Raw genomic sequence first — 144,179 nt, 5'->3', positions numbered from 1 at the left:
TCTGTGTACAGGGGAGGCAGGCCTGTCACAGAGTGACTTAATGCTGTCCTACAAGGGTTCTGTGTTCCATCGTGTGGTGCCCAACGGCTGGATACAGGGAGGAGGTACGGTCTACCTGGTCCTCTATCTGAAAGTCACCCCTATAGGCCTACATTGATAAAAAAGGACATACAGGACTGTATTTGACTTGCCATTGATTCCATCCTGTATCTGTTTGTTGTCATATCGGTACGTTTTCATACATCAATATTTACTTTGTCAGTACACACACACCACTTGATGATGTCATATTTCCCTATTGCAGATATTTCGGCAGCAGGCAAAGGCAACGGAGGGGAGTCAATCTACGGGCCAACTTTTGAAGGTACAGACGCAGGCCTTACAGATCAAGTTGCTACTCTACATTATTAATACACATGCATAGGGAAATGTATTAAGGAAAGTAAGTAAGTATAGGGAAATGTATTAGGATGTATGTCTATGCATGTCTATTTACTGTCTCCACACTAACATGTGGCTGTGGGATCTCTGCTAGATGAGAGCTTTGCAGTCTCCCACAGTAGGAGGGGCATCCTGGGAATGGCCAACCAGGGTCCTCATAGCAACAGCTCTCAGTTCTACATCACCCTGCAGCCCGCCCTTTGGATGGACAGAAAATATGTGGCTTTCGGGTGTGTACGTCTCTGACGATGTGTGGGATATTGCTGTTAGTTGAATGAAGTGTATGTTTGTGTACTGCTATAGTATACTGATTGTGTCTCTGTTATGTGTTCTAAAACCTTGAGGCTCGCACAATCTTTTGCATGTCAACATTTAACAACCTCTGTGGCGTCGGGACTGTGATATACTGTATGTCTGTATTTTGTACCTGGTATTCAGATGTTTTCATATTCTCTTCGTTTTGTAGTCAAGTGGTTGAAGGCACAGAGGTTCTGAGGAGACTTGAGGATGTCCCAACCTACAATGAGAGACCCAAACAAGACTGTAAAGTGGCAGACAGTGGAGTGTTTGAACCCTGACGTCACCTTAACTGCACATTTTTATGTTTTTTACTATACACAATAACCTATACACTCAATAAACATATTTTACAATATACTTAAATCTAATATACATGGTGTACAGTACATATTCGTTTGCTGAACTAGTTTTTTACTGGCGTCCTAAAACCCCTAAAACCCTTTTGTTTATCAGGACTTGGCATCGTTTTAATTCACCACGCCACAGGACGATTAAGCAGGTGCAAATCTATTTACACCACACAAATCTGGGTCAGGGGTTGTTGAAAGGCCTACCCTGTCTTTCCCTGGTTTATGCCAACCAAACAACTGGCAGCCTTGACTGGGAACTTTGTTATGTTGTTTTCTTTTTTCTGTTTCTGTATTACCATGTTTGTAAATACACAACATGACCAAAAGTATGTGGACACCTGTTCATCAAACATCTCGTTCCAAAATCATGGGCATTAATATTTTCTACTAGATGTTGGAACATTGCTGAGGGGACTTGCTTCCATTCAGCCACAAGAGCATTAGTGAGGTCGGGCACTGATGTTGGGTGACTAGGCCTGGCTCGCAGTCAGCGTTCCAATTCATCCCACAGGTTTTTGATGGGGTTGAGGTCAGGGCTCTGTGCAGGCCAGTCTAGTTCTTCCACACCGATCTCGACAAACCATTTCTGTATGGACCTCGCTTTGTGCAAGGGGCCATTGTCATGTTGAAACAGGAAAGGGCCTTCCCCAAACTGTTGCCACAAAGTTGGAAGCACAGAATCGTCTAGAATGTCATTGTATGCTGTGGCGTTAAGATTTCCCATTACTAGAACTAAGGGGCCTAGCCCGAACCATGAAAAACAGCCCCAGACCATTATTCCTCCTCCACCAAACTTTACAGTTGGCACTATGCATTGGGGCAGGTAGCTTTCTCCTGGCATCAGCCAAACCTAGATCTGTATGTCGGACTGCCAGATGGTGAAGCGTGATTCATCACTCCAGAGAACTCATTTCCACTGCTCCAGAGTCCAATGGCGGTGAGCTTTACACCACTCAGCCGACGCTTGGCATTGAGCATGGTGATCTTAGACTTGTGTGCGGCTGCTCGGCCATGGAAACCCATTGCATGAAGCTCCCGACGAACAGTTATTGTGCTGACTTTGCGTCCAGAGGCAGTTTGGAACTCGGTAGTGAGTGTTGCAACCGAGGACAGGCGATTTTTAAGCGCTTCAGCACTCGGCAGTCCCGTTCTGTGAGCTTGTGTGGCCTACCATTTCGCAGCTGAGCCGTTGTTGCTCCTAGACGTTTCCACTTCACAATAACAGCACTTACAGTTGACAGGGGCAGCTCTAGCAGAGCAGAAATTTGACGAACTGACTTGTTGGAAAGGTGGCATCCTATGACGGTGCCACGTTGAAAGTCACTGAGCTCTTCAGTAATGCCATTCTACTGCCAATGTTTGTCTATGGAGATTGCATGGCTGTGCGCTCGATTTTATACACCAGTCAGCAACGGTGTGGCTGAAATAGCCGAATCCACTAATTTGAACCGAATCCACTAATTTGAAGGGGTGTCCACATACTTTTGTATACATAGTGTATGTATCTAGCTTTTTTCGCACCAGAAATGAAAGCTAGATAGAGATGTAGCTTAGCCTGCATAATGGGAAACAATCATTGTTGATTCAATTCCTCTTCTCTTTGAGTAAACCAAAGCAAAGACGCATTTCTAGTCCTCTAGATATGTGCTTTTGTGGTGGTGGACTATACAGGAAATGGTAGCTTGACCTAAATGAGGCCACAAAAACAGTAGGCCTGCTGTCCAAATTCCTGCACTGTAGTGTACAGTCAGAACAGAACTACGTTTTTTAAAAAGTTGTTTTATAGTTCTAACCTGGGGCTATGAGTTGGTTGGCATGTATGATCTGTTTGTTTCATCAACAATTTGCAAGTGATTCCAATAAGCAAGAATGCAATCCTCAGGTTATTTCAATTGTGATTTATGACAGGTGTGAGTTTCTTTCAGGATAATTATAACTGTGCCACTCTGCAGTGAAGTAGTATAAACAGGAGGTCAGTGTTTTTAAGTACAGTAGGCCATACTGTGAAATAAAATGTCAGTACTAGACGTCTCACATCACGACACTTCTCTTTACCCCTCCCTGCAAGCAAGCAATAAAAAGTGCCACATGACCTGTGTAGGAGGAAGTAGCAAGTTAGCAACAAGCCCCGTATCCAGCCGAAATCCAGATCTCTCTCGCGACTGTATAAATCGGGTAGAAGAAATTGAGAAAAAATATAAATTAAACAACATGTTCTTAAAACTTGTGTACATTACATTGGTCCTCGCATTGGTGAGTGCAACAACAGCTGCAGGCGTAGGTAAGTTTACGACCTACCAAAGCACAGCACAACCTGTTCTTGCGCTTTCTGCATTGGAAAACGAGCGAGCTAGCTAACGTTAGCTAGCTAACGAGAGGTAACTGCGCGATACATTTTGAGTGTATATTTGTATCACGTCTATCTAGTTGCCCTGAATGTGACAGCAAACAGTTTTTTAAAATGAATTGTGCGAATCCTACGTGTTGTCAAATCATGTCAAGCTTGTTCGTTTTTATTTATTGAGCTTAGACAGCTAGCTAACAGCCGTAACCCGCTAGCATTTTTTCAGACTGCGCGCGACATATCAAACAGCCCACGTTATCGTCCTCCTAGCTAGCTTTTAGGGAGAAAAATACTAGTCAGAAATCCTACTGAAACTGAACTTACCGGCAACTATGTAACTATTAATTTAAGAGTTTTGGTTCTTGTACCCTTTCACGACATTATAACTTTCGAAGATGGATGTTTAGTGAAACGGCCAGCTATTCTCTTGTTGCCCATGTCCAGCTGGCTGTTATCATAATGCAATATAACTAGCTAATAGCACTTGCGTGAAATTAGATTTTTTTTGCGTTATGAAGCTCTAGTTAGCTAGCTATAATGCCCATACATATCAAATTTCAAGCTACATAAGTCACACGAACAATGTTAAAGTCCCTCATTGACACAGGTATTTTACATGTAATGCACTTGATGTTGACATGACAGCCAGATAGAGATGTAGTTTAGCCTGCATAATGGGAAACAATCATTGATTCAATTCCTCTTCTCTTTGAGTAAATCAAAGAGGCGGCAGGTAACTTAGTGGTTAAGAGCGTTGTGCCAGTAACCGAAAGGTCGCTGGTTCTAATCCCCGAGCAGACTAGGTGAAAAATCTGTCGATGTGCCCTTGAGCAAGGCACTTAACCCTAATTGCTCCTTTAAGTCGCTCTGGATAAGAGCGTCTGCTAAATGACAAAAAAAAAAAGACCTTTCTCACCTCGAAACGTTAGACTGAATCATCTACCAGGAATCGCATAGGAACTTTACCACTCCCTGTGACTAACGATTTACATAAAGTTGATGAGTCTAATGTTTTGCCTAGTAAATATCTCCCTGACAGGTCCAATTAGGTCTATATCCATCAGTTGGGCAAATTCCGTCTATTACAACTTACCTTAGTTATACACATGTAATTACTTCTATGTTGATTGATGTTTCCCTTTTCAGTTGATGGATGTGCTGCACTTGCTTGTGATGTATGTGCTGGTGACTGTCAATGGGTGAACTGCACATGTAAGTACCTACTTTTCCTACACCTATGTGTGCGATATTGTGGTGAAGAGGCATACATTTTGACATGTGTGCTTAAGCCTACAATTTCCTGGGCCATCTACTGTAATTTTAAGTTAAGAACATTAAACTACCAGACAGTATCGTTCTCTTTCAGGTACATTGTAAGCCAGTTGATTCAGTTTTTTAACAATGTCATTCCAAAGGCTCAAGAGGTAGCCATTTTGAGATGCAAGTCAAAAAGGACTGTGACAATGAGCAGTTTGGGCAAGGCAGTGAACAGAGAAATGTGTGTCCTCTACAATAAAAGTGTCTGCTTAGGTAGTTTAGGAAAATACTAGGACATTTAGCCTCAAATCCCTTCCACAGCAGCCATTTTAGAGAGTAGAGAAAAATCTTCTGGTATTTGGACAAGAACACTTTGCTATGCAGCAATCTCATTATGATAATGGCAATGCTGGTCAGACTATCATGATAAATGTCTTGATATTGTGGTCATGAAATCTCCAGTGGGGATGTTTTGTTAGTTTTTAGGCTTCAGTCTTTGTTTTGGTCGATGGTGTGATATACTAAGCTCTTAGAGGCCTGAGTCATACGGGATATGGTATACAGTATAACAGTCTTTATATAGCCAGCCTATTGCTGCTCAGACTGGCGCAACCTAACTCTGTTTGCCTGTGGATGTTATCATTAAAGGTTGTTTTTAATGGGGTTTTGTAAGCCAAGCCCAGATCATTGCCCATGACACACTGCTGAGTGATTAAAGGTGAACAGGTGCGTCATTCCCAGGTGTGTGCGTGCCTATGTGTGTGTGATACTCAGAAGAAGCGGAGCAAATCCGATTGTGTGTTTTAGGAGGTTGAGCCATTTAAGCTACCTAGGGTTGTGGGATGTTTTTAGAGAGAGCCTGTGTGTCTGTCGTCATGATTTGAATAATTTACTTCAACATAGCAAACTACCCAGACAGTCCCATAATACTGTCTGAATTGTGGGTGTGGTAAGTTGTATAGAAGGTTCCAGGCACATTAGCCTCCTTGATTATGTGGACTGAGCTGAGTCTAGGCCCTCAGTTTTGACGGTTGCCACTAAAAAGAGGATGATCCCAGCAGCTACTATATTTATTTCTCAGCTGCACTATAAAACTGGAGTAGCCTACCCGGCATGATTTGAAAAATTAACTGCGGGAAAGCAGCTTCCATTCGCTATTCGAGTGCATACGGACATGTCTTTTTTCTTCCTGCCCATTTGATAATGGGCCATTCTAAATCGAAACAAATGTTACATATTAGGGTGAAAATATGATCACTTGATGAGACCAGCGTGTGCAGCCTGAGGCAAGAAACAGAGCGTAAGTGGGCCAAATTCGGCCTGTGGGCCGCCAGTTGGGGAACCCTGGCCTATGGCATGGTGTATAGCCAGATAACATACTCCTATCCTGTTCTACTGGAATACATTTTATTCATATCAGAATGTTTCTTTAGACCTGCCTAAAATAAATAATGCATTTATTGTGATGGTGTATATTCAATGGATTTATTAGTTTATTTTATGTAGATGTTCCTAAGGCGCACATCTGCGGCTTGTAATCATGGAGGCCTGGCGACGCTAAAAGTGTTTGTTAATTAACGGTCAATTACCATGAGACCGGCAGTAATTTCCATGACAATAACCGGAAGACAAAATTTCATGACTGTGTGGGTAGGCTGTGTGGGTAGGCTAGTCTACCTGATGGAATTATTATAGATAACTGCAGTCAATCATCATGTCACCAGAATAAGACCCTTTATTTATTGGAAAGGAGCATCAAGCTCATCACCTTGCACATTCACCACCCTTTGAAGTTCATAACTTATTTAATCTGTAGCCTATAAACTGCATGGTTTCCCGAGTCGTAGTGGAGGACCACACAACATATCATAGCATGACTCCCTAGCTTAATTCGATATGATGTTATTATATCAATATTTGCGCATAAAGGTGTTTCCACCACTTCTGGCAAATGTATTTTGCAGACACAAAAGATCCCACCATGTCGAAAAAACTAATTATCTGTCTGCATTTTAAAAAATTGTACCCAAACTATCCGTTTCCATCACAGCTGTCGTGATTTTCTTTTTTTTATAAGGTATGACTTTACTCTCATAAAAACTGTGGATGGAAACGTAGTTAATGATTGACATAGACAAAATCTCCACAGCACCGTGTGTCACATACCAGAACGAACAACTCTCAGCACAATTCCACACACACACACACCAGAACTAACGTCTCTCACCACACAGTAGGTCGGAGGCCTGAACTAATGCATCTCACAAGCCCCACAACAGGATCACCAATTAGATATGAACTCAGCAAATCTGAAAGTTCACACACAGACTGACCGTGGAGAGGGCCGTTCTAAAGTTGGCTACAATACAGACCCAGCTCACTTAGGCCTAGGTAATGACCCAGCTCGTTGTGGTTAGATAATGCCAACCCCACTGTTATTACCAGATTTATCCTTGGTTTAGGGATTTCATGTAAACAACGTATAGGCGTCAGAGGGACACCATTTTTGTTCTGAAGGCTGTTTTTTTTTTTTGTTGCCACAGAGCTACAAATGTCAGCTGGTTTAGCTCAAACTGTACTGGTCTGGATGTAAGAAAAACACAAAGCATTACGCAGCACTAGGCACCTTAAGGATTTCCCCTCTGACAATCCTCTTCCCTCCGCTCTCGCTCACTGGATGCCCCTAGCAGTGGGTTCGGCTCGCACTGATGATGTCACGATCCTTCTGGAACGTGTGTTAGTGAGTTCCACCTTTCACAGCTGCCTGTGAGGTAACAGCCCCCTCTACCCCCTCCGCCAATGGAAAAGCCTGCCTTACACACGGACGCACTGATACTGGAGTAGGGTCACACATAGGGAAGATCTTAATTGCATACTCCTCGCGTCCTCTCTCATCGTCTCCTTCTCAAAACCCATTGGATGAGAAAACCAGAGGTCCCTCCCCTCTGACCTTCTCCTCCAATGGGTTTTGAGAAGGAGAGAGGACGCGAGGAGAATGCAATTGAGATTCTCCCATACCTAGCAAGACTAGGGTAGTGGCAGCACTCAAAATACAGAACAGTACGAGCATGAGAGAAATCACCTGTAGGTTTCTGTTAATGTTATTAGCAGTAGCAAGTCTATTTAGCCTTATTGATATCACACAGTTTCTTTATCAAATCAAAGTTTATTGGTCACTTACACAGATTTAGACAGACATACACATATTCAGCAGATGTTATTGCGGGTGTAGCGAAATGCTTGTGCACCTGTACTGACCTGGCCTTCTGGATGATAGTGGGGTGAACAGGCCGTGGCTCGGGTGGTTGATGTCCTTGATGATCTTTTTGGCCTTCCTGTGACATCGGGTGTTGTAGGTGTCCTGGAGGGCAGGCAGTGTGTCCCCGGTGATGCGCTGGGCAGACCGTACCACCCTCTGGAGAGCCCTGTGGTTGCAGGCGGTGCAGTTGCCGTACCAGGCAGTGATACAGCCCGACAGGATGCTCTCAATTGTGCATCTGTAAAAGTTTCTGAGGGTCTTGGGGGCTAAGCTGAATTTCTTCAGCCTCCTGAGGTTGAAGAGGCGCTGTTGCGCCTGCTTCACCACCCTGTCTGTGTGGGTGGACCATTTCGGATTGTCAGTGATGTGTACGCAGAGGAACTTGACGCTTTCCACCTTCTCCACTGCAGTCCCGTTGATGTGGATAGGGGCGTGCTCCCTCTGCTGTTTCCTGAAGTCCACAATCATCTCCTTCGTTTTGTTGACATTGAGGGAGAGGTTATTTTCCTGACACCACTCCGCTAGGGCCCTCACCTCCTCCATGTAGGCTGTCTCGTCACTGTTGGTAATCAGGCCTACTGCTGTTGTGTCGTCCGCAAACTTTATGATTGAGTTGGATGTGTGCGTGGCTACGCAGTCATGGGTGAACAGGGAGTACAGGAGGGGGCTGAGCACACACCATTGTGGGGACCCTGTGGAGGTGTTGTTTCCTACCTTCACCACCTGGGGGGCGGCACGTCAGGAAGTCCAGGACCCAGTTGCACAGGGCAGGGTTCACACCCAGGGCCCCAAGCTTAATGATGAGCTTGGAGGGTACTCTGGTGTTGAAGGCTGAGCTATAGTCAATGAACAGCATTCTGACGTAGGTATTCCTCTTGTCCAGATGGTGTAGGGCAGTGTGCAGTGCGATGGCGATTGCATCGTCTGTGGATCTATTGGGGCGGTAAGCAAATTGAAGTGGGTCTAGGGCAGGGTTCTTCAATTCCGGTCCTGGAGGGCCGAGACACCTCTGTTTTTCATCCTCTCCTTCTAATCAGGGGCTAATTCAGACCTGGGACACCAGGTGAGTGCAATGAACTACCAGGTAGAATTAAAAAACAGAAGTGTTTCGGCCCTCCAGGACCGGAATTGAAGAACCCTGGTCTAGGGTGTCAGGTAAGGTAGAGGTGATATGATCCTTAACTAGCCTCAAAGCACTTCATGATGACAGAAGTGAGTGCTACGGGGTGATAATAATTTAGTTCAGTTACCTTTGCTTTCTTGGTTTCAGGAACAATGGTGATCATCTTGAAGCAAGTGGGAACAGCAGACTGGGATAGGGAGAGATTGAATATGTCCGTAAACACTCCAGCTAGCTGGTCTGCGCATGCTCTGAGGACGCGGCAAGGGATGCCGTCTGGGCCGGCAGTCTTGCGAGGGTTAACACGCTTACTCACGTCGGCCACGGTGAACGAGAGCCCACAGTCCTTAGGAGCGGGCCGAGCCGGTGGCACTGTGTTATCCTCAAAGAGGACGAAGAAGGTGCTTAGCTTGTCTGGGAGCAAGACGTCAGTGTCCGCGACGTGGCTGGTATTCCCATTGTAATCCGTGATTGTCTGTAGACCCTGCGACATAAGTCTTGTTTCTGAGCCGTTGAATTGCGACTCCACTTTGTCTCTGTACTGACGTTTTTCCTGTTTGATTGCCTTACGGAGGGAATAACTACACTGCGGTTCTTGCCGGTGCAGCGAAATGCTTGTGTTTCTAGCTCCAACGCTGCAGCAATATCTAGCAAACAGTGCATCAATATCTAGCAATACAATAACAATACACACATAAATAAAAATAGGGTGTTTTAACACTTAGTCCCTTTCAGACAATTTCTGTGAACTCAGTGCGGTTGGCTTAATTTGTTGTGCAGGGTGAACACTCCAAAGCAGTATGAAAATGTATGCACTCACTAACTGTAAGTCGCTCTGGATAAATGACTAAAATTGAAAAAATGTCACCAACCGGTTAATCGCCAAAAATGTACAGTGCATTTGGAAAGTCTTCAGACCCCTTGACATTTTCCACATTTTGTTTCGTTACAGCCTTATTCTAAAATTAAATATTTTTTCCCCCTCATCAATTTACACACAATACCCCATAATGACAAAGCAAAAACAGGTTTTTAGACATTTCTGCAAATTTCTTAAATAAACAGAAATACCTTATGTAAATAAGTATTCAGACCCTTTGCTATGAGACTAGAAATTGAGCTCAGGTGCATCCTGTTTCCATTGATCATCCTTGAGCTGTTTCTACAACTTGATTGGAGTCCACCTGTGGTAAATTCAATTGATTGGACATGATTTGGAAAGGCACACACCTGTCTATATAAGGTCCCACAGTTGACAGTGCATGTCAGAGCAAAAACCAAGGCATGAGCTCAAAGGAATTGTCCAGAGCTCCGAGACAGGATTGTGTTGATGCACAAATCTGGGGAAGGGTACCAAAAAATGTCTGCAGCATTGAAGGTCCCCAAGAACACAGTGGCCTCCATCATTCTTAAATGGAAGAAGTTTGGAACCACCAAGACTCTTCCTAGAGCTGGCCGCCCAGCCAAATTTAGCAATCGGGGGTGAAGGGCCTTGTCAGGGAGGTGACCAAGAACCCGATGGTCACTCTGACAGAGCTCCACAGTTCCTCTGTGGAGATGGGAGAACCTTCCAGAAGGACAACCATCTCTGCAGCACTCCACCAATCAGGCCTTTATGGTAGAGTGGCTAGACGGAAGCCACTCCTCAGTAAAAGGCACATGACAGCCTGCTTGGAGTTTGCCAAAAGGCACCTAAAGGACTGGTCTGATGAAACCAAGATTTCTAAAAACCTTATGTGGAATTGTGTGTAGATTGCTGAGTAAAAAATTAAATGTAATCCATTTTAGAATAAGGCTGTAACGTAACAAAATGTGGAAAAGGGAAGGGTTCTGAATACTTTCGGAATGCTATATATATATATATATACACATACACATACAGTGGGGAGAACAAGTATTTGATACACTGCAGATTTTGCAGGTTTTCCTACTTACAAAGCATGTAGAGGTCTGTAATTTGTATCATAGGTACACTTCAACTGTGAGAGACGGAATCTAAAACAAAAATCCAGAAAATCACATTTTTAAGTAATTAATTTGCATTTTATTGCATGACATAAGTATTTGATACATCAGAAAAGCATATATATATATATATATATATATATACACACACACACACAGTGGGGGAGAACAAGTATTTGATACACTGCCGATTTTGCAGGTTTTCCTACTTACAAAGCATGTAGAGGTCTGTAAATATATATATTAGTACCAGTCAAAAGTTTGGGCACACCTACTCATTCAAGTTTTTTTTATTTTTTTTAAAAACTATTTTCTAGAATAGAAATAGCTTTGCACACTCTTGGCATTCTCTCATACAGCTTCACCTGGAATGCTTTTCCAACAGTCTTGAAGGAGTTCCCACATATGCTGAGCACTTGTTGCTGCTTTTCCTTCACTCTGCGGTCCAACTCATCCCAATTCAAGGCACACTTAACCAGCATGGCTACCACCGCATTCTGCAGCGATATGCCATCCCATCTGGTTTGGGATTAGTGGGACTATCATTTGTTTTTCAACAGGACAATGACCCAAAACACACCTCCAGGCTGTGTAAGGGTTTTTTGACCAAGACAGAGAGTGATGGAGTGCTGCATCAGATGACCTGGCCTCCACAATCCCCCAACCTCAACCCAATTGAGATGGTTTGGGATGAGTTGGAACGCAGAGTGAAGGAAAAGCAGCCAACAAGTGCTCAGCATATGTGGGAACTCCTTCTAAACTGTTGGGAAAGCATTCCGCATGAAGCTGGTTGAGAGAATGCCAAGAGTGTGCAAAGCTGCCATCAAGGCAAAGGGTGGCTACTTTGAAGAATCTAAAATATATTTTGATTTGTTGAACACTTTTTTTGGTGTTATTTCATTGTTTTGATGTCTTCACTATTATTCTACAATGTAGAAAATAGTAAAAAGTAAAGAAAATCCTTTGAATGAGTAGGTGTGTCCAAACTCTTGACTGGTACTGTGTATAATAATATGCCATTTAGCAGACGCTTTTATCCAAAGCGACATGGTCATGTGTGCATACATTTTTACGTATGGGTGGTCCCGGGGATCAAACCCACTACCCTGGTGTTACAAGCGCCATGCTCTACCAATTGAGCTACAGAGGACCACACACATGCACCCTTGGATTAATCAGTAATGGGAAAGATCATGCAGTGGGGGACGGGGCTGGCTATGACTTAGGAATTTCCAGGAAGGATGACTGAGAGAACTCTCCTTAGCTGACAAGCCAATCCCATTTGACTGAAAACAAAGATAATCATTGTGTTCTTAAATGGCTCATGTTCCCTACGGTGTCAGGATTAATATAGGGAATCGTTAGAAAACTATCACTTCAACACATTTTCTTGGCTTTGTAGTTTTCCAGTAGAGCACTGACAATCACATCTTTCATTGGTGCTTGTTTGTTCCTTGTATCCCCTTTGTTCAGTTACAGCAACTCCAGATGTGTCCAATGTCTCCTGTGTCAACGTCACATCCATATATGGTCAGAACATGACCGTGGGCACCTGCTCCAATGAAACCTGCTCAGGTAAGGACCAATACCATCACCTGGTTCCTTTTAAAGGCTACTCCAGAGGGATTAAATGTGGTTTGTCATTCCTGTGACTGTCACTGTGTTAACATGACACAGGACTAGCCTTCAACAGAAAGTGGCTGATCTAGGCACATGTAGACATTCTATATCTATGTTCTGTGGTGTCATTTGCTTTCCCTCAATACTCTGAAATGCTTCCCTCCTTTCCTAATTCCTTTGTCCCTGCCTTCCTCCATCCCTTGGCTCCTTCCTCCCCTCCCTCATCATTCCACTGGTCCAAAAGGATTAGATGGGTGAAAGCTATTTGAATGAATTCACGCTATTACATTCACCTACCAAATCCTGTCAGATCAAAATGGAAGGCAGGAGAGGAATGCAAGGAATCATTTTAGGACTGTCCAGACGTAGCCTGGTTGTTATGTCTCTTTCTTTCCTGCTTTATACTAGGCCCGGGACCATACCAGTATCGCGATACTCATTAGTATCGTGGCAAGGAAACAAAACACAAAGCGGATTTAACTTCTTTAGGAAAATAGCCCTAATGTTTGAAACAAATAATAATAATAAATAACAAACATAATTATGTTCTCATCCAGAGTCACGTTTATTTTCTAAGCTATAGCGCACAATATTTTATGTACAGCAGAATCATAGCGTTAGATCTGCTTCGTGTTTTCATTTTTTCCTTTTAAAAATAATATTTCAATACTGAAATCGTCACAGCCCTGCTTTATACTCTGTCTGTCTCTGTCTCTGTTACTGTGTCGGTCTCTTCAGTGCAGCCTTTTAGTCCAAGTCCAACCAAACCCCCTACCCCCACCACGGCTGCTATCCCTACCCTCACCCCTATGGTCAGCAACACAACTAACAGCAGCACCCCTGAGCCCACCACAGGTAACCAGACAAAACCAGCCTCTCAGCTGCTCCCCTCAAATCAATGTGTGTCTACTGGAAGGCTTGATGATTCTGAGTTTTTGTATGTCAAACCTAAATATGGTGAAATGGTCAACTGTTTTTGTAAGTGGTGAAATGGTATTAAACTGATATCTCACTGTGTCCAGCTAACCTGACGACTGCAGGACCAACCGCCTTGCCCACTAACAGCACCGTCACAGTCTCTGCCTCAACGACTGCTTCAAGTAAGTTCCCATGCCAGCCCAGTCTGAAATCAAATACCTAGACCAGGACTGTCCAACCCTGTTCCTGGAGAGCTACCCTCCTGTAGGTTGTAACTAGCCTGATTCAGCTTATCAACCAGCTCATTATTAAAATCCGGTGTACTAGATTAGGGGTGGAGTGAAAAACTACAGGACAGTAGCTCTCCAGGAACCGGGTTGGAGAGCCCTGATCTAGACCATTTATAGCCTGTTGTAGATCACCAAGATTCCATAGAAAGGATTACTGAATCAAAACTAAATTCCACCAGTGTATTATCAATATGTTTGTGGTTCCACTTAGCCCTAGAGGCTAGTGGCTGAATCAGTGGTATGACATGGCTCTCTCGCTCCCACCCCGTGCAGACGGCACCGTCTCACCAGTGGGGCCCTCTCCTGCACCTCATAAGAATTCAACGTTTGACGCAGCAAGCTTCATTGGGGGCATCGTGCTGGTCCTGGGCCTGCAGGCCGTGCTCTTCTTCCTCTACAAGTTCTGCAAGTCCAAGGACCGCAACTACCACACCCTCTGAAGGACCCACACCACCCCCTCCAACCACAACACCTACTCTGCCCCCCCCACCCCCCCACCCCCCCGGGCCAACTGGAACCTCCTAATATCAACCCCCTAACCCCTTGCCATTGTGATTCTGTCAAACAGTGTTTCTCCCACAATCCTCACTCCTCATGCCATTGTGCTAGCAACCTGTGGTTTAGGCCTGTAGCCTGAATGCACACATGGGCTGTAAACTATACACACACAACAGGAGGCTGCTGAGGGGAGGACGGCTCATAATAATGTCTGGAACGGCACAAATGGAAACCATGTATTTGATACCATTCCACTGATTCCGTTTCAGCTATTACCACGAGCCCGTCCTCACAATTTTAAGCTGCCACCAACCTCCTGTGGTACACCCACACATGCGCCACATATTTTACTGTGTAGTACGCTATGCATTTCTCACCCCCTGGTGCAGCTGAAGTGAACTCTAGAGCAGTGGCATTCCAGCCATCAGCACAGACGATTACATCACTGTTACCCCGCTCTCTTCCCCACTCCCCTCTCTTTCCTCTCTTACTCCCCTCTCTCGTCTCCCCACCCTGCTCTCCCCTCTCTCTCCCCCCTCATGCAGTTTCTGTTCTGTTGGAGTATAGTGGGGCTGCCATGGCTTTTGAGTATTAGCTTGTTGCATACATGCACCTTGGTAACGCTTCGGAAACACAGGTCCCCTCCGTTTAATTTTTCAGAAATTGATGACTGGATGATGCAGCATTGCTTTTATTCTTGTTTGTCATGGGACAGATCTGGGCAGGGTTTTTCACACCTATATAAAGGGGTTATAATCATCTGATGGTAGGGGTACCTGAGAAAGTCAAAACAAAAGGAGAACTAGAAGCAATACTCCATTCTGTAAGTTCAAGTTACAATATTATTTATGAAGATGCTCCATCTTAAGTGGAAGATGAGGAAGGCTCTTGGTGTTAAGACGCAGTGCACGCCACACGCTGCCAAGAGCAGCTCAATGCAATAAACTAAAATCAACTCCCATTTCTACAAACCCCTCTTTACCGGCTTCAGCCAAACAGATCACAGTGAAGAGTCAGATCAGTAGACTTGAGATGACCCCTTGACCTCCACCTACCCCCACCTTCCCTTAACAGGAAGAAAATCACAATGAGCTAAGTCTTTGGGACATGGTCGAAGTGTTCTACAGATAAAAGATTGTAGTAAATATATGAGAATTATTAAATAAGTCTAAATATGAATTAAAGCGTTGAATGGAGAGAGATTAACACAAGACATCCTGTACCTTCTTGACGCGGACAGTGATTGCAGCAAAGTGCCTTTAATGTTAAATGTCTGTGTCCTTAGAGGGGATGAGTGAGAATCATGATGCTGCTCCTCTTCCTCCTGGCTGAGGCCTGAGTGTCGTTGTTGTGAAGTAAAAGCAGTCTGGTGACAGTACAGGAGCGGTAATGCGGTGCTGATATTGGTGATGAGCAGAGACAACAGAACCAGGGTTGTGCTCAATTCCATTTTAATTCACCCAAACCAAGTAGTTAACTGAAATTCCAACATTTTCCTCATAGAAGATGATTGGGAATGATTTCAATTTCAGTTGACTTCCTGAACTGGCTGAATAATTGCAATGGAATTGAGCCCAACTCTGAACAGCAGAACCCTAGTATCCCAGCTGGACTGAATAGCCTTTTATTATTGAAGAGTAGACCGATACAGTAGTTGCTCATCATCGTCTTTGATGGATGAAGACCTATTAGGTATCAATTGATTATAATGGCAATGGTTGAGAAATGTCACCTTTGCAGGCAGACGTTTTAAATGTTCCCCAAAGCTCCCTAGTGCTAGTTTCCCCTCCTATTGGACAGGCACATCCTTATAGCCTGTGTTTGTTAGTAAATTCATTTATTTCCGGAGTCATGCATAAATTGGACAAATAGTTTTAAAATGATCAAATAATTAACTAGTACCTGGTCCCTGGTCCCTGAACTTAAAATTGAGTTTTAGTGTTGAGACGTCGTCCTTTTCATTTTGGGAGTTTTCTCCTATTGAGCGGCATCTTCAGCGAGCTCTCAACTTTTTTTTAAAGTGTAGTGCCAAGGAGAGGAGAGGAGATGGGTGTTGAACTGTAAAAAAAAGTTCCTTCAGAAAGTATTGACACCCCTTGACTTTTTCCACATTGTGTTGTGTTACAGCCTAAAATGGATTACATTGAAATGTTGTATCACTGATCTACACACACTACCCAAAATGTCAAAGTGGAATTATGTTTTTAGAAATGTTTAGAAATTAAATTAAAATGAAAAGTTGAAATGTCTTGAGTCAAAAGGTATTCAACCCCTTTTGTTATGGCAAGCCTAAATATGTTCAGGAGTAAAAATGTGCTTAACAAGTCATGTAAGTTACATGGACTCACTCTGTGTGCAATAATAGTGTTTTAACATGATTTTAAATGACTACCCCATCTCTGTACCCCACACATACAGTTATCTGTAAGGTCCCTTGTTCGAGCAGTTAATTTCAAGCACAGATTCAACCACAAAGACCAGAGTTTTTCCTATGGTTCGCAAAGAACTGCACCTATTGGTAGATGGGAAATGAAATACAATAATGATATTTGAATATTCCTTTGAGCATGGTGCAGTTATTAATTACAATTTGGATGGTGTATCAATACACCCAGTCACTACAAATATACAGGTGCCCTTCCTAACTCAGTTGCTGGAGAGGAAGGAAACCACTCAGGGATTTCACCATGAGGCCAATGGCGATTTTAAAACGGTTATAGTTTAATGGCTGTAATAGGAGAGAACTGAGGATGTATCAACAACATTGTAGTTACTCCACAATGCTAACATATATGAGTGAAAAGGAAGCCTGTACAACAACAACAAAAAATACATGCTGTTTGCAATAATGTGGTAAAAATGTACCTTTTTGTTCTGAATACAAAGCGTTATGTTTGTGGCAACTCCAACACATCACTGAGTACCACTCTTCATAATTTCAAGCATGGTGGTGGCTGCATCATGCTATGGGTATGCTTGTCATCGGCAAGGACTAAGGAGTTTTTTAGGATCGGAACAAAGTTAAGCACAAGCTAAATCCTAGAGAGAAACTTGATTCAGTCTGCTTTCCAACAGACACTGGGAGACAAATTCACCTTTCAGCAGGACCATTGCCTAAAACACAAGGCCAAATATACACTGGAGTTGCTTACCAAGACAATATTGAATGTTCCTAGGTGGCCTAGTTAGTTTTGACTTAAATCTGCAACAACAAAAAAATATATTGCAAGACTTGAAAATGACTGTCTAGTAATGATCAACAACCAACTTGACAGAGCTTGTAAAAATGTTTTAAAGAATAATGTGCAAATATTGCACAATCCAATCGCTTTGACATTAAAAAGTATTTTGTGTAGATTGTTGGCAAAAAAAAGACAAATCCATTTTAATCCCACTCTGTAACACAACAAAATGTGAGAAAAGTCCAGGGGTTTGAATACTTTCTCAAGGCACTGTAGGTTTCCCAAGTTTAGTGCTCGTATGTTATGTCTAGTTCTTTGATTAGCTTCCTGCTAACAGTGTGATGTTGTTCCCTCTTGTACATAGACCTTTCATGTCCTTCAGTTGATCTACCTTCAAGGTTTCCACTTGAACTCGTGTAAAGGCAAGATGAAGGATTTGTTTTTTTTAGTTTTATCAATACCTTTCGCTTGCAGTGGCTTGTCAGTGTCAATACTCAGTTTTGTTTTTGTTTAAATATGATTTTTTGCATGATTGCATGTCCAACGCTTGGAATTGTAATATTTTATTTTGAAGTAGGCTTCAGACACTTTAAAAGAAAAATAACCACTTGATGAATTTGTCAAACAGTATGCTAGTGGAGAGTATGCCTAAACAATGTGCATTAAAGCCAAAGTCCTCAGTCTTGGCATGGAAAATGGAGCGTTGCACTGACAAAGCTTTGCTTTGTACTTTTTGCCTTATTGTTTTCGTATTGCTGCCAAAAATTTATGAATGTTTATGAGAACTCTTAGCTCAATATTTTCCAAATGATGAAAAAAATTATCACCTTGTTGTTTTGTATGAACACACTCAATGTCATTTAAAAGTGCACATGCGTCTTTCCTTGGCTTTCATTGTCCCTGATTTAATGTTTTTCTTGATCACTTTAAGCATGCCTTTTAAAAGATTAATCTGCAGTCACCCAATGGCATTAGGCTACATCCCAAAGACCCCCGAACTATGGCAAGTCAGAAGTACAAATCTAGTTTTGCCTTGGCTGCATTCACAGTTTCCCAGTATGCTGTGGCAACTGATAAGTATTTGTGAATCAATCCAGGATTCTGAGTGTTACTTCCCTGTTATTTCTCCTTTTGCCATAGTCCAGTGTGTTTTTTAAAACTGATTTTAAATGGCTGCATACCGTAGAAACACCATCTTGCAGTGAGATAGTATTTGTCACAGGACATCGCCAGTACCCACAGCAACTGATACAAATATTCAGGTTGTTGCCTTTTATTTTTTTTGCCCGCAGACTGTCACACAGTTCCTCTCCCTGCACCTCTTCAAGAAAAGTGCCTTACTCAGTTGAACGTAAATTAAGATTTTTATTTTTGTCGTAACGGGATAGTACACCCAATAGAAATCAAAGGGACTCCGCACTTTCAGACCCCTTGTAAAGATTAAATCAAAGATGTTTTGTGTAGTAAGAGCCGCTTTCAATTTTTTCTTTGTTTTCTCAATCACACTTCGCTTTGGGAGAATGGGTCAGCTGGCCAGAGCCACAGACATGCATAGTACGGCAAATTGTCCTAAATATTGTCACCAAGCGTTCCATGACAAAGCTACATTCCAACCTAGAATGGAATTTACATTCTTGACCCTAGAATGTAGCGGTCTCTGGAACAACGGTGTCCATTAGTATTGTACCCAGTTGGCTAATCTTTACATGGCTCTGGATGCAGCTGTCAATATTAGTGTGAAGCTCTGGAGCTGTTTTTTTTTGTGCCTTTTTAACCATGTTCACATGCCACCTTGATCTAAGTCCTGTTGAATAAAAAGTCATAGGTCTTATGGAATGATTCCTCAGCTTTGCTCTCACCTTACTCTCTCAAACACACACACAGAGACACACACAGAGACAGACACAAACAGACACACACACACAGGTTAATGTGTAGACAGACACTTGCTGTAGACAGACACTTGCTGTTACATATAGCCTGGATGCCTACTACTTTAATAATGTTTTATGCTCGTTTGATGTGTCCTTTTTGCCTGGAATCTTGTTTTGCCTAAAGTTTTCTTTTTTAGTTTTGCCATTAGATTCAAGATGTTAAAATCAATAAAGTTTGAATATTGTTAAACAATTTCTTTGTGTATTTACTGTTGCTGTAACTTCTCTCACGTTTCCGAGCAGGACAGTCTTATGGCAGAATGCAGTGGAACATACAGTAAATCAAGACCACTACAATGGAGCTGTATATTTGTGAAACAGTTTGGAAACCAGGACTCGATCTTTAACCTCCCTCTTATTTACAGTGGGGGAAAAAAGTATTTAGTCAGCCACCAATTGTGCAAGTTCTCCCACTTAAAAAGATGAGAGAGGCCTGTAATTTTCATCATAGGTACACGTCAACTATGACAGACAAATTGAGAAACAATAATCCAGAAAATCACATTGTAGGATTTTTAATGAATTTATTTGCAAATTATGGTGGAAAATAAGTATTTGGTCAATAACAAAAGTTTCTCAATACTTTTATATACCCTTTGTTGGCAATTACACAGGTCAAACGTTTTCTGTAAGTCTTCACAAGGTTTTCACACACTGTTGCTGGTATTTTGGCCCATTCCTCCATGCAGATCTCCTCTAGAGCAGTGATGTTTTGGGGCTGTCGCTGGGCAACACGGACTTTCAACTCCCTCCAAAGATTTTCTATGGGGTTGAGATCTGGAGACTGGCTAGGCCACTCCAGGACCTTGAAATGCTTCTTACGAAGCCACTCCTTCGTTGCCCGGGTGGTGTGTTTGGGATCATTGTCATGCTGAAAGACCCAGCCACGTTTCATCTTCAATGCCCTTGCTGATGGAAGGAGGTATTCACTCAAAATCGAACGATACATGGCCCCATTCATTCTTTCCTTTACACGGATCAGTCGTCCTGGTCCCTTTGCAGAAAAACAGCCCCAAAGCATGATGTTTCCACCCCCATGCTTCACAGTAGGTATGGTGTTCTTTGGATGCAACTCAGCATTCTTTGTCCTCCAAACACGACGAGTTGAGTTTTTACCAAAAAGTTCTATTTTGGTTTCGTCTGACCATATGACATTCTCCCAATCCTCTTTTGGATCATCCAAATGCACTCTAGCAAACTTCAGACGGGCCTGGACATGTACTGGCTTAAGCAGGGGGACACGTCTGGCACTGCAGGATTTGAGTCCCTAGTGGCGTAGTGTGTTACTGATGGTAGGCTTTGTTACTTTGGTCCCAGCTCTCTGCAGGTCATTCACTAGGTCCCCCCGTGTGGTTCTGGGATTTTTGCTCACCGTTCTTGTGATCATTTTGACCCCACGGGGTGAGATCTTGCGTGGAGCCCCAGATCGAGGGAGATTATCAGTGGTCTTGTATGTCTTCCATTTCCTAATAATTGCTCCCACAGTTGATTTCTTCAAACCAAGCTGCTTACCTATTGCAGATTCAGTCTTCCCAGCCTGGTGCAGGTCTACAATTTTGTTTCTGGTGTCCTTTGACAGCTCTTTGGTCTTGGCCATAGTGGAGTTTGGAGTGTGACTGTTTGAGGTTGTGGACAGGTGTCTTTTATACTGATAACAAGTTCAAACAGGTGCCATTAATACAGGTAACGAGTGGAGGACAGAGGAGCCTCTTAAAGAAGAAGTTACAGGTCTGTGAGAGTCAGAAATCTTGCTTGTTTGTAGGTGACCAAATACTTATTTTCCACCATAATTTGCAAATAAATTCATAAAAAATCCTACAATGTGATTTTCTGGATTTGTTTTTCTCAATGTGTCTGTCATAGTTGACGTGTACCTATGATGAACATTACAGGCCTCTCTCATCTTTTTAAGTGGGAGAACTTGCACAATTGGTGGCTGACTAAATACTTTTTTTCCCCACTGTATGAGATAATGTGGCAGGTTGCCAGAAGGCACAGAGTTCAGAAAGGATGATCTCCAGCAGATTTAGAATTAGAACACGGGAGAGAGAAGTGAAGAGGGAAGATACTAGAACACCTGCCATTGAAACCTCACAGAATTTGGAGGAACGAAACAGGCAAAGCTGCTGGACTAACATAAAGAAGTAGTGCTGCCGACTGCATTCTAGGCCCCCTAGTGAAAGTGAAGGTGTAGATGTCAGGGACAGTCAAACATAAATACATCTCTGTCGGTGGCTAAGGTGCTGGAAGGGTCAAGTTGCCCACAATGCCTGTAGAGGTGCAACAGGGTATTGCAGCTGTACTCTGCAGCACTGCCTCTTTCACATACTGTACCTGTCTTGTACCAAACCAGGGTGTTCTGTTGTAGGGCAAATCCTGTCCAATAAAATTATGTTTCTCTCTTTTACTCTCCACCCCCTTCCCTCTCTGTCTCTCTCTCTCTCTCTCTCTCTCTCTCTCCTCTGCTTAGTGCTAACTCACACATAACAGGAAATTAAAGAGGAAACTGGTACAGGAACTCTACCGCTTGCTCCATATGCAAACAGTGACCTTGATATGACTGACTTAATTAACACCATCAGAAGTTAAGTGCATACCCATTAAGAAACCAAACTGATCAATTATACTGGACCAGAGGTGTCTCTCATTCACTCTTGTCTTTCTCTCTTTCTCTCTGTCTTTCACACACACACATTCCTTTTTTTGTCAAACACTCAGTCCAGTGTCCACTGTATCCTACTCTCTCAAACTAACAGGATATGTGGTCAGTTCCCAGGGCCTGCTTACTTTGCAGAAAATGCCAGTGAGAGAGAAAGTGTGTGTATTTGTGAATGTGTGCATGTACATTCTTCTTTGAGGGCGTATATGTGTGTTTGGAGAGCGTGTTTTGTGTGTGACCGCGCATGTGTTACAGGGTTTTCTATTATTCTTCCCTCTGTGCAGAAGCGGCCCTCGAGGCTGGCATTGTTTTCCTAGAACCAGAGAGCGAGGTTACGGGAAAGGCCAGGCGTTTTGGACTCTGAGTACTAGGTCCTTTCCATCTTTCCATCAAAAACAATCTAACGCCCTGCACTTAGTGTGCAGTGGACATGGATGGTTGATGAGCCACATGGTTGTTCTATTTCAGTCCATCTCTTATTTATGACCCCAGATGCCCTTTACAGAAGAGGGGGAATCTCCCAGTCAGTCTTGTCAGTTCCTCGATGACTAAGCTCGTCCACCTGCTGACTCTCTATTCGAGCCTGGGCACGAGGTTACTCGATGACCAATCAACTCACTGTGAACACTTTATTATAGACCAGGGGATCATCAACTACATTCAGCCGTGTGCAAATCCTTTCTTGTGCGGATGGTCAGGGGGCCGGAACATAATTACAAATCATTTGCAGACTGCAAATTGACCGTAAGAAGCCCAAACAGAACATTTGACCAAAACATAATCATTTCAAACCTTGCTTACATTTCTATACCATCACATACACTGAGTATACAAAACATTATGAACACCTGCTCTTTTCATGACATAGACTGACCAAGTGAATCCAGGTGAAAGCTATGATCCCTTATTGATGTCACTTGTTAAATCCACTTCAATCAGTGTAGATGAAGGGGAGGAGACAAGTTAAAGAAGGATTTTTAAGCCTTGAGACAACTGATACATGGATTGTGTATGTGTGCCATTTAGAGGGTGAATGGGCAAGACAAAATATTTAATTGCCTTTGAACGTGGTATGATAGTAGGTGCTAGGCGCACCGGTTCGTGTCAAGAACTGCATCGCTGCTGGGTTTTTCACGCTCAACAGTTTCCCGTGTGCATCAAGAATGGTCCACCACCCAAACGATATCCAGACAACTTGACACAACTGTCGGAAGCATTGGCGTCAACATGAGCCAATATCCCTGTGGAACACTTTCGACACCATTTAGAGTCCATGCCCCGACGAATTGAGGCTGTTCTGAGGGCAAAGGGGGAGTTCCTAATGTTTGGTATACTCAGTCTATTATCTCTATATTTTGCGTGGGAATACTTTGGAACAGATTTCCTCAATTAAAATCACTTGGATCTGATTTGCTGGTGTTTTTACAGTATTTTATGTCCAGCAATGGGCCGCCCTTCCAAGATGGCGTAGCAGTGCGGTCGTGTACTCTTGTGTGTCCGTGTAAATAACCAGTTTTTTTGTATTTTTCGTACAGTGGGGAGAACAAGTATTTGATACACTGCCGATTTTGCAGGTTTTCCTACTTACAAAGCATGTAGAGGTCTGTAATTTTTATCATAGGTACACTTCAACTGTGAGAGACGGAAGGTCCTGGAGTGGCCTAGCCAAATCCAGAAAATCACATTGTATGATTTTTAAGTAATTAATTTGCATTTTATTGCATGACATAAGTATTTGATCACCTACCAACCAGTAAGAATTCCGGCTCTCACTGACCTGTTCGTTTTTATTTAAGAAGCCCTCCTGTTCTCCACTCATTACCTGTATTAACTGCACCTGTTTGAACTCGTTACCTGTATAAAAGACACCTGTCCACACACTCAATCAAACAGACTCCAACCTCTCCACAATGGCCAAGACCAGAGAGCTGTGTAAGGACATCAGGGATAAAATTGTAGACCTGCACAAGGCTGGGATGGGCTACAGGACAATAGGCAAGCAGCTTGGTGAGAAGGCAACAACTGTTGGCGCAATTATTAGAAAATGGAAGAAGTTCAAGATGACAGTCAATCACCCTCGGTCTGGGGCTCCATGCAAGAGGAAGGTGAGGGATCAGCCCAGAACTACACGGCAGGACCTGGTCAATGACCTGAAGAGAGCTGGGACCACAGTCTCAAAGAAAACCATTAGTAACACACTACGCCGTCATGGATTAAAATCCTGCAGCGCACGCAAGGTCCCCCTGCTCAAGCCAGCGCATGTCCAGGCCCATCTGAAGTTAGCCAATGACCATCTGGATGATCCAGAGGAGGAATGGGAGAAATTCATGTGGTCTGATGAGACAAAAATAGAGCTTTTTGGTCTAAACTCCACTCGCTGTGTTTGGAGGAAGAAGAAGGATGAGTACAACCCCAAGAACACCATCCCAACTGTGAAGCATGGAGGTGGAAACATCATTCTTTGGGGATGCTTTTCTGCAAAGGAGACAGGACGACTGCACCGTATTGAGGGGAGGATGGATGGGGCCATGTATCGCGAGATCTTGGCCAACAACCTTCTTCCCTCAGTAAGAGCATTGAAGATGGGTCGTGGCTGGGTCTTCCAGCATGACAATGACCCGAAACACACAGCCATGGCAACTAAGGAGTGGCTCCGTAAGAAGCATCTCAAGGTCCTGGAATGGCCTAGCCAGTCTCCAGACCTGAACCCAATAGAAAATCTTTGGAGGGAGCTGAAAGTCCGTATTGCCCAGTGACAGCCTAGAAACCTGAAGGATCTGGAGAATGGAGTATGGAGGAGTGGGCCAAAATCCCTGCTGCAGTGTGTGCAAACCTGGTCAAGACCTACAGGAAACGTGTGATCTCTGTAATTGCAAACAAAGGTTTCTGTACCAAATATTAAGTTCTGCTTTTCTGATGTATCAAATACTTATGTCATGCAATAAAATGCAAATTAATTACTTAAAAATCATACAATGTGATTTTCTGGATTTTCTGGATTTTTTAGATTCCGTCTCTCACAGTTGAAGTGTACCTATGATAAAAATTACAGACCTCTACATGCTTTGTAAGTAGGAAAACCTGCAAAATCGGCAGTGTTTCAAATACTTGTTCTCCCCACTGTATTTCCCTATCACACTTTTCATCCTTCTACTAAATATACTTTCCTGCAACCCGCCTCACTCAATGTGGAACGGATTCTATTATTGACTTACCTTTTATCTAGAATCTCCAGTTGAAACTAGCTAGCCAGCTAACTAGCTACTTGCTATTAGCCACCGTTAGCGGTTTTTCATACAGAACATCGGATTTTCTGCCGGAATAACTGAATCACTGGACATTAACACTGGATCGCAACTAGCTAGCCGCAACCGAATGGATGTTGCTGTTGGCTAATCACCACTGCCCCCGAAGCAAGCACCAGTTAGCCTTGAGCTAGCCTCGAGCCAGGCCCATATCCCAGCTATCTACCTCTGTCTACCGGACGGGAGTAGCCAGCTAACTAGCTACTTGCTATTAGCCACTGTTAGCGGTTTTTCACCATTGTCCATGGCCTGCACTACCTACCAGCCAGCTCTAGCCTGGACTATTATCGGCCAGTCTGCACTGTCTGCACAGCGCGTTATCGACCCAGAACATATCGGTTTTTCTGCCGGAATCACTGAATCACTGGACCTTTAACGCCAAATCATTGCAACTAGCTAGCTGCAACCAAATGGATGTTGTTGTTGGCTAATCAGCCTTGAGCTAGCCTCGAGTCAGGCCCATCTCCCAGCTATCTACCTCTCTGTCAACCGGACGGCACCTCCTAGAGTCGACACGGAGCCCCGCCGATCCATCACGACTGGTCTGCCGGCGTAATCGTCTGTGGTTTCAACAGGCTTCCCGTTGCGACGACCACGAAGATCCATCTGCTAGCCCCGGCCCGATAGCACACACAAACAACAGCCGTGCTTCCTGCTCGCCTGTGCTATAGCACCAATTCGAATTGCTCTCGGACTCACATATTGCTGTTCACTGGACCTTATGATCACTCAGCTGCACAGCTGATGCCTGCTGGACTGTTCCTTTACACGGTACCCTGTCCTGTTTATCTGTTTAGCCTCAGCCCAAACTTTCATCGCGATTACCAGTTGTTGTCTTAGCTCTCTCTAATAACACCTGTGATTGCTTTATGCCTCTTTCCCATGTCAATATGCCTTGCCTATTGCTGTTCCAGTTAGTTCTTATTATACAATTTCACTATAGAGCCCCAAGTCCCTCTCAAACTGCCTCAAATAGCTCCTTTGTTCCACCCCCCATACACGTGAAGACCGGCTCAATCGGTGCCTCCAGTGATGCTATCTCTTTCATTGTTACCCAACGCTTAGGTTTACCTCCACTGTACTCATATCCTTCCATATCCTCGTCTGTACATAATGCCCTGAATCTATTCTGCAACGCCCGGAAATCTGCCCCCTTTATTCTCTGTACCCAACGCACTAGAAGACCAGTTCTTAAAGCCTTTAGCCGTACCCTTATTCTAGTCCTCTGTTCCTCTGGTGATGTAGAGGTTAACCCAGGCCCTGCAGCCCCCAGTATCACTCCTACTCCCCAGGAGCTATCATTTGTTGACTTCTGTAACCGTAAAAGCATTGGTTTTTTGCATGTTAACATCAGAAGCCTCCTCCCTAAGTTTGAGTTATTCACTGCGTTAGCACACTCCGCCAACCCTGATGTTCTAGCAGTGTCTGAATCCTGGCTTAGGAAGGCCACCAAAAATGCAGAAATGTCCATCGCCAACTACAACATTTTCCGTCTAGATAGAACTGCCAAAGGGGGTGGAGTTGCAATCTACTGTAGAGATAGCCTGCAGAGCTCTATCATACTATCCAGGTCTGTGCCCAAACAGTTTGAGCTCCTACTTCTAAAAATCCACCTTTCCAGAAATAAGTCTCTCACTGTTGCCGCTTGCTACAGATCCCCCTCAGCCCCCAGCTGTGCCCTGGACACCATATGTGAACTGATTGCCCCCTACAAATCATCTGGGCTAGACAATCTGGACCGTTTCTTTCTAAAATTAGCCGCCGAAATTGTCGCACGCCTATTACTAGCCTGTTCAACCTCTCTTTAGTAACGTCTGAGATCCCCAGAGATTGGAAAGCTGCCGCGGTCATCCCCCTCCAAAGGGGGTGACACTCTAGATCCAAACTGTTATAGACCTATATCCATCCTGCCCTGCCTTACGAACGTTTTTGAAAGCCAAGTTAACAAACAGATCACCGACCATTTCGAATCACACCGTACCTTCTCCGCTATGCAATCCGGTTTCCGAGCTGGTCATGGGTGCACCTCAGCCACGCTCAAGGTCCTAAACGATATTATAACCGTGATCGATAATAGACAGTACTGTGCAGCCATCTTCATCGACCTGGCCAAGGCTTTCGACTCTGTCAACCACCGCATTCTTATTGGCAGACTAAATAGCCTTGGTTTCTCAAATGACTGCCTCGCCTGGTTCACCAACTACTTCTCAGATAGAGTTCAATGTGTCGAATCGGAGGGCCTGTTGTCTGGACCTATGGCAGTCTCTATGGGGGTGCCACAGGGTTCAATTCTTGGGCCGACTCTTTTCTCTGTGTATATCAATGATGTCGCTCTTGCTGCTGGTGATTCTCAGATCCACCTCTACGCAGACGACACCATTTTGTATACATCTGGCCCTTCATTGGACACTGTGTTAACAAACCTCCAAATGAGCTTCAATGCCATACAACACTCCTTCCGTAGCCTCTAACTGCTCTTAAACACAAGTAAAACTAAATGCATGCTCTTCAATCGAACGCTGCTGGCACCCGCCCACCCGACTAGAATCACTACTCTCGACGGGTCTGACCTAGAGTATATGGACAACTACAAATACCTAGGTGTCTGGTTAGACTGTAAACTCTCCTTCCAGACTCACATTAAGCATCTCCAATCCAAAGTTAGATCTAGAATCTGCTTCCTATTTCGCAACAAAGCCTCCTTCACTCATGCTGCCAAACATGCCCTCGTAAAACTGACTATCCTACCGATCCTTGACTTCGGCGATGTCATTTACAAAATAGCCTCCAACACTCTACTCAGCAAATTGGATGTAGTCTATCACAGTGCCATCCATTTTGTCACCAAAGCCCCATATACTACCCACCACTGTGACCTGTACGCTCTTGTTGGCTGATCCTCACTACATATTCGTCGCCAAACCCACTGGCTCCAGGCCATCTATAAATCCCTGCTAGGCAATGCCCTGCCTTATCTTAGCTCATTGGTCACCCACCCGTAGTCTGCGCTCCAGCAGGTATATCTCACTGGTCATCCCCAAAGCCAACACCTCCTTTGGCCGCCATTCCTTCCAGTTCTCTGCTGCCAATGACTGGAACGAACTGCAAAAATCTCTGAAGCTGGAGACTCTTATCTCCCTCATTAACTTTAAGCATCAGTTGTCAGAGCACCTTACTGATCACTGCAGCTGTACACAGCCCATCTGAAATTAGCCCGCCCAACTACCTCATCCCCATATTGTTATTTATTTTGATAATTTGCACCCCAGTATCTCTATTTGCACATCATCTCTTGCACATCTATCATTCCAGTGTTAATACTAATTGTAATTATTTTGCACTATGGCCTATTTATTGCCTTACCTCCATAACTTGCTACATTTGCACACACTGTATATATATTTTTGTATGTATATATGTATTTTTTAGACTTTATGTTTTGTTTTACCCCATATGTAACTCTGTGTTGTTGTTTTTATCGCACTGCTTTGCTTTATCTTGGCCAGGTCACAGTTGTAAATGAGAACTTGTTCTCAACTGGCTTACCTGGTTAAATAAAGGTTAAATAAAAAATAAAAAAAACAGTTGGGGAACCCTGTTATAGACTGACAGGGAATTTGTCTTGTGAAATCATTCAAGCCAGAGTGCTTCACATTAGTTGCTCTGTAGATATAAACAGACAGATATATATATACAGTACCAGTCAAATGTTTGTACACACCTACTCATTCAAGGGTTTTTCTTTATTTTTTACTATTTTCTACATTGTAGAATAATAGTGAAGACATCATAACTATGAAATAACACATATGGAGTCATGTAGTAATCAAAAAAAGTGTTAAACAAATTAAAATATATTTTATTTTTGAGATTCTTCAAAGTAGCCACCTTTTGCCTTAATGACAGCTTTGCACACTCTTGGCATTCTCTCAACCAGCTTCATGAGGTAGTCATCTGGAATGCATTTCAATTAACAAGTGTGCCTTGTTAAAAGTTTATTTGTGGAATTTCTTTCCTTAATGCGTTTGAGCGAATCAGTTGTGTTGTGACAAGGTAGGGGTGGTATACAGAAGATAGCCCTATTTGGTAAAAGACCAAGTCCATATTATGTAAAAACAGCTCAAATAAGCAAAGAGAAACGACAGTCCATCATTACTTTAAGACATGAAGATCAGTCAATACGGAAAATGTCAAGAACTTTGAAAGTTTCTTCAAGTTTCTTCAAGTGCAGTCGCTATGGGGAAATACACTTTTTTATACTCAGTTGCCATTCTGTGGAATAGTCTTCCGAAGAATTTCAAACTTATAACCGCCATAGGTAGTTTCAAATTCTCAATGAAAAAATTGCTAAATAGTAGAATGTCTCAAAAGTGAGTGGTAAGATATTAGTACGTGGCTGAGAAGGAAATACCCAGGATAGCATATGGTCTGCCTTTTGGTGCCTGTTTATTATTTATTATATTGTGATTGTCTTGTATATATTTATTTAATTTTTTATTTAACCTTTATTTAACCAGGTAAGCCAGTTGAGAACAAGTTCTCATTTACAACTCGACCTGGCCAAGATAAAGCAAAGCAGTGCGATAAAAACAAAACATAAAGTCAAAAATACAACAGAAAATATATATACAGTGTGTGCGAATGTAGTAAGTTATGGAGGTAAGGCAATAAATAGGCCATAGTGCAAAATAGTTACAATTTCGTATAATACTGGAATGATAGATGTGCAAAAGATGATGTGCAAATAGAAATACTGGGGTGCAAATTAGCAAAATAAATAACAATATGGGGATGAGGTAGTTGGGTGGGCTAATTTCAGAAAGGCTGTGTACAGGTGCAGTGATCGGTAAGCTGCTCTGACAACTGATGCTTAAAGTTAGTGAGGGAGATAAGAGTCTCCAGCTTCAGAGATTTCTGCAGTTCGTTCCAGTCATTGGTAGCAGAGAACTGGAAGGAATGGCGGCCAAAGGAGGTGTTGGCTTTGGGGATGACCAGTGAGATATACCTGCTGGAGCGCAGACTACGGGTGGGTGTTGCTATGGTGACCAGTGAGCTAAGATAAGACGGGGATTTGCCTAGCAGTGATTTATAGATGACCTGGAGCCAGTGGGTTTGGCGACGAATATGTAGTGAGGGCCAGCCAACAAGAGCGTACAGGTCACAATGGTGGGTAGTATATGGGGCTTTGGTGACAAAACGGATGGCACTGTGATAGACTACATCCAATTTGCTGAGTAGGGTGTTGGAGGCTATTTTGTAAATGACATCGCCGAAGTCAAGGATCGGTAGGATAGTCAGTTTTACGAGGGCATGTTTGGCAGCATGAGTGAAGGAGGCTTTGTTGCGAAATAGGAAGCCGATTCTAGATCTAACTTTGGATTGGAGATGCTTAATGTGAGTCTGGAAGGAGAGTTTACAGTCTAACCAGACACCTAGGTATTTGTAGTTGTCCACATACTCTAGGTCAGACCCGCCGAGAGTAGTGATTCTAGTCGGGTGGGCGGGTGCAAGCAGCGTTCGGTTGAAGAGCATGCATTTAGTTTTACTAGTGTTTAAGAGCAGGTGGAGGCTACGGAAGGAGTGTTGTATGGCATTGAAGCTCGTTTGGAGGTTTGTTAACACAGTTTCCAATGAAGGGCCAGATGTATACAAAATGGTGTCGTCCGCATAGAGGTGGATCCGAGCGTAACCAGCAGCAAGAGCGACATCATTGATATACACAGAGAATAGAGTCGGCCCAAGAATTGAAACCTGTGGCACGCCCATAGAGACGGCCAGAGGTCCAGACAACATGCCCTCCGGCGAGGCAGTCATTAGAGAAACCAAGGCTATTTAGTCTGCCAATAAGAATGCGGTGGTTGACAGAGTCGAAAGCATTGGCCAGGTCGATGAAGACGGCTGCGCAGTACTGTCTTTTATCGATTGCGTTTATAATATCGTTTAGGACCTTGAGCGTGGCTGAGGTGCACCTATGACCAGCTCGGAAACCGGATTGCATAGCAGAGAAGGTACGGTGGGATTCGAAATGGTCGGTGATCTGTTTGTTAACTTGGCTTTCAAATACTTTCGAAAGGCAGGGCAGGATGGATATAGGTCTATAACAGTTAGGATCTAGAGTGTCACCCCCTTTGAAGAGGGGGATGACCGCGGCAGCTTTCCAATCTCTGGGGATCTCAGACGTTACGAAAGAGAGGTTGAACAGGCTAGAAATAGGGGTTGCGACAATTTCGGCGGCTAATTTTAGAAAGAAAGGGTCCAGATTGTCTAGCCCAGCTGATTTGTAGGGGTCCAGATTTTTTAGCTCTTTCAGAACTTCAGCTGTCTGAATTTGTGTGAAGGAGAAGCGGGGGGGGGCATGGGCAAGTTGCAGCGGAGGGTGCAGAGCTGGTGGCCGGGGTAGTGGTAGCCAGGTGGAAAGCATGGCCAGCCGTAGCAAAATGCTTGTTGAAATTCTCGAATATTGTAGATTTATCGGTGGTGACAGTGTTTCCTAGCCTGAGTGCAGTGGGCAGTTGGGAGGAGGTGCTCTTATTTTCCATGGACTTTACAGTGTCCCAAAACTTTTTGGAGTTAGTGCTACAGGATGCAAATTTCTGTTTGAAAAAGCTAGCCTTTGCTTTCCTAACTGATTGTGTATATTGGTTCCTGACTTCCCTAAAAAGTTGCATATCGCGGGGCTGTTCGATGCTAATGCAGTACGCCACAGGATGTTTTTGTGCTGGTCAAGGGCAGTCAAGTCTGAGGAGAACCAGGGGCTATATCTGTTCTTAGTTCTGAATTTTTTGAATGGGGCATGCTTATTTAAGATTGAGAGGAAAGCACTTTTAAAGAACAACCAGGCATGAGGTCAATATCCATCCAGGATACCCGGGCCAGGTCAATTAGAAAGGCCTGCTCGCTAAAGTGTTTTAGGGAGCGTTTGACAGTGATGAGGGGTGGTCGTTTGATCGCGGACCCATTACGGACGCAGGCAATAAGGCAGTGATCGCTGAGATCCTGGTTGAAGACAGCAGAGGTGTATTTAGAGGGTAGATTTGTCAGGATGATATCTATGAGGGTGCCCATGTTTACAGATGTAGGGTTGTACCTGGTAGGTTCGTTGATAATTTGTGTGAGATTGAGGGCATCTAGTTTAGATTGTAGGTTGGCCGGGGTGTTAAGCATATCCCAGTTTAGGGCACCAAGCAGTACAAACTCTGAGGATAGATGGGGGGCAATCAGTTCACATATGGTGTCCAGGGCACAGCTATTGATTGTTTTATATATTAAGGGCATGTGAGACAAGGGAGATGTACCTGTCCATAGTTGGTTATTAGGAAAGGGAATTGTACTAATTATGTTATGTAACAAACATTTTGTCTGTCATTGTTTGTTGCCGCTACAATTATTACCACCTAACCCTGTTGCATTCCATGTTCCCCCTTCCCTCTTCAAAAGGACCACAATGGAAATCAGCTGTTAAGCTTTATTGCGTTATCCTTGAGGATTTTCATAAATTGTTTATGGAGGCGTCACCGGCTGGAGCGCCCTTATGTATGTATTTTACAAATTGTCAAATTTTTCATTTACATTTTTACATTTTAGTCATTTAGCAGACGCTCTTATCCAGAGCGACTTACAGTTAGTGAATACATTTTTTATTTTTTTTTTTTTTTTTTATACTGGCCCCCCATGGAAAACGAACCCACAACCCTGGCGTTGCAAACGCCATGCTCTATCAACTGAGCTACATCCCTGCCGGCCATTCCCTCCCCTACCCTGGACGACGCTGGGCCAATTGTGCGCCGCCCATGAGTCTCCCGGTCGCGGCCGGCTGCGACAGAGCCTGGATTCGAACCAGGATCTCTAGTAGCACAGTTAGCACTGCGATGCAGTGCCTTAGACCACTGCGCCACTCAGGAGCCCTCAGGAGCCCCAAATAAATTCAATCAATCAATCAACTGGCTCTCATGAGGATCACCACAGGAAAGGAAGACCCAGAGTTACCTCTGTTGCAGATGATATATTAATTAGAGTTAACTGCACCTCAGATTGCAGCCTAAATAAACTCTGCTTCACAGAGTTCAAGTAACAGATACATCTCAACATCAACTGTTCAGAGGAGACTGCGTGAATCAGGCCTTCATGGTCGAATTGCTGCAAAGAAACCACTACTAAAGGACACCAATAAGAAGAAGAGACTTGCTTGGGCCAAGAAACACGAGCAATGGACATTAGACTGGTGGAAATCTGTCCTTTGGTCTGATGAGTCCAAATTTGAGATTTTTGGTTCTAACCGCCATGTCTTTGTGGTTCCCACCGTGAAGCGTGGAGGAGGAGGTGTGATGGTGTGGGGGTGCTTTGCTGGTGACACTGTCAGTGATTTATTTAGAATTCAAGGTACACTTAACCAGCATGGCTACCACAGCATTCTGCAGCGATACGCCATCCCATCTGGTTTGCGCTTAGTGGGACTATCATTTGTTTTTCAACAGGACAATGACCCAAAACACACCTCCAGGCTGTGTAAGGGCTATTTGACCAAGGAGAGTGATGGAGTGCTGCATCAGATGACCTGGCCTCCACAATCCCCTGACCTCAACCCAATTGAGATGGAAATGGTAAAAATAAAGAAAAACCCTTGAATGAGTAGGTGTTCTAAAACTTTTGATCGGTAGTGTATTTTAATAAAATGTATGCTTATTGTAGGTTGAAAGACCATGGGTGCCAACTGTCCAGCGACTGTGTTTTGTGACTTTCACACACCCACAACAACAGGCCTGGCCCTGGCAGAATGCAGACATTACTCTGGCCTCCCACTCTGGCTGCTACCGAACACCACTCTGCTTTGTCCACTGGCCAGGAGATAGAGCAGGAGGGGGGAGGGAGAGAGAGAAAGAGGGAGGTGAGAGAATGGAAAGGGAAACGGGGTAAGGGAGTTGAGAGAGTGAGAAGGGGGAGGAAATAAGAGAAAGTATGAGAGTGGGTGAGTCTGGTGGGGGAGAGAGATAAAATGATAGAGAGACAGGAGGGAGAGCTAGACAAAGGCCAAGGCTCATCTGAGCTAACTTGATTTCTGCTCCCAGTGCTAGTCGATATTCTAATAAGACAGTATGAGACAAACCACTGGATTCAGTACTGCTCTCTCTCCCCCTCTCTCTGTGCGGAGAGATGCAGTGATCTCCAAATCACACAGAAAATGCCAGAACCCAGCGATGGCAGATACAGTGAGGGAAAAAAGTATTTGATCCCCTGCTGATTTTGTACGTTTGCCCACTGACAAAGACAAGATCAGTCTATAATTTTAATGGTAGGTTTATTTGAACAGTGAGAGACAGAATAACAACAACAAAATCCAGAAAAACGCATGTCAAAAATGTTATGAATTGATTTGCATTTTAATGAGGGAAATAAGTATTTGACCACTCTGTAAAACATGACTTAGTACTTGGTGGCAAAACCCTTGTTGGCAATCACAGAGGTCAGATGTTTCTTGTAGTTGGCCACCAGGTTTGCACACATCTCAGGATGGATTTTGTCCCACTCCTCTTTGCAGATCTTCTCCAAGTCATTAAGGTTTCGAGGCTGACGTTTGGCAACTCGAACCTTCAGCTCCCTCCACAGATTTTCTATGGGATTAAGGTCTGGAGACTGGCTAGGCCACTCCAGGACCTTAATGTGCTTCTTCTTGAGCCACTCCTTTATTGCCTTGGCCGTGTGTTTTGGGTCATTGTCATGCTGGAATACCCATCCACGACCCATTTTCAATGCCCTGGCTGAGGGAAGGAGGTTCTCACCCAAGATTTTATGGTATATGGCCCCATCCATCGTCCCTTTGATGCAGTGAATTTGTCCTGTCCCCTTAGCAGAAAAACACCCCCAAAGCATAATGTTTCCACCTCCATGTTGACGGTGGGGATGGTGTTCTTGGGGTCATAGGCAGCATTCCTCCTCCTCCAAACACGGCGAGTTGAGTTGATGCCAAAGAGCTCCATTTTGGTCTCATCTGACCACAACACTTTCACCCAGTACTCCTCTGAATCATTCAGATGTTCATTGGCAAACTTCAGACGGGCTTGTATATGTGCTTTCTTGAGCAGGGGGGCCTTGCGGGCGCTGCAGGATTTCAGTCCTTCACGGCGTAGTGTGTTACCAATTGTTTTCTTGGTGACTATGGTCCCAGCTGCCTTGAGATCATTGACAAGATCCTCCCGTGTAGTTCTGGGCTGATTCCTCACCGTTCTCATGATCATTGCAACTCCACGAGGTGAGATCTTGCATGGAGCCCCAGGCCGAGGGAGATTGACAGTTCTTTTGTGTTTCTTCCATTTGCGAATAATCACACCAACTGTTGTCACCTTCTCACCAAGCTGCTTGGCGATGGTCTTGTAGCCCATTCCAGCCTTGTGTAGGTCTACAATCTTGTCCCTGACATCCTTGGAGAGCTCTTTGGTATTGGCCATGGTGGAGAGTTTGGAATCTGATTGATTGATTGCTTCTGTGAACAGGTGTCTTTTATACAGGTAACAAGTTGAGATTAGGAGCACTCCCTTTAAGAGTGTGCTCCTAATCTCAGCTCGTTACCTGTATAAAAGACACCTAGGAGCCAGAAATCTTTCTGATTAAGAGGGGGTCAAATACTTATTTCCCTCAGTCGTAGCCGGCCGCGACCGGGAGACCCATGGGGCGGCGCACAATTGGCCCAGCGTCGTCCAGGGTAGGGGAGGGAATGGCCGGCAGGGGATGTAGCTCAGTTGGTAGAGCATGGCGTTTGCAACGCCAGGGTTGTGGGTTCGATAAAATAAGGTATGTGCTAACTGTAAGTCGCTCTGGATAAGAGCGTCTGCTAAATGACTAAAAATGTTTAAAAAATAAAAAAATAAAAAAATGCAAATCAATTTATAACATTTTTGACATGCGTTTTTCTGGATTTTTTTGTTGTTATTCTGTCTCTCACTGTTCAAATAACCCTACCATTAAAATTATAGACTGATCATTTCTTTGTCAGTGGGCAAACGTACAAAATCAGCAGGGGATCAAATACTTTTTTCCCTCACTGTATATGGAAGTGAATCAAACAGCCGGTAAAAACAATGAGTGTCAGCTGAGCTCTTCTCCCACGACTCAGGGCCTTGTGCAGCCAGTTCAGGTAGGGGTAGAGACCAGGCCGGCCAGGTCTGCCTTTTTAACTTTTACAATTTAGGTTTTACTTTCAATTGAACCCTGAGAAAGCAGACCACCGCCCTAGGGATACAAATATGACTACACACACACCTGTAGCTTAAGGACCAGAGTTGGGGTCGATTAATGGTTGGACCACAGAGGGTTTTGGTGTCTGGGGAGTGGCTGAGGACCGAGGTCATTATGTGGGTAATGTCTGAGACTGAGACAAAGACTCCCTGTGTGTCTGTTTGCTGGGTATGACGACAATGACACAAAACCATGGTCAAATGTTAAGATGAGACTCACTCCCTGGGATAACTTATCATTCTGAACTTGACATGACTCAGTATAAGTTTTTTTTATAGCTCAAATTGTAGTCACAGTATGAAGACACACACGCACACACCCTGCTGATTTGCTGGCACTGGATTAGGCAGAGCTCTTGGCTTCTCCAGCCCCTGTAGCCAGAGCCCAGCCCATAACATAGCAGGTGATTTCTGTATGGAAATCCCCAGTCGGTCTAGGATCACTCCTAACAAACGCCTGCCATCGTCATCATCCGTCCCATCAGCGAACCCTTTTTTCCACCATTTTCCTGCACAGATGTCTCCCAGGAAGATATGTTTTTATCTCGTGTCGATAGAGAATGAGAGGAGCACTGTGTGTGTTTCGTAAGTCAATGGTGTGTATATATACTGTTAACAGTGTGTGCTTGTTTTGGAGGATAGACTTGGTTCACTCAACCTTCCTCTCTATGGGGGTTCTAAGTCCTCCTCTTGCATATCTGGTGTCCCCTGAGCTTTGAGGCCACTGTAAATGGAAACAAAGACTGAAAGCTCATCTCAAGTCTCACTTCGTCTACATTCCCAACTCCAGCCTGTCTCACATTCAGAGTCAGTCTGTTTCTGCTATTTCCAACTCCTTATGGAGAAAGACTGGCACCCAAGCTAACTGTACCGCACCTCCTCAGTATTCCTGTGGTCAGAAAGACATAGAAATCAGCTGCTCCTGTGCTGTTGTTAGTCAGCTGTCTGTTGCTGTTGACATAAGCTTTCTCAAACAGAACAGATAGCATGGGTTGACTTTCAGATTAAGCCAGCCGTATGATGCTTGTATTGGGTATTATCAAGCTGTTCATGCCCCATGAGGTGTCTGTAGGTTTTATAACAGACCTGTCTAGGCAAGGTTTGATACTAGAGAACAACAGGGGAATGGCGGTCGTCTATTCATGTATTGTAAAGAAATACTGTAAAGTCCATGTCCCTAAATGCAATAAGTCATAATTTCACAACAAGCTGAAATAAATTACTGACAAATTGTAGTAGGGCTGAAGGCCCTAAAATGATAAAAATGTAAATGTCAAAAATGTAAATGGAGCCTCTTCGTGCCTCGTTTCCTATGCAGGAGAAACATCACCATCTAGTGGTGACCATCAGGGTACAACACATTGGATTTAGGAAGTCTTGCCAAATCTGGCTTTAATAGATTATTAAAAATCACATGAATATTGAACATAAGAAAATAGGTTGAGGTAAAACAAAACTCTGATGCGGTTATATTGAGTGTTTACTAGAAAAAAACGTGACTATTTTTGTGCATGTACAATGTGTATAACAAAACAAACATACATAACAAATACAAGTAATAAAAAGTAACTTCAAATTAAATGTCCAAACATATCACTTCAAAGCTCTTGGATATAAATGTTTATTCTTCAAGGTGAGACATTCATTGGTCATAAATATTTGTTTAGAAAAGATCTGACCATGTAGAAGCTGGAAACCACAATGCTTTGCTTCTGTGGCTCCCAAAGCCGGTCCTGAAGGACCCCTATGTCTGCAGGCTTTCATCTCCATCTCCCATTGGTCAATGGGTATAATTTGTATATAATCCAGTACGGTTTGAGATGAACCTGTACACAGAGAGGTGCTTCAGATTCAGCTCTGATACATGTTGTCTTAGCTATGTCTCCCAAGTGATGTCATCTTTCTTTAGGCTAGTGCATAGTCTCTGGGTCTCTCTGAGCAGCTGGAGGTTCTCCTCCTGACTCACCCCAGCTCTCTTACCCCCCCGTGAGGTGGTCTTAACTGGGGAGGGGGGTAAGGGTCTCACCCCGCTCCCCCCCTTAGACCTGCCATCCTCACTTGTCGCCCGCCGACGAGGATTCTGGGGGTTCTGTGTAAGTTTGTCCACCTGAGTGGGGAGAGGAAACACAGGGAAAGGACATACAGTATTATTAGACATATTTAAAAAAGTCCCTCCCCACCAATCCTCTTCCCTACCCCTCACTCCTCTCCTGCAGATCCAGAACATCCCCCACTCCCTCTGTGCAGTGTTATGTACATACAGTCTGCTGGTGTTTGCGGAGCTTGGTGATCTGAGATCCCTTCTCCTCCATCCTCTTGACCAGCAGCTCCAGCTCTCTCTCTAGGTCCTCCCTGGTCTCCCGACGCCGCGTCTCATCCATTTGACAAACCAGCTCTTGGTGCTCACTGAATGACAGAGACGGACATTTTAATAACACACACAGTAATGAACATGCACACACACACACAACACACATTAATGTTAACACATTATCAGCCCCCTCAAAATCAGTCAATAACCTGCATACACATCATCCACAAACACACCCACACTCTTAGCTAGTGGTAGTACTCACAAGCTCATCTGTCCCAGTTCGTCCTGCAGGGCCAGCAGTAACTCAGACAGAGAGCCCAGAGCGAGACCTGCCGGTCCAGGGGGAGAGGTGGATGGGGCCCTATGGAGGGCTCTCCTGGCCCCAGTGGAGCCAGACCTGCGCAGGGAACGCACCCGCTCACACAGCTGGGGCTGGTGGTGCTTCATCATGTGGAGGATGCTCTGCATGTTAGCGTGCACTGAGTGGCTGGGGCTTGTCGACTAAGATAGGGAGAGATGTGGAGGTCAGTCACAGAGATATTCCCTCAACAAACCCAATATTGAGATACTTGCAAAGTAAAATGCAGACGTACTGTTCCAGCTACGAAAGGCAGTTTATTTTTGGGGAAACCTGGTGGTGCTGGGGCCTCTTGCCTCACCAAACTTGTTTTCTGGGGAGGAAATGAATAGACAATGTTATGTAGCACAGTTTTAGTTGTAAGTAAATGCACAAGTGCATGTCATTAAGTTCTGGTTATTGCATGTAGTACCCTAGAGGCAGTCTTGGATTTCTTCTTTGGTTTGACCTCGTCAGGGTCTACAGGACACAGGCGGAGGTTGGTCTCCAGCTCCCTCTGCAGCTGTTAAAGGAAGTTTGGGCTTGATGAAAATGGAACCTTGTGTGTCCGATCACCGGTCGTGGTGAAAAAGGTCATGCTCCCTATACTTTCTATTTATTTTTCTGCAAAAGGTGGGTTAACACTCTCGCAAAATAAAAAATTTTAAGTACACTGTGTTTACCCTCCACTGCACCACTGATTGTGTGTGCTTTTACACTAACCTCGTCTGCTTTCTCCTGCACAAGTTTGCGCTCGTGTTCCTCTTCCAGGAGTTTCTGTTCCAGCAGCTCAATCTTCCTCTGATTACAACAGAGACAAGTTGAGAGATTAACTTTCAATTTACTTTTTGATATACCACCACATACTATGGTTAGGTACACCACATTCAACCAAAGCACCATTGGTTACCTCAGCCACAGACTGTGTCTTCGACAGTTTCAGACAGTCCCTCTCCAGTTTCTCCAGCTTCTCCAGCGGAGTGTGGGCATCAGAGCTGTTCTGGAGCCTCTGCTTCTGAAGAGACACCTCCAAAGGATAAACAAAGACAAGTGTTAATCTAGTCTGATGCAGCAACGATAACATGAAACATGTCTGCCTAGTGGATGACGAACTGGTCTACAGAGGCCAGCTGATTCACATTCAGTTATATCTATGGACAGTGAAGATATTTAGGGTGTGTTCGTAAATTCACTCTGGAGTGCCAGAGTGCGCTCTGGGCATTCGTAAATTCAGAGCATTGTCAGATTGTCAGTTCGTAAATTCAGAGAGTTTCGCTCTCGGAACGTACACTGGACACTGACCGAGGAGTGGGGTTGATCCGAGCAACGCAGTCAAGCACCCAAGCTAACTGGCTAAAGTTGGCTAGCTTGCTAGCTACTTCCAGACACAAACGAGAGAACACCTCACTGACGATTTTACTCGCCCTAGCAGAGCTGGTTAGGCTGTTTTCATGTTATCTAGAGCGTTGGTGACTGTAACTGTGCTCCTGGCAACAATTTAATTATGTTTTTTTGCCGACGTTTACTGACACCAGTCATATTTAAACAGGTGTTGCGTGTTCGTAAATGTATCAGTTATTCTGCGCTCTGGCACATTCATATGAGAGAGTGCTCTGAAATCGGAGTAGATAGCCTGAGTGAATTTACGAACGCACCCTTAGTGAGGGAAAAAAGTATTTGATCCCCTGCTGATTTTGTACGTTTGCCCACTGACAAAGAAATGATCAGTCTATAATTTTAATGGTAGGTTTATTTGAACAGTGAGAGACAGAATAACAACAACAAAATCCAGAAAAACGCATGTCAAAAATGTTATAAATTGATTTGCATTTTAATGAGGGAGTATTTGACCCCCACTCAATCAGAACGATTTCTGGCTCCCAGGTGTCTTTTATACAGGTAGCGAGCTGAGATTAGGAGCACACTCTTAAAGGGAGTGCTCCTAATCTCAGCTTGTTACCTGTATAAAAGACACCTGTCCACAGAAGCAATCAATCAATCAGATTCCAAACTTTCCACCATGGCCAAGACCAAAGAGCTCTCCAAGGATGTCAGGGACAAGATTGTAGACCTACACAAGGCTGGAATGGGCTACAAGACCATCGCCAAGCAGCTTGGTGAGAAGGTGACAACAGTTGGTGCGATTATTCGCAAATGGAAGAAACACAAAATAACTGTCAATCTCCCTCGGCCTAGGGCTCCATGCAAGATCTCACCTCGTGGAGTTGCAATGATCATGAGAACGGTGAGGAATCAGCCCAGAACTACACGGGAGGATCTTGTCAATGATCTCAAGGCAGCTGGGACCATAGTCACCAAGAAAACAATTGGTAACACACTACGCCGTGAAGGACTGAAATCCTGCAGCGCCCGCAAGGTCCCCCTGCTCAAGAAAGCACATATACAGGCCCGTCTGAAGTTTGCCAATGAACATCTGAATGATTCAGAGGAGTACTGGGTAAAAGTGTTGTGGTCAGATGAGACCAAAATCGAGGTCTTTGGCATCAACTCAACTCGCCGTGTTTGGAGGAGGAGGAATGCTGCCTATGACCCCAAGAACACCATCCCCACCGTCAAACATGGAGGTGGAAACATTATGCTTTGGGGGTGTTTTTCTGCTAAGGGGACAGGACAACTTCACCGCATCAAAGGGACGATGGACGGGGCCATGTACCATCAAATCTTGGGTGAGAACCTCCTTCGTGGGTCGTGGATGGGTATGCAAGCCTGACAATGACCCAAAACACACGGCCAAGGCAACAAAGGAGTGGCTCAAGAAGAAGCACATTAAGGTCCTGGAGTGGCCTAGCCAGTCTCCAGACCTTAATCCCATAGAAAATCTGTGGAGGGAGCTGAAGGTTTGAGTTGCCAAACGTCAGCCTCGAAACCTTAATGACTTGGAGAAGATCTGCAAAGAGGAGTGGGACAAAATCCCTCCTGAGATGTGTGCAAACCTGGTGGCCAACTACAAGAAACGTCTGACCTCTGTGATTGCAAACAAGGGTTTTGCCACCAAGTACTAAGTCATGTTTTGCAGAGGGGTCAAATACTTATTTCCCTCATTAAAATTCAAATCAATTTATAACATTTTTGACATGCGTCTTTCTGGATTTTTTTGTTGTTATTCTGTCTCTCACTGTTCAAATAAACCTACCATTAAAATTATAGACTGATCATGTCTTTGTCAGTGGGCAAACATACAAAATCAGCAGGGGATCACATACTTTTTTCCCTCGCTGTACCTGTTTCTCAGTCAGAGTGTTCTTGTCCTTCTCTGCATTCTCCACCATCTTCCTCATGTAGTCCAGCTGCTTCTCAAGGAGCTGACAGCGAGCCTCCGCACCCTGAAGCGGAGTGACCCGCTCTTAACACAGACAAAAACAGTAGTGAGAGATTAGACATGGTTCCTTATCACCATAAGCATAATTCAGACTACACAGCAACAAGCGGCACAGTGAGTGAGTTGCAGATATATAGTGTCAATGTCAACTACCTTTCTTCCTGGAGCCATCTGCTTCTGTAGCGTAGCATGGAGTGACGGAGTGCTCATATCCATGGGCAGCCTGGGAGAACTGTTTGACGTTCTTCTCAGCCTGCTTCCTTTCCTGCTCCAGACGAAGGATCTTCTCCTGGAGGGTCTTCAGAGCAGCAATGACTGCTAACGGGGAGAAAAACACTTACCGTTAGTAACCAAGCTACAACTATGTGCATAATAGTTAGACCAAGGACCTAGAACAGCTGACAGTCCCATAAGCAAAGGCATTTAATAGTCTACATTGTGCCTACCTTTGCTTCCAGCATCAGGTGTAGTCCGATACACCTGCGGGGTGATGTTCTGCAAGTTCATGGCCGTCTTGGTAAGGGGGGCAGGGGCTTCCCTCACATATGAAGGTGACAGCCTATCTGGAGGCTGGTAGTAGCTCCCTATGTAACTATTTTTGGAAGGGGAGTCCAGCAACTAGAGAGAAAAGCAGCATGATTGAATTACTTAGTAATAGCACCAGCATGAAGACCACTTAAAAGAGGGCTAAACGTGCCCAGTCTTAGCAAGGTGGCAACGCAGCTGTTTAAAAAAAGGCAAACAAACTCTCCTGGAAACACATCGAACGTTCCACTGCTCATTTTAGCAAGCTAGTTTTAGTAGCTAGCTAGCGTGACAATCATAACAACATTCATAGTCGTGATTTGCATGACACAAAGTCCCAAACAAGAGACTCGGTTGCAAACAGAAGCACTTGCATCGCTAGCCAGCTAAGGTTTATTACGAGGAGGGATAGCTTGCTTGCTAGCTAGCTATGTGTTGACTAGCTAACGTTAGCTAGTTCAAAACAAAGCATGTATGGCGTTATTTTGCTAGCTATGAAATTGTCTCACCTGATCTTGATAAGCCTCCATATGTAATGGTAGCAAAAATACCCTCGAAATAAAATAAAAATATATAACATGTATTATTTATCTGATTCCGATTAGTTGACTTTAGCTGGCTAAACGTCCAAACGCTGACAGCAGGCAATTCTCACAATTAACATTTCCCTCCTCCACTCTTCCTTTTACCGCTCTCTGGTTCAGCCTGCGTAGTGGGCGCTGTGCGCACAGTTTATTCTAGGCATAATACAATCAAAAGATTGTCAGCTACAACGGATGTATGGATAAAATAATACTGTAATGCAGAGCCAATGTAATATATGAATCAAATGCGCTTGGAACCGGGGCATAACTGAAATGTATGAATTTATTAGTCTAACAAGAATTAAAAGCACCTTCTGCACATGCACACATGTATAGGTTTTGAGAGCTGTGTGTACGTGTATAAAGGAACGGAATAGCATGTGCCTGTCTGGCACTAGCCATCTGGTGACAGTCTTGAATGGGACAGCAGTCTGCACACGTCCCACTGTGGTCATCTCCCCATCACAGACAGCCTGGCTGGACGTTTTCACAAAGATCAGTCCAAATGATGAAAAACCTCAAACGATGATTTCATATATAAAAATGTACATTTCTATATTAAAAGAGTTGTAATGGTGGCACTGTTGCAAATATTATTTAAAATGTATCTGTTTCACCTGAGGTATAGAATTGCTTGTCTGAACATTGTGTAAAAACAAAGTGGGGGATGTGTACGCTTCTAAAATTGTGTTAATTTACATTTCTGATAAACAAGGGGAAGGGGGGCCCTCTCCGCACCAACAATCCATATGTTCGCTGGGAAGTGTATTTTTTAATACCTCTTCATCCCATTTTTTTTATGTGGGTCCGATTGCTAAAATAATCAAACTCCCATGTTTCCCCTGTCGTGGGTATGGGCACGCCTTACACGATACCTATTGGTGAAGATCTGCATAGATCCTCCTTTATTGTATTATGCAGCAGCCCATTGGACATGAGTCTTTTCAATCAACTGTCAACCCAAGTTGCTGCTCTGTATAATTGAATCTGCCTTGGTGTTTCAGTGCAGACTCAAGACGTCCCACAGTTGCAAACCTGTGCAAAAATAATGTGAATAAAGTAAGTGTTTGTGAATGACACCCTTCGTTTGCTAGATGTACTGAAAGGTGAGGGTATATAACTGCCGTTATGCTATAGATATTTGTGCAATATTGCTGTTTTGTAACCAGTTAGCTACTGTTAAAAGGTTTAAGAGAGAGAGCAAGAAAAGATTGAATGGACAATTTGGCTAGCTAACCAAACCAGCCTTGTAAACCAGATACCACACGTTTATAACTAGCTAATGAGACTACTAAAACAACGTGCAATGGCTGTCGATTAGTGCCAAACATTTTTGGAAGTACATAGGAAACATGTTTTTTTTCTTTTTGCATGTTGAACAACCCATTACTAGCTGCCAACGGACCGCAAAACAGCTAACTAGAGTTGTAGCTACAGCTAGCTTGCTGTTCTCAGCAGCAGTGCTACTGTACAACCAGGCTTCCTTTGTTGGCAGTAACTTTCTGGTAAACAAACGACTGGCTCTCTCAGAGTTCTCCTTACAGGTTTGAAGGGAAGAAACGTTATCTGCATTGTCCATTGATACGCCCGCTAGTTTTTTTGGCCATTCCCTTTCACTAGTCACACACACAGAGAAGCATATTGGCAATGAATACAATGTCCTTTTTATCCAGTCAAAGTATTTTGTTTCTCATTTGCATTATCAATGCCAACTCTCTAGCCGAATTGTTTAAGTTTTGACTGACATATTTTTCAAGAACTTTCATAAATATTTGTACTGTCTATTGAATGCATTTTGGGCATAGTAACGTAGGCTATATAGAAAATATTTTGGCATCTGAGTATTTGACAGCAAACGGTTGGTATTTCATGCACTTAATATTATAGCCTGCCAGGAGAAATCAAGAGAATCAGAATAAGATGGACATCCAGGATCAGGATGCCACAGCCAGATGGGAGGCTCTGGGCAGCCGCGACGCGAGATCCAGAGGCGCAGCAATGGAGCACATCAGCCAGGAGGTGATGCGGAGAGTGGAGAGTATAGGGCCGATACCAGGCGCAGTCCCCTCGCCTCTAGCTACTGCAGGGCACCCCACCAGCGACCTGAACGACATCCTGGCCCGTCTACTCATGCTGTCCAAGCGATGCCCTTTCATTGACGTCAAGGAGCGATGTGTTTGGCTGCTGCAGAACGTCCAGGTAGGAGAACGCGAGGTCGACCGATGTGGGGCTGTCTGATATGATGTGGCTGTACCACTACCACAGCGTTTCTAATCCCAGAGGTGCAACATCGTGAGCAGGGCCGGTCCTTGCCGTTCTGTTGCCCTAGGCAAGACAAAAAAAAATGCAAAACTAGAATAGTCCCAGTAACAAAATGACGTTGAAAATACGTCTTTTCCAGATGTTGAAGTTAGGTTCAATTTAGGTTCTGAATGAAAGGTGAAAATACTTATTTTCCGGACGTTTAAAATACATATTTTTCAGGATGTTGAAAAGGCTTATTTTCCGGATGTTGAAATCAGGATCATTTTCGGTTCTGAATGAAAGTTGAAAATACTTAATTTATAGATGTCTATGTTTGGGCCAAATCAAGGCTGGTCCAGACCGGACAAAGTCTGAACCAAACATAGATGTCTATGATTGGTTCAGATTTGGTCCGGACCAAAAATCTATGTCCGTGGATGTTGAAATCAAGGGCGGTCCGGACTGCACCAAAAAAAGACGTCCAAAAAGCGTTGGCGTTGGTCCATGCTTACTGAGGTGCCTACATTGTTGCCTGAAATTGAATTTGGTGAATGCCCATCTATGTGGTAAGCCTACCGTTTGTAAAACCCCCAAAAAGACGCCTGGACAGGATAAAAAAAAGACATCCAAAAGATGTCAGGCCCCCAATGGACTTTTATGAATGCCCTTCTATGTGGTAGGCCCACCATTTGTAAAACAGGCGTTGCATTGGCTTTATTAGTTCTGATTTCTGTGACTAATCAATTTGGCTATTTATCTTTTATCAGCAGTTATCGAGAGCCTATTTGCAATGTGTTTACACAGCAGGAAATGCAGAAGTATTTTCTTTTTCGCTATGATCAGCTTGTGAAAAAGTGACGGATACAAACTTGAAACCACTAATCATGACAATGGGGTGAAACTCCTGGACAACAGTTGTGATTGTCCATTCCATATTGTCCATTTTACTTTGACCAGTCCTGTTTTTAGGATGTGTTGTTTGTTAACATGACAGCGCATTTTTTATTTGATTGGGTGCCATTTAGGTTAGGCTATTTGATCGGCGAAACCTGCATGATGTAAAAAGCCTCCGTCTCATTACATTGTCATACATTTTGATCTCCAGCCTGTAGGCTACAGAAAAAGCATCATACTCTTTCTGCCACATCCTATATCTGCTACATGATTTATGTTGGATTATCTTTTTGATGGAAAGTTGGTGGAGTGATGCGTCTCTCCAACAGCACCATGGAGTGGCGCGCTGGGAATGGACAAGCAAAATATTTTGCGCCTTTGACAAAGTGGGCACTGCTTATCCCAGGGCGGCATCAGCGCTCACCTAAAACACCCATATGCCACTGGTTGATAGAAATTGTCATTGTTTTTGGGCAGTATTATGAGGTTTTATATGTTGTTGGAGGTGTGTCTTGGTCAGTTTAGCTCAGAAAATGCCGCCCTCGTCAATCTGCCGCCATAGGCGCAGTGGTCTAAGGCACTGCATCGCAGTGCTAACTGTGCCACTAGAGATCCTGGTTCGAATCCAGGCTCTGTCGCCGCCGGCCGCGACCGGGAGACTCATGGGCGGCGCACAATTGGCCCAGCGTCGTCCAGGGTAGGGGAGGGAATGGCCGGCAGGGATGTAGCTCAGTTGATAGAGCATGGCGTTTGCAACGCCAGTGTTGTGGGTTCGATTCCCACGGGGGGCCAGTATAAAAAAAATATGTATTCACTAACTGTAAGTCGCTCTGGATAAGAGCGTCTGCTAAATGACAAACAAAAAAAAAATAAAAAAAATAGGCAGCCGCCTAATCCTGCCTAATGAGTGGGCCGGCCGGCCGAGACTTCACAGAACGCTTGCAGAAGTCAATGAGAGAAGTGAGAAATTCTAACTTAGTTGTTAATTTTGTCAATCTAAAGGCACATCCTGGATCCGAGCCAATGTCTTAAGTCGTTGAACATGTTATTACTCATGAACCTCATGAAAGTGATAAACTGACACGTTTTGATTTGTGCCTTTGAGTGCCTTTTGATTTGACGGCCTGCGCATGCACAGTTCGTCGCGAGACTACCATCAAATATGTTTATAACTAACCCAAGATAGACTACAACCTGTAGTTTCCAATGGGAACAAATTAGTCATAGTTGGCAGAACAAGCAAGGAGGGGGTCAGAGCCAAGCACGAGCTAGCGAGATCCTATTGGTGCGTTCTAGCATGCATTTGCATATTTCCATTAGGAAACTCCTACTCTGAAGTACGCGTGTGCAACCATTCAATTCGCCCTTGCACTCCTAAACAATGACATTTTGTACAACTTTGGCAAAGGCTAAAGTCTACAAAACGTTGTCCACTCTGTTCGTAACATATTGTAGTTTTGGGAACCGAAAACTGTATTGAGATCAAATGTTGCATCGCCGAGAACATTTGCAGAATGTCGCCCAAAATCAATCTCGTTCCATCTTCTCCCACTGCCGGCCACTGTGCTTCCTCTCACCACTATATTTGGTAGTGAGTGGAAACGCCAAGCGGATGCTTCACATTTATACATCCGGTTAATTATTTGTCTCATTGTTCTATCTGTGCTACCTTTAGACCCGATGACGTGATTCTGCGCATGAGCTTAGCTAGCCAACTTCACCATGACGTTATCGGGGATTTCTATTGGAGAAGCAGTTACTACACATCTTCATACTGTACTGTCTTTTCCACTACTGTTGCCACTGATGCAGTTGTTTTCGTGGTGTTCTATGTCCCTGTCTGTTTTCTAGATTGAAGTCAATATCTTATTTCTATCTATTTATAAATAAAGACCTCATGTAGGCAGAGTAGTTGGTCTGTAGATATATTTTTAGCCTATGGTCATAATGCCTCATGCCATCATGTAGCTAGGCATTACAAGTGATCTCTTTGTTGTGTTGTTGTTGTCTGGTTATTAACCACTATGGTGCATACCTCAGATCCCAACGGCTCATCATTGACAGGTATGAGGATGGGCTACAATGTCAATTGATGGAGATTACTGTACACTATCATAATGCTGAAGGGGCTCCTGGCTGTAGCCGGATTAGAAACTATATTATTGACTACTGAACATGGTACAAAACGATGTAACCGCAAGGCACCAAGGGAAAGTGAAGACAAGCTATCCTCTGATCTTGACCCGGTCTGTCTCCTGTACTAATTATACCTTTTTTTGTTTAAAAATGAACCAAACCTACAAACAAAACTGTGTCAGGGCATAGGGGAACTTTGCTTTGTTAATCATCCTAAGGGTGTCTCTGACTACATAAATATTGTAATTTGGTGCATGCATGGGGAAATGGGCTCAACAATGCACTTTATAGAATAGGCCGTAAATGATTTGTAATTTATCTTCTCCAGCTAAAAACATGATCTGTCTATAACTAACAAACAAACAATTAGAACAGCTCATGACGATATGGCTCAGGATGTTATTCATATAAAAAAAACTTGTTAGGTTCCGGGATGATTTCATGTTTGTGTCTAGAAGTGTATATCTGGATGACAGAGAGCGTAAGAGAGCGAGGGACACAGCATAGAGAAAGCTGCTTTGCGGTTTAACAGTGTGCCGCCGAGCCAAGGGTACGCACCACCGTCTGGTATTTCCAAATTATGTTAAGCTGCAATTGTTGAGGGCCTGCCAAAGGTTGCATTTATGAGCCCTGCACGTCTGCAGCTCCCTCAGCCTCCCTGTGTTATGGTCGTCTGTCCCCACCACACACACACATCCCCTGTTTAAGATGGGGACGGGGGACAGATGGACCTTTTCTAATTCTGCTGATTTAAGAGAGAGTCTTGGAGAGCACAGGGCAGGCAGGCAGGTCATTCTAATCACACAGTAGTCCCCTTCCAACAATAGTCTCAAATGTGAGGGTTTCCTGCTTAGTGAGAATAATGCTTCTGTAATACCCCTGTACTTAACCCAGGGATTATATCAATGATGTATAGCTACATGCTCTCACAGACAGGTACTTACTGTAGGTAGACTGTTCTGAAGGGTATTTTTTTATAATGTAGCTTCCTTTCAAGCATGAAGTAGAATAATGTATTGTCGCCTGAGAGATGAATGTGTTTGTAAATGTAGGCTATGTTTTATATAGAAATAGTCTCATTTAAATGCAGCCTAAAATACTATCTGCCTTTTACAGAATTGCCTTCGACCTAAAACAAGCAGCTGTCGTGTGCTATGTTTTCAGAGGAGGCAGCCTCTGTGAATTTGTAGGACAGTGTGTTGACAGTTGCAGGGAAGTGAGAGGTCTGGTGTTATGTTCCTCCAGTACTGGAGACTGCTGGGGGTGAAGGGTTAGGAGAGCATGGCCCAAAATACGCTTGCGGGGGAGTAGGGGTGGGCAGGAGGGTCGAGTTCTCACAAGCTCTCTGTATAAGGGGTTCAGAGAGGTCAACGGTCAGAGGTCAGAACAGCTTACCCAGGCAGTTCAGCAGACATGGTCAACCTAAGCAACATCGGTCAGAAGGTCACACTGGTCTTGTTAAAGCATTGTGCTTTCATTGGAGGTTATTGAGTCAATGCATGTAGGAACACAGCTTCTTCACACACACACACACACACAGAGAGAGTGAAACAATACAAAGTCTATGAAAGGGGCGGTCAGACTGATCAGCTCAGTGTGGTCACTGTGTTCCATAGTTGATGAAAGGAGGCCATTCTTAGACTAGTTACATTTCCATCTATATTTTAGTCATTTAGCAGATGCTCTTATCCAGAGCGATTTACAGTAGTGAGAGCATACATTTTCATACTTTTTGTACTGTTAGACAACACAGACACCGAGCGGGGTCTCTCTCTTTGTGAGTTATGCTATGAAGCATTTGTTACCCCCTAACCCCCAACCTGAATAAGAAACAATTACTGAAAGACTGATCTGCCTTCATCTCAGTTGTTCCTGGTATCTGCTTGAGCTTCTTAACAAACAGATTTAGGATTTGATCAGAAAGAGCAGACTCGTTGACAACCTTGTAAAAATGACACCATAATTCACAGTATCCTGTCCTCTGTCCTACCATGCTAGTAGGAAAAGCCTCGCCAGCGTTTTAACCAATGTGATGCTTTACATTTTTACACATACTTATTTATGTAATTAAGTCTCTTTAGCATGGCTCAGCAGCCTCGGTAATAAACACAAACCTGTGATTAATTAATGATATGGTCTGGCCTGGTCTGATGTGCTCCGTCTGGCGTCCCTCCACCCAGGAATAGAACCACAGCCAGGCGCTCAGGCAGGCAGGCCCGACCTCTCTCCTTTCACATAGGAGACCCTACAGGCACACGACGATTACAACTTGTTTCCCCTTTAGTTCTTGTTTTTTGTTTTTAAAGGTTAGAGTGGATTTTTAGGCTGATGCATTGTCTTTGTTTTGTATGCTTTTAAAAGGGGGTAGGGGGAAGCTACTGCTATATACGACTGTTGCCTTTTTGAGAAGTCCTGATGAGTTTTGTTTGGCATGACATGGTGAGATTATTTCAGAGAATTGTTGTGTGTTTTTAGTGTACCGTCATGGTGGTATGACTTTTTCCCCTGATCCTTTGTTTGGTGTGTGTGTGTGTGTGTGTGTGTATCCTGTATTTGCTTACTGTATCAATAGAGGGTAAGGGAGAGAAAAGCGAAGCTAGCGTTCTGGGACTCTGGGCAGATCTCCTGCAGGGCTCTAGGCTCACTTTTTCCACCGGTGGCACTGGTGCTACCAACTTCTTCAGTTTGCGCCACCAGCACATGATTTGGTCGCACCAATTTTTCTCCTCTGTGCGGTGATAATGACCTAACCTACACTGAGTTTAAAAACATTAGGAACACCTGCTTGTTCCATGACATAGACTGACTAGGTGAATCCAAGGTAAACTAAATTTATAATCGCTTATTGATGCCAACTGTTAAAAGTGTAGATGAAGGGGAGGAGACAGGTTAAAGAAGGATTCTTAAGCCTTGAGGCAATTGAGACATGGATTGTGTGTGTGTGTGTGATTATTGTGTGTCATTCATAGGGTGAATGGGCAAGACAAAATATTTAAGTGCCTTTTGAACAGGGTATGATAGTAGGTGCTAGGCGCACCGGTTTGAGTGTGTCAAGAACTGCAACACTGCTGGGTTTTTCACACTCAACAGTTTCCCGTGTGTATCAAGAATGGTCCACCACCCAAAAGACATCCAGCCAACTTGACACAACTGTGGGAAGCATTGGAGTCAACATGGGCCAGCATCCCTGTAGAATGCTTTCGACACCTTGTAGAGTCCATGCTTCGACGAATTGAGGCTGTTCAAAAGGGGGTGCACCGCAATATTAAATGAGCATGCGCTTGAAGGGCTTGACATTCAGATACATTTGCCAGAGGCACACAGGGCCAGTGCCAACTGAAAGGCTACTGGCCCGAATGAAAATAATTCTGGCCCGGGAAAGCGAATGATGCGCGCATCATTTAAATGTTAGGCTTTCACTCTCAAAATCACACTCCCCCCACCAAAAAAATAATCTAAACAATACATTGGATGTCCACAATAAGTCCATAACAATGCTTAAACCACATCAGTAGACTACTTCTGAGGTCTGGGAACAATAAAAAAAGGTGGAGGGTGTAGTTGTCCTTTAAATCAATTGTGCGCCTAGCAAGGCTGTGGGGGTGTGTGCTACGCCAGTGGCTACAATACACAGTGTAGGCTACACGTGATGACAGAGTTGACAGAGAAACAAATGCCCCACGATTGATACAAATCATCATGATATAATTCTGCCAGGTAGTCCTACTTTGCAGTCAACGTTTAATTGGGAAAGCCTTTAGAAATGTTCATTCAAACAGCACATGACTGAATTGCGCATTTCAAAGATTCAACCAAGAATTCGGACCAAACTTTTCGAATACCTGGTTTGCATACCCATTGCTGTTTGAAATAATTTGAATAAACCGTGTTAATAAAAATGTAAACATTGTGAACCCAAAACTAACTTGACCAGCTACATTAAAAGTTGGTGTCGCACTGCCAAGTCAAAGGGTCGCAAATGCAAGTGTTTTGGTCGCAGTTTTGAGCCCTGTCCTGGATTATGGGAGATCACTGCTGGCGATTGCTCAAACGAGGTCAGACGTTGCATGGTGGGGGGGAGAAAGCGAGAGGCTGCAGGCAGCAGCGACCTTTGGCACAGTAACCACACAGAGAGATGCTCTCTCCCTTTCCCCATTTCTCTGTATGGAGAATGTGATAGAGATATATAAAGCCCTGGATTTACAGCTGGCTGCCTGCAGGGCCTGTCTGGCTGCCTTGTAGCAGGACTGAGTGGTTTGGGTTGCCTGGTAGCAGGACTGAGTGGTTTGGGTTGCCTGGTAGCAGGACTGAGTGGTTTGGGTTGCCTGGTAGCAGGACTGAGTGGTTTGGGTTGCCTGGTAGCAGGACTGAGTGGTTTGGGTTGCCTGGTTGCCTGGTAGCAGGACTGAGGGGTTTTGGTTGCCTGGTAGCAGGACTGAGTGGTTTGGGTTGCCTGGTTGCCTGGTAGCAGGACTGAGGGGTTTGGGCTGCCTGGTTGCCTGGTAGCAGGACTGAGTGGTTTGGGTTGCCTGGTAGCAGGACTGAGTGGGTTGGGCTGCCTGGTTGCCTGGTAGCAGGACTGGGTGGTTTTGGTTGCCTGGTAGCAGGACTGAGTGGGTTGGGCTGCCTGGTTGCCTGGTAGCAGGACTGGGTGGTTTTGGTTGCCTGGTAGCAGGACTGAGTGGGTTGGGCTGCCTGGTTGCCTGGTAGCAGGACTGAGTAGGTTGGGCTGCCTGGTTGCCTGGTAGCAGGACTGAGGGGTTTTGGTTGCCTGGTAGCAGGACTGAGTAGTTTGGGCTGCCTGGTTGCCTGGTAGCAGGACTGAGTGGTTTGGGCTGCCTGGTTGCCTGGTAGCAGGACTGAGGGGTTTGGGTTGCCTGGTAGCAGGACTGTGTGGTTTGGGTTGCCTGGTAGCAGGACTGTGTGGTTTGGGTTGCCTGGTAGCAGGACTGTGTGGTTTGGGTTGCCTGGTAGCAGGAATGAGGGGTTTGGGTTGCCTGGTTGCCTGGTAGCAGGACTGAGTGGTTTTGGTTGCCTGGTAGCAGGACTGAGTGGGTTGGGCTGCCTGGTTGCCTGGTAGCAGGACTGAGGGGTTTGGGTTGCCTGGTAGCAGGACTGAGTAGTTTGGGTTGCCTGTTTGCCTGGTAGCAGGACTGAGTAGTTTGGGTTGCCTGTTTGCCTGGTAGCAGGACTGAGTGGTTTGGTCTGTGGAAAGTCTGGAACTAGGTCAGTCAATCCCATTGGCTAAATGGAAATAAGAAACACTGTTCTTATCCACTACATACCAGCACAGTTTATTATAATATTACAGACAGGAGTATATGTATTTCTGAATGCAGGACTGTTTTTGTGTTCTCTCTTAATGGTTAGCCATACGGCTTTTGATACTGGCGCAGAGGGAGGGAGGGAGGCTGAGGTGGGTGAGTGGGTTGTTGCAGAGAGTGGGTAGTCGCCATGGCACCAGTGGCATGAGGGGCATGATAGGGTGGCCAGTTGGCACTGTTACCAAGAGGCTGGCCTGGGCTTATTTCTGGCAGAGCTATTCAGGAAGAAGAGAAAGAGAGGGGGGATAGAAAGAAATAGTTAAATTAAAAGGAGGAGAGAGAAAAATATGAGGGACAGATAGAAGAGGACAGAGAATGTGAAAATAAAGGAGAGGGAAGAGTGAGGGGGAGAGAAGAGTGATAGAGGAGGGTTAACAGAACTGAATTAAATGTCTGTCTCTGTATTCAGTCAACTACCTCCAGTGGAAAACTACCAGAACCCCACAACTGCAGTGCAGTGCACACCCCTCTCTCACCCACACACAGAGAAAGAGAGGAAGAGATGGAAGGGGAATGAGAGAGCGATACAGAGAGAGATCGAGGGATACAGAAAGGCATGGAGAGAAAGAGACCATTAGAAACATGCATACAGTGGGGAGAACAAGTATTTGATACACTGCCGATTTTGCAGGTTTTCCTACTTACAAAGCATGTAGAGGTCTGTAATTTTTATCATAGGTACACTTCAACTGTGAGAGACGGAATCTAAAACAAAAATCCAGAAAATTACATTGTATGATTTTTAAGTAATTAATTAGCATTTTATTGCATGACATAAGTATTTGGTCACCTACCAACCAGTAAGAATTCCGGCTCTCACAGACCTGTTAGTTTTTCTTTAAGAAGTCCTCCTGTTCTCCACTCATTACCTGTATTAACTGCACCTGTTTGAACTCGTTATCTGTATAAAAGACACCTGTCCACACACTCAATCAAACAGACTCCAACCTCTCCACAATGGCCAAGACCAGAGAGCTGTGTAAGGACATCAAGGATAACATTGTAGACCTGCACAAGGCTGGGATGGGCTACAGGACAATAGGCAAGCAGCTTGGTGAGAAGGCAACAACTGTTGGCGCAATTATTAGAAAATGGAAGAAGTTCAAGATGACGGTCAATCACCCTCGGTCTGGGGATACATGCAAGATCTCACCTCGTGGGGCATCAATGATCATGAGGAAGGTGAGGGATCAGCCCAGAACTACACGGCAGGACCTGGTCAATGACCTGAAGAGAGCTGGGACCACAGTCTCAAAGAAAACCGTTAGCAACACACTACGCCGTCATGGATTAAAATCCTGCAGCGCACGCAAGGTCTCCCTGCTCAAGCCAGCGCATGTCCAGGCCCGTCTGAAGTTTGCCAATGACCATCTGGATGATCCAGAGGAGGAATGGGATAAGGTCATGTGGTCTGATGAGACAAAAATAGAGCTTTTTGGTCTAAACTCCACTCGCCGTGTTTGGAGGAAGAAGAAGGATGAGTACAACCCCAAGAACACCATCCCAACCGTGAAGCATGGAGGTGGAAACATCATTCTTTGGGGATGCTTTTCTGCAAAGGGGAGAGGATGACTGCACCGTATTGAGGGGAGGATGGATGGGGCCATGTATCGCGAGATCTTGGCCAACAACCTCCTTCCCTCAGTAAGAGCATTGAAGATGGGTCGTGGCTGGGTCTTCCAGCATGACAACGACCCGAAACACACAGCCAGGGCAACTAAGGAGTGGCTCCGTAAGAAGCATCTCAAGGTCCTGGAGTGGCCTAGCCAGTCTCCAGACCTGAAACCAATAGAAAATCTTTGGAGGGAGCTGAAAGTCCGTATTGCCCAGCGACAGCCCCGAAACCTGAAGGATCTGGAGATGGTCTGTATGGAGGAGTGGGCCAAAATCCCTGCTGCAGTGTGTGCAAACCTGGTCAAGACCTACAGGAAACGTATGATCTCTGTAATTGCAAACAAATGTTTCTGTACCAAATATTAAGTTCTGCTTTTCTGATGTATCAAATACTTATGTCATGCAATAAAATGCAAATTAATTACTTAAAAATCATACAATGTGATTTTCTGGATTTTTGTTTTAGATTCTGTCTCTCACAGTTGAAGTGTACCTATGATAAAAATTACAGACCTCTACATGCTTTGTAAGTAGGAAAACCTGCAAAATCGGCAGTGTATCAAATACTTGTTCTCCCCACTGTACATACACACCCTCCCACCACCTACCATCCTGCAAGTTAAAACTAGTCATTGCAGCTAGGGTGTACACACAGACACACACACCCTCCCAAAATCCGGCAGAATAAAACTGATTGCACTGCAGCTAGGGTACACACAGCCACACACACTGCAATGTTTTTAGTCCCAAGCTGTTTGTCAAAGATCAGATTGCAGCCCACCTGTTGTCGATTAATTTGATTGAATGCATGAATGAACAATTGTAGGATCTTATAAAGGCTAATGCACCATGGATTTAAAATAAAAATAGATTTTCACACTCTTTTCACTGGATTTCAAACTCCACATTGTATACTTTAGACATATCCAAACCACCATAATATTTAGGCTTACACAACTACCATAATGTGCAGCATAAACAAGACTGTAGTTAGTATATCCGCGCACTAGAGGGCGCCAGACATCCACTCTTCACCCCCTTGCTCTGGCAAGACCCGGAATTTTCCATGCACTGAATTGAACACAAGCAATGCCTGTTTTTTTTCTCAGACTGCCCTGGCCAAGGGACAAACATCCCCTGTATGTCTCTCTCTTTCTCTCACCTCTTTTCTCTCTCTGGGTATGTGTACGGTATCTTTGTCCATCTTGTAAGACATGCAGGCTTGAGAGGCATCTAAGGATCAGGTGGCAAAGCATGAATAGGTCAAAGGCTCGTCTCCAGACACCATTCTGATGTAGGCTGTATTGGGTAACAACTCCAAGGCCTCTGACTAGGATATAAATTTTAGTCATTTAGCAGACGCTTTTATCCAGAGCGACTTACAGTTAGTGAGTGCATACATTTTCCATACTGGCCCCCTAGTTCATGTTCGGGAGCTGGTGGGCTTAGTGTGTTGATTACATCCCTGCATATATATATTGGATGGTCTGAAGCTTGATGGTAAATTTACATTTACATTTTAGTCATTTAGCAGACGCTCTTATCCAGAGCGACTTACAGTTAGTGAGTGCATACATTTTCATACTGGCCCCCCGTGGGAAACGAACCCACAACCCTGGCATTGCAAGCGCCATGCTCTACCAACTGAGCTACAGGGGACTTAATCAGGTGCCTGGTTTATGATTTAGGGCCTAGGCTGGGTGTTATTTGGAGATCTCTTTTCTTTGGCCCTTACAGTTGAAGTCGGAAGTTTACATACACCTTAGCCAAATACATCTAAACTCAGTTTTCACAATTCCTGACATTTATTCCTAGTAAAAATTCCCTGTTTTAGGTCAATTAGGATCACCACTTTATTTTAAGAATGTGAAATGTCAGAATAATAGTAGAGAGAGTGATTTGTTTCAGCTTTTATTTATTTCATCACATTCCCAGTGGGTTAGAAGTTTACATACACTCAATTAGTATTTGGTAGCATTGCCTTTAAATTGTTTAACTTGGGTCAAACGTTGCGGGTAGTCTTCCACAAGCTTCCCACAATAAGTTGGGTGAATTTTGGCCCATTCCTCCTAACAGAGCTGGTGTAACTGAGTCAGGTTTGTAGGCCTCCTTGCTCGCACACGCTTTTTCAGTTCTGCCCACAAATGTTCTATAGGATTGAGGTCAGGGCTTTGTGATGGCCACTCCAATACCTTGACTTTTTTGTCCTTAAGCCATTTTGCCACAACTTTGGAAGTATGCTTGGGGTCCTTGTCCATTTGGAACACCCATTTGCGACCAAGCTTTAACTTCCTTACTCTTGAGATGTTGCTTCAATATATCCACATAATTTTCCTTCCTCATGATGCCATCTATTTTGTGAAGTGCACCAGTCCCTCCTGCAGCTAAGCACCCCCACAGCACGGTTGGGATGGTGTTCTTCGGCTTGCAAGGTACCCCCTTTTTCCTCCAAACATAACGATGGTCATTATGGACAAACGGTTCTATTTTTGTTTCATCAGACCAGAGGACATTTCTCCAAAAAGTACGATCTTTGTCCCCATGTGCAGTTGCAAACCGTAGTCTGGCTTTTTTATGGTGGTTTTGGAGCAGTGGCTTCTTCCTTGCTGAGCGGCCTTTCAGGTTATGTCGATATAGGACTCGTTTTACTGTGGATATAGATACTTTTGTACCCGTTTCCTCCAGCATCTTCACAAGGTCCTTTGCTGTTGTTCTGGGATTGATTTGCACTTTTCGCACCAAAGTACGTTCATCTCTAGGAGACAGAACGCGTCTCGTTCCTGAGCGGTATGATGGCTGCGTGGTACCATGATGTTTATACTTGCATACTATTGTTTGTACAGATGAACGTGCTACCTTCAGTCGTTTGGAAATTGCTCCCAAGGATGAACCAGACTTGTGGAGGTCTACAATTATTTTCCTGAGGTCTTGGCTGATTTCTTTTGATTTTCCCATGATGTCAAGCAGAGGCACTGAGTTTGAAATACATCCACAGGTACACCTCCAATTGACTCAAATGATGTCAATTAGCCTATCAGAAGCTTCTAAAGCCATTACATCATTTTCTGGAATTTAACAAGCTGTTTAAAGGCACAGTCAGCTTAGTGTATGTAAACTTCTGACCCACTGGAATTGTGATACAGTGAATTATAAGTGAAATAATCTATCTGTAAACAATTGTTGGAAAAATTACTTGTGTCATGCACAAAGTAGACCGACTTGCCAAAACTATAGTTTGTTAACAAGAAATGTGTGGAGTGGTTGAAAAACGAGTGTTAATGACTCCAACCTAACTGTATGTAAACTTCCGACTTCAACAGTATGTAAACTACCGGTCAAAGGTTTTAGAACACCTACTCATTCAAGGGTTTTTCTTTATTCTTACTATTTTCTACATTGTAGAATAAAAGCGAAGACTTCAAAACTATGAAATAACATAAATGGAATAATGTAGTAACCAAAGAAGTGTTTATCAAATATAAAATATATTTTGATTTGTTTTTCTTCAAATAGACACCCTTTGCCTTGATGACAGTTTTGCACACTCTTGGCATTCTCTAAACCAGCTTCACCTGGAATGCTTTTCCAACAGTCTTGAATGAGTTCCCACATGCTGAGCACTTGTTGGCTCGCTTTTCCTTCACTCTGTGGTCTGACTCATCCCAAACCATCTCAATTTGGTTGAGGTCGGGGGATTGTGGAGGCCAGGTCATCTGATGCAGCACTCCGTCACTCTCCTTCTTAGTAAAATATCCCTTACACAGCCTGGAGGTGTGTTTTGGGTCATTGTCCTGTTGAAAAACAAATGATAGTCCCACTAAGCGCAAACCAGATGTGATGGCGTATCACTGCAGAATGCTGTGGTAGACATGCTGGTTAAGTGTGCCTTGAATTCTAAATAAATCACAGACAGTGTCACCAGCAAAGCACCCCCACACCATAACACCTCCTCCTCCATGCTTTACGGTGGGAACTACACATGCAGAGATCATCCGTTCACCCACACCGCGTCTCACAAAGACACAGCGGTTGGAACCAAAAATCTCAAATTTGGACTCCAGACCAAAGGACACATTTCCACCGGTCTAATGTCCATGTCGTGTTTCTTGGCCCAAGCAAGTCTCTTCTTCATATTGGTATCCTTTAGTAGTGGTTTCTTTGCAGCAATTCGACCATGAAGGCCTGATTCACACAGTCCCCTCTGAACCGTTGATGTTGAGATATGTCTGTTACTTAAACTCTGTTAACCATTTATTTGGGCTGCAATTTCTGAGGCTGGTAACTCTAATGAACTTATCCTCTGCAGCAGAGGTAACTCTGGTTCTTCCATTCCTGTGGCGGTCCTCATGAGAGCCAGTTTCATCATAGCGCTTGATGGTTTTTACAACTGCACTTGAAGAAACGTTCAACGTTCTTGAAATGTTCTGTATTGACTGACCTCCATGTCTTAAAGTAATGATGGACTGTCGTTTCTCTTTGCTTATTTGAGCTGTTCTTGCCATAATATGGACTTGGTCTTTTACCAAATAGGGCTATCTTCTGTATACCCTGCCTACCTTGTCACAACACAACTGATTGGCTCAAACGCATTAAGATGGAAAGAAATTCGACAAATTAACTTTTAAGAAGGCACACCTGTTAATTGAAATGCATTCCAGGTGACTACCTCATGAAGCTGGTTGAGGGAATGCCAAGAGTTTACAAAGCTGTCATCAAGGCAAAGGGTGGCTATTTGAAGAATCTCAAATATAAAATAGATTTTGATTTGTTTAACACTTTTTTGGTTACTACATGATTCCATATGTGTTATTTCATAGTTTTGTTGTCTTCACTATTATTCTACAATGCAGAAAATAGTAAAAATAAAGAAAAACCCTTGAATGAGTAGGTGTTCTAAAACTTTTGACCGTTAGTGTGTGCTTTAGGTGTCCGGGTGCATGTTTGGTGCTAACTCTGCCAGGGTCAAAGGCCAATGCATTCCAAGGGAAACACTCACACTCAAACTCACACCAGTTGGACCCAGGAGATCCCACGAGGGGCCTGCGCAGATTCACTAAAATGTTTTGCTCCTATTACTTTGTTTCTACCTTCCGAAAATACATATTTTGTGACAACTGATGCGTCCTCTTCTTCAGTGTTGAACGAAGCATGTAACTGTGTTGACAGTCATTGATCTACAAGTCATTTTGCATGCCGGACAACCCTAGGGAATATCAGTAGCCTAGTCAAACTGCGTCTGTGCCCAGTTTCTCACGCTGACAAATGCAAGGTAGGCAGCCTGTTCCAATCCTGATTTTGCACGTCTGCACGGCACCTTCAGCATTCAAATGCTAAAATGGCTTGCGCAATATTAGGCTTTATTAGTTGAGCTGTTGAAAATTGTTTTTTACTGGAATAAAAGTAAGCTTCTGGAAACAACTCTCATCTGGCTATACCTGCTGAACAGGGCTTACAATAGGTTGTATTTTGATTGTTCAGGTTCACCATCAGTAGTTTTGGTAGTTTTGCTTTAAACACCAGTGTATATGGTCATTTTTAGACATACAGGGTAAAGTTGATAATTTCATAATGAGGAATCACGTTTGGGCAGCGCACTGCAAGGCCAAAGCGAGAGGAGAATAGAAGCTCGCTAAAAACTTCCAAACGGTCATAACCATTCGATTTTGAGATGGGGAGTGAAATCCAAAATTGTGCTATATTTTCAATGGCTATGTCGTAACAATTTTGTAAACGATAAATATTGATGCATTACTAGCTCGAACACTTAATCTGCAAAAATGTAAAGTTAATTAGTGGGTGATGGTGATTTCAGAACTAAAGTGGGGGGGACAAGAAACAGACTACATTGCCCCTAATCTGATAGTGGTAGTGGGGTGGTAGATGCATTGTCTCCATTATGGCTCTAATCTGATAGTGGTAGTGGCGTGGTAGATGTATTGTCTCCATTATGGCTCTAATCTGATAGTGGTAGTGGGGTGGTAGATGTCTTGTCTCCATTATGGCTCTAATCTGATAGTGGTAGTGGGGTGGTAGATGCCTTGTCTCCATTATGGCTCTAATCTGATAGTGGTAGTGGGGTGGTAGATGTCTTGTTTCCCTTATGGCTCTAATCTGATAGTGGTAGTGGGGTGGTAGATGTCTTGTCTCATTATGGCTCTAATCTGATAGTGGTAGTGGGGTGGTAGATGTCTTGTCTCCATTATGGCTCTAATCTGATAGTGGTAGTGGGGTGGTAGATGTCTTGTCTCCCTTATGGCTCTAATCTGATAGTGGGGTGGTAGATGTCTCCCTTATGGCTCTAATCTGATAGTGGTAGTGGGGTGGTAGATGTCTTGTCTCCATTATGGCTCTAATCTGATAGTGGTAGTGGGGTGGTAGATGTATTGTCTCCCTTATGGCTCAAATTGATAGTGGTAGTGGGGTGGTAAATGTCTTGTCTCCATGATGGCTCTAATCTGATAGTGGTAGTGGGGGGGTAGATGCCTTGTCTCCATTATGGCTCTAATCTGATTGTGGTAGATGCCTTGTCTCCATTATGGCTCTAATCTGATTGTGGTAGATGCCTTGTCTCCATTATGGCTCTAATCTGATAGTGGTAGTGGGGTGGTAGATGCCTTGTCTCCATTATGGCTCAGATCAGGTACCTACATAGTATACACCATAGACATACATAATTTACACACACACACGCACACACAGAAGTCAGCTCAGAGAGGCCCAGCTCATGAGCTCCATCAACAGCAGATTTTAATTTAGGATGGAAAATGAATGTATTTATGCAACAAATGTTCGCGCATCGAATTATATAGCATCAAACCGAATCACATCTCTTCGTTCTCTAATCAAACCGAATCTCACCAAATCGTTTCAAACTAATACGTATCGTATCGGAGCCCATGTATCGAATCGTCTTGAAAGGGAAAGATGCACATCCCTATTACATTTTATAAACCGGGTCATTCGAGCCCAGGATGCTGATTAGCTGAAAGACATGGTATATGAGACGACAAACTGGGTGGTTCGAGCCCTGAATGCTGATTGGCTGAAAGACGTGGTATATCAGACCGTATACCACGGTTATGCCAAATTACTTTTTACTGCTCTAATTACGTTGGTAACCAGTTTATAATAGCAATAAGGCACCTCAGGGGTTTGTGATATATGGCCAATATACCACGGTTAAGGGCTGTATCCAGGCAATCTGCGTTGTTTTGCATAAGAACAGCCCATAGCTGTGGTATATTGGCCGTATACCACACCCCCTCGGGCGTTATTGCTTAAGTATAGTGTTGCGTAAAGCCCACTTCATTGCATTGTGGTGTTAGACTGGTTGAAGCTGTGGTGACCGTGTTATTTCAGTGTGTGTGTGTGTGTGTGTGTGGTGTTACTCTGGTATGGTTTCAGCCTCGGTGTGGTGTCAATGCAGGGGTGTTCTGTGTTCTCCTCTGGGGTATTGTCTCAGGCCTGTGTGTGTGTGTGTGTGGTGGTGATTATGTTAGAGGGACCAGTTTGTCATGACGGTGACCGTTTGACACTCCAGGCCCCCAGTGTTCCCACAGTCAGTCACCTCTGACCCTTGGTCACCACTCCCACAAAACGGCCCGTAGTGTGTGTGTGAGAAGGGGAGGACTACTCATTCACACAATACAACTTGCTAAATTTCAAGTTCACGGTCTCTTAGATTGATCCTTGTGTTTGTCTACTGTCTAAGGCTTGGACTATAAGCCCTTGAAGGGATTGTACTCTGCACAGTGACATGCTCTCACCTTTCTGTAGGCCTAAGCCTGGGAACACTGTAAAGACTTTGCCTTAATATGGGTGTTGTTGTTCAGTATTTTTCCTCCAGTCTTTTTCGGTGTTTGTTGTTGTGCAAGTAGAGCATGGGACGTCAGACACTGTACCAAAATGGTCAGTGCTATCCGGGATCCTTGGGACTTCCCTACCCTACACTAGACTGGGTGGTGGCACATGTGAGTGTTGTCTCTTTATGACATGTGACCAAATAGACAGAACCCACACGCGTGTTTCTTTTAAAAGAGGAAATGCGAGTCTTCCTGTTTTCTAAAGTTGGGGGTTATTAAAAATGTAAAGACGAGGGGGGGAAATTACGGAAACCACGACTCAGCTGTGAGAAACGTGTGTGCTTGTGCGTGTGTATTTGAGGATCTGTTAATTGCCTATTCTTTCACATCCTCTCGTGCTAATTGATATTTTTTTCTCTGTGTGTGTGTGTGACCACTAGCACTCGATGTCCTAGCAGTCGGGGGTCTGTTTTAAACACAGCAGTAAATCAGACTCGGGTCTCTCTGTCCCTCATTCTAGCTGATGATGCTGAACCAGGCAGCCATTACTGAGGTAACATAACATCCTGTTCATCATGTTCTTTCTCCCAGTGTGTTTGGGTCCATCACAACACGACACTGGCTCCACCAGCCAACAACTCCAGTAATGCACAGATTACCTAACACCGCTGTCGGCACGACGACTGACATACTCTTAGCTACAGTACATACTGTTACTGCACAGTCATCAGAATAGCATGTCTTATCATTTTTGTCTGACGTTGTGAGAGAGGGAGACCGGTTGTTATCTAGAGGACATTGTGTAAATACACAGAGATTTTAAAGGCTTAGGAGGTGGTTAAACAGGGTTTCATCTTAAATCAAACCCTCTTTGTCCTAACCTAACCATGACCCCTTGCCACACTAGAGAAATCCCTTCAGTTTGTCCCCTTATTTGTCCACAGATGGCCTGGGTTTAAGCTGAGCTGCTAGAGGTGGTGGACATGTGGGACCACCACTGATCATGATTGATGTTACATCAAGCGCTTGAGAGTACAGACTACCATAGTGTGTAGTGATTTCCCCATGGATAGTTCTACAATTTGTATGGATAGGCTCTATATCCTACAATTGATGACAAGTTCAGGAATCGAATATGACAGGCATCCATCCACAAAGAAAACAAGAGAAAGACACCATCCAACCCACGTCATCATGATCAGGTGGTGCTGGTTCTAATGCTGAGGTGGTGAACAGTTTAGTGGAGCTTTGTAAGAGCTTTATAGTGGGTGTGAAGGCTTACTGCTGGCTTATGTAATTGGTGTTGACAACAGCGAATCAGAACTAGCCCGGGTTCAAAATTCCATTTCAGATCTCTGAGGACAAAGTTGACATTAGGCTGAAAATGTTTGGAAACAATGCTGTCTGTCATGTACTGATGACAAAGGAGTGGAGTAGGAGGAGCAGGGAGGCCGGAGAGGGTAAGCGTGAGATACAGCAGACAGAAAAAGAGGAAGTGGAACGAAAAGTTGAGAGAGGATGGAACAGAGGAGAGGGAAATAAAACATCTAGTCAGGCAGAAAGATCTCGGGAGAGGCACAGAAAAAGAGATGAAAGATAAAAGGAGAGGGGAGGAAAAGAGTTTCTGAGGATAGCTAGGCCAGGGCAGGCTGAGACCTATAGGGGGAGAGGAGAAAAAATGAGGGGAAAAACAACTTTTCCTGCTCTAATCTATCATTCGTGGCAGCGTGCCACACCCTGTCTGTGTTTCTCAGTTGTTGCAGTCAACACACTGAACTGAACCCCTTATGAAACCAGAGGGGTATCCTATAAAGCAAGTTAGATCTACTCAGGCTTTTATAAAGCTAGCCAGCTTCAGTTAGCTTCACATTCCAGCTCAGGCTTCATCCATACTACGAACGGTGCATATTGCTCATCCGCCTGCCGCTAACTCTAGCAAGCTTGTAACGCTGCGTACATGTCGCACATGGCTAGTTGAACACCGAACTCCTCATTGAGACAATGCTGAAACATCAATCCAAAGGCGAGTCAGTGCCACATTTTCATTTGTGCCAAAATCAAAATGACAGAAAAGTTATCTTGTGAATTCAGCAGGCTGTGGTGTGAAATAGGCTTTTAGAAGTGTAGTCTTTATTTTATGACTTATCATTAATGCTGACTTTGGTGTGCTTATTAATGCACAACAACAATCACCTTTTTCCCCCACTCCTATCGATAAAAATAATTGTATTAAGCTAAACAAAAGCGTTACAGTGCATGAAGTTTAAAATGTGTTCTGTCAGTGCTAAATGTGTAATGTGATATGTTTTTACGTTACTATTTTTGAACACACAAAAAAACATTTGATTAATAAAATATTTAATCTGTCTTCTTCCTCAAATGAAGGGGATGATGACGCAATCTTTGCAAGAGGGAGGAAATCTTATTTCATTGGTCCTCAATTCATGGCTCAGTCATTTCATTCAGGAAAAGTGGAGTTAGCCCTGAGTTAGCCTGCCCCAGAGCAGGTTAGTTCTAAAGGATTCGTTGCCATAGAAATGTACCTGGCTAAAAGGTGAGCCACTTTTGTATGACCGGTTATCCCGAGTTGAACTCAGAGTTGACCAAAGCTATCTCGCTAACTCCTCAAACCAGCTTCGTAGGATACGTCTCTGGCGTGTTTGCAAGCGCTGAACTACAAATGCCAGAGAGGCCCCTGATACTCCCTCTAGCACTACCTTCAGGGAAAAGGGAAATTACTCTCTAGGATCAGCTTACCCTACTCCAATGCAATGGAGAGTGGGAATTGAAAACTGACCTGAGGTCAGTGATATGGGGCCAATAGGCCCTTTACCCATAAAGAACGTCAATCAACGTTACGCTTTCATTGGACTATTTTGTTTGATTGGCGGATCAAAGGGAGGGTCCGTAGCCTATTGGCCCTGTCATGGAACGGCAGCAGGGTGGTTGAACCCTTTCTTGACCCTTTTGACCTTTTGAAATCCATCTGACACAACGCTGGAATGACGAGCGAGATGGGTGTCACTAGAAAGCAAAACAAGTGACCTAACCAGAGCTTTTGTAACTTTACAGTTTAGTGCCATTGGACTTTAGACGGGTCAGGAGGTCATAAACACACACACATTGTCTTAAAATTAGGGCATGAGATCCTGTGTCTATTGTTGGCAAAGAGAGACCACGCACTGTCGCAGTCATACAATGTCATACAACAATCAAGGCAACAATTCCTGTACATGAATCCGTAGGATACGTCTCTGGCGTATCTTAGATTGTAACTGATCAATCTAAGAGCATTGTGTACCTTTCACAATCGTAGCCTGTATCTTTCATGTGTGTTTAACTTAACACAAAGGTGTGTTATTGTACATGTAGTGTTTGAGATGTCCCAGGGGAGGATATATTGGTCAGCTGGGTGTGTTTTACGGTGTGTTTTAGAAATGAGGACTGAGTGAAATACTGTGTATGTGCGCGTGTCCACGTGTGTGTGTGTTTCTGTGTACAGGTGGCCATCTGACAAACATGCTGTCATCACCCCTTCTTTCCTCACTAATATTTATCCTCTCATCAGATCTCTCAGCAAATACAAACACACACATGACAGAACAACTGTTTGGGTCTTTTTGGTTTCGCCTGTAGCAAACTAGTTGTCATATTGGATAATTTATGTTATCATTTAATAACATCTGTGAAATTAAGGTTTGTTATGCTCATGAGAAGACTTGTTTTCGGGAATCTTTCTTGGAACAGATTTGGGGTTAGTTTCAAGAAACACTCAAATATTTTGAGGACTTTTTCTGTAATGAGTTTCTATGACATAAATCAACTGCAGAGAGAAAGGAGAGAGAGAGGGAGGGAGGAGGGAGGAGGGATGTAACTAGTGAGAGAGGGCACTTTGGTATGTTTGTTCTTTTCTTGTTTGTACTGTGTGTGTGTGTGTGTGTGTGTGTTAAGATGTTGTCCCGTGGGATGAGCAGTGTCATCCTCCTCATCTGAAGTGGTTGTCGAGCTGGTGATGCCTCATCATGGCAGTGTGCTGAACACATCTGTTATGAGTCCTCCACACCCTGAGATCAGCTTACTCAGTAACTCTGGACACTAACTGTGTCTGTTTGCCAATGTGTGTGTGTGTGTGTCTGAGCTCAGCCTCCTCCCTTCTGCAGGCATGCATCCAGCTCCTATTAATACTAGGTTCTGACCTCTCCTTTATTCTCTCCATCCATCATCCTGAAGACTTGCAGAAAACAGAGCGAGAGAACAGAGAGAGCAGCAAAACAACAAGCTCGCTCCTCCCCCTCTGCCGCTCCCATTGGCCCAGACACACAGCCTGAGCGGGCTGTGATTGGCCAGATGCAGACACACCTCTAGAATCTGTTTGTGTTCTGCAAGAAACATAACCAACAGTGAAGGGAAAGAGGAGGAGACGGGGAGGAGCGAGAGGGAGGGGGGAGGTTTTTGGTTTGAGAGGAATGGGATGGGGGGGGTCTGGGCTGAGGGGATTGGGAGGGGTGAGATATGGGAGGGTGGGGGGGAGGTTTGCAGATTGGACATGGGATTCTGGAAAACATCCATTGGAACCTTTTCAAAAACTTCTAGGAAACTGGAGTGTGTGTGTGTGTGTGTGTGTGTGTGAGAGAGAAAGAGATACCAGGCCAACCTCATTTAGGCAGCAGTATTTATGGGCCCCTGTGCTCAACTGGGAGTGTGTTTCCCCTTTTAAAAGGTTTGCCAACAACTTGGACTTAAATAACAACTCAGTACACACACAGCAGATCTTTGTTTAGATAGAAAAAGCAACATCTTCATAGCTGCAATAATACTAACGATATTGACTTGTTTTTGTGGTTGAATAGCCCAACTGTAACCAACAGACATGAATCACCGCCTGCTATTCAAGTGTCAATCTATCATCAACTTACTTTTCTTCAGAAAGTATTTATACCCCTTGACTGTTTTCATGTTTGTCATATTCACGTGCTGGCTCAGGAAAAACATGGATAAGTGTCATGTTTAATCTGAACCTAGTGAGCCCCATAGGCTGTTATTCATAGAGAGCATAGAAGCCTAGCAGGTTTGGTGGGTCTGGTACAGTAGGTCTGTGGAGGGGTTCCAGACCAGAACAGAGACCGTGAGAGGGCCTGCTGTCTGGTTGTCTATTGTTGGTGTTCATAGACTCTCAGGGGTGATGGTGGGGTCAAGGCCTGTTCAATGCAGGTGTGAAAGGAGAGCAATGCTCCCATCCTTATTTTGAAATCAGAGTGAGATATAGGGAGATTTTGGCCTTGTTCCAAGATCTAGGGAATTCATACGTTCTTCTTTAAGAATAGACCGCTCTGAAAGGTGGATTGGTTAGTCCTGGGTCATAGGCAGCTGAGCGGTTCTGGTCTCCATATGCCAGAATAGGTTTGCCACTATGTATCATTGTGTATGTGCTTGCTCGTATCTGCATATTATTGCATACCTTTGTGTGTTGTCTGTCGTGTGTGTTGTTTACATGAACCAGGTCAAGGGCGGGGATGTGTGCCACTCTAGAGTTATGAAAGTGGAGAGCACAGTGTCATCCCAGCCTTGTTTACCACTTCCCAAGTGTGTGTGGGTGAGTGTGTATGTGTGACGGAGAGAGTGAGTGTTATGTGTTGGTGATAGCTATTAAAGACCCTGGGGATAGCATGTCAAGGGTGTGTTTGTCAGGAGGGGGTGTGTGTGCGCTTGTTTCTGTGCTCACATTTTTCACAGAGCACTTCTTTCCAATGTGACCAAGGCTAAAGGTGGAGCCAGGAGACCCTAACTCCCATTGTCTGAACCGCTATACACAATGTCCATACTGTGGGGGGTGGGGGGGAACACTGGGGAGTTCTCATTGACCGCATGCATAAAAAGCCTCCATTTTACATGTTGCTTATAGGGCTGGGAATTTCCAGGGACATCACAATACGATATAACACGATACTTTGGTGCCGATATGTATTGCGATTCTCAAAATTCTATATGTAGTTCAATTCGATACTGTCATTTTATTGCAATTCGATGTTCCAAACATATTGCTCACCATATGTCTGCTGCAGATGGACAAGAGGCATTCTCTCAACCAGTTTCATGAGATAGTCACCTGGAATGCATTTCAATTAATATGTGTGCCGCCTTAAAAGTGAATTTGTGGAATTTCTTTCCTTCTTAATGCGTTTGAGCCAATCAGTTGTGTTGTGACAAGGTAAGGGGGGTATACAGAAGATAGCCCTATTTGGTAAAAGACCAAGTCCATATTATGGCAAGAACAGCTCAAATAAGCAAAGAGAAACAACAGTCCATCATTACTTTAAGACATGAAGGTCAGTCAATACGGACAAGTGCAGTCGCAAAAACTATCAAGCGCTATGATGAAACTGGCTCTCATGAGGACCGCCACAGGAATGGAAGACCCAGAGTTACCTCTGCTGCAGAGGATAAGTTCATTATACATTTACATTTACATTTACGTCATTTAGCAGACGCTCTTACCCAGAGCGACTTACAAATAGGTGCATTCACCTTATAGCCAGTGGGATAACCACTTTGCAATATATATATATATATATATATATATATATATATATAATTTTTTTTAATAGTTTTTTTTTGGGGGGTTGGTGGTAAGGGGGGGGTAGAAGGATTACTTTATCCTATCCCAGGTATTCCTTAAAGAGGTGGGGTTTCAAATGTCTCCGGAAGGTGGTGAGTGACTCCGCTGTCCTGGCGTCGTGAGGGAGCTTGTTCCACCATTGGGGTGCCAGAGCAGCGAACAGTTTTGACTGGGCTGAGCGGGAACTATGCTTCCGCAGAGGTAGGGGAGCCAGCAGGCCAGAGGTGGATGAACGCAATGCCCTCGTTTGGGTGTAGGGACTGATCAGAGCCTGAAGGTACGGAGGTGCCGTTCCCCTCACAGCTCCGTAGGCAAGCACCATGGTCTTGTAGCAGATGCGAGCTTCAACTGGAAGCCAGTGGAGTGTGCGGAGGAGCGGGGTGACGTGAGAGAACTTGGGAAGGTCGAACACCAGACGGGCTGCGGCATTCTGGATGAGTTGTAGGGGTTTAATGGCACAGGCAGGGAGCCCAGCCAGCAGCGAGTTGCAGTAATCCAGACGGGAGATGACAAGTGCCTGGATTAGGACCTGTGCCGCTTCCTGTGTAAGGCAGGGTCGTACTCTCCGAATGTTGTAGAGCATGAACCTACAGGATCGGGTCACCGCCTTGATGTTAGCGGAGAATGACAGGGTGTTGTCCAGGGTCACGCCAAGGCTCTTCGCACTCTGGGAGGAGGACACAACGGAGTTGTCAACCGTGATGGCAAGATCATGGAACAGGCAGTCCTTCCCCGGGAGGAAGAGCAGCTCCGTCTTGCCAAGGTTCAGCTTGAGGTGATGATCCGTCATCCATACTGAAATGTCTGCCAGACATGCAGAGATGCGATTCGCCACCTGGTTATCAGAAGGGGGAAAGGAGAAGATTAGTTGTGTGTCGTCAGCGTAGCAATGATAGGAGAGGCCATGTGAGGATATGACAGAGCCAAGTGACTTGGTGTATAGCGAGAATAGGAGAGGGCCTAGAACTGAGCCCTGGGGGACACCAGTGGTGAGAGCACGTGGTGCGGAGACAGCTTCTCGCCACGCCACTTGGTAGGAGCGACCGGTCAGGTAGGACGCAATCCAAGAGTGAGCCGCGCCGGAGATGCCCAGCTCGGAGAGGGTGGAGAGGAGGATCTGATGGTTCACAGTATCAAAGGCAGCAGACAGGTCTAGAAGGACAAGAGCAGAGGAGAGAGAGTTAGCTTTAGCAGTGCGGAGAGCCTCCGTGACACAGAGAAGAGCAGTCTCAGTTGAATGACCAGTCTTGAAACCTGACTGGTTTGGATCAAGAAGGTCATTCTGAGAGAGATAGCAAGAGAGTTGGCTAAAGACGGCACGCTCAATAGTTTTGGAGAGAAAAGAAAGAAGGGATACTGGTCTGTAGTTGTTGACATCAGAGGGATCGAGTGTTGGTTTTTTGAGAAGGGGTGCAACTCTCACTCTCTTGAAGACGGAAGGGACATAGCCAGCGGTCAAGGATGAGTTGATCAGCGAGGTGAGGTAAGGGAGAAGGTCACCGGAGATGGTCTGGAGAAGAGAGAATGTGGCAAAGAGCTTCCTAGGGTTAGAGGCAGATGCTTGGAATTTAGAGTGGTAGAAAGTGGCCTTAGCAGCAGAAACAGATGAAGAAAATGTAGAGAGGAGGGAGTGAAAAGATGCCAGGTCCGCAGGGAGTCTAGTTTTCTTCCATTTCCGCTCAGCTGCCCGGAGCTCTGTTCTGTGAGCTCGCAATGAGTCATCAAGCCACGGAGCTGGAGGGGTGGACCGAGCCGGCCGGGAGGATAGGGGACACAGAGAGTCAAAGGATGCAGAAAGGGAGGAGAGGAGGGTTGAGGAGGCAGAATCAGGAGATTGGAAGGATTGAGCAGAGGGAAGAGATGATAGGATGGAAGAGGAGAGAGTAGCGGGAGAGAGAGAGCGAAGGTTGCGACGGCGCATTACCATCTGTGTAGGGGCAGAGTGAGTAGTGTTGGAGGAGAGGGAGAGAGAAAAGGATACAAAGTAGTGGTCGGAGACTTGGAGGGGAGTTGCAGTGAGATTAGTAGAACAACAGCATCTAGTAAAGATGAGGTCAAGCGTATTGCCTGCCTTGTGAGTAGGGGGGGACGGTGAGAGGGTGAGGTCAAAAGAGGAGAGGAGTGGAAAGAAGGAGGCAGAGAGAAATGAGTCAAATGTAGACGTAGGGAGGTTGAAATCCCCCAGAACTGTGAGGGGTGAGCCATCCTCAGGAAAGGAACTTATCAAGGCGTCAAGCTCATTGATGAACTCTCCAAGGGAACCTGGAGGGCGATAGATGACAAGGATATTAAGCTTAAATGGGCTAGTGACTGTGACAGCATGGAATTCAAATGAGGAGATAGACAGATGGGTCAGGGGAAAAATTGAGAATGTCCACTTGGGAGAGATGAGGATTCCTGTGCCACCACCCCGCTGACCAGATGCTCTCGGGGTATGCGAGAACACATGGTCAGACAAGGAGAGAGCAGCAGGAGTAGCAGTGTTTTCAGTGGTAATCCATGTTTCCGTCAGCGCCAGGAAGTCGAGGGACTGGAGGGTAGCATAGGCTGAGATGAACTCTGCCTTGTTGGCAGCAGAACGGCAGTTCCAGAGGCTGCCTGAGACCTGGAACTCCACGTGGGAGGTGCGTGCAGGGACCACCAGGTTAGAGAGGCAGCAGCCACGCGGTGTGAGGCGTTTGTGTAGCCTGTGCGGAGAGGAGAGAACAGGGATAGGCAGAGGCATAGTTGACAGGCTGCAGCAGATGGCTACAATAATGCAGAGGAGATCGGAATGAAATGAACTAAACATCTGGGAAAGGAGAGAGCGGGGCCTCCCTCACCACAACCCCCAAATATAACTCTCCCAACTTCCACCTCAGAAACTATAATTGTTGTAAACTACAGCGGTTCAATGTTTTCTAGGAATAGACTAACTTAGTTTATTCAGCTAGCTAACTAGGTGCAGTATTATTCCGTGAAAATCGTCCGGGCACCTCGTCATAAGACGCCACAGCCAGCTAGCATGCCGGCCACAACAAACCACCAGTGTATCAACACGCAAGCAGATCGTTCGTGTCCGTATCTAACGTTGTGGGTTAGTCCCGACAGCTTGAGCGAGTCCGTCGTCAACTTATTCAGCCAGTTAGTTAGCTAGAATAGTTAGCAAACTAGCTAGCCATTGCTTTCAGACAAAGAATAACCCCTCCTTTCGAGGCACGAACACACAGAGAGAGCCAAACTAACGTTAACTAGTCACCCATGTCCCGAATTCCTTGAACGACTCGGGCTATCAATATGTAAAAAAAAAAAAAAAAACACATGTAGGTTATGACTTACCCCTAGCAGCTACTGTTAGCTAGCCAAGTGCAAAGCTAGCCACTAAATTGACTCAGCCAGTTCGCGTCTGTTCGCTCGGTCGTTCCAGCTATTGTTTACTAGTAGCTATCCAGGTAGCAACAAGCTAGCTAAATTTCAAGCACAGTAGCCACTTGCTACCTAACGTTAACGGTTCAGACAATGAGGTTAGAAAACAGCTGAATGGTAGGCAATTATTGTATGTAATTACTGTAGGCAGCCAGGTAGCGTAATTACAGGCACTCTCAGGCGTGAAACAACTATACCGTTGCTAATAGCTACTCGCCAGCTAGTCCAGGTGGTGGGTTAGCTAGCTAGCTTCGTGCTACACCCGGCACAGCCAAATACAATACTAACCTACAATAATTACATACAACAACCCACGATAACTACCTACAATACCTAACTACAATCTAAATACATAGTTTAAGCCTTACTCGACAAAGCCCAAGCTATGTATAAAGCCAAGCTTACCCGACGCCAAGCTTACCCGATGACCTCCTCCTTCGACGACCTCCTCCTCCTGCATAGTTACCTGCCTCAGAAATTGCAGCCCAAATAAATGCTTAACAGAGTTCAAGTAACAGACACATCTCAACATCAACTGTTCAGAGGAGACTGTGTGAATCAGGCCTTCATGGTCGAATTGCTGCAAAGAAACCACTACTAAAGGACACCAATAAGAAGAAGAGACTTGCTTGGGCCAAGAAACACAAGCAATGGACATTAGACCAGTGGAAATGTATATTTTACCAAGATGGAGAGTGATGGAGTGCTGCATCAGATGACCTGGCCTCCACAATCCCCCGACATCAACCCAATTGAGATGGTTTGGGATGAGTCGGACCGCAGAGTGAAGGAAAAGCAGCCAACAAGTGCTCAGCGTTTGGGCTATCTTCTGTATACCCCGCCTACCTTGTCACAACACTTGCTGATTGGCTCAAACGCATTAAGAAGGAAATAAATTCCACAAATTAACTTTTAAGAAGGCACACCTGTTAATTGAAATGCATTTCAGGTGACTACCTCATGAAGCTGGTTGAGAGAATGCCAAGCGTGTGCGAAGCTGGTTGAGAGAATGCCAAGAGTGTGCAAAGCTGTAATCAAGGCAAAGGGTGGCTATTTGAAGAATCTCAAATATAAAATATATTTTGATTTGTTTAACACTTTTTTTGGTTACTACATAATTCCATATGTGTTATTTCATAGTTTTGCAGTATTCACTATTATTCTACAATGTAGAAAATAATAAAAATAAAGAAAAACCCTTGAATGAGTAGGTGTATCAACTTTTGACTGGTACTGTATATTAGCAAAAAATATATATGGGGGATTGGAAATGATGCAGACAATTACATCGATGGAAGTTCCAATCTATCTGCAATATTAAAGCTGATCTAACCCACAAAAAAATAGATCAAATAAATAAATCAAAACAACATTGTAATCCTACAAGAACAGAATTTTTTGTTTGTTTAAAAGTAATAACTAGGTCAATCTAGGCTATGTTGAATGGGCGCAGATGGCGAATTTTCCCCCAAGGTGTCGTGGTTTAGAGCAGGGGTTCCCTAACGTGTTCACTCGGGGCCCCCCTTCCAGCATTGAGGAACATCCCGTGCCCTGTCTATTTCGATTGACACAAACACTGTTTATGACACAAACTGTTCACACCACTCTTGTTTGTGGAGATAATTCCGCTGTTAGTCAGCTTATTTCCTGCAATTCTACACATTTTGTCATGGGGTGCAAAGAACATTTTGCAGTTTTAAAGCTAATTTTCTTGCAAAAAAATTACAACAATATCTATGGGCAAAAACCCCCGAAATAACAAGATGTTAGCTGACATTGGCCAGTTGATCTGGACATTTCTGACAAGTTATAAATAATCCTCTAAATAGACCCCCGTGCCCCCCCTGTCGACCCCTCGCACGCCCCACAGTTTGGGAACCACTGGTTTAGGGGACTACTTCTTCATGACATGAATAGCGACTCTGAGTATTCTTATGTCACTTGTCCAGCCCCATTATTGTATGCCACACAAACACCCTCCTGTCCTTATGTCACTACCCCCCATGTTTGTCAGCCCCCTCCTGTGTCGTGTTTTTGAGAATAGTTGTTCTCTCTCTAGTGTGTGCGTGCTGGTGTGTAGAGCTGTTGATTCCATCCCCACCAGATTGCTGTCAGTTGTTTACGGTGTGTGACATGCTTGGGCATGTTTGTCTCAAACCTCTAGCAGTACGGCTGTATAGCCAACATGTCCTGTTCCCCACGCTGTTAGTCACTGCAGGCCTGTTTCACTAGACATTCTGTTCTCTCGTTCTGAATGACTAGTTAAACTTGAACCTTTACAGAAACTTTAGACGTAAAGACACAGTTTGCTACTGTGTTCCCTGTTCTGTTACATGTATGTGTCTGTCCACATTGCCTTCATAAATCCTCAAACATACGTAGGCTACCTCTTTTTCCATGTACCTCTTCTGTGCGGAGTGGAGTTGGGTACATTGTCCACACCTTATATGAAGATGTGTTGGTACATTCCTCAGAGGAGAGGGAGCCTGTCGGGCGGAGCTCCTACAGCACACACAGCCACAGAGCAGAACGTACAGCGCACACAGACAAACACACACACACACACACTGAAGAGAACTCACTGTCCTATCTGTGTGTCTGGGCCAGTTTACATAGGGGTCAAAGGTGATTCTACTTACCATGTCTAAGAAGTACCAAAAAATGGATGTGCATATCTAAAACTCACTGGGTCGTTCCACCTCAAAAAAGCACAAGGAAGAGTATTGACACCCACCATCTCAGATTGTTCTGAAATCGTTTCTGTAGTTAGAAACGGATAAGATTAGCATTCCTGCAACATATTATTTTGTTGAAATATACAATTATAGGATTCATGTAATATTCAATAAATATAGTACATAACATCCGATTTGGATTCAAAAAAATTCTAACAATGAGTAAGACATTGGCACATGCCAATCCCAACAACGAGTATACAGTATCAGTTCTCTACGTTGATATCCCAACCAGAAGCCATGGATTACAGGCAACATCCGCACTGAGCTAAAGGCTAGAGCTGCCGCTTTCAAGGAGCAGGACATTAATCCGGAAACCTATAAGAAATCCCGCTACGACCTCCGACAAACCATCAAACACTAAGATAGAATCCTGTTACGCCAGCTCTGACTCTTTCAAGGATTACAAAGGGAAACCCAGCCGCAAGCTGCCCAGTGACGCAAGCCTACCAGACGAGCTAAATGCCTTTTATGCTGTCTTCGAGGCAAGCAACATTGAACCGTGCATGAGACCACTAGCTGTTCCGGACGACTGTGTGATCACGTTCTCCAAATGTCTTCACTGACATTTTCAACCTCTCTCTGACCTAGTCTGTAATACCTACATGTTTCAAGCAGACCACCATAATGTTTTAGATTGAACATCCCTCCCTGGCCTGGCCTAGCCCAAACTAACACCCCAACTATTTCTTATTGCTCCTGACCTACAGTGCCTTCAGAAAGTATTAACACCTTTTTTATTTTTCCGTTGTTACAGCCAGAATTGTTTAATTGATTACATTTAGATGTTTTGTCACTGGCCTACTCACAATACCCCATAATGTCAAAAGTGGAATTATGTTTTTTGAAATGTTTACGAATTAATAAAAAATTAAAAGCTGAAATGTCTTGAGTCAATAAGTATTCAACCCCTTTGTTATGGCAAACCTAAAGTTTAGGAGTAGAAAAGTTGCTTAACAAGTTGCATGGACTCACTCTGTGTGCAATAATAGTGGGTAACATGATTTTTGAATGACTACCTCATCTCTGTACCTCACACATACAATTAGCTGTATGGTCCCTCAGTTGAGCAGTGAATTTCAAACACAGATTCAACCACAAAGACCACAGAGGTAAAAATTTAAAAGCAGACATTGAATATCCCTTTGAGCTTGGTGAAGTTATGAATTACACTTTGGATGGCGAATCAATACACCCAGTCACTACAAAGATACAGGCATCCTTCCTAACTCAGTTGCCGGAAGGGAAGGAAACCGCTCAGGGATTTCACTGTGTGTGTGTGTGTGTGTGTTCATTAGGCATGAGCCCCCCAGTCCCTGCTGGTTTAAACTAGTTCCTCTTTCATTGTGGGATGTAGCACAGCGGCTCGGCTACACAAAACAGTTAGTAATAACAGAGGCCTTCCCACTGCACAGGATGGGGGAGTTGGGTGTTAGGAGACAGGGTAGGGTTGGGGGGAGACTGGGTAGGACTGTAGGGGGGGGACTGTGGGGGGACAGGGTAGGACTAGGACAGCACAGCATTATTCACATCAGAGGGTTACCTACCAAGAAGCCATGGTATTTCTGCCCTACAGCATTGGGTAGTGTTCTATGATAGTTTTAGGCTCCATGCTCTCATGTGTTAAACTTGTAGTGTGTTCCAGTGTAGTAGATGATAGGATATTGCTGCTAGTAAGATTGCACCTAAATCAACCATTTATCGGATCATCAAGAACTTCAAGGAGAGAGATTCAATTGTTGTGAAGAAGGCTTCAGGGTGCCCAAGAATGTCCAGCAAGCGCCAGGACCGTCTCCTAAAGTTGATTCAGCTGCAGGATTGGGACACCACCAGTGCAGAGCTTGCTCAGGAATGGCAGCAGGCAGGTGTGAGTGCATCTGCACGCACAGTGAGGCAACATTTTTTGGAGGATGGCCTGGTGTCAAGAAGGGCAGCGAGGAAGCCACTTCTCTCCAGGAAAAACATCAGGGACAGACTGAAATTGTGCAAAAGGTACAGGGATTGGACTGCTGAGGACTGGGGTAAAGTCATTTTCTCTGATGAATCCCCTTTCTGATTGTTTGGGGGCATCCGGAAAAAAAGCTTGTCCGGAGAAGACAAGGTGAGCGCTACCATCAGTCCTGTGTCATGCCAACAGTAAAGCATCCTGAGACCATTCATGTGTGGGGTTGCTTCTCAGCCAAGGGAGTGGGCTCACTCACAATGCTGCCTAAGAATAAAGAATGGTACCAACACATCCTCCGAGAGCAACTTCTCCCAACCATCCAAGAACAGTTTGGTGACGAACAATGCCTTTTCCAGCATGATGGAGCACCTTGCCATAAGGCAAAAGTGATAACTAAGTGGCTCAGGGAACAAAACATCGAAATCCCCAGACCTTAATCCCATTGAGAACTTGTGGTCAATCCTCAAGAGGCGGGTGGACAAACAAAAACCCACAAATTCTGACAAACTCCAAGCATTGATTATGCAAGAATGGGCTGCCATCAGTCAGGATGTGGCCCAGAAGTTAATTGACAGCATGCCAGGGCGGATCGCAGAGGTCTTGAAAAAGAAGGGTCAACACTGCAAATATTGACTCTTTGCATAAATTTAATGTAATTGTCAATAAAATCCTTTGACACTTATGGAATGCTTGTAATTATACTTCAGTATACCATAGTAACATCTGACAAAAATATCTAAAAACACTGAAGCAGCAAACTTTGTGAAGACCAATACTTGTCATATTCAAAACATTTGACCACAGCTGTACACACACACACACACAAACACACACACACTGCCAATCTTTCTCTGTGGCAAAAGTCTGGCTGTTATTGTAGGCAGCAGCTGGTGGTGGGCTTTTCGGTCTAAACAGCCCCAAATGCTGAGGTGGCAGAGCTGTGGAAATAGAGGAGGAGAGACAAGGCTCCAGACTAACATTTACCCTGGTGGCGCTGGTGCCACTAAGTTTGTCAGTTGGTGGCACCAGCCAATGATTTGGTCTCACCCAATTTTTCTGCGGTGTCATGCAATAGAAAAAATGTGTATCATCGTATAAAGTTATTCACAGTGCTTTATTAAAAAGTGTAATTGACTACTGAGATTGTATTCAATAAATAAGTTCATATTTTCATGTTGTGATTCAGAATATGTTAATGTACAACCAAATACAGTGATTGTCATGCATTTCTTTGGTTCAATAGAGATTAATCTATGTGCATCTTTATGTGCTCTAATATCATAGGCTCATTTATTTGGGGCTAATTCACCACCTGAGTAAGTGGAAACTCAAAACACATTAGCTAGATCGCTAACTCTAAATATAATACTCACTGCTAGTAGCTATGTATTAATCTAACAGTACATGTAAAGTCCAAAACAACTTCCCAATGAGGCCTTTGCAATCACAATGCCAAAGCACATAATAATTTGGCATGCTCCATATCTCGAATCTCAAAGCCATATCAAATATATTGGTTGTAAAATTGTTGCTATTGAGCACAAAATGTAGAGTTGAAAAATACAAATTATACCTACAGAAAGCTGAAAACCTCCTCTCTTCAACTGTGACAACATGATAGCTGTGTTTTGCCAGCAATAGGATTTTTTATTTCTCCCCGAGCATTACTTACCCCGGGAAAGGAGAGAGGGAGTGGCTAGCTTGACACAGCAGCAGGCCCTAGGGAAAAAGGTACAGGGGCAGGCAGACACCCATTACAGGAATCATGAGGATAATGTACTTTACTGTTTGACCAAATCATGGTTTTATGCTCCTATGAGGTGACCATGTAGAATGTGCAGCTCGCACCGATGCGACCAGTTAAAAATGTAACTCGCACAGTCAAGCAAAATGTGACTAAATGGTCGCAGTCTGGAGCCCAGGAGTAGAGCGGAAGGCTCGGTGAGGTGACCACTAAGCCTGAGAGAGGGAGGATGGGATCCCTACTGGGCCAAAGCAAGGGCAGGAAACTGGGAGCATGGGAGGTGGGCGAGGGCCAACGAATTCTTCCTCTTGCCCTGACAGAGGAAACACGGACAGACACACGGACGCACCCCAGCTCATGTGAAACCATGTACAGTGCCTTGCAAAAGTATTCATCCCCCTTGGCGTTTTTCCTATTTTGTTGCATTACAACCTGTAATTTAAATTGATTTTTATTTGGATTTCATGTAATGGACGTACACAAAATAGTCCAAATTGGTGAAGTGAAATTACTTGTTTAAAAAAATAAAAATAAAAAAAATACGGAAAAGTGGTGTGTGCATATGTATTCACCCCCTTTGCTATGAAGCCCCTAAATAAGATATGGTGCAACCAATTACCTTCAGAAGTCACATAATTAGTTAAATTAAGTCCACCTGTGTGCAATCTAAGTGTCACATGATCTCAGTGTATATATACACCTGTTCTGAAAGGCCCCAGAGTCTGCAACACCACTAAGCAAGTGGCACCACCAAGCAAGCGGCACCATGAAGACCAAGGAGCTCTCCAAACAGGTCAGGGACAAAGTTGTGGAGAAGTACAGATCAGGGTTGGGTTATAAAAAAATATCAGAAACTTTGAAAAATCCCACGGAGCACCATTTAAATCCATTATTAAAAAATGGAAAGAATATGGCACCACAACATTTTTACATTTACATTTTAGTCATTTAGCAGACGCTCTTAACCAGAGCGACTTACAGGAGCAATTAGGGTTAAGTGCCTTGCTCAGGGGCACATTAACGTCATTTAGCAGACGCTCTTAGCCAGAGCGACTCACAAATTGGTGCGTTCACCCTATAGCCAGTGGGATAACCACTTTACAATTTGGGGGGGGTTAGAAGGAATACTTTATCCTATCCCAGGTATTCCTTAAAGAGGTGGGGTTTCAAATGTCTCCGGAAGGTGGTGAGTGACTCCGCTGTCCTGGCGTCGTGAGGGAGCTTGTTCCACCATTGGGGTGCCAGAGCAGCGAACAGTTTTGACTGGGCTGAGCGGGAGCTATGCTTCCGCAGAGGAAGGAGCCAGCAGGCCAGAGGTGGATGAACGCAATGTCCTCGTTTGGGTGTAGGGACTGATCAGAGCCTGAAGGTACAGAGGTGCCGTTCCCCTCACTGCTCCATAGGCAAGCACCATGGTCTTGTAGCGGATGCGAGCTTCAACTGGAAGCCAGTGGAGTGTGCGGAGGAGGGGGTGACGTGAGAGAACTTGGGAAGGTTGAACACCAGACGGGCTGCGGCATTCTGGATGAGTTGTAGGGGTTTAATGGCACAGGCAGGGAGCCCAGCCAACAGCGAGTTGCAGTAGTCCAGACGGGAGATGACAAGTGCCTGGACCAGGACCTGCGCCGCTTCCTGTGTAAGGCAGGGTCGCACTCTCCGAATGTTGTAGAGCATGAACCTGCAGGAGCGGGTCACCGCCTTGATGTTGGCGGAGAACGACAGGGTGTTGTCCAGGGTCACGCCTAGGCTCTTCGCACTCTGGGAGGAGGACACAGCGGAGTTGTCAACCGTGATGGCGAGATCATGGAACGGGCAGTCCTTCCCCGGGAGGAAGAGCAGCTCCGTCTTGCCAGGGTTCAGCTTGAGGTGGTGATCCGTCATCCATACTGATATGTCTGCCAGACATGCAGAGATGCGATTCGCCACCTGGTTATCAGAAGGGGGAAAGGAGAAGATTAGTTGTGTATCGTCAGCGTAGCAATGATAGGAGAGACCATGTGAGGATATGACAGAGCCAAGTGACTTGGTGTATAGGGAGAAAAGGAGAGGGCCCAGAACCGATCCTGGGGGACACCAGTGGTGAGAGCACGTGGTGCGGAGACAGCTTCCCGCCACGCCACTTGGTAGGGAGCGACCGGTCAGGTAGGACGCAATCCAGGAGTGAGCCGCGCCGGAGATGCCCATCTCGGAGAGGGTGGAGAGGAGGATCTGATGGTTCACAGTATCAAAGGCAGCAGACAGGTCTAGAAGGACAAGAGCAGAGGAGAGAGAGTTAGCTTTAGCAGTGCGGAGAGTCTCCGTGACACAGAGAAGAGCAGTCTCAGTTGAATGACCAGTCCTGAAACCTGATTGGTTTGGATCAAGAAGGTCATTCTGAGAGAGATAGCAAGAGAGTTGGCTAAAGACGGCACGCTCAATAGTTTTGGAAAGAAAAGAAAGAAGGGATACTGGTCTGTAGTTGTTGACATCAGTGGGGTCGAGTGTTGGTTTTTTTGAGAAGGGGAGCAACTCTCGCTCTCTTGAAGACGGAAGGGACATGGCCAGCGGTCAAGGATGAGTTGATCAGCGAGGTGAGGTAGGGGAGAAGGTCACCGGAGATGGTCTGGAGAAGGGAGGAGGGGATGGGGTCAAGCGGGCAGGTTGTTGGGCGGCCTGCAGTCACAAGTCGCAGGATTTTATCTGGAGAGAGAGGGAGAAAGAAGTCAAAGCATAGGGTAGGGCAGTGTGAGCAGGACCAGCAGTGTTATTAGACTTAACAAACGAGGATCGGATGTCGTCAACCTTCTTTTCAAAGTGGTTGGCGAAGTCATCCACAGAGAGAGAGGAGGGGGGAGGAGGATTCAGGAGGGGAGGAAAATGTGGCAAAGAGCTTCCTAGGGTTAGAGGCAGATGCTTGGAATTTAGAGTGGTAGAAGGTGGCCTTAGCAGCAGAAACAGATGAAGAAAATGTAGAGAGGAGGGAGTGAAAAGATGCCAGGTCGGCAGGGAGTTTAGTTTTCTTCCATTTCCGCTCCGCTGCCCGGAGCTCTGTTCTGTGAGCTCGCAATGAGTCATCAAGCCACGGAGCTGGAGGGGAGGACCGAGCCGGCCGGGAGGATAGGGGACACAGAGAGTCAAAGGATGCAGAAAGGGAGGAGAGGAGGGTTGAGGAGGCAGAATCAGGAGATTGGAGGGAGAAGGATTGAGCAGAGGGGAGAGATGATAGGATGGAAGAGGAGAGAGTAGTGGGAGAGAGAGAGCGAAGGTTGCGGCGGCGCATTACCATCTGTGTAGGGGCAGAGTGAGTAGTGTGGGAGGAGAGCGAGAGAGAAAAGGAAACAAAGTAGTGGTCGGAGAAATGGAGGGGGAGTTGCAGTGAGATTAGTAGAGGAGCAGCATCTAGTGAAGATGAGGTCAAGCGTATTGCCTGCCTTGTGAGTAGGGGGACGGTGAGAGGGTGAGGTCAAAAGAGGAGAGGAGTGGAAAGAAGGAGGCAGAGAGAAATGAGTCAAATGTGGACATAGGGAGGTTGAAATCCCCCAAAACTGTGAGGGGTGAGCCATCCTCAGGGAAGGAACTTATCAAGGCGTCGAGCTCATTGATGAACTCTCCAAGGGAACCTGGAGGGCGATAGATGACAAGGATATTAAGCTTAAATGGGCTAGTGACTGTGACAGCATGGAATTCAAATGAGGAGATAGACAGATGGGTTAGGGGAAAAATTGAGAATGTCCACTTGGGAGAGATGAGGATTCCTGTACCACCACCCCTCTGACCAGATGCTCTCGGGGTATGCGAGAACACATGGTCAGACGAGGAGAGAGCAGTAGGAGTAGCGGTGTTTTCAGTGGTGATCCATGTTTCCGTCAGCGCCAGGAAGTCGAGGGACTGGAGGTTGGCATAGGCTGGGATGAAGTCAGCTTTGTTGGCAGCAGAACGGCAGTTCCAGAGGCTGCCTGCGACCTGGAACTCCACGTGGGTGGTGCGTGCAGGGACCACCAGGTTGGAGAGGCAGCAGCCACGCGGTGTGGTGCGTTTGTGTAGCCTGTGCAGAGAGGAGAGAACAGGGATAGGCAGAGGCATAGTTGACAGGCTGTAGCAAATGGCTACAAAAATGCAGAGGAGATCGGAATGAAATGGACTAAGCATCTGGGAGCGGAGAGAGCAGGGCCTCCCTCACCAAAAACCTCTACCTCAGAAACTAAAATTGTTTCACTGAACCACCCGAACAAAAAACTCTCCCAACTTCCGCCTTTGGAAATCAGAATTGTTGTGAACCACAGCGGTTCAATGTTTAAAGGAATAGACTCAACCCACTTTGTTCAGCTAGCCAACTATGACACCATAGCCAACTAGCAGACTAGCATCTAATAACAATAACACACCGTTTAGCACCAACACTTGGTCACAACAAACCACCAATAATGTGATAACACACTAAACAGATCATTCGTGTCTGTGTCAAGTTCCTTTCATGACGCAGCAATGATTAGACGTTGGCTAGCTAGGACAAGTATATTGTGGTTAGCTACTACAGTACAGCCAGCTGGTCATGTTGGGTAGCTAGCAATGGCCACTGTGTTGACTCTGTTTGAAGAACGGCTAGCTAGCTAGCTTCGTGCTACAGCCGGCACGGCCGAGGACACTGCCAAGACACAGTAACTACCCACAACAACCCACGAAGCCTAGCTATGACGCCGTAGCCAACCTGCAAGCTAGCATCCATTAGCACACAACATAGCATCAACACCTGGCCACAACAAACTGCCAAGAGTGTGTCAGCACACCAAACAGACAATTCAAGTCCGTGTCGAGTTCCCTTCACAACTCAGCAAGAAAAAAATAAAATTCATTCTGTGGTATGACTTAAAGATTGCTGTACACAACAAACCTGCCAAGAGAGGGCCGCCCACCAAAACTCACGGACCAGGCAAGGAGGGCATTAATCAGAGAGGCAACAAAGAGACCAAAGATAACCCTGAAGGAGCTGCAAAGCTCCACAGCGTAGATTGGAGTATCTGTCCATAGGACCACTTTAAGCCGTACACTCCACAGAGCTGGGCTTTACGGAAGAGTGGCCAGAAAAAAGCCATTGCTTAAAGTAAAAAATAAGCAAACACGTTTGGTGTTCGCCAAAAGGCATGTGAGAGACTCCCCAAACATATGGAAGAAGGTACTCTGGTCAGATGAGACCAAAATTGAGCTTTTTAGCCATCAAAGAAAACGCTATGTCTGGCGCAATCCCAACATTTCTCAACGCCCCGAGAACACCATCCCCACAATGAAGCATGGTGGTGGCAGCATCATGCTGTGGGGATGTTTTTCATCGGCAGGGACTGGGAAACTGGTCAGAATTGAAGGAATGATGGATGGCGCTAAATACAGGGAAATTCTTGAGGGAAACCTGTTTCAGTCTTCCAGATTTGAGACTGGGACGGAGGTTCACCTTCCAGCAGGACAATGACCCTAAGCATACTGCTAAAGCAACACTCGAGTGGTTTAAGGGGAAACATTTAAATGTCTTGGAATGGCCTAGTCAAAGCCCAGACCTCAATCCAATTGAGAATCTGTGGTATGACTTAAAGATTGCTGTACACCAGCGGAACCCATCCAACTTGAAGAAGCTGGAGCAGTTTTGCCTTGAAGAATGGGCAAAAATCCCAGTGGCTAGATGTGCCAAGCTTATAGAGACACCCCAAGAGACTTGCAGCTGTAATTGCTGCAAAAGGTGGCTCTACAAAGTATTGACTTTGGGGGGGTAAATAGTTATGCACGCTCAAGTTTTCTGTTTTTTTGTCTTATTTCTTGTTTGTTTCACAATAACAAATATTTTGCATCTTCAAAGTGGTAGGCATGTTGTGTAAATCAAATGATACAAACCCTCAAAAAATGCCAAGGGGGTGAATATTTTGCAAGCCACTGTAACCCCTCCAGCCATCCTCTGAGGTTATGAGAGGCAACTTAAGCGCCCCACGGCCCTGTCCTTTCGCCCCCTTCCTCTTTACGTGGTCTACTCTCGCCTGCCTTGTCCCAACACTGGGGGCTCCATTCATTCTGACTCACATTACATTATTTACACAGTAGCCTAGGCCCTATAAACATACTTTCCCCCTCCAAATAAAATCACAGAATGGGTTTATGGTACTGTACAAATACACCCCCCCGCCGCCCTCACACTCATTGAATGGACACTACTAGGCAGTAGTAGTAGGCTATGTAAACAAGATGTTGCATAAACCTTGCATAAACTAAGGCCTGGCTGACTGAGTCAGGCTTGGGCCCCAATGAAGCACTGAAATGCTCTACATCTGTAGTTGTTAGTCTGAGGGGAACTGGTGACTGCTGTGTGTGTGTGTGTGTGTGTGTGTGTGTGTGTGTGTGTGTGTGTGTGTGTGTTCACTCTAGTTATTGCTCTCTAGTGTTAACAGCTTGTTCTGTGTTTTTCACTGTAGATTGTTTTGGTTGATCTTCATATCGTCATCAGTACCATTGTCAGTGTTCTGTGTGGGTGTATGAGAGAGTGTGGGAATTTGGGGAATCGGCCAGTGGAGTACATTTCTCCACCCCCATCCCTCAGCCAGCCTACTTACCAAAACAAGTGGCGGGTTTACCATTTTGTTGTTTTTCGAATCCCAGATTGCCCTTTTAAGGAAAGAGGGGAAATAAGGTGATTGCTTGGGAGAAAGCCACGTGTGTGTGTGTCCTTATGGAGGTGTATGTACTGCATTATCAGAATGCTGTGTAACTATTATTCAGAAGCAGGACTCTTTGTCCCAGCCTCTTTTCTGATAGTGTTGTTCGCACACAGAACCTCCATACCACTCTAGACTTATTTCTGTTAAAGGTAGGGCCAAGCGTTCTGAGGAGGAGTTTGGAGAAGGAATTCTGAGAAGCCCTGTCCTACTGATGATGCCATGATCAGAAGACTGGTGATGATGACGACACAGGACACGTGAATGATGATGTGAATTGCTCTCTCTCTGTGTGTGTGTGTTTTGCGATGAACAGCAGCACCGCAGGGAATGAAGGTCTCAGTGAGGTGGCAAACCCCAATGGGGAGGGTATTCAACTGGAACGGGATTTGGGAGGGCACTTTAAATCTGGGTGTGTTTCTCACACACACACACACACACACACACACACTCCCAAACAAACACACCCTCTCCTCATGGAGCACTGTCTGACCCAGCTTTCTCAGGACAGCACAGAGGAACGTTAGGAGCCTTCATCGTCGTCATGGTGACCGGTCCATTTATCGGGCCCATGAGAAAACAGGCCCCCGCCTTCCTTGGCTCCTTTCCCCAACTCTGACTGAGTCCTTTATTAAAATGTATCATTCTCTGTCCGTCCCTTCTCAGAACTGTAGGTATGCCCCTAACGAAGGGGGAGGGAGACCCTTTCAGCTGAAGTGAACTTAAAAGAAAGCCTCATAAGTAGCAAAACACCTAGCGTTAACATGAATGCTAACCCCATTAGCCTTGGAAACTATGACACGGCATGCTCTTTAGCATTTGCCTAGCTTAACTTAGCCTCATCATTGCCAGAGAAGCTAATGGAAATAGTGAATGGGGAGAGAAATGGCAGTGCTATAAGGTCACACGCTGTCATTCCAGCAGGGGTTCTTTGTAGAACCGCCAATGTTCCATTCAATAGCCATGTAAACCCTGGTGATGGAGTGCTGATGTCATGATGTACGCTCGCTGGTGTTCTGTTAGCGTTCTATGAGCGTTTTGTGAGGCCTCATTTCCTCACGGCTTCCTTTTCGGAAACCAGGAGGGGTGTGTTTCTCTTCCTTCCTGACCCCTGAACCCTGAATCTCGGTCACCCTTACCTCAACTTTCCCAACAGTTGCACTGTACTGTGGTTCTGTGCGTTCCACTTCACTGTGGGTTGGTGGTTGACACTTTACTGTGGGTTTGTGCGTGCCGTTGTGCATGTTTGAAGCTAATAAATGTCTAGAAAGTAAGTTATGTGACTCACAGAGAATGAAACTTCTGAGAAAGAACAAGATTAAAGAAAAATGTAACAAAAGGAGAGATGTCACAGCCCATGAAAAAGTTGTCACAAACCAGGCGATCAAATCAAAGTTTATTTGTCACGTCAACCAGATACACTAGGTGTAAACAGTACAGTGAAATGCTTACTTGCAAGCTCTTTCCCAACAATGGCAGTATTCAATATCAAAGGTAAAAAGAGAATAAGATAAAATACAAACTAACTAATACAAACACATGAGAATGTATGTTATACAGGGTCAGTAGCAGTACCGTATCAATGTGCAGGGATACTTATAACAATTGAGGTACAGTGGGGAGAACAAGTATTTGATACACTGCCGATTTTGCAGGTTTTCCTATTTTTATCATAGGTACACTTCAACTGTGAGAGACGGAATCTAAAACAAAAATCAAGAAAATCACATTGTATGATTTTTAAGTAATTAATTTGCATTTTATTGCATGACATAAGTATTTGATACATCAGAAAAGCAGAACTTAATATTTGGTACAGAAACCTTTTGTTTGCAATTACAGAGATCATACGTTTCCTGTAGGTCTTGACCAGGTTTGCACACACTGCAGCAGGGATTTTGGCCCACTCCTCCATACAGACCATCTCCAGATCCTTCAGGTTTCGGGGCTGTCGCTGGGCAATACGGACTTTCAGCTCCCTCCAAAGATTTTCTATTGGTTTCAGGTCTGGAGACTGGCTAGGCCACTCCAGGACCTTGAGATGCTTCTTACGGAGCCACTCCTTAGTTGCCCTGGCTGTGTGTTTCGGGTCGTTGTCATGCTGGAAGACCCAGCCACGACCCATCTTCAATGCTCTTACTGAGGGAAGGAGGTTGTTGGCCAAGATCTCGCGATACATGGCCCCATCCATCCTCCCCTCAATACGGTGCAGTCGTCCTGTCCCCTTTGCAGAAAAGCATCCCCAAAGAATGATGTTTCCACCTCCATGCTTCACGGTTGGGATGGTGTTCTTGGGGTTGTACTCATCCTTCTTCTTCCTCCAAACACGGCGAGTGGAGTTTAGACCAAAAAGCTCTATTTTTGTCTCATCAGACCACATGACCTTATCCCATTCCTCCTCTGGATCATCCAGATGGTCATTGGCAAACTTCAGACGGGCCTGGACATGCGCTGGCTTGAGCAGGGAGACCTTGCGTGCGTGGCAGGATTTTAATCCATGACGGCGTAGTGTGTTACTAACGGTTTTCTTTGAGACTTTGGTCCCAGCTCTCTTCAGGTCATTGACCAGGTCCTGCCGTGTAGTTCTGGGCTGATCCCTCACCTTCCTCATGATCATTGATGCCCCACGAGGTGAGATCTTGCATGTATCCCCAGACCGAGGGTGATTGACCGTCATCTTGAACTTCTTCCATTTTCTAATAATTGCGCCAACAGTTGTTGCCTTCTCACCAAGCTGCCTGCCTATTGTCCTGTAGCCCATCCCAGCCTTGTGCAGGTCTACAATTTTATCCCTGATGTCCTTACACAGCTCTCTGGTCTTGGCCATTGTGGAGAGGTTGGAGTCTGTTTGATTGAGTGTGTGGACAGGTGTCTTTTATACAGGTAACGAGTTCAAACAGGTGCAGTTAATACAGGTAATGAGTGGAGAACAGGAGGGCTTCTTAAAGAAAAACTAACAGGTCTGTGAGAGCTGGAATTCTTACTGGTTGGTAGGTGATCAAATACTTATGTCATGCAATAAAATGCAATAAATTGCAAATTAATTACTTAAAAATCATACAATGTGATTTTCTGGATTTTTGTTTTAGATTCCGTCTCTCACAGTTGAAGTGTACCTATGATAAAAAATTACAGACCTCTACATGCTTTGTAAGTAGGAAAACCTGCAAAATCGGTAGTGTATCAAATACTTGTTCTCCCCACTGTATATATGTGCAAGTAAGCTGGGTAAAAGCAGGGTTCTCTGTCCCTGTAACATTAACAGCTGCCGCCACGGCACAGCTAGGTGGGTTAAGGCCTCTGGTATGTTACCACGGTGACGCACTGTGCCTCCAGAGCAGATTAAGTCACCTCCAGGGAACAGTGGTGTGTGACATCAGTGGATACCCTAGCTTGAGGTCATAGGTCAACACAGACAAACATTTGTTTTAGCTCGCTTTGTGCGCCAGTAGAGATTTTACTTTAACTCAGCTCACTCGCTGCCATGGGCGAGCTAAAATGACTGCACCTAGAGACAGAGCGGGAAGAGACCGAAAGAGAGAGACACACAGAGACAGAGAGAGGAGAGGAGAAGAGATAAGGGAATGAGGGACAGAGAGAGGGGGATGATTTGGGGACAGAGGGGCGAGTGGTTGCGGTCATCAGTGGATTGTGAGACTGATGGCTGGTCTCTTATCTAGGCCTTCTGGAACATTCTTTGGCCATAGACGTCTGTCATCGCTGTGGGGACCATGTGTTTGTGTACTGCTGTTGGCACCGTGGCAACCAGGGGTGTCTTTGACAGGACCTGTCTCTCACCCTTTGTTAGAATTCAGTCCTGTAGACCTGCCAGGCAAGCTCTGGATACTTCACACACACTGAGTAAATGTATGTGCACAGATGTTCCTCTGCCAATGTACCCATGGGTAGAGATAAGCCTGCATACTTTATGTGGAGCCTCATGAAAAACATCTACTTTATTTATCTGAAGTTCTCTCCATGTGTCCACGTGTTGTAACAGTGGCTTGCGAAAGTATTCACCCCCCCTTGCCATTTTTCCTATTTTGTTGCCTTATAACCTGGAATTGTATCATTTGATTTACACAACATGCCTACCACTTTGAATATGCAAAATATTTTTTGGGGTGAAACAAAAAACAAATAAAACAAAAAAACAGAAAACTTGAGCGTGCATAAATATTCACCCCCCCAGTCAATACTTTGTAGAGCCACCTTTGCAGCAATTACAGCTGCAAGTCTCTTGGGGTATGTCTCTATAAACTTGGCACATCTAGCCACTGGGATTTTTGCCCATTCTTCAAGGCAAAACTGCTCCAGCTCCTTCATGTTGGATGGGTTCCGCTGGTGTACAGCAATCTTTAAGTCATACCACAGATTCTCAATTGGATTGAGGTCTGGGCTTTGACTAGGCCATTCCAAGACATTTAAATGTTTCCCCTTAAACCACTCGAGTGTTGCTTTAGCAGTATGCTTAGGGTCATTGTTCTGCTGGAAGGTGAACCTCCGTCCCAGTCTCAAATCTGGAAGACTGAAACAGGTTTCCCTCAAGAATTTCCCTGTATTTAGCGCCATCCATCATTCCTTCAATTCTGACCAGTTTCCCAGTCCCTGCCGATGAAAAACATCCCCACAGCATGATGCTGCCACCACCATGCTTCATTGTGAGGATGGTGTTCTCGGGGTGATGAGAGATGTTGGGTTTGCGCCAGACATAGCGTTTTCTTTGATGGCCAAAAAGCTCAATTTTAGTCTCATCTGACCAGAGTACCTTCTTCCATATGTTTGGGGAGTCTCCCACGTGCCTTTTGGCGAACACCAAACGTGTTTGCTTATTTTTTTCTTTAAGCAATGGCTTTTTTCTGGCCACTCTTCCGTAAATCCCAGCTCTGTGGAGTGTATGGCTTAAAGTGGTCCTATGGACAGATACTCCAATCTCCGCTGTGGAGCTTTGCAGCTCCTTCAGGGTTATCTTTGGTCTCTTTGTTGCCTCTCTGATGAATGCCCTCCTTGCCTGGTCTGTGCATTTTGGTAGGCAGCCCTCTCTTGGCAGGTTTGTTGTGGTGCCATATTCTTTCAATTTTTTTATAATGGATTTAATGGTGCTCCGTGGGATGTTCAAAGTTTCTGATTTTTTTATAACCCAACCCTGATCTGTACTTTTCCACAACTTTGTCCCTGACCTGTTTGGAGAGCTCCTTGGTCTTCATGGTGCCGCTTGCTTGGTGGTGTCCCTTGCTTAGTGGTGTTGCAGACTATAGGGCCTTTCAGAACAGGTGTATGTATACTGAGATCATGTAACACTTAGATTGCACACAGTTGGACTTTATTTAACTAATTATGTGACTTCTGAAGGTAATTGGTTGCACCATATCTTTATTTAGGGGTTTCATAGCAAAGGGGGTGAATATATATGCACGCACCACTTTTCCGTTATTTATTCTTTAAATTATTTTGAAACAAGTAATTTTTTTCATTTCACTTCATCAATTTGGAGTATTCTGTGTATGTCCATTACATGAAATCCAAATAAAAATCAATTTAAATGACAGGTTGTAATGCAACAAAATAGGAAAAACGCCAAGGGGGATGAATAATTTTGCAAAGCACTGTATTCATAGTTAGGATCAGCTCCTTCCATGGCCATGTCAGTCACCTACCCCCTGCTCAGAGCAGACGGAGACCTCCTCTATCTCAGGCTAGAGAGACGAGAGAGGAAGGGAAGAACGGGGAGAGGGAGGAAAGAGATGTGCAAAGACAGGGATGGAGATAAACAAGAGTAATGGAGACAACCACAGTCTGAGAGACTGATAAGAGAGAAAGAATGAAGTGAGAAAGATAGAGGGTTAAAGATGTGGTCGCACCAACCCTCTCCAAAAAAACAAACACATTTCCTCTGAAAAGCTCTCCAAACTTTCTGTTTGTCCCCAAACACCCTTCTGCTCAGCCCACAAACGGGTTCCTTTTCCTAAACCCAAACAGAACCTGCACAACACTACCTCAGAGCAAACATTCTCCTACACAACCCACTAAACAAAAACAGACCCCTCTCTGAAAATACAATTCCTGGTCGCCGGAATATAAAATGCTTTTCAAGAAGTGTTTTCGTGTTTGCTGATTGCTGAAATGTTTGTAAAACATATTTTCTTGTTTTGTACACTTGTTTCCATATTGAGCCAACTGTACAATGACTTAGTTGTAGGAGTGCCAGTGTGTGGGTAGAGCTTGACGTCACAGTTTGGTTTGTGTCTTGATAAAGGTATTTAGCAGCAAAGTTAGAGCAAAAGAAAGCCCCAGAATAGCCTTGAACTTGAACTTAAATGCATGTATTTTGTCTCTAGTTTGGTCGGGGGAGGTGTGACCTTGTCCGGCTGGGGTAGAGGGCCTAGTTTCTCAGGCCAGTCTGGGGATTGAGGCCTACTCTGGCTGCTGCTGGTTTTGGGGTGGGGGTTGGATAGAAGGGTTGAAGTGGGTTTTTCATGTCTGGTGTCCAGGCAGGATCCAGACAGTGTTGTGTTCCCTGCTGTATGTGTGACAGCCATGGAGGCTGATGAATTTGCTGGGGTTTGAGCCTGAGCATCTGGTTCTTTTGAGTAGGCCTGCTATTTATCAAACTGAAGCAAAGTCTGCAGGGAGGGAAAAAAACATACTCTGCTATGTAGGTTAACCCCCCTTAACTCTCTCTCTTCCCTCTCTAGCTCTCTCTTGCTCCCTCGCTCTGTTATTCAAAGTCCTGTTTGTTCAGGGAGTTGTGCAGCGCCCTAAAGGAGAAAGAAAGGGAGAGAGAAAGAGCGAGAGAGGAGGTGGGACGGTAGAATGTACAACCCAGTTGCGTCTCTCTGGTCTGTCAAAAAAATAATAAAAATAAAATGGTTCTGGAATTTTGTTGCACAATCAGAGAAGCTGGCACCTGTGTTGTTATTCTCCACTTTAAAAACAAGTCTACTTATTGTAATGTAGATCATTAAGCTTTTCAGGAATCTGTTTTTCTTAGAAAGACTGGAAGATAAAGGGTCTGTTGACACAAGCTAGCTCACTCAAGTTGAATGGTTGGATATTTCCCACTATGCAATGCTGTCGAGTTGATAAACACTCATTGTTTTCTGTTTTATGCAATTTTTTTAAAGGTGGTTGCGGGATGAGTTATTTAAATGGCACTCATACTTGATTCAGCCCATTGGTTCCCTCTGACTGGGCTGACTAATGTGTTGACCCTCAGGGTTGCGTTGGACCGTGCTTTGACCAGACCTGGGTTCAAGTACAGTGCCTTCAGACATTATTCATACCCCTTGACTTATTCCACTTTTTGTTGTGTTACAGCCTGAATTCAAAATGGATTAAATTGATTTTTTTCCTCATCCATCTACACACAATAACCCATAATGACAAAGTGAGAGCATGTTTTTAGAAAATTTTGCAAATGCATTGACAAGGAAATACAGAAATATCTAATTTACATAAGTATTCACACCCCTGAGTCAATACTTTGTAGAAGCACCTTTGGCAGCTATTACAGCTGTGAGTCTTTCCACACCTGGATTGTGCAACATTTGACCATTTTATTATTTTCAGATTTCTTCAAGCTCTGTCAAGTTGGTTGTTGATCATTGCTAGACAACCATTTTCAGGTCTTGCCATAGATTTTCAAGTAGATTTAAGTCAACTGTAACTCTGCCGCTCAGGAACATTCACTGTCTTCTTGGTAAGCAACACCAGTGTAGATTGTCCTTATGTTTTAGGTTATTGTCCTGCTGAAAGGTGAATTCATTTCCCAGTGTCTGGTGGAAAGCAGACTGAATCAAGTTTTCCTCTAGGATTTTGCCTATGCTTAGCTCCATTCCGTTAATTTTTTATCCTGAAAAATTCCACAGTCCTTAATGATTACAAGCATACCCATAACATGATGCAGCCACCACTATGCTTGAAAATATGGAGGGTGGTACTCAGTAATGTGTTGTATTGGATTTGCCCAAAACAAAACACGTTGTATTCAGGACAAAAAGTGAATTGCTTTGCCACATTATTTGCATTATTACTTCAGTGCCTTGTTGCAAACTGGATGAATGTTTAGGATTTTTTTTGTTCTGTATAGGCTTCCTTCTTTCACTCTGTCTATTAGGTTAGTATGGAGTAACTACAATGTTGTTGATCCATCCTCAGTTTTCTCCTATCACAGTCATTAAACTCTGCAACTGTTTTAAAGTTGGTGAAATCCCTGAGCGGCTTCCTTCCTCTCCGGAAACTTGAGTTAGGAAGGACGCCTGCATCTTTGTAGTGACTGGGTGTATTGATACACCATCCAAAGTGTAATTCATTACATTTACATTTTAGTCATATAGCAGACGCTCTTATCCAGAGCGACTTACAGTTAGTGAGTGCATACATTTTCATACTGGCCCCCCATGGGGAAACGAACCCACAACCCTGGCGTTGCAAGCGCCATGCTCTACCAACTGAGCTACAGGGGATTGCCATTCATAAATTCACCATGCTCAAAGGGATATTCAATGTCCTTTATTGTATTGTTATGTATCTACCAATTATAGGTGTCCTTCTTTGCAAGGCATTGGAAAACCTCCTTGGTCTTTATGGTTGAATCAGTTTGGAATTCTCTGCTCGACTGAAGGACCTTTACAGATAATTGCATGTGCGGGGTACAGAGATGAGGCAGTCATTCAAAAATCATGTTAAACACTATTATTGCACACAGAGTGAGTCCATGCAACTTATTATGTGACTTGTTAAGCACATTTTTACTCTTGAACGTATTTAGGCATGCCATAACAAAGGGGTTGAATACTTTCGAAAAACATAATTCAATTTTGACATGATGGGATATTGTGTGTAGGCCAGTGACCAAAAATCTCAATTTAATCAGTGTGAATACTTTCTGAAGGCACTATATATGCACATTTGAGTATTTGTTATTTCAATACTTATTTTCTGTGTATTTGAGTATTTTCAAACAATTTCCTATAAATAGCCTACTATTTGAAATTATTTTCAAATACCTGGGTTAAATGCATGGGAGTGTATCAGATACTTTCCAATTGTATTTCCAAATGCATTGCAATATTCAACTACTTGTCATTAAAAAAAAAAAATATCTAAATACTTACTTCCAAATGTCTTTGAAAGTAATGAAATAGCCTAAATAGTATTTGAACCCAGGTCTGGTTCGACCGCATTCCACCAGTTGTCTCATTGACAAAAACAACAATCGGAGAGAACGCTCCGAGGCAGAGTCAAGGGCAAGTAAGAAATGGATGTACAAGAAGAAGAGAAAGACCGAAAGGGTAGGGTGACAGAAGAGTGTTGGGAGATAAGGGTGACAGAAGAGGGGTGGGAGATAAGGGTGTGAGGAAAGAAATTGATTGACAGAAAATAATGAAAACAACTTGAGGTTAGTCTTTCCAGGTACTGGTAGAACATATTGTTTTAGATTTAACCTCCCTCCCTGGCCTAGCCCAAACCAACACCCCAACTATTTCCTATTGCTCCTGACCTACAGTGCCTTCAGAAAGTATTCACACCCGTTGACTTTTTCCACATTTTGTTGTGTTACAGCCTGAATTTAAAATGGATTAAATTGAGATTTTTTTTGTCAAAGTGGAATTATGTTTTTGGACATATTTACAAATTAATAAAAAATGAAAGGCTGAAATATCTTGAGTCTAAGTATTCAACCCCTTTGTTATGGCATGCCTAAATAGGTTTAGAAGTAAACATTTGCTTAACAAGTCAAATAATAAGTTGCATTGACTCATTCTGTGTGCAATAATAGTGTTTAACATGATTTCTGAATTACTATCATCTCTGTACCCCACACATGCATACAATTATCTGTAAGGTCCCTCAGTCGAGCAGTGAACTTAAAAACACCGATTCAACCACAAAGACCAGGGAGGTTTCCAATTCCTCATAAAGAAGGGCACCTATTGGTAGATGGGTAAAAAATAAAAAGACATTGAATATCCCTTTTAGCATGGTGAAGTTATTCATTACACTTTGGATGGTGTGTCAATACACCCAGTCACTACAAAGTTACAGGCGTCCTTCCTAACTCAGTTGCTGGAGAGGAAGGAAACCGCTCAGGGATTTCACCATGAGGCCAATGGTGACTTTTTTAAATAGTTAGAGTTTAATGGCTGTGATGGAAGAAAACTGAGGATGGATCAACAACATTGTAGTTCTCCACAATACTAACCTAAATGAAAAGAAGGAAGCCTGTAAAAAGGGTGAGAAGAAGGAAGCCTGTACATGCATCCTGTTTGCAATAAGGCTCTAAAGTAAAACTGCAAAAAATGTGGCAAACAAATTAACTTTATGTCCTGAATACAAAGCGTTATGTTTGGGGCAAATCCAACACAACACATCACTGAGTACCACTCTTCATGTTTTCAAGCATGGTGGTGGCTGCATCATGTTATGGGTATGCTTGTCATCGGCAAGGACTAGGGTGTTTATGTTAAAAATAAACGGAATAGAGCTAAGCACAGGTGAAGTCCTAGAGGGAAAACCTGGTTCAGTCTGCTTTCGAACAGACATTGGGGAGACAAATTCACCTTTCAGCAGGACAATAACCTAAAACATAAGCCAAATACTGTAAGAAATTGATTTACAAGTGAGCGAGTGAGAGTTACTTACCAAGACGACATTGAATGTTCCTGAGTAGCATAGTTATAGTTGTTACTTAGATCAGCTTGAAAATATATGTCAAGACTTGAAAATGGCTGTCTAGCAATGATCAACAACCAACTTGACAGAGCTTGAAGAATTTTTTAAAGAGTAATGTGCAACTATTGTACAATCCAGGTGTGCAAAGCTCTTAGAGACTTACCCAGAAAGACTCACAGCTGTAATCGCTGCCCAAGGTGATTCTGACATGTATTGACTCAGGGGTGTGAATACTGATTCTAACATGTATTGACTCAGGGGTGTGAATACTTATGTAAATTAAATACTGTATTTCTGTATTTCATTTTCAATAAATGTTAAAACATTTGTAAAAACATTTTTTCACTTTGTCATTATGGTGTGTACTGTATGTAGATTTGGTGAGATTTTTTATTTTATTTAATCCATTTTGAATTCGGGCTGTAACACAACAACATGTGGAATGAGTCAAGGGGTATGAATACTTTCTCAAGGCCTGTATATATCCCCTGTTCTTTATCTTTCTCGCCCTTGCTCTCTCTTTCTTATTTTAATTATATTTTCTCTCTATCCCTCAACTGTCCCATTTTTACCTCTCTCACTCGCTCACTTTTTGCCCCTCTGTTTCATACCTCCACTGTGATGTAACACACTGTGCCGAACATATTTTCCTTATGCAACACACACACACACACACACACACACACAGAGGCCCCAGTCATTTGCTGCAGCGTTGTTTGTCAATGCACTTCTCTTTGACACAAGCACAGAGTAGTTCACATTTCTCTGCCCCATCTGTCAATATGGCCTTTATTTAAGTAAGATGACTCTTGTTATGGTTTAGCACCCCAAACATGCCTTCTGATATGCTAAAAAATAGAAAACAGAAGAAGGAAGTAATTTCATCCATCGCCTGACTCCTCTGTGACTATATATAGGCAGAGGAGCTGTGGAGGGACAACATGTCTACAGATACTTTTAACTCAGTCTCTCACACACATACACGCACGCTTACACGCACATACACACTCTTGCTCTTTCTCTCTCATGCTAACACGCACACAAATAATCATGCAGCATTATAATTAATGGACGATTGTGTAGGGGTTGATACATTTTTTTGTCAGGGCAAATCAGTTCTGACATTTTAAAGTGTAAATTAAAACTTTAGAATCATTTTTAAACCTCTAATACACTACAGGTGTGCATTTCTTGCTGTGCAGGAAATGTCCTGCAACAACCGGCTGATCAAATGAAGATCTTCCGTCTGTATGGTGGCGAGTATGTTCTCCAATCTATACTTTCACAGTGCTTTGGCCGTGCTTCTTTCATTTGGAGCTGACCTTTCCCCTACTTCATTTTATGTGCAGTTTTGCCCAGTTACTGTCTCCCTCATACACTGTCTCATTATACCCAGTACTTTCTCCTTATGCTCCATACTGTGTATGACTTTCACTTTGGCCTATTAATGGTCTCTCCTGTTAAATCCGCTGCATTTGAACTGCACAAATCAAATCACATTTTATTTGTCACATACACGTGTTTAGCAGATGTTATTGCAGGTGTAGCGACATATACCCAATACACACATCTAGTAAGGAATGGAATTTAAGAATATATACATATATGGACAAGCAATGACAGAGCGGCATGGACTAAGATACAGTAGAATATAGAATAGACTACAGTATATACATATGAGATGAGTAGTGCAAGATATGTAAACATTATTAAAGTGACGAGTGTTCCATTTCTTAAAGTGGCCAGTGATTTCAATAGGCAGCAGCAGCCTCTAATGTGCTAGTGATGGCTATTTAACAGTCTGATGGCCTTGAGATAGAAGCTGTTTTGCATTCTCTCGGTCCCAGCTTTGATGCACCTGTACTGACCTCACCTTCTGGATGATAGCGGGGTGAACAGGCACTGGCTCGGGTGGTTGATGTCCTTGATTATCTTTTTGGCCTTCCTCTGACATCGGGTGCTGTAGGTGTCTTGGAGGGCGGGTAGTTTGCTCCCGGTAATGCGTTCGGCAGACCGCACCACCCTCTGGAGAGCCCTGCGGTTGCAGGTGGTGCAGTTGCCGTACCAGGCGGTGATACAGCCCGACAGGATGCTCTCAATTGTGCATCTGTAAAAGTTTGTGAGGGTTTTAGGTGCCAAGCCACATTTCTTCAGCCTCCTGAGGTTGAAGAGGCTCTGTTGCGCCTTCTTCACCACACTGTCTGCATGGGTGGACCATTGCAGTTTGTCAGTGATGTGGGGATTTGTAGTTCTGAGATGGTCTGTTGCAGAGTTTTCTGCTATCCGTTTAAGTCTATGGTAATTGAAAGTAAACCCAATGGGTTAAAGTTGCTCCATTGTACTACAGTGCATGATGGGTGCAAGACTGGTGTCTGAGTCTCTCTTCTCCTCCCCTCCCCTCCCCCTGGCTAGCTGGTGTGGTGTTAGTGGAAAGGAAGATGACCATCTGCTGCCCCAGTTTCCCAGTGACTGGACAACAGCTTTACAGCCTTCCCTTATGGCACCGTTCCACTTGTCATTGTCTGCCTGCCTGACTGTGTGTATGTGTGCGTGCTAGAGGGAGACCGAGTGCATATGAGTGTGTTTGTGTCATTGTGTGTGTGTCTGTGCACACTGTGTCTACCTCGAGGAGGCCCTTGGCTGTATTGTGTTAGTGTTTCCTGTGGGACTCCCATAAAGAACCCACCCATCCACAGTGCTGCAGTCTTTACACTGAGCCATGGAGCCTGTACACTGGCCTTCAGGAAAGGTAAACATAAGGGCCTCTGCTTTATTCACCTCGCTCTAGTGCAGCAAATGAATGCGCTTCTTCGAGGCGCCGCTACAGCCTGGGGTTCGATCCCACGCTGTGTCATAGCGGCCCGTGACGGGGAGCCCCGTCGGGCGGCACACAATTGGCCCAGTGCCGTCCAGGTTAGGGGAGGGTTTTGCAGGGGGCTTTCCTTGGCTCTTCGCGCTCTAGCGACTCCTTGTGGGTCAGGGCGGGCGCCTGCAAGCTGACTTCGGCGGTCAGTCGAATGGTGTTTCCTCCGACACATTGGTACGACTGACATCCGGGTTAAGCGAGCAGTGTGTTAAGAAGCAGCACAGCTTGGCGGGTCATGTTTCGGAGGACGCATGTCTCATCCTTCGCCTCTCCCAAGCCCATTGGGAAGTTGCAGCGATGAGACAAGGTCGTAACTACCAATTGGATATCACAAAATTGTGGAGAAAATGGGGTGAAATTACGACAAAAATAAATAAAAGAATGCGATTCTGAGTCAAGATCACTTTCTGAGTCAAAATGCAAGCCAAGATCTACCCCTCAGATTTTTTTTAAAACATCACTTAAAAAACATACGCCTATGCAACATTATCCAATTAAAAACAGTTCTGTAGCAATGAGGTTTGTGCAGTAGGCTATAGGCCTAATACCTTATCGCTGCATATTGGCTTTGCTTGAATTGCCCTTCCAATTTTGTTATTCTCAGACCATTTTGAAATTAAAATGTAGGTATATGATCACACTGGTAATAGATAATGTATTGTATTACTTGTGAAGCACAGCTGAGTGACTTTTTACTGGACTGATGGCCTGTATCTGATGGTGAGTCTGAGGGGAGGGAGGGAGCAGTGGTGAGGCTGACTGATGGCCTGTATCTGATGGTCAGTCTGAGGGGAGGGAGGGAGCAGTGGTGAGGCTGCCTCTCACCCGCTCTCCCTCCGCTGAGAAAAGGGGACATGGTCTTCCAGCTGATGGTGAAAGTCAAGTCACACTGCATTATTTCTGCCTCATGCACCAATTCATATTGTTGCTCCTATGACCAGAGAAAGTGAAATATTCCTCTATTATTAAAAAAGACACAAGCCCGGGGCCATATGGTGCCTCTACAGGTGATGGACAGACAGACACCTCAGTAGGTGAATACAGACAGACAGATCATGCCCCTGTAGGTGATCCAGACTTAGTTGGGCTGGTGGAGGATAGAGAATATTCCCCTCTAGCCCACACAGTTCTATTCAAGTCCAATGTCTACATAAAGACAGACAGCAATAGGGCTTACAGTATGCTGTTGGCAACAACAAGAAAAGGCCTAGGTTAGAAACTACAACAAAATATCTACAGTATGTGATAATGAGAGACATGCAAGGGGTTATGGAAAAAACACACCCAAAATACAAATAGATCTCACACTGTAACCCCCAGATATTCTATTCACACCTCTCTACTTAGCCGCTGTGTCTCACATTTGTTTTTCTCTGTTAAGTTTTTTTTCTTCACTTCTGTGCTGTAACTTGTTATTGAGAAAGTGACATTGCAACCTGTTTCTCCTCTTTTCTTTATCTCTCTGTCTGCCTCTCTCTCTGTCTGTCTCTCTCTCTGTCTGTCTGTCTGTCTGTCTGTCTCTCTCTGTCTCTCTGTCTGTCTCTCTCTCAGTCTGTCTCTCTCTGTCTCTCTCTGTCTCTCTCTCTGTCTGTCTCTCTGTCTCTGTCTCTGTCTCTCTGTGTCTCTCTCTCTCTCTCTCTCTCTCTCTCTCTCTCTCTCTCTCTCTCTCTCTCTCTCTCTCTCTCTCTCTCTCTCTCTCTCTCTCTCTCTCTCTCTCTCTCTCTCTCTCTCTCTCTCTCTCTCTCTGTGTCTCAATGGGCTTTATTGTCATGGGAAACATATGTTTACATTGCCAAAGCAAGTGAAATAAATAATAAACAAAGTGAAATAAACAATCAGAATTTAACAGTAAACATTACTCTCACAAAAGACATTTCAAAATAAATAGACAGATAAATATAGTTTGTATTTACAATGGTGTTTGTGCTTCAATGGTTGCCCTCTTTTTGTGGCGACAGGTCACAAATCTTGCTGCTGTGATGGCGCACTGTGGTATTTCACCTAATAGATACAGGAGTTTATCAAAATTGGATGTGTTTTCAAATTCTTTGTTGGTCTGTGTAATCTGAGGGTAATATGTGTCTCTAATATGGTCATACATTTGGCATGAGGTTCGGAAGTGCAGCTCAGTTTCCACCTCATTTTGTGGGCAGTGGGCACATAGCCTGTCTTCTCTCGAAAGCCGGGTCTGCCTATGTCTCTCGCTTTCTCTCTCTCTCTCTCTCTCTCTCTCTGTCGGTGAGAAGGTGAAAGCGTGGGCGGTTTGAGATACAGGGCTCAGTTGCTCATTATGTTGACGACATCCTTGTCAGTCTGATGGCTCGCTCTTCTGTTAGTGATGAAACCTCTGACTACCTTCTGTTAGCTCTATGTTTTGGCACTGGAGAGTATTGGATTCCATAGATGTGAACTTTGTATAACTTAAGCAATGTTTCTCCTATATGCATTTAGCAGCATCGCACCGCCGCTGCTAAATCGTGGCCTCCACTGCCCAAAAAAAGATTTTTCGGGATGGTAAAAGTTTTCAGTGTAAACTTAAACCACTAAAACCAGATATAAAGGATGTAGAAAAGATAATGGAGCTATATATTTTTTTATCACTGAGATCATGCACATTTGACTGTATATGATATATGTGGGCTCATAATATTTTTAGTTGCCCAGTGCATTTGAATCCTAATCTTTAGTCAAGGACAGGATATGGGAGCCTCATAGACTGCATGCATCACTGCCATTGTTCTGAGGTCGTATTGAATGACAGAAATTGCTTGCATGGCAAATAGTTCGTACTTCTGCTTGGCCAGCTGTGCTTGCGAGTGTGTATGTCTCTTCTCTTTTATTACCTGTGGCTAATCTCTCAGCCTGTCACATGACTTCATGGCATGACCGTTTTATTAGTGGTTTCTGGTTTCAATACCGCAGCATAATAACATGCTGGGGACAGAGAGAGAGAGGAGTGGAAGAGCGGGGTGAGGGGGTGAAGAGAGGATTTTGTGGAGGAGTGGAAATGGAGTCTGGGTGATTTAGGGATGGGGAGAGGAGGTGAGGGGGAGGACAGGATGATTGTGGTTTGTGGGGGAGGGAGAAGGGAAGGTTGAAACCTGAGAGGGAAATCTGCTTGAGCCCTTCAATCAGTAACTCTGACAGGAGTTTATCCTCCGATAGGCTGCCTATTGACCGAAGAGATCTTTGTCCTAACTGAGAATGTGTGTGTGCATGTAAATGTGTCTGTCTTTTCCATGTTACAAGTGTGTGCGCCTCAGGTGTGTGGGTGCACAGTCATTGATTTTCAAATAGGAAGTGGCTAGTTATTGATTCTCTGGGACAATGATGTCACTCCAGACTAATGGTACACAGTGTTTGCTTACCCATGAGGTTCTCCATCTCTCGCTCTCACTGTCGGAAAAACCCTTCTCCTCCTCTCTCCCTCCATCCTTGTTATGGTCATAGAGGTAAGTCTATTAAAGTCCAGTTTCTTCTCCTCTCCTGCTTGTATGGTCCTGTTATTGATTAACCACAGGGCAAACATCTCAACCACAGCCCACGCCATCAGAGGAATGCTCAACCGACCGACCACACACACACACACACACACACACACACACCACAATGGTCAGAGTCAGACCTGGGCCATGAAGTCCAGAGTGAGTGAGACGTTTCACCAGCCAGTCCCTTATTCTCTAAATCTCATGTCCTGAGAGTCAAGGTATTACTGTTGTTTTGTGAATAGAGCTAGACATGGAAGACTCATAGACTCTGTCATCCATGAGACACCATGTCAGTTGTACTAAACCTTACCTGGGTCAACATGTTTGTCTGAACAAATCTGTTTTTCCAAAATAGCCTCGGCGGTATGTTTATGCATAAATATACCACAAATGTAACATAAATGTCCCATACATATACCATAAATGTACCAAACTACCCGCCCTCCAAGACACCTACAGCACCCGATGTCACAGGAAGGCCAAAAAGATCATCAAGGACATCAACCACTTGAGCCACTGCCTGTTCACCCCGCTATCATCCAGAAGGCGAGGTCAGTACAGGTGCATCAAAGCTGGGACCGAGAGAATGAAAAACAGCTTCTATCTCAAGGCCATCAGACTGTTAAATAGCCATCACTAGCACATTAGAGGCTTCTGCTGCCTATTGAAATCACTGGCCACTTTAAGAAATGGAACACTAGTCACTTTAATAATGTTTACATATCTTGCACTACTCATCTCATAGTTAAATACTATATTCTATTCTATAATATTCTACTGTATCTTAGTCCATGCCGCTCTGTCATTGCTTGTCCATAAATGTATATATTCTTAAATTCCATTCCTTACTAGATTTGTGTGTATTGGGTATATGTTGTGAAATTGTTAGATATTACTTGTTAGATATTACTGCACTGTCGGAGCTAGAAGCACAAGCATTTCGCTACACCCACAATAACATCTGCTAAACACGTGTATGTGACAAATCAATTTGATTTGATTTGAATTACCTTTTGGACTAGCATTTCTGTCTAGCATGTATGTAAGCATCATTATCTTGTCCATACTGTGCTTTTTTGTGTGTTCTTGGCAAACTTATGTTTTGTGTTGATTGTTCAGGTTAAGCAGTAGGGCTGGGAATTGCCAGGGACCTCACGATACGATATTATCATGATACTTAGGTGCCGATACAATATGTATTTTGCGATTCTCACGATTCTATATGTATTGCGATTCGATACTGTGATTTTATTGTGATTCGATGTTCCAAACATATTGCTCACCATATGTCTGGTGCAGAGGGACAAGAGTTAGCCATGAGAAAACACGTTTTCATCAGTCATGGAAATAAGTGCTGAAAATGAATTGGCTCCCTATTTAAAAAGAAGATGGAGAACGAGCTATGAAGGAAGAATACTGGAGTTTTGGTGCAGGAACAGCCAACTAACGCAAAAATAATATTGCGACATTGTCAAAACGATATGATATATTGTCAAAAAATATCCCAATATGTAACTATCGATTTCCCCTGTTCACTATTGAACAGTACATGGTCATGTAATGCACTTGTGTGAATTTAGGGAAGTAAATGCATAGCAGACTGCAGATGGTGCGTGTGTACATGCAATGTTTGTGTGTGTTTGGTACTTATGATATTCCCTTGGAAAAAGTGAGTCAGAACATTCAGCTCTTTATACTGTAAATACCACTGTTGAGTAAACTCTACCACTATAGGACATTTAAAGAGGATATAGAGGGAGGGGGGGAAGCTAGTCACAGTGAGAGATGGGGACCCTTACGGAGGGAGGGAGTGAAAGATGAGAGACAATAAGACATGAGATGGATAGATAGAGGGCCTCAGCTGTTACAGCCAGTACATTTCCCTCCCTCCATATTTGATGTGTGGAAATATTTAGGGGATGAAGAGGGAAAGAGAGGGAGAGAGGACAGAACTGGGTTGAGGTTCTGCTCGACCAAACAGGCATTTCATAAACAAGTCAATATTAACAGGTCCGTTCTGGCCGTGGTGTGCCCTTCTAACAGGGCTCTGCCAGTGGTTTTGTTCAGCCCACCGGTAGCCAGTAGGTCTGCGATGTGTTGCATCAGACTGTCTGTGTGTGTGTCTGTCTGTCCGCTGCCCAGTATGTCAGTCATTCATATTCAGTGGAAAGGATTAGGCCTGGACGTCCCTCTCATACCTGCACTCTTTCACACTTCCATAATGTGCTATAGTAAGACCTGTCCAATACTCCAACCTTGAAGTTGATCACCTCATGCCTGCTCCTCTCCCAGTCCCGCTCTCTCATACAAAGAGTTAATTGACACTGTCCTTGTTTTTCTTTCCTTTAACCGTATGAGCAATCAGATGAGCCTGATAACGCCCTAGTTGTTATGTACGGGCTGGCAGAGCAGAGAGGTTCAGGTTCATGGAGTTTTATAGAAGTTATGAGGTGTTATTACCTATGATTTAGTGACACACTAACTCACATTAGTGTTGGAACATTGGCCGATGGTGAGCTGTTTTTTTTACTGTGGTGTGGCCTTGTTGTTTGTGGAGTTGGAGAGAGTTAGGGGAGTGAATCATTGTCTATCAGGTGAGGGGTTGGATCTGTTATCAAATCAAAATCAAATAAAATGTTATTGGTCACATACACATATTTAGCAGATGTTATTGCGGGTGTAGCGAAATACTTGTGTTCCTAGCTCCAACAGTGCAGTAGTATCTAACAATTCACAACAATACACAAATCTAAAAGTAAAGTAATGGAATTAAGAAATATATAAATATTAGGATGAGCAATGTCGGAGTGGCATTGACTAAAATGCAGTAGAATAGAATACAGTATATACATATGAGATGAGTAAAGCAGTATGTACACATTATTAAAGTGACTAGTGTTCCATTATTAAAGTGTCCAGTGATTCCATGTTTTATGTACAGTGGGGAGAACAAGTATTTGATACACTGCCGATTTTTCAGGTTTTCCTACTTACAAAGCATGTAGAGGTCTGTAATTTTTACCATAGGTACACTTCAACTGTGAGAGACGGAATCTAAAACAAAAATCCAGAAAATCACATTGTATGATTTTTAAGTAATTAATTTGCATTTGATTGCGTAACATAAGTATTTGATCACCTACCAACCAGTAAGAATTCCGGCTCTCACAGACCTGTTAGTTTTTCCTTAAGAAGCCCTCCTGTTCTCCACTCCTTACCTGTATTAACTGCACCTGTTTGAACTCATTACCTGTATAAAAGACACCTGTCCACACACTCAATCAAACAGACTCCAACCTCTCCACAATGGCCAAGACCAGAGAGCTGTGTAAGGACATCAGGGATACAATTGTAGACCTGCACAAGGCTGGGATGGGCTACAGGACAATAGGCAAGCAGCTTGGTGAGAAGGCAACAACTGTTGGCGCAATTATTAGAAAATGGAAGAAATTCAAGATGACGGTCAATCAACCTCGGTCTGGGGCTCCATGCACCTCGTGGGATATCAATGATCATGAGGAAGGTGAGGGATCAGCCCAGAACTACACGGCAGGACCTGGTCAATGACCTGAAGAGAGCTGGGACCACAGTCTCAAAGGAAACCATTAGTAACACACTACGCCGTCATGGATTAAAATCCTGCAGTGCACGCAAGGTCCCCCTGCTCAAGCCAGCGCATGTCCAGGCCCGTCTGAAGTTTGCCAATGACCATCTGGATGATCCAGAGGAGGAATGGGAGAAGGTCATGTGGTCTGGTGAGACAAAAATAGAGCTTTTGGTCTAAACTCCACTCGCCGTGTTTGGAGGAAGAAGAAGAATGAGTACAACCCCAAGAACACCATCCCAACCGTGAAGCATGGAGGTGGAAACATCATTCTTTGGGGATGCTTTTCTGCAAAGGGGACAGGACGACTGCACCGTATTTAGGGGAGGATGGATGGGGCCATGTATCGCGAGATCTTGGCCAACAACCTCCTTCCCTCAGTAAGAGCATTGAAGATGGGTCGTAGCTGGGTCTTCCAGCATGACAACGACCCGAAACACACAGCCAGGGCAACTAAGGAGTGGCTCCGTAAGAAGCATCTCAAGGTCCTGGAGTGGCCTAGCCAGTCTCCAGACCTGAACCCAATAGAAAATCTTTGGAGGGGAGCTGAAAGTCCGTATTGCCCAGCGACAGCCCCCGAAACCTGAAGGATCTGGAGAAGGTCTGTATGGAGGAGTGGGCCAAAATCCCTGCTGCAGTGTGTGCAAACCTGGTCAAGACCTACAGGAAACGTATGATATCTGTAATTGCAAACAAAGGTTTCTGTACCAAATATTAAGTTCTGCTTTTCTGGTGTATCAAATACTTATGTCATGCAATAAAATGCAAATTAATTACTTAAAAATCATACAATGTGATTTTCTGGATTTTTGTTTTAGATTCCGTCTCTCACAGTTGAAGTGTACCTATGATAAAAATGACAGACCTCTACATGCTTTGTAAGTAGGAAAACCTGCAAAATCGGCAGTGTATCAAATACTTGTTCTCCCCACTGTATATAGGGCAGCAGCCTCTAAGGTGCAGGGTTGAGTAACCGGGTGGTAGCCGGCTAGTGATGGCTATCTAACAGTCGGATGCCCTGTTTTTCAGTCTCTCGGTCCCAGCTTTGATGCACCTGTACTGACCTCGCCTTCTGGATGATAGTGGGGTGAACACGCCGTGGCTTGTGTGGTTGATGTCCTTGATGGTCTTTTAGGCCTTCCTGTGACATCGGGTGCTGTAGGTGTCCTGAAGGGCAGGCAGTGTGCCCCCGGTGATGCATTGGGCAGATCGCACCACCCTCTGGAGAGCCCTGCGGTTGCGGGCGGTGCAGTTGCCGTACCAGGCGGTGATACAGCCCGACAGGATGCTCTCAATTGTGCATCAATTGTGCAGGTAGGAAGGCTTATGAAGGGTTATTATAATCTTATCAGGGATGTGTTGGTCGGGGTCCCGGTGGTGAGCTGACTCATTTCTGCCCAGTCAGCAAAGTCTGGTTCTCACCAACCAAAAACAACAGCTGGTAATGACTGCCATGAGGCACGCAGCAACTGGAGCAGGGGTTGTATAGTTTGGAGCTGCATGTTGCATCTCACTGATCTGTCAGTTTTGTCTCTCCCCCAATGGTCAAGGTTAGAGTTTTGGGATGGATAACTGACCCCAGATCTTTGTTTATGTTTCTTTACCATGTGCACCCTCTTCCTCTTAAACTTCACTGGTCCCTGAACTTTACCCTTTGAACTCTTTCCTGCACCCCTCTGCAGCGAAACACAGTGGTATCTTCCACAGTTCTCAGAGCTGAACCCTGTGAATCACCGAACTCCGGAAGAGGAGATCAGGGGGAGTTAGAGGGGGGTTGGGGTTATGTTAGCACACATCATACAGAGGAGGAAAGGGTTTTGGAAGATTTTTGTTCTCTTTTGTTTTAGATTCCTCCCTCCTCTCTACCCTCACTGCAATATTTTACTTTTTTGTGCTCTTTGCTCCATGGAGTTCCGCTCCACTTCATGGAATCCAGGGAAAGCGGTTTCCTCCTGGTGTCCGTGTGCGTTTGTCCTGGGCTGGGGCCCGTTGCTCTCAACCGCGCCTCTCAGCTCAGGAAAGCCGGCGCTTGGTGAGCCTGGGGCACTCTGATAGCATGCCAGAATAAACACACATCAGAGAGGGGAGGAAGAGGGAGAGTGGAGAAAAGGAGAGGGAGTGGGAGTAGAGGGAGGATTAGAGGAGAGGATTTAAACTCTGGTTTATATAATGTCAGTGGTTCCCAGGTTATCTCACCTGTTGCTCTTTGAGTTAATGACTTTCAGAAAAATGCATGAATCAATTCTCACTGGTAATTATTGTTGTTAGGTTACATAGAAGACCACTGATCGACAGCAACATACAGGTAACTGACAAAATAAAGGAAACCCCAACATTTTACATATTTAACTGACACTCTTCTCCAGAGTGACTTACAGGAGCAATTAGGGTTAAGTGCCTTGCTCAAGGGAACATCGACAGAATCTTCACCTAGTCGGCTCTGGGATTTGAACCTGCAACGTTCTGGTTACTGGCCCAACGCTTTTAACCACTAGGCTACCTGCCGCCCCAACATAGTGTCTTAATAGGGTGTTGGGCCACCACGTGCCAGAACGGCTTCAATGCATCTTGGCAAGTGTATTTAACTCTATCAGAGGGATGCAACATCATTCTTCCACAAGAAATTCCATCCTTTGGTGTTTTGTTGATGGTGGTGGAAAACGCTGTCTCAGGCGCTGCTCCAGAATCTCCCAGAAGTGTTCAGTTGGGATGAGATCTGGTGACTGAGACGGCCATGGCATATGTTTTCATGCTCATCAAACCATTCAGTGGCCACTCATGCCCTGTGGATGGAGGCATTGTCATCCTATGGGGGCATAGCCATGGTAGCCAAAATAATGGCCTGCCCAGCATTTCTATAAATGACCTTAAACATGATGGGATGTTAATTGCTTAAATAACTCAGGAACCACACCTGTGTGGAAGCACCTGCTTTCAATATACTTTGTATCCCTCATTTACTCAAGTCTTTCCATTATTTTGGCAGTTACCTGTAGAACTCAAGGCTCACCATCTCTAGGTATACAATATAGCTATGCAGCTACACAAACAAAGAAAAGCAAGCAATTGAGTTACAATTTTGAACAATGTGACATGCTTGACATTGTTGAAGCATAAAGTCCAACTGTCCTGAACTTCAAAGTGGACATGGATGGGGACGACTTCAACACCATCATTAAGTTTGCCGATTACACAGCAGTGGTAGGCCTGATCACCGACAACGACGAGACAGCCTATAGGGAGGAGGTCAGAGACCTGGCCGTGTGGTGCCAGGACAACAACCTCTCCCTCAATGTGATCCAGACAAATGATTGTGGACTACAGGAAAAAAACAGAGGACTGAGCACGCCCCCATTCTCAACGGGGCTGTAATGGAGCAGGTTGAGAACTTCAAGTTCCTTGGTACAGTACATCACTGGGGCCAAGCTTCCTGCCAGCCAGGACCTCTATACCAGGCCCTAAAAATGGTAAAAGACTCCAGCCACCCTAGTCATAGACTGTTCTCTCTGCTACCGCACGGCAAGCGGTACCGGAGCGCCAAGTCTAGGTCCAAGAAGCTTCTAATCAGCTTCTACCCCCAAGCTATAAGACTCCTGAACATCTAATCAAATTGCCCCCCTTACGCTGCTGCTACTCTGTTTATTATCTATGCATAGTCACTTTAATAACTCTACCTACATGTACATATTACCTCGACTAACCGGTGCCCCCGCACATTGACTCTGTACCGGTACCCCCTGTATATAGCCTCGCTATTGTTATTTTTACTGCTGCTTTTTAATTCTTTGTTACTTTTATTTCGTATTATTTTATAAGAAATAATTTTTTGGTATTCTTTCTTAAAGCTGCATTGTTGGTTAAGGGCTTGTAAGTAAGCGTTTCACTGTAAGGTCTACACCTGTTGTATTCGGCGCATGTGACAAATAAAATTTGATTTGATTTGAGGGTTAACTGTGCAGTGTTATGCCAAGTCTTAGCCGTTATGTTAACTGCTTAGTGATCGAATGGACTGGCTCGAACCAAGAGCGTTGTTTGAAGAGTGGGAGAGCGACAGAGGGAGGGGAAAAGAGAAGGGGAAAGAGGAGAATAGAGGAAAAGGGGAGGTATACCTACTTTTCACTGTTTGCAAATGAACAAGAGTCAACTGTAGTGTATTTGTATGTATTTATTGTGTTGATTTATCTCCTGTCCATTAAGTTTAAACAGACGTTACCGACTACTAGAGCGCCTCAACTCTAAACAGCATGCAAAGACCAAGAGAAACAAAGTCACATAAGGAATATGCTTGCTGCATACAGCTCACTGTTGATGTGGCGAAGAGATGTGGGCTGTTTTTGTGAAACCGCTCTAGGTTAAGCTGCGGATAGAAGTCTACCTGTTACTCCCCCCATGCACACACACACCAACACACACTTGTATACACTCTCACACTCAAAACAGCTCTTAAAAACTTGCCGGGAGAATTAGTTAGCAGAGTGAAAAGTTAGTAAAACTCTCTCTCGATTTAGACCAGATATGCTTGTGCACACCACGTCATGCTCTAGCAAAACTTTTTTCTTCTTTTTTTTAACTAGAGGAACAAGAGGGGGAGAGCGAGAGAAACGATTGGACCCTGTAAATGTTGTTCTGGCTTGTGATTGGTGAAAGCCTGTTGCTAGGCTTATGTCATTGTGAGAGAGGGAGTTTTTTGCTTCCTCTCTCTGCTAAGTGAAAGGTCAGGTTTGAACTGGTTAGGAGGACTTCTACCACTTGTTGAACATCCCCACAGTTTTGTGATTTTATCTGGCTCTCTTCTATTTTCATCGCATGTTAAAAACACTGCAGCCACTTCTGGTGCACAGCTTTAGCTTTTGGCTTCTGCTCTCTCTCGTTTTCTCTCTTTTAATCCCTTTGACTTTTTATCCTCTTTTATTGGTAAAAGCAGCTAAAAAGTTTGCAGTTAAAAGAAAAATAATTGCTTTGTTTGCCTCAATTGCCTTCTTCTAAACTTTTCTTGAACTTTTTTCCCAAAATGCCCAAGTGTTTAAATTCTGTTTTACAGACTCTCATAAAAAATATATTTATAAAGTAGGTACAAAAGCACACACTATCATGTTACATATTTACATGTATTATACACGTTAATTATATTGTAATTACTTTTGTCAAAGTTAAGGGAATTATACTGAAATTCCTCTCTACATTCTCTTATGGAGTTGTTGTCCTTTTATGTCAATTGAATTTCAAGTTGAGAGGGATCAACATTTCAGAATTCTAACCGGAGCTTGAACTTGTGACTGGACTGATGTTTGCTCTTGTTGTTTGTTTATTCAGGGCCCACTCGAATCTTAATTACTTTTATCCTGTCTATCAAATGTTCTAAAGATCTTAAACCAGTTGCATGGAGGTGATAGTTAATAGTTTACTAACAGATCTCTAACTTACTACTCTCAAACCCCAGCCAACCCACCCAAATATGTCATTTTTCTATGTCTACCATTGTTTCTTATCTGTAGATTAGAATATATTCCTAGTCAGTTGTAACAATAGGATATTAACTAATGTGTGGCAATGCTCTCCACAAGTCCGTTATCTGCTCGTGTGTGTGTGTGTGTGCGTGTGTGTGTGTGTGTGTGTGTGTGTGTGTGTGTGTGTGTGTAAATGTAAAATGTGTGGGTGTGTGTGTATGGGTGTGTGTGCAGGTAGTTTGTGCATCATGGTTGGTTTGATAGAACTGTTATGACATAATGTTACAGACGCCACCAGGTCTCACAGCTTGAGACAATCAGCTAATGATGTCAAACCCTCCACACTGGTCAATTAGACCGCTCATTCAGACTCAATGAAGAGAGGACCACGTCCAATCCCTCTATCCCTTCTTCTCAGAGGCTCACTATCTGCACTGTGAGAACCAGCTTGAGAAGGATCCGTGCAGGATCTCCACAAGCCTCCCACTGCATTGTAACTTATCATCATGATGTTATCATAACCCCCTCCTACCACCGCCCCCCCTCTGCTCCTGGCTGGTGGTACAGTAAAGCCCTCAGAGTGGGTGGTGGTGTGGTAGAGGTGTGTATGCCCCTGACAATAGTGTTTGGCCCTGTCCCCTGTCCGGGGGGCTGGGGGCCAGTCGGGCCCCTAGCCTAACTTTTTTTATATGAAAAGGGGATGTCGTAAGCCGAACGCTGACCAGGCCTCTTCTGCTCTGCAACTTTGCTGAGCGATGGGGCTCACACACACACACACACACACACACACACACACACACACACACACACACTGTGCTCACTCTGCTGCTGTTGCTACTTCTGCTGGGAAACTAGAGTGCTGACTCCAGCCCAGGGCATGTTTACCCTGGCCCCCGCCCCTCCCTGGGGGTAACAGGAGTGAGGGAGGGGGGAGAGAGGGGCACTGTCACACAATGAACCTGCAAAATGGTGTGCTATGTATCTAGCCAGGTCCATATCAACCAGGCAGCCAGGCTCTTAAACAGAGTGTTAGATTGGAGCTTGGTTCGGATCAACCAGGCAGACAGGCTCTTAAACAGAGTGTTAGATTGGAGCTTGGTTCGGATCAACCAGGCAGACAGGCTCTTAAACAGAGTGTTGGATTGGAGCTTGGTTCGGATCAACCAGGCAGCCAGGCTCTTAAACAGAGTGTTAGATTGGAGCTTGGTTCGGATCAACCAGGCAGCCAGGCTCTTAAACAGAGTGTTAGATTGGAGCTTGGTTCGGATCAACCAGGCAGACAGGCTCTTAAACAGAGTGTTGGATTGGAGCTTGGTTCGGATCAACCAGGCAGCCAGGCTCTTAAACAGAGACTGTTGGATTGGAGCTTGGTTCAGATCAACCAGGCAGCCAGGCTCTTAAACAGAGACCGTTGGATTGGAGCTTGGTTCAGATCGACTTGGTGATAAACAACGACCTGGGCTCCCTGACACCACCCCTCCTTGTTACCTAATATAACTTGTTTTAGCAGGTTTTTATTTGGTTCTTCCACCCGCCACGCCTGCCTTTTTTTACCACCACTAATGTATAATACAATAGTCAGATACTCAGATTTCATGCCACTGCAGTACCTTTTTTGAGTAGTCATATCCGGACCAAAGCTCCAACCATCTGACAAAACAGCATTATAAAATGACTCATAAATGACTTGTGAATATTCAGGGTACAGTACAGTAAAAAACACCAACACAGGTGACTAATGACATAATCCGCTTCAGGCTGTGTCTATATTGACAGGCTCTATGATAGACCCAGAAAGAGAACCATTGCCTGTCTTTATCTAGACTTCCTGGTAGGTTTGTTTGAGGTGCTATTCAGCCCCGTCTGATTTGGTTTAGGGCTGCTTTATCTGAACTGATAGTCTATGTGGAAAGCTGGAATTGATTTGCTATTGTTTGTAGACTTGTACTGTCCAGGTATCTTACTGGACAGTTGTGATGCTCCCACTCCCTTTTATAACACAGAGTAAAGAACTTGTGGTTGAATTATCTTTTCTCAGTTGTTGTTTTCAATGTACATGACATAGATAGCAGGTGCATGCAAACGTCCATGTAGCAGCCGGTCAGCTGTGGGTGGAAAGGGTGAAAAATATACTTGCAAAGTGAATGACATGTTTGTCATAATTGATTTATGGATCATGTAATAAAGCCATAATAAGCAGGCAGTTGGTCGAAGTGACCTTTTCATGCCACATTGTGCGCTGGAGAGTGATGGCCAGTCGATATCCATTGCCAATCAGCAGGGAACAAAATGAGAGACAGATTGATTATGTTTTCTTGGGGACTCGCTCTGTGCTCAAGTTAAGACGCTCTCCTCTCTGCACAGTTCCCTCCTCCTTACTCTGTCCCCTTATATCTGATTGGATGAATGGAGGTTGTTTTCGCCATTGAATTGGCTTATGCGCATGTCAGTGAACCAGGGCTCCGCTTATTTACGGAGTGTATCTGCAGAGAGAGAACGGTATTCTGCTGTAGGACAGCAACGGCTGACGACTGAGCACTTTATTAACCAGTCCCTCAAGGAACAAAGCGAGAAAGGAAACAGCCATTAAAAAAAATACCTTTATATTTGTATACCTGAAAACACAAGATCGCGCTGAGAACACATTATGAAGCACGCAACTGCAGCAACAGAAACCATTGAAAATAATTCATTTACAGTGACAGACTTATTTAAAATATGCACTCACTGTGAACGGCTAAGCAAAAAGGTAAGAGAAAAATAAAGTAAAGGGGAAATTATTTTGACAACGAATGCATGTTTTTGACAGCTCGTGCTTTCGTTTTGGAAATTAGATTTGAATTTGTGACAAGACAAGTTCATGTCCTTTTAGTCACATATTTCTGTGGCTGCGAGCGAAGGAACTGCAGTGCAGTCTTTTCTTTTGTGTCCAACCTTGTTTACGCGTTTTAGGAGTTTACTTTCTTTCCAGGTCTTTGTCATCCTACCACCAACTCTATAGACTGTTCGGTATATGCTTCTAAATTTTTTGGGTTGGTGTCTTTGAATGCAAGACAGTATTGTCGCTTTCAAGTAAGCTTTGGCCCTCAGTTCTAGGTCATTCATTCTGCCAGCTCATTGTGCTGCGCTGCACAGAGGGACAGGAACAGAGCTGACAGTCTCGAGCCCTAGCCTATAGGACATGTCGCAATCAGCGACTTTTCAAGTTGACAGTTGGCTGTTTCTATGTTGAGATGTGAATCATATCTTGAATTCGTTTATTTAACTACCTTTAGTATGCGAGCCTTTCTGATCAATAACATTGTGTCAAATGATGTATCAAGGGTATTACTTGTATCAAGTGTGTATCAAACTGCAAATGGTTACATAGCTACTGTAAGCATAATACATTGTATCTATCAAGCGTTCTTTTTGTGTATTTTGACAGTTTTGTGGCATTTCTAGAGACTGCCATTTTGGCTTGCTGCAGCAAAATTCTGAACAAAGCGAGTTGGATTTATTTCTGCACAGGCTGCGCTTACAACGCGCCAACCCGACTATATAATGAATATGTGGGCTGGTGGAGGGGGTGAGAGAGATGTGATATCCCACAGGATGTACAATATTACACGGTCAGGGCTCGCAGCCAAAATGGTACGAAAAATCGCAATTAGGGTTTTCCCCCTGCCCCTTTAGCTTTTGACGAAAATGAGCACTGTTGCATTTGGCTCTTGCAGAACTATAATATGTGTTTTCTGTACTCTTTTGTCTTGCAGGACTTAGGCGTTCGGATCCCAAGATCCCTGGGAAATGGACCAAGTAGATTTATCCCTGAAAAAGAGGTAAGGAGAACAACAACTTTTTTTTATTTGGGCCTCAAAACATTTACCTGTTAGTTTATCTATGCAAATTATGCATCACTTTGACTTATTATTACATATATTTAGTTATCTTATACCAATAAGTGAATTACATTAAATTCACTGTCTCTATCACGTCAGATCCTTCAAGTCAGTAAAGTAGACCCCAGGACACAATCGATATTCGAGGACGCATTTGCAGCACTGGGTCGCCTTGACAACATCTCTTTGGTGATGGGCTTCCACCCACAGTACCTGGAGAGCTTCCTGAGGACACAGCACTACCTGCTGCAGATGGACGGGCCCTTATCCCTGCACTACCGCCACTACATAGGCATCATGGTGAGGCCCCTAACCCCCTACTCCAACCTCTACACTATCACAGTATAGCCACTACATAGGCATCATGGTGAGGCCCCTAACCCCCTACTCCAACCTCTACACTATCACAGTATAGCCACTACATAGGCATCATGGTGAGGCCCCTAACCCCCTACTCCAACCTCTACACTATCACAGTATAGCCACTACATAGGCATCATGGTGAGGCCCCTAACCCCCTACTCCAACCTCTACACTATCACAGTATAGCCACTACATAGGCATCATGGTGAGGCCCCTTACCCCCTACTCCAACCTCTACACTATCACAGTATAGCCACTACATAGGCATCATGGTGAGGCCCCTTACCCCCTACTCCAACCTCTACACTATCACAGTATAGCCACTACATAGGCATCATGGTGAGGGCCCCTTACTTCCCTACTCCAACCTCTACACTATCACAGTATAGCCACTACATAGGCATCATGGTGAGGCCCCTTACCCCCCTACTCCAACCTCTACACTATCACAGTATAGCCACTACATAGGCATCATGGTGAGGCCCCTTACCCCCTACTCCAACCTCTACACTATCACAGTATAGCCACTACATAGGCATCATGGTGAGGCCCCTAACCCCCTACTCCAACCTCTACACTATCACAGTATAGCCACTACATAGGCATCATGGTGAGGCCCCTAACCCCCCTACTCCAACCTCTACACTATCACAGTATAGCCACTACATAGGCATCATGGTGAGGCCCCCTAACCCCCTACTCCAACCTCTACACTATCACAGTATAGCCACTACATAGGCATCATGGTGAGGCCCCTAACCCCCTACTCCAACCTCTACACTATCACAGTATAGCCACTACATAGGCATCATGGTGAGGCCCCTAACCCCCTACTCCAACCTCTACACTATCACAGTATAGCCACTACATAGGCATCATGGTGAGGCCCCTAACCCCCCTACTCCAACCTCTACACTATCACAGTATAGCCACTACATAGGCATCATGGTGAGGCCCCTAACCCCCTACTCCAACCTCTACACTATCACAGTATAGCCACTACATAGGCATCATGGTGAGGCCCCTAACCCCCTACTCCAACCTCTACACTATCACAGTATAGCCACTACATAGGCATCATGGTGAGGCCCCTTACCCCCTACTCCAACCTCTACACTATCACAGTATAGCCACTACATAGGCATCATGGTGAGGCCCCTAACCCCCTACTCCAACCTCTACACTATCACAGTATAGCCACTACATAGGCATCATGGTGAGGCCCCTAACCCCCTACTCCAACCTCTACACTATCACAGTATAGCCACTACATAGGCATCATGGTGAGGCCCCTAACCCCCTACTCCAACCTCTACACTATCACAGTATAGCCACTACATAGGCATCATGGTGAGGCCCCTAAACCCCCTACTCCAACCTCTACACTATCACAGTATAGCCACTACATAGGCATCATGGTGAGGCCCCTAACCCCCTACTCCAACCTCTACACTATCACAGTATAGCCACTACATAGGCATCATGGTGAGGCCCCTAACCCCCTACTCCAACCTCTACACTATCACAGTATAGCCACTACATAGGCATCATGGTGAGGCCCCTAACCCCCTACTCCAACCTCTACACTATCACAGTATAGCCACTACATAGGCATCATGGTGAGGCCCCTAACCCCCTACTCCAACCTCTACACTATCACAGTATAGCCACTACATAGGCATCATGGTGAGGCCCCTAACCCCCTACTCCAACCTCTACACTATCACAGTATAGCCACTACATAGGCATCATGGTGAGGCCCCTAACCCCCCTACTCCAACCTCTACACTATCACAGTATAGCCACTACATAGGCATCATGGTGAGGGCCCCTAACCCCCTACTCCAACCTCTACACTATCACAGTATAGCCACTACATAGGCATCATGGTGAGGCCCCTAACCCCCTACTCCAACCTCTACACTATCACAGTATAGCCACTACATAGGCATCATGGTGAGGCCCCTAACCCCCTACTCCAACCTCTACACTATCACAGTATAGCCACTACATAGGCATCATGGTGAGGCCCCTAACCCCCTACTCCAACCTCTACACTATCACAGTATAGCCACTACATAGGCATCATGGTGAGGCCCCTAACCCCCTACTCCAACCTCTACACTATCACAGTATAGCCACTACATAGGCATCATGGTGAGGCCCCTAACCCCCTACTCCAACCTCTACACTATCACAGTATAGCCACTACATAGGCATCATGGTGAGGCCCCTAACCCCCTACTCCAACCTCTACACTATCACAGTATAGCCACTACATAGGCATCATGGTGAGGCCCCTAACCCCCTACTCCAACCTCTACACTATCACAGTATAGCCACTACATAGGCATCATGGTGAGGCCCCTAACCCCCTACTCCAACCTCTACACTATCACAGTATAGCCACTACATAGGCATCATGGTGAGGCCCCTAACCCCCTACTCCAACCTCTACACTATCACAGTATAGCCACTACATAGGCATCATGGTGAGGCCCCTAACCCCTACTCCAACCTCTACACTATCACAGTATAGCCACTACATAGGCATCATGGTGAGACCCCTAACCCCCTACTCCAACCTCTACACTATCACAGTATAGCCACTACATAGGCATCATGGTGAGGCCCCTAACCCCCTACTCCAACCTCTACACTATCACAGTATAGCCACTACATAGGCATCATGGTGAGCCCCTAACCCCCTACTCCAACCTCTACACTATCACAGTATAGCCACTACATAGGCATCATGGTGAGACCCCTAACCCCCCTACTCCAACCTCTACACTATCACAGTATAGCCACTACATAGGCATCATGGTGAGGCCCCTAACCCCCTACTCCAACCTCTACACTATCACAGTATAGCCACTACATAGGCATCATGGTGAGGCCCCTAACCCCTACTCCAACCTCTACACTATCACAGTATAGCCACTACATAGGCATCATGGTGAGGGCCCCTAACCCCCTACTCCAACCTCTACACTATCACAGTATAGCCACTACATAGGCATCATGGTGAGGCCCCTAACCCCCTACTCCAACCTCTACACTATCACAGTATAGCCACTACATAGGCATCATGGTGAGACCCCTAACCCCCTACTCCAACCTCTACACTATCACAGTATAGCCACTACATAGGCATCATGGTGAGACCCCTAACCCCCTACTCCAACCTCTACACTATCACAGTATAGCCACTACATAGGCATCATGGTGAGGCCCCTAACCCCCTACTCCAACCTCTACACTATCACAGTATAGCCACTGCATAGGCATCATGGTGAGACCCCTAACCCCCTACTCCAACCTCTACACTATCACAGTATAGCCACTACATAGGCATCATGGTGAGGCCCCTAACCCCCTACTCCAACCTCTACACTATCACAGTATAGCCACTACATAGGCATCATGGTGAGGCTCCTAACCCCCTACTCCAACCTCTACACTATCACAGTATAGCCACTACATAGGCATCATGGTGAGACCCCTAACCCCCTACTCCAACCTCTACACTATCACAGTATAGCCACTACATAGGCATCATGGTGAGGCCCCCTAACCCCCTACTCCAACCTCTACACTATCACAGTATAGCCACTACATAGGCATCATGGTGAGGCCCCTAACCCCCTACTCCAACCTCTACACTATCACAGTATAGCCACTACATAGGCATCATGGTGAGGGCCCCTTACCCCCTACTCCAACCTCTACACTATCACAGTATAGCCACTACATAGGCATCATGGTGGGGCCCCTAACCCCCTACTCCAACCTCTACACTATCACAGTATAGCCACTACATAGGCATCATGGTGAGGCCCCTAACCCCCTACTCCAACCTCTACACTATCACAGTATAGCCACTACATAGGCATCATGGTGAGGCCCCTAACCCCCTACTCCAACCTCTACACTATCACAGTATAGCCACTACATAGGCATCATGGTGAGGCCCCTAACCCCCTACTCCAACCTCTACACTATCACAGTATAGCCACTACATAGGCATCATGGTGAGGCCCCTAACCCCCTACTCCAACCTCTACACTATCACAGTATAGCCACTACAGATGCATGGTCAAGCCCTCTATATCTCTCTACCTACAGAGAGTACGTTTTGAATTCTTGGACACTCACCTATAGACTGTACATTTAGACTTCTTGGACAGTCTGGTAATTGTCTCCCTTCCCTCCCAGGCTGCGGCCAGACACCAGTGCTCCTACCTGGTCAACCTGCACGTCAACGACTTCCTCCAGGTGGGAGGGGACTCCAAGTGGCTGAATGGCCTGGACGGAGCCCCACAGAAGCTGCAGGCCCTCGGGGAGCTCAACAAGATCCTGGCCCACCGGCCCTGGCTCCTCACCAAGGCACACATCGAGGTACGGGGGGGGACCTGTGACACACACACCCCCAGGACTGGACATAGGGACAGGTCAGGGTTATGTAACAGAGACTGAGATCATGGGATGAGGCATGGCTAGAGTTACACAGCTGCTAACTTGGCAGGGTTAGTTATATAACTTAATCAAATCAAATCAAATGTTATTGGCCACATGCGCCGAATACAACAGGTGCAGACATTACAGTGAAATGCTTACTTACAGCCCTTAACCAACAGTGCATTTATTTTTAATAAAAAAGTAGAATAAAACAACAAAAAAGTGTTGAGGAAAAAAAGAGCAGAAGTAAAATAAAATAACAGTAGGGAGGCTATATATACAGGGGGGTACCGTTGCAGAGTCAATGTGCGGGGGCACCGGCTAGTTGAGGTAGTTGAAGTAATATGTACATGCGGGAGAGAGGATTGGATGTGTAGAGAAGAAAGAAGAAGGGAGGGGATGGGTAGAGAGAAGAAAACTATTGGAAATGGATGGATAGAAAGTGAGGGACAGGAAAAGAAAAGATTCCACCCAAAGGAAACTACTGATTGACTGACGTATCAACTCTCTCTTCTCCTCCCTCTCCAGCACTTGCTGAAGGCTGAAGAACATAGCTGGTCCCTGGCTGAGCTGATCCATGCTGTGGTGCTCCTAACGAACTACCACTCTCTGGCCTCCTTTACCTTTGGCTGTGGCATCACCCCAGAGATCCACAGTAACGGGGGGCACACCTTCAGACCCCCCTCCCTCAGCCAGTACTGCGTCTGCGACATCGCCAACGGCAATGGGCACGGCCACCTGGAGGAGAGGAGAGGCAACCACCAGGTGAGCGGGAGGAGGAGAGTCAGGAGTGTGTGAGAGAGTGAGAGAAGCTGTGGGTTTGTTAGTCACTCGGCTTTGACACCGGTGTGGTTGTGAGCGCAGTGGTTCTTGTGGTTGTGGTCGCCCTGTGTATGACCAGTGCCCTGACCCAGAACGTGTGTGTGTTCCTGTCTAGGTGTCGGAGGTGTCTGGTGAGGTGGAGGTGCTGATGGAGAGGATGAAGCAGCTTCAGGAGTGTCGTGATGAAGAGGAAGCCAGTCAGGAGGAGATGGCCACACGCTTCGAGAGGGAGAAGACAGAGAGCATGCTGGTGGCCACGGCAGAGGACGAGGAGTGTGTGCCGTCCAGAGACGTGTCCAGGCACTTTGAAGACCCCAGCTACGGCTACAAGGACTTCTCCAGGAGAGGAGAACATGTACCCACCTTCAGAGTGCAGGTATATAATACACACACACACACACACACACACACACACCCCTTCACTTATGGAAAAACAGGGAGAGACAGAAAGAGAGCAAAAGAGAGAGAAAGTGAAGAGTTTTCTCCATAGCTTCAAAATTATATTTTCTAAATGTTACGATGTTGCACTATGGAGTATCTATCTGATTGATCAATTGATATCCAGACATTCTGATTAACCCCTTGCTTTCCTCTCCTCTCTTCAGGACTACAGTTGGGAGGACCACGGCTACTCCCTGGTGAACCGTCTGTACCCTGACGTTGGTCAGCTGTTGGATGAGAAGTTCCAGATGGCCTACAACCTGACCTACAACACCATGGCCATGCACAAAGACGTGGACACCTCCATGCTCCGCAGGGCTATCTGGAACTACATCCACTGCATGTTCGGCATCAGGTACACCACTCACTGGGTCTATATAAGCACAAATATACTAATGCAAATGTATATATTTCATGATGTAATATGCTAGATTCAATCAAAGAAGAATGTTATCACGTGTTTAATACGTTGACAAAGTGCAGTAATTTCATACAGTAATGTAGTTACTAAAGAAATAACTGTATTCATCAGTAGCTCTGACCGTTCTCCCTCTGTGTCTCTCAGGTATGACGACTATGACTACGGGGAGATCAACCAGCTGTTGGACCGCAGCTTTAAGGTCTATATTAAGACCATGGTGTGCAGCCCGGAGAAGACCACCAAACGAATGTACGAGAGCTTCTGGAGACAGTTCCAGCACTCCGAGAAGGTGAGGGGACAACTTTTCTATTTTATATCACTTATTAGTCCATGGGTTTATGTTTCTATTGGTAGCATTTAACGTTTCTATATAGTTTCCTCTCATAGTTCTTGATCTGTGTGAATGGAGTAATGTTGTGTAGCAGTGTTGTAACATATCCTTCTCTCTTTCAGGTCCATGTCAATCTGCTTCTTATGGAAGCGCGCATGCAGGCAGAACTGCTCTACGCTCTGAGAGCGATCACCCGTTACATGACATGAAGTGCTTTTGGTGTTTTGTTGTTTTTTACTGTCATTGTCTTTGCTGTTGTGGGACACATCAGAAGAAAAAAACCAACGGGGGAAAACAGAAAAGAGAGGGAAGGACTGAAAGGAGCCCCGTCCGTCGCCACGAAGCTCGTCCTCGTGATGTGGAAAGAAAAACGAACAGAACAAATGAAAGAGAGAACAAAAAAAGCAAATGAAAGAAGAAGACAAAAAAAGAACTGCAAAAAGAAAAGTCATCTCAACCCACCTGTGGAAAGATAAACTGTCCTCTTTACCCGCGGTGCCAAAACTCACCATGAGGGGCAGCCTGGAGCAGACACTCTCTGCTGGGCCAGAGGAAAGAAACAGAAGACACAGGCCACCCTTCCAGTATTCCAATACACCTCAGTGGTTGATGTCAATAGAATCTCCGTATAGTGTGAAAACCCACAGTAAATCTCCAGAAAGCAAAGCAGTGCACCAGTCTGCACTCGATAATATAGTCACTGTTTTTTGTTTAATATATTTTTATTTAGGGTTTTTTTTGTATTAAGAGAAGTTGTTATCATCATGTGGTTGTTGTTATTGCGGTAACTGGAGATGATGGAAGCATTATTCGGGCTGTGTGTTAAAAGTGTGCCTGGTTATGTCATACAGCACATCATAGGGTGTAGAGGTGATGCCTGATACTGCTGCTCATGTAAGCAGGGGGTCATATTGACCCTCCAACCTCCCCCACCCCCTAAGAACCCACAGCATTACCCCCCCTCCCCTTCCCCAATACCCCCCACCCTGAAACTGTTTGTGTAAGCTAACCCAAGAAGTGTGTGAAAACGGAGAGGTGTTGGAAAAACTAAAAATGAACGCTGTCTGAGCCCTATTTAGTTAGACTGTACGTATGATGAACCCATTCTGTATGAGAGACGGCTGTCTGTGACAAATATCATGTGTGGATATGTGTGTGTGACTCTGTGTGTTTTACAGAAAATATCAAGAAAAAAAGTATGTTGAAATTTCAAGCTAAAAAAAAAAAGAAGTAAGAAAGCGAGACAATTTGAAGGATGAAACTTCTTGCCTCTGCTGTATCTCCTTCCGTGTGGTGAATGTTACATGTATTAGTTTTGTTTCTGGTAAGAAGCTTTGTCCTGTAAGGAAAAAAACATGAAAGCTAAAACAAAAAGAAAGAAAAAAATATAAAAACTGGTCTTCCACGGGATTGGGGATTGGCTTCCGGTTGTCATAACAATGACCTCACCTGTCTGTCTTCCGCTCGCCCTTTGACCCTGGCCTGGGCATCCTAACACTTTCAAAGCTTTGGATTGTGAATTGTACCAGTAAATAAATACTTTTTTCTCTACTATCACATTAAGAAGTGCTCTTTGGCGAGCAGAATGACTCTTTATATCTCTGGGTCGCTTGGCTTCCATTCGTAGGGAGCCCGGTTGGTCCTCACTGGACCGACTGGCCGATACGGTCCGACCGCAGTCGGTCATAGCTGTGCTTGTTCCCTCTGTGGGAGCCTAACCAGTGCAAAAGCACCTTTTTTTTAACGAGGGGTGGACCCTCCACCCTTTTATTTTTTTTGGACTAAAAAACAGTAAAATACTGCATTCTACTGAGGGTGGATTGAGACAGTTGGACAGTTGAATGATTGTTTGACATTAAGAGGAGGAGGAAGATGATGATTATGGAATGGTACATTATTTGGGGGTGGTTGTGAGAGGAAGAGTTGAGGTTTTATCAAACTTCTGATTGATGTCAGTTACTGAAACCTTTTATATAAAAAAAATGATGAAATATCAAAGAAAAAAATAAAATATGTCCTTGAATCATTGTATTATTATTTTAGTTTTCTCCCTAGAACTGTTGCTGCTGCATCAAAAGTATATCATTATTACATATAAATGATCTACACATTGAATCATTCATTAAATAAGCCCACCAAATTGTAGTCACAGTACACATACATGTATTATCTGCAACCTTAACAATAAACATCTGATCTCCATCAATTGCACTTTACAATATGAGATCAGTAATGATATAGGAAACATTTGGCTATTACAGTTACATTTTGCACAGTTAATGCAATAATGACTCCCACACATAAGGAAATGTTTCATACAACAGCATAAAACTGTTGGGTGTGTGAGTCTAAATCCTTTAGGTTTCCTGTGTTGTGTGGACCCACTGGTTCAATGTCTAGTTTTTATTTACATTTGTATTAGTTGTCAACTAACGTGAAGTCAACGTGAAAAAAAGTCACCATGTCATTGGATTTAGGTTAAAAGTTATGTGAAAAAAATGCTAAATTCCCTTATGTTGATTGCTTTTTTCCACTTTGATTCAATGTCATCACATTTCTTTTTTTTTGTTGAAATTACGTGGATCCGTTGATTCAACAAATTTTGTCCAGTGGGGAGTCAGTCCTCCCATTCATACTACACTGAACTCTGTGGTTCAATGTTTGGTTGATTTAACGTTATGACACAAAATGGTCCTTCCTTGTCCAGTCAAGGTTGAATGTTACTCCCACACCTGTTGTGCTAAAACACTTGGACCTGTCTGTAATGTGCAGTGAGATGAGGGGAAATTCCTTCTAGGATCACCTTTGAGCTATGTTCTGCTCACCTTCCTGTCCTGTTCCGTTCTCCCTGGGAAAACTCCCTGGCATCCCTGTGGATGACTGGCTGTAGACTGAATTCTTTGGACGTTCTGGGACTTTTCTATTAAGGGCAAACAGAGGGTGAATTGGTTCATTCAATCACCAGTAGTGTATCTCAACTGATACAGAACTGAACAGCCTCTATTTTTGACCGACTCTCATTTCCCTATGACAATCTGAACACGATGAGACTATTAAACAATTGATGCACTTAATACCTCCACGATCAGCCAGCTAACTAACTTTCATATCAACCCAGACGGACAGGTATCTATCATGTGGAGAACAATGTGTGTCATTAACTATGGCTGATGAAACGCTATTGGGTTGTGGTTGTGGTCACTGTAAGGCGTTATTATTGCAGGATACGTTTTTTTTTTTTTTACAGAGGTGCCGTTTTTGTATTTCTTATTTGATGTAATGATAAAAACACTGTTCTTGACTAACTTTGCAGCAGCACTGCCTGGCCTGGTCCATATCTGTGTAACAATAAAGGCTTTGAGAAAGAGAACGTTTACCACACTTTCTGTTTTGTTGTGGTTTATTATGTACAGCAGTTCACAGATTAACAATGTCTTCACATTTTATCACCACAGAGAGGCAATTTACAATTATGGTCAGATGTTAAGAAGAGTAGCTTATGATAATAAAATCACATTAACCATTTACAGTGTGGTACAACATAAAAACTATCATTTCGGTTATTTAAAGGGAAAACAGTTTGTCATACAAGTCAGAGGCTCAAAGATCCGTATGTCATAGGTAGGGCCAAGAGTGTTTCCTGACTATGTGACCTGACTAGGAAAACACTCTAAACCTAAGTTTTCCCTAGTCAGGGCCTTAGTAATAGTATTAGAGAGAGTGGTAGAACCTGAAGGTAAAGTGCATTGAGTACAGACTGACACTGGAGAAGAGATGGTCTCTAGAGAGTAACTCTAGAGAGGTGACAGTGTTACAGGACGCTAGCAGGGCACAACAAGAAGAAAGGAGAGGACATTGCAAAGATGTCACACTTTAGGGAGGGAGACTGAGTAGATGGCTGACAGTCTGAGTCTGGATCCTGTCCCTCAGCCTCTGAGCCACAGGCAGGAACTCCAACTCCCAGCATGCTCGGTGAAAGTCCCTCATGTCATCACCAGAGGTCCACTGCAGTGCTTCCTCCTCGTCTGAGAGAAAAGAGAGCTTCATCAAAATGATTCAACATCAAAAACAGAGCAAAGTATTTGTTTACAGCAGTAGACCAAAGCATAGAATAACTATAAAAGCTTATTCATGAAACTTTCAGTAAAATAACCTGTTATAAATAATTTGGTATCCGTACCTAGGTACAGTGTAAGGACCTCAAGCAGTGCCTCTCTCCTGGTTGTCCAGTGTGGAGGGGGAGTCTGTCTCCATCCCTGTCCCCGTCCCCCCCTCTTCAGTGAGGTTCCACAGGGCCTGACACACCAGGCCAGCCAGCTGCCAAGCCAGCTGCCAGTCCACTGGTCCAAAGTCCCTCACTGTCTGACAGCCTGCACACAGGCGCACACACGTCACATGACGGGTGAGAGGGGTTTAAGTCACATTGGATTCACACACTGCCTTACATTAGCTCTCCTTGAGTGCATCTGCTCCTAAAGGTGGGCTGATAAAACTCCGGACAGTTCTAATTTTCTCTCACAGGGTGTCAATAGAGCATGAACACCTTTGTTTTATATGATGACGTGGCGAACCTCCCTGGACTGGGACAGGTTTCCAAACACACACATGGCCTCCATAATCCCATCCATACTGGAGATGAGGAGCAGCTTCAACAGCACGAGAGAGAGAGACAGAGAGAGAGCGAGAGAGAGAAGGAAAATATATAGCTTGTTCGGTCATATTATCTCAAAGATATTGCGGTTGTACTGTCAACCGGTGCCTGCGTCATAGTGTTTGTTTCGTTTCTGGATCTGACTGGAAAGGCCCTTTGGTGTGGTGGAGAATATCTCCTCCTCTCCCTGTCTCTGTCTCTAATGTAAAGCAGCATGCATGACCTGTCATAAACTGTGATCAAAACAGGATATCATTGAGCTGCCTGATTTGGGTCCACAGCCAGTGCAGAGAGGAGCGAGAAGAAAACGTCTGTCTGTTTCAGTTTCAAGTTTGATTTGTCACATGCACCAGTACAGTGAAATGCTTAACCTGCTAGCTCTACCCAACAGAGCAGTAATCAATATACACGTTTTCTGTAAGTCTTCACAAGGTTTTCACACACTGTTGCTGGTATTTTGGCCCATTCCTCCATGCAGATCTCCTCTAGAGCAGTGATGTTTTGAGGCTGTCGCTGGGCAACACGGACTTTCAACTCCCTCCAAAGATTTTCTATGGGGTTGAGATCTGGAGACTGGCTAGGCCACTCCAGGACCTTGAAATGCTTCTTACGAAGCCACTCCTTCGTTGCCCGGGCGGTGTGTTTGGGATCATTGTCATGCTGAAAGACCCAGCCACATTTCATCTTCAATGCCCTTGCTGATGGAAGGAGGTTTTCACTCAAAATCTCACGATACATGGCGCCATTCATTTCTTTCCTTTACACGGATCAGTCGTCCTGGTCCCTTTGCAGAAAAACAGCCCCAAAGCATGATGTTTCCACCCCCATGCTTCACAGTAGGTATGGTGTTCTTTGGATGCAACTCAGCATTCTTTGTCCTCCAAACACGACGAGTTGAGTTTTTACCAAAAAGTTCTATTTTGGTTTCATCTGACCATATGACATTCTCCCAATCCTCTTCTGGATCATCCAAATGCACTCTAGCAAACTTCAGACGGGCCTGGACATGTACTGGCTTAAGCAGGGGGACACGTCTGGCACTGCAGGATTTGAGTCCCTGGCGGCATAGTGTGTTACTGATGGTAGGCTTTGTTACTTTGGTCCCAGCTCTCTGCAGGTCATTCACTAGGTCCCCCCCGTGTGGTTCTGGGATTTTTGCTCACCGTTCTTGTGATCATTTTGACCCCACGGGGTGAGATCTTTGCGTGGAGCCCCAGATCGAGGGAGATTATCAGTGGTCTTGTATGTCTTCCATTTCCTAATAATTGCTCCCACAGTTGATTTCTTCAAACCAAGCTGCTTACCTATTGCAGATTCTGTCTTCCCAGCCTGGTGCAGGTCTACAATTTTGTTTCTGGTGTCCTTTGACAGCTCTTTGGTCTTGGCCATAGTGGAGTTTGGAGTGTGACTGTTTGAGGTTGTGGACAGGTGTCTTTTATACTGATAACAAGTTCAAACAGGTGCCATTAATACAGGTAACGAGTGGAGGACAGAGGAGCCTCTTAAAGAAGAAGTTACAGGTCTGTGAGAGCCAGAAATCTTGCTTGTTTGTAGGTGACCAAATACTTATTTTCCACCATAATTTGCAAATAAATTCATAAAAAATCCTACAATGTGATTTTCTGTAATTTTTTTCCTCAATTTGTCTGTCATAGTTGACGTGTACCTATGATGAAAATTACAGGCCTCTCTCATCTTTTTAAGCGGGAGAACTTGCACAATTGGTGGCTGACTAAATACTTTTTTTCCCCACTGAAAAAATAGTAGAACTAATAACAAAAAAAACAGGAGAAATAATACAGGACGCTATGTACAGGGTCAGTGCCACATTTACAATGTGCAGGGATACTGGAGTATTCAGGTAGATATGTACATGTGGGCAGGGAGGAAGAGAAAGTGACTGGTAGCAGGAGAAATAATAATAATAATAATAATAATAGTAAACAGTGTGTGTGGTTATGAGTGTGTGTGTGTGTGTGTGTGCAAAGGTGTCAGCATAGGCGTGATACAGTGAGTGTACAAACACACTTCCATGACCTAGACTGACCAGGTGAATCCAGGTGAAAGCTATGATCCCTTATTGATGTCACTTTTTAAATCCACTTCAAATCAAATCAAATCAAAATGTATTTGTCACATGCACCGAATACAACAGGTGTAGACCTTACCGTGAAATGCTTACTTACAAACCCTTAACCAACAATGCAGTTCAAAATATTTACTAAATAAACTAAAGTAAAAAATCAAATAAAAAGTAACACAATAAAATTACATAACAATAACGAGGCTATATACAGGGGGTACCAGTACCGAGTCAATGTGCGGGGGTACAGGTTATTTGAGGTAATTTGTACATGTAGGTAGGGGTAAAGTGACTATGCATAGATAATAAACAGAGAGTAGCAGCAGTGTAAAACAAAGGGGGGGGTCAATGTAAATAGTCCGGGGGGGTCAATGTAAATAGTCCAGGTGGCCATTTGATTAATTGTTCAGCAGTCTTATAGCTTGGGGGTAGAAGCTGTTAAGGAGCTTTTTGGACCTAGACTTGGTGCTCCGGTACCGCTTACCGTGCTGTAGCAGAGAGAACAGTCTATGACTTGGGTGACGAGTCTTTGACAATTTTATGGGCCTTCCTCTGACACCGCCTAGTATATCGGTCCTGGATGGCGAGCAGTTGCCATACCAGGCAGTGATGCAACCGGTCAGGATGCTCTTGATGGTGCAGCTGTAGAACAATCAGTGTAGATGAAGGGGAGGACAGGTTGAAGAAGGATTTCAAAGCCTTGAGACAATTGCGACATGGATTGTGTGTGTGTGCCATTCAAAGAGTGAATGGGCAAGACAAAATATTTAAGTGCCTTTGAATGGGGTAGTAGGTGCCAGGAGCACCGGTTTGAGTGTGTCAAGAACTGCAACGCTGCTGGGTTTTTCACGCTCAACAGTTTCCGATGTGTATCAAAAATGGTCCACCACCCAAAGGACATCCAGACAATTTGACATAACTGTGGGAAGCATTGGAGTAAACATGGGCCAGCATCCCTGTGGAATGCTATCGACACCTTGTAGAGTCCATGCCCCGACGAATTGAGGCTGTTCTGAGGGCAAAAGGGGGTGCAACTCAATATTAGGAAGGTCTTCTTAATGTTCTGTACACTCAGTGTACATATAAACAGGGCTGAAATGTGACTGGTAGCAGGAATATATAAAAACGTATGTTAATATACTAATGGTAAACCGGAGTAATATTGACTAGTAGCAGGATAAATAGATAGATATTAATGGTAATTACAATCAATAACCAATGAACAGCAGCGTAGGTGTGAGGGGGAGCAGTAGTCTGTCTGTCTGTCTGTCTCTGTGTCTGCCTGTCTCCCCTCTCTCTCTCTCTCTTTCTCTCTCTCAGTAACAGTACACTACAGTGTGTGGGAGGGAGGCGGAAGGGAAGAGCTCACAGCTAAAGCTGAGAAACTGAGAATTTCACACCCACCTGAACATGGCCTGTACCAGTCAGTCCTGAAACCATCATTCCAACCACCTAGAAGTTTCTTAAGAAACCAACCAGGCTCTAAAGTGCACAGAACATCCTGTTCTCTCTCTGGCTCTTTCAGACTTCAAAAGGACCCAAATTGAAAAAGGAGGTGCAAAAAAAAAAAAAAAAAAGCTAGAAATTGAAGAACAGAATAGGTGTTAGATGTTTTATCCCCAGCACACAGGAAGCTGTGGTACCAAAGGACTGACTGTACAGAGTTTTACAGTAAAGGCTTTGTACAGTGTGATACGTTTATTGATGGGACATACAAACAGGCACACGTTTCAGAGTAAATCGCCTTCATTAGAGCCTTGGCTGGCCTTGGTTTGTCCTGTCAATAAACTTATCAGATCTATTCAAGTGTGGGCTCTTTGGGTGCACATTTTTTCAGATGTTCTGAGAACAGTATTGTGACGTTATTAGAACATTTTGGGAACATTATGGGGATGTTATGAGAACATTATGGGACCATCATTTCACCCTTACATTACCCTCAAAGCACTGAAACTCACCCAGTGTGTCCAGCAGGTTGTGTACTAGGTGTGTGCTAGCTGCCAGGGTAGGTCCCACTGCAGGGTGGATGGACATGTTAGCCAGCACCCTAACCAGCTTCACCCGCATGTCCTCCTTCTCCCGCCCCCACACAGGAGCGGTGCAGGGTGTACGGGCGTCCCTGGCTGGAGGTGTGTGGGGTGTGTGTACGGTAAGGGACCCCCCTCCCCTGGTAGGTGTTGTAGAGCCCAAGCAGCACGGACACACACCCCTCAGCTGTGAAGAGGTGCTCTCTGGCCTCACTGCTCCGAGACGTTAGGTTACCCAGAGTGAAGAGTAGACGCACCACCAGGTCCTGTGTGGGGGAGAGACAGAGGATCAGGTGTAATGTGTGTGTGTGTGTGTGTGGGTGTGTGTGGGTGTGTGCATGCATGCATGTGTGTTATCCACATAAACAAATACCTTGGTGATTACAGAGAGTAATACAGTCATTTCTCCTATCAGATATGACCTGGCATTCGTCATATTTACCGTTTCTCTCCCACCACAACAACAAGGATCGACAAATTACCCAAAAAGGAGAAGAAAACAACCTGTATACCACGTTTGTTTCTTAATCGCACTCTGTCCGTCCCCTAAAGTGTGTGTCACAAACACAGAAACACAGAAACACACACAGAGTTACCCTGGGCCTGGCTGGGCTGACTGGCCAGTGTGGCTGAGATGAACTGGGCTGTAACATACTGTACTGACAAGGTTATGGGGACAAGCTGTCCTGTCAAAGAGTTATTCAGGACACAATGTGATCAACCGTGTGTCTATGTATAATAACAGGGGAATATATGTGTGTCTCCTGTGTGTGTGTGTGTGTGTGTGTGTGTGTGTGTGTGTGTGTGTGTTTATTTCCTGGGTGATTAAGAGTCCTCTCTGATTGCCAGAGCCTACCTCCCCACCTCGTCTCCCTAAGGGCAGGATTACTTCCTCAGTTTCTCCTGGGACGCTGATTAATGTCAAAATGCGCGCGCACACACTGCTGTAATTATAATGGGACTTGAAGTACATAAACAACTTCCTGAAGACAGACTTAGTCAATGTACAGTATAAACACTGGGAGTGAATGGGCTCTTTTGCTTCCTATACCACACACACACACACATACAAACACACAGACACATACACACACACACACACACACACACACACACACACACACACACACACACACACACACACACACACACACACACACACACACACACACACACAGCGATACACACACAGAGATACACACACAGCGATACACACACAGACAGAGATACACACACAGATAGAGATACACACACAGAGATACACAGGGGGCCCGGCTCACCTGTTTCCGCTGGTGTTTGCTCATCAGTTCTATAAATAGTGTGTAACAGCCAGGGGTCTTGGCCAGAGTAGGAGGACAGTTTACTGGAGGACAGACAGAGGGACAACAAATAACACTGACCAGATTGTCACAGACTGGACTGCTATTGTCACAAAAAAAGAATTGGGTTTATTGGTATTAGTTGTGGAAATAGGAAGTGCTACATGCTTTTAGAATCATGTACTGTCATATAGTGAACTGTTGATTCATATAAGGTTGTATGTGAAATAACAGTTTTGGCTGATGTGGTCGGAAAAAGTATCTGAGCTATCTTTAACTATCACCTCATTTTTTTACACACTAAAAAGTAATGCACAATGTCAAGGAGTGTTGTGAATGGTCTGAGGTCTGTATTGTCCCACTTTCAATGAAACAGTTAAATGTAAGGTGAGATGTTTTAGGTGTGTGTGTGTGTGTGTGTGTGTGTGTGTGTGTGTGTGTGTGTGTGGTACAGGTACCTGAATAACCTGGCGATGTTGGTACAGATATCTTGGTCTCCGTGGTGATGGTGCAGCGCCTAGCACAGTTTGGTCAGGGCACGGTGGGAGACGAAGAGGGGGCGGGACTCTGGGAGGTCAGCCAGATTCCTCAGGGTCGCTGTCAACTGCAGGGGTCGGAGGTTAGAAGAGAAGATGGTGAGAAAGAGAGAAAGAGAGAGAGAGAGAGAGAGAGAGAGAGAGAGAGAGAGAGAGAGGTCACTATCATGAAGGAAACTGTGATTTCTAACACCACACAAAGCGTTTTCTGCAATTGCGCTGAATGAGAAGAAAACTGGAACATTCTATTACTCTGAGTTCCCTCAGACTGCCAGCAGCATAACAAGCAGCCAGACAGGCCGCCGTGGAGCCTTTCATATCAAATAATCTGTTAACCGCTAACTCAGGATGTTACCTTAATCAGACTGAAGTTGTTAGCAATACAGAGGTGATTTTCTATAGAATTAAACATACTGTACTGTACTGTACTGTGGAGCAGAGCTGTGTATGTTGTGGCCAGAACAGATCAGAACATTATGAAGCAGTAGACTAAAAACATCATTCCTAATAGCAGGAAAGGCAAATTAAAGTTCCCCTCACCAGAACTCTGAGAAGTTCCCTGAAGCTGAATATTTCGCAGTTTGTTCCTTTAATTGTTTTCTGTTTCAAATTTTTTACTTCTACTGAGAAGTTAACTGTTCAGTTGTCGAGGAATTTAGCAGAAAGTTGCTCAAGTAACTGCCCTTGACTGATTTGTGATCAGCTCTACCGGGCCTTTACCATAGTGTGCATAACTGATCCTAGATCTGAAGTTCGGGGTAATTTCTACCCCAAGCAACTTGTCTATCTAGACAGACAGGTTGCCCCCCACAATGTACCAATGTTCCGGCTTACAAGCCTGTACGGATACAATGTCAGTTTGGCATAGAGGATCTATGCCACTGCCTCATCCGCTTGTTGCCCACATCCCCCGGACAGAAAATAGTAACTAGCAAGATGGAGATCACAGAGGTTACTTTTAATGAATACATTTCTCAAGTGGCTAGTTTGCATCAACTACCTTCTCTAAAACCAATGTAAAGGTTTTGCCTGCAAACCTTGGTTTTGAATTGTGATGTTCTGGCATGTCTACCTCGTGATTTGTTGGGAGAGTTGTCTGTCTGAAGAGGACCCTCCCCGGACATTTTTTTTCTTCCATTTTCGATGTTACCAAGAGAGTCTGTCATTTCCAAGACTTCCACGCTACCATCTCACCTACAGTGAGGGAAAAAAGTATTTGATCCCCTGCTGATTTTGTACGTTTGCCCACTGACAAAGAAATGATCAGTCTATAATTTTAATGGTAGGTTTATTTGAACAGTGAGAGACAGAATAACAACAAAAAAATCCAGAAAAACGCATGTCAAAAATTGTATAAATTGATTTGCATTTTAATGAGGGAAATAAGTATTTGACCCCCTCTCAATCAGAAAGATTTCTGGCTCCCAGGTGTCTTTTATACAGGTAACGAGCTGAGATTAGGAGCACACTCTTAAAGGGAGTGCTCCTAATCTCAGCTTGTTACCTGTATAAAAGACACCTGTCCACAGAAGCAATCAATCAATCAGATTCCAAACTTTCCACCATGGCCAAGACCAAAGACCTCTCCAAGGATGTCAGGGACAAGATTGTAGACCTACACAAGGCTGGAATGGGCTACAATACCATCACCAAGCAGCTTGGTGAGAAGGTGACAACAGTTGGTGCGATTATTCGCAAATAGAAGAAACACAAAATACCTGTCAATCTCCCTCGGCCTGGGGCTCCATGCAAGATCTCACCTCGTGGAGTTGCAATGATCATGAGAACGGTGAGGAATCAGCCCAGAACTACACGGGAGGATCTTGTCAATGATCTCAAGGCAGCTGGGACCATAGTCACCAAGAAAACAATTGGTAACACACTACGCCGTGAAGGACTGAAATCCTCCAGCGCCCGCAAGGTTCCCCTGCTCAAGAAAGCACATATACAGAGCCGTCTGAAGTTTGCCAATGAACATCTGAATGATTCAGAGGAGAACTGGGTGAAAGTGTTGTGGTCAGATGAGACCAAAATCGAGCTCTTTGGCATCAACTCAACTCGCCGTGTTTGGAGGAGGAGGAATGCTGCCTATGACCCCAAGAACACCATCCCCACCGTCAAACATGGAGGTGGAAACATTATGCTTTGGGGGTGTTTTTCTGCTAAGGGGACAGGACAACTTCACCGCATCAAAGGGACCGCATTTCTACTGTCAAATCTTGGGTGAGAACCTCCTTCCCTCAGCCAGGGCATTGAAAATGGGTCGTGGATGGGTATTCCAGCATGACAATGACCCAAAACACACGGCCAAGGCAACAAAGGAGTGGCTCAAGAAGAAGCACATTAAGGTCTTGGAGTGGCCTAGCCTGTCTCCAGACCTTAATCACATAGAACATCTGTGGAGGGAGCTGAAGGTTCGAGTTGCCAAACGTCAGCCTCGAAACCTTAATGATTTGGAGAAGATCTGCAAAGAGGAGTGGAACAAAATCCCTCCTGAGATGTGTGCAAACCTGGTGGCCAACTACAAGAAACGTCTGACCTCTGTGATTGCCAACAAGGGTTTTGCCACCAAGTACTAAGTCATGTTTTGCAGAGGGGTCAAATACTTATTTCCCTCATTAAAATGCAAATCAATTCATAACATGTTTGACATGCGTTTTTCTGGATTTTTTTGTTGTTATTCTGTCTCTCACTGTTCAAATAAACCTACCATTAAAATTATAGACTGATCATGTCTTTGTCAGTGGGCAAACATACAAAATCAGCAGGGGATCAAATACTTTTTTCCCTCACTGTATACGAGGATGTGTTCTGCGATGGTGAACTGGGCGTGGTCTGGTCGGGCCAGTGGGTGGAGCCTCTGAATGAGCAGGGTGGCCACACTCACACGGTCCTTGGCCAAAGGGAGCCTGAGGAGGGCGGAGTTCCCTGAGAAGAACTTCAGAGTGCCCACACAGTACAATACAGCCTCCCCAGACACACACACATCCTCACAGTTCAGCACACACAGCAGGGAATCTAGGTGTAATACAAAGTCACACATAACACACTTGTTAAGACACTTCAACCTCAGTCATTACAATGAGCCCGTCCTCCTATAGCTCCTCCACCAGCCGCCACTGATCCTTACAAAGGTAAAGACAAAAACAAACATTCAAACATATATAAGCAACATTATACAATCAGTGTACACACATATTGTACAGTGTGTCAATGTGTTACCTATGATGGAGTTGTTCTGGAAGAGGAGCTCGTTGCTCTCACTGCGGCTGATCTTGAAGATGAGTTTACAGATGTTAAGCAGGTCGTTGCCACTGACGCTCAGCTGAACAACGCAAAGTTATCAGACAATCTACTAACACAGCAGGAACCTTACGCTGTTGCTTTGTACTAATGATGTCTCCCAACAAGGCTAACTAAGGTCTGGTCTGAGAAAGCTACTGTTGTGTCTTAGGGCAGGGAAGAGATGGGAGAAAGAGAACCATCATGATGACATTGATTGTACTCACAGCCAGGGTGAGTTTGGCGAGCTGCAGGTTGAGTTGGGCAGAGTCGAGGTCGATGAGGCAGAACAGCGCTTTGAGAAGCCCAGCCCTACTCCTGCAATGCTGGCCCAGCATGCCTTGCTCGGCCAGGGTGCCATGGAGACGGTCACACGTGTTACACAGCCTCTCCACGGCGTCCTCTGATTCACCTGAGGAGAGTCACATGATTGAGAAGAATGTATATATTTTAAAACTTGTTATAACTTTTTTTGTGCAAATATACCACTGCCATGTATGATTAATGCATATGCAGACAGAGTTATGAGTTATGCACTCATATCTTATGTTAGGATTTGGCCCTCAGTGAATATGCATGATTAACATAATGTACTTTACATAGAGGAAGAGAGAGGGTGGGGCGCTTTTCCTTGTGTTTTCTAGGTAAAATAAATGTTTTTCTTCTGTAGAAAAAAGGCGGCCAACTGCCTCTTTCAGAACCAGAAAGTTTGGCTACACACTCGACTCAACATACTGCAATTTCCCAGCCAATCTGAGAAGTGTTTTATGCATGAGCCAGAAGGTACTTGGTACAATAAATATTTAACATTTATCCTTCAAATGAATTTCCATTAAATTAAAAAAGTGTTTAAATATTTACAGTGGGGAAAAAAAGTATTTAGTCAGCCACCAATTGTGCAAGTTCTCCCGCTTAAAAAGATGAGAGAGGCCTGTAATTTTCATCATAGGTACATGTCAACTATGACAGACAAATTGAGAAAAAAAAAACCAGAAAATCCCATTGTAGGATTTTTTATGAATTTATTTGCAAATTATGGTGGAAAATAAGTATTTGGTCACCTACAAACAAGCAATATTTCTGGCTCTCACAGACCTGTAACTTCTTCTTTAAGAGGCTCCTCTGTCCTCCACTCGTTACCTGTATTAATGGCACCTGTTTGAACTTGTTATCAGTATAAACAACACCTGTCCTGTCACGATCGTCTTGACGAGAAGGAGTAGACCAAGGCGCAGCGTGTGAAACGAACATGACTTTAATTAGTAAAGCACAAGTACAAACAAAACACGATCGTGAAGTCCACAGTAACACTGACTGAACACGGAACAAAAACCCACAACACCCAAGAGAAAACACACAATTTAAATATGGCTCCCAATCAGAGACAACCAGCCGACAGCTGACACTCGTTGCCTCTGATTGGGAGTCACACATGCAAACATAGACATAGACAACCTAGAACACCCAACATAGAAAATGAACACATAGAATGCACACACCCTGGCTCAACATATAGAGTCCCAGAGCCAGGGTGTGACAGTACCCCCCCCTAAAGGCGCGGACTGCGACCGCGTCTTAACAAAACCCCAAACAGGGGAGGGCTGGGTGGGCATTCCTCCTCGGAGGCGGCTCCGGCTCCGGCCTCGACCACCACCCCTCCATAATACCCCCGTAGCGCCCCTGGTCCGGTCTGACCCCGCTGGCTGGATCTGGACTGGACATTGACGGAGCGGATTGCTTACGCTCCGTTGTGGAGCAGCTGACCGGTCTTACCAGGCTGACGACTCGCACCCCGGGCTTGGTGCGAGTAGCAGGAACGGGCTGAACCAGGCTGACGACTCGCACCCCTGGCTTGGTGCGAGTGGCAGGAACGGGCTGGACCAGGCTGACGACTCGCACCCCTGGCTTGGTGCGTGGAGCAGGGACAGGCCGGGCTGGGCTGGCGACGCACCCCGTAGGCTTAGTGCGTGGAGCAGGGACAGGCCGGGCTGGGCTGGCGACGCACACCGTAGGTTTGGTGCGTGGAGCAGGGACAGGCCGGGCTGGGCTGGCGACGCACACCGTAGGTTTGGTGCGTGGAGCAGGGACAGGCCGGGCTGGGCTGGCGACGCACCCCGTAGGCTTAGTGCGTGGAGCAGGGACAGGCCGGGCTGGGCTGGCGACGCACACCGTAGGTTTGGTGCGTGGAGCAGGGACAGGCCGGGCTGGGCTGGCGACGCACACCGTAGGTTTGGTGCGTGGAGCAGGGACAGGCCGGGCTGGGCTGGCGACGCACCCCGTAGGCTTAGTGCGTGGAGCAGGGACAGGCCGGGCTGGGCTGGCGACGCACACCGTAGGTTTGGTGCGTGGAGCAGGGACAGGCCGGGCTGGACTGGCGACGCACACCGTAGGTTTGGCGCGTGGAGCAGGAACAGGCCGGGCAGGGCTGTCGACGCACACCGTAGACTTGGTGCGTGGAGCAGGAACAGGCCGGGCAGGGCTGTCGACGCACACCGTAGACTTGGTGCGTGGAGCAGGAACAGGCCGGGCTGGGCTGGCGACGCACACCGTACGTTTGGCGCGTGGAGCAGGAACAGGCCGGGCAGGGCTGTCGACGCACACCGTAGACTTGGTGCGTGGAGCAGGAACAGGCCGGGCAGGGCTGTCGACGCACACCGTAGACTTGGTGCGTGGAGCAGGAACAGGCCGGGCAGGGCTGTCGACGCACACCGTAGACTTGGTGCGTGGAGCAGGAACAGGCCGGGCAGGGCTGTCGACGCACACCGTAGACTTGGTGCGTGGAGCAGGAACAGGCCGGGCTGGGCTGGCGACGCACACCGTAGGTTTGGTGCGTGGAGCAGGGACAGGCCGGGCTGGGCTGTCGACGCACACCGTAGGTTTGGTGCGTGGAGCAGGGACAGGCCGGGCTGGGCTGGCGACGCACACCGTAGGTTTGGTGCGTGGAGCAGGGACAGGCCGGACCGTACTGGGAACACACACCACTGGCTTTAAACGGGGATCAGGAACGGGCCGGACCGGACTGGCAATACACCTCAGTCCCTCTCGCCGTGCCTCTACGACTTCCTTCCCTCCTCTCGCCAATGGCTCCCGTAACCCGGTGGCCTTCTCTCCTCGTCTCCTATTTCGCCCTGTGGCAGCCTCCTGCTGCCCAGTCGCCCATGCCGTGTGCCCCCCCCTAAAAAATTCTTGGGGGTGCCTCTCGTCCGTCCGACGATGGCACTGCTGACGCCGCTGCTCCTCTCTTGTCCAGTCTGCCTGCTCCTGGACACGCTGCTTGGTCCTTTTACGGTGGGTTTTTCTGTCACGATCGTCTTGACGAGAAGGAGTAGACCAAGGCGCAGCGTGTGAAACGAACATGACTTTAATTAGTAAAGCACAAGTACAAACAAAACACGATCGTGAAGTCCACAGTAACACTGACTGAACACGGAACAAAAACCCACAACACCCAAGAGAAAACACACAGTTTAAATATGGCTCCCAATCAGAGACAACCAGCCGACAGCTGACACTCGTTGCCTCTGATTGGGAGTCACACATGCAAACATAGACATAGACAACCTAGAACACCCAACATAGAAAATGAACACATAGAATGCACACACCCTGGCTCAACATATAGAGTCCCAGAGCCAGGGTGTGACATGTCCACAACCTCAAACAGTCACACTCCAAACTCCACTATGGCCAAGACCAAAGAGCTGTCAAAGGACACCAGAAACAAAATGGTAGACCTGCACCAGGCTGGGAAGACTGAATCTGCAATAGGTAAGCAGCTTGGTTTGAAGAAATCAACTGTGGGAGCAATTATTAGGAAATGGAAGACATACAAGACCACTGATAATCTCCCTCGATCTGGGGCTCCACGCAAGATCTCACCCCGTGGGGTCAAAATGATCACAAGAACGGTGAGCAAAAATCCCAGAACCACACGGGGGGACCTAGTGAATGACCTGCAGAGAGCTGGGACCAAAGTAACAAAGCCTACCATCAGTAACACACTACGCCACCAGGGACTCAAATCCTGCAGTGCAGACGTGTCCCCCTACTTAAGCCAGTACATGTCCAGGCCCGTCTGAAGTTTGCTAGAGTGCATTTGGATGATCCAGAAGAGAATGTCATATGGTCAGATGAAACCAAAATATAACTTTTTGGTAAAAACTCAACTCGTCGTGTTTGGAGGACAAAGAATGCTGAGTTGCATCCAAAGAACACCATACCTACTGTGAAGCATGGGGGTGGAAACATCATGCTTTGGGGCTGTTTTTCTGCAAAGGGACCAGGACGACTGATCCGTGTAAAGGAAAGAATGAATGGGGCCATGTATCGTGAGATTTTGAGTGAAAACCTCCTTCCATCAGCAAGGGCATTGAAGATTAAACGTGGCTGGGTCTTTCAGCATGACAATGATCCCAAACACACCGCCCAGGCAAGGAAGGAGTGGCTTCGTAAGAAGCATTTCAAGGTCCTGGAGTGGCCTAGCCAGTCTCCAGATCTCAACCCCATAGAAAATCTTTGGAGGGAGTTGAAAGTCCGTGTTGCCCAGCGACAGCCCCAAAACATCACTGCTCTAGAGGAGATCTGCATGGAGGAATGGGCCAAAATACCAGCAGCAGTGTGTGAAAACCTTACAGAAAACGTTTGACCTGTGTCATTGCCAACAAAGGGTATATAACAAAGTATTGAGAAACTTTTGTTATTGAGCAAATACTTATTTTCCACCATAATTTGCAAATAAATTCATTAAAAATCCTATGTGATTTTCTGGATTTTTTTTCCTCATTTTGTCTGTCATAGTTGACGTGTACCTATGATGAAAATTACAGGCCTCTCTCATCCTTTTAAGTGGGAGAACTTGCACAATTGGTGGCTGACTAAATACTTTTTCCCCCCACTGTATAACCGTAGATTTCGTTTGGCGGTAGTCAGACTGCAAAGTCAGTCTAGGAGAATTCTGTAGGGACGCCAAACACAACACTGCTTAGTTTAAATTTTTTCGACGGTTAAAATGGCTCTGTGTTTATTTATTTTATTTGTGTGCGTGTGTGTGTTTTTCTACCTAAATCTATTTCCGACTGTACATATTAGCATGATAATGAAATCAGTTGAATAGCACATGAGAAACTTTGTTTTCGCAATATTTCCCCAGTTCACAAAAAGTAATAAAATAATTTGTGCATTTATGAAAGAGGTGCTTTTTGTACAGGACATAGATGGATTAGGGAAAGAATTGCAATTCAACACCGTCCAGTCATCATTGTCCTAATATTGAGGATAACATCTTTCTTTTGGGGTCCGTTTCATAGCAAACAGAACACTACCTGCAGCGATGGACTCCAGCTCTTGCAAAATAGGGACAATCTTAACTTCCACACCACTGATTCCTCCTCAGCCTCCTGGCTGGCTGGTCTGTCTCCGTTGCCTAACTCTGTTCCTAACTCTGACACAGAAACAAGGAGATGAAAAGGGAAGAAAATAAAACAGTTAGACAAGGCTACTGCCTCAAACCTCAACTTGGTGCAAGTATGGCTCACAAGTTCAGCGTCTTAAAATAAATTGCTCTGCAGGAAGTTTGATGCCTGCAACGAAAGTTCATCGTTCCCATCTGCACTTCCTCTGATTTGTGTGTGTGTCTGTGTGTCTGTGTGTGTGTGTGTGTCTGTGTGTGTCTGTGTGTGTGTGTGTCTGTGTGTCTGTGTCTGTGTGTCAGTGTGTGTGTCTGTGTCTGTGTGTCTGTGTCTGTGTGTGTGTGTGTGTGTGTGTGTGTGTGTGTGTGTGTGTGTGTGTGTGTCTGTGTGTTTTCTATCTCACATCCTGACATCTCTTTAATGAACATTTGCATATTATCTGTGTGCCTGGCTGCCTGGTGCAGGAAGCGGTGGTTACAGACCAACAGCTCTGACAGCCATTGGCTGCTGCTTACAGAAGGTGGGAGTGAGGCCCTTAGCAACACCACTCTGCCTGATCAGTGTGCCACTCTGCTAAGCTCTCACAGTCGAGAGGAAAGAAATGTGTTTATGTTGGAGATGAGATTAACACTACATTCTTGGTTCTTTTCATTTAGCAGCTTACTGTGTCCTCCACCAGTCAATGTGTAAATATCAAACCAACTCTGAATTTAAGCTAAAATAAAATAAAAACATCATTCAAAGTCAGGGTAACAAAGGTAAAACTAAATCAAAATCTATATTCAAAGGAACTTGTTACAAACTTGTTATAAGCACTAAAGGTTTTGACACACATCTACCCATCTACAGATTAATTACAAATGAAAAGATAAAAGATAAAATGTCTTGAGTCAATAAGTATTCAACTCCTTTGTTATTGTAAGCCTAAATATGTTCAGGAGTAAAAATGTGCTTAAACAAGTCACATAATAAGTTGCAATAATGTTTAACAGGATTTTTGAATGACTACCTCATCTCTGTACCCCACACATACAATTATCTGTAAGGTCCTCCAGTCGAGCAATGAATTTCAAACACAGATTAAACCACAAAGACCAGGGAGGTTTTCCAATGCCTCACAAATAAGGACACCTATTGGTAGATGGATAAAAAAGCAGACATTAAATATACCTTT

The 144,179-nt window shown here is 44.7% G+C and overlaps 4 protein-coding genes and 1 long non-coding RNA gene across 11 annotated transcripts in view; 3 read left to right on the top strand and 2 right to left on the bottom strand.

The window, feature by feature from the left end:
* Positions 1-1,098, top strand: part of ppil6 (peptidylprolyl isomerase (cyclophilin)-like 6) — a 2,562-nt gene extending 1,464 nt beyond the window's left edge. For 2 of the 3 annotated variants that reach the window (XM_041861111.2, XM_041861108.2), the window contains 4 exons: positions 1-104; positions 305-364; positions 536-671; positions 908-1,098. The exon at positions 1-104 is cut by the window's left edge and continues 44 nt beyond it. In XM_041861111.2, coding sequence (XP_041717045.1) covers positions 1-104; positions 305-364; positions 536-671; positions 908-1,019 — 412 coding nt within the window. In that variant the 3' untranslated portion in view covers positions 1,020-1,098. Of the gene's footprint in view, positions 105-304; positions 365-535; positions 676-907 lie in introns of all 3 variants that reach the window. The other variant, XM_041861112.1, reaches the window with a different exon arrangement.
* A 1,427-nt stretch (positions 1,099-2,525) lies between these two features.
* Positions 2,526-14,346, top strand: LOC121548763 (sialomucin core protein 24-like). 2 transcript variants are annotated; one of them, XM_041860308.2, is made up of 6 exons: positions 2,531-3,372; positions 4,582-4,647; positions 12,510-12,611; positions 13,395-13,511; positions 13,679-13,756; positions 14,138-14,346. In XM_041860308.2, exons 1-6 carry the CDS (start codon positions 3,105-3,107, stop codon positions 14,302-14,304), a joined length of 798 nt encoding a protein of 265 aa, XP_041716242.1. In that variant the 5' UTR covers positions 2,531-3,104; the 3' UTR covers positions 14,305-14,346. The 2 variants fall into 2 exon arrangements, with proteins under 2 accessions (XP_041716243.1, XP_041716242.1); XM_041860309.2 differs by lacking the exon at positions 13,395-13,511 and having other exon boundaries at positions 2,526-3,372.
* A 23,929-nt stretch (positions 14,347-38,275) lies between these two features.
* On the bottom strand, positions 38,276-44,104 carry cep57l1 (centrosomal protein 57, like 1). 2 transcript variants are annotated; one of them, XM_045210077.1, is made up of 11 exons: positions 43,696-44,104; positions 43,108-43,279; positions 42,815-42,976; positions 42,564-42,685; positions 40,232-40,348; positions 40,045-40,122; positions 39,755-39,844; positions 39,578-39,655; positions 39,247-39,485; positions 38,932-39,076; positions 38,276-38,777 (listed from the first exon to the last, which is right to left on the bottom strand). In XM_045210077.1, exons 1-11 carry the CDS (start codon positions 43,714-43,716, stop codon positions 38,547-38,549), a joined length of 1,455 nt encoding a protein of 484 aa, XP_045066012.1. In that variant the 5' UTR covers positions 43,717-44,104; the 3' UTR covers positions 38,276-38,546. The 2 variants fall into 2 exon arrangements, with proteins under 2 accessions (XP_045066012.1, XP_041717041.2); XM_041861107.2 differs by having other exon boundaries at positions 42,815-42,979; positions 43,696-44,101.
* Positions 44,105-44,781: 677 nt separating this feature from the next.
* Positions 44,782-125,722, top strand: LOC121548761 (sestrin-1). Of its 3 annotated transcripts, none has more exons than XM_041860306.2 (10): positions 44,782-44,829; positions 45,658-45,969; positions 116,735-116,800; positions 116,960-117,160; positions 121,442-121,624; positions 122,213-122,449; positions 122,622-122,882; positions 123,112-123,302; positions 123,513-123,657; positions 123,822-125,722. In XM_041860306.2, the coding sequence occupies exons 2-10, from the start codon at positions 45,691-45,693 to the stop codon at positions 123,906-123,908; spliced, it is 1,650 nt and encodes a 549-aa protein (XP_041716240.1). In that variant the 5' UTR covers positions 44,782-44,829; positions 45,658-45,690; the 3' UTR covers positions 123,909-125,722. The 3 variants fall into 3 exon arrangements, with proteins under 3 accessions (XP_041716240.1, XP_041716239.1, XP_041716241.1); XM_041860305.2 differs by having other exon boundaries at positions 44,789-44,876; XM_041860307.2 differs by lacking the exons at positions 44,782-44,829; positions 45,658-45,969 and adding an exon at positions 115,469-115,728.
* Positions 125,723-126,916: 1,194 nt separating this feature from the next.
* LOC121548762 lies at positions 126,917-143,222 on the bottom strand. The gene is made up of 7 exons (XR_005996689.2): positions 142,919-143,222; positions 137,109-138,009; positions 134,238-134,383; positions 133,741-133,823; positions 132,392-132,726; positions 127,880-128,069; positions 126,917-127,724 (listed from the first exon to the last, which is right to left on the bottom strand). It is a non-coding gene; the product is annotated as an uncharacterized LOC121548762 (long non-coding RNA).
* Positions 143,223-144,179: the final 957 nt, after the last annotated feature.

Source organism: Coregonus clupeaformis, chromosome 33 (genome assembly GCF_020615455.1).
Source record: "Coregonus clupeaformis isolate EN_2021a chromosome 33, ASM2061545v1, whole genome shotgun sequence".
Lineage (NCBI taxonomy): Eukaryota > Metazoa > Chordata > Actinopteri > Salmoniformes > Salmonidae > Coregonus > Coregonus clupeaformis.
The sequence above is the reverse complement of the archived record's forward strand: the minus strand, read 5'-3'. Positions and strand labels throughout refer to the sequence as shown.

What these genes read in the sequence shown, in the direction of transcription:
- LOC121548763 (XM_041860308.2), top strand. Translation starts at nt 3,105, where the DNA reads ATGTCAGTACTAGACGTCTCACATCACGACACTTCTCTTTACCCCTCC. An exon ending in AACAACAGCTGCAGGCGTAG is followed by an intron (nt 3,373 to 4,581) that starts GTAAGTTTACGA and finishes TTCCCTTTTCAG; the next exon opens with TTGATGGATGTGCTGCACTT. An exon ending in CACCCCTGAGCCCACCACAG is followed by an intron (nt 13,512 to 13,678) that starts GTAACCAGACAA and finishes CACTGTGTCCAG; the next exon opens with CTAACCTGACGACTGCAGGA.
- cep57l1 (XM_041861107.2), bottom strand. Translation starts at nt 43,716, where the DNA reads ATGGAGGCTTATCAAGATCAG. An exon ending in ACCTGATGCTGGAAGCAAAG is followed by an intron (nt 42,980 to 43,107) that starts GTAGGCACAATG and finishes TCTCCCCGTTAG; the next exon opens with CAGTCATTGCTGCTCTGAAG. An exon ending in GAACTGGGACAGATGAGCTT is followed by an intron (nt 39,077 to 39,246) that starts GTGAGTACTACC and finishes TCTGTCATTCAG; the next exon opens with TGAGCACCAAGAGCTGGTTT.
- LOC121548761 (XM_041860306.2), top strand. Translation starts at nt 45,691, where the DNA reads ATGGACATCCAGGATCAGGATGCCACAGCCAGATGGGAGGCTCTGGGC. An exon ending in GATTTATCCCTGAAAAAGAG is followed by an intron (nt 116,801 to 116,959) that starts GTAAGGAGAACA and finishes CTATCACGTCAG; the next exon opens with ATCCTTCAAGTCAGTAAAGT. An exon ending in AGAGGAGAGGCAACCACCAG is followed by an intron (nt 122,450 to 122,621) that starts GTGAGCGGGAGG and finishes GTTCCTGTCTAG; the next exon opens with GTGTCGGAGGTGTCTGGTGA.